Consider the following 135,251-nt stretch of genomic DNA (forward strand, 5'->3'; position numbering starts at 1 on the left):
TTTATTGGTTCAAACACTGATTTACCCTTTGTGCACTTTGCACTTAACAGTAAAATAGGTTAGATCAGTTGAGGGAAATTCTTTCTTTTTTTATATTAATAATGAAGTTGGTTGAAAATTTTCATTCTGAACCTTTTTTAAATACAGAAAATTGGCTTTTAAATTAAATGAAAACTTGAATGCAAAGTGTCTGCTTGTCTCAGAAATTTTGTTGTTGGAAAACTAAAAATTTTCAACTGAAATTTTCTCATGTTTTGGTCAAATATGTTTGTTTACCAAAGATGGAAAATTTTGCTTTCAGGTTTTCATTTTTTTGTCAACTAAGTAAAATGTTTTGATGAAAATTTTCACAAGGGGGAAAGACCCATTTTCCAAGCAGCAATAGTTATTAATGAAAGATCTCTCGGAAATATCCATTATTCTTCCTTTCTTTCTGTTCTCCCATGCTAGAAAAATTAGACTTTTTTTTTTTCTTCTATTCTCCAATCTCTTTCGTGAGTCTAATATTTTGCCCTCTATCCCTTTGCTGATTTCTTATCCTCTTGTCTCTGGCTCATCTGTAGAGGGCATTTTATCTTTTACTTTGTCACACCTGTGAGTCTACAGTGTTTTGATTCCTGCAATTCAATATTCAATATTTCCCTTTTGCTCCTGTAATTACCCTAAAGTGCTGCTGTTTTTCTAGCTCCCAGTCCTTAAACATGCCATGTTCTTTCTGTTTCTTGCTCTTATTCTATGTCTTATCCCGTTCCAAGCATGTGGCCTCCACCACCTTTTCACATATTTGCAGCCTTCCTAAATATTCTTGCAATAATTTCCTTTAGTCCAATGGACACTTGCCCACCGGAGTCAAAATTGAAGGTATTTGGGCTTCTTCCCGAAGGAAGATTCCTAAACTGGGTGTGTTGCCTTCTGGTATGTAGCCTTGTATGTATTTTTAATAATATTTTATATGGTTACAAGAGGTCAGAGTAGACAGAGTATTCCTTTTTTCTTATCAGCCATCACTTCTCACGTCCAAGGATTAAATCCAAAAGAACCTGAGTTTATTGCCTAGGAAATCAATTTGCCGCCTTTCTAACAGCTTGTGCCCATCCTTGCTTTTTGCAAACACCTCAGTCAGTAAGTAGCCATCACTCGTGCAATCACATTTCTGACTGCTTTTCCTTTGATGCATCGTTTTTAATCTGCTTTCTTTAACTGCTTCAAGGACTACAGGAGAATTGTATAAACATGCACCTTCGTTGTCCTTAACTGCAATCCAAACTGTCTCTGTTGCATCAGCGAAAACATTGAGTATCTCTCTCTGCACAGGTTGTGCCCTCTCCTTAGAACAGCCAGCCCTCCCCTTGCAGTGGCTCCTTGTCATGTTGGTCTGCTAAGTCCTCAGTCATTTGATCTGTTATTAAAGAGAATAGACATAGATGAATGCAACACCCTTTAAATCCTTGTAACTCTGGTTCATTAATGTTATGTAGGCTCTTAGTGCAAGGGTGAGAGTTTAATGTTTTTCTGTGTTGTTCCTTTGCCGCCTTCTCCTACACTCGGAGTGGTTGATATTTGCAAACCCCCTCGTTTCCACCTCTGCAGGGCCAGATTAACCTTTTGTGCGCTCGGCGCCAAACGTATTTGTGGGCCCCCATGGGGCAATGGAGCATAGTGCGGGGGGGCCAGGGGTATGGCATGGCAGGGGTGGCCCCTCTCTGTCCAGCCCAGTGCAAGGGCACTATATACAAAATGGTAGTTGCCAGATTCACACTGGCCCGCCCGGCCCTGTGCTGTCAGCATGCCCCTTCCTTTCGTGGGGCTAGCCATGCCATGCCACACCACACATCCCACCCCCCCGCCCAACACCGGAACACCCCCACCCCCGATTCCCTATGGCCAGAGTCCTCCTGGACCCACTATGCCCAACGCCGCCCCCCCACCGACCCTGCCACAAATACACAGCACCCTGCACACCACGACCCCTGTCCAGTGCCCCCCTCCCTACAGCCCCACCACAACTGCCCAGCACCCCCCACACAACCCCTACTCCCTACTGCTCCAACACACACATCTTCCCCACCCCCTCACAGCTCAGCACCACTGCAGGTCCCCCAGAGACCCACTCCGTCAAGCCCTGCCTCCTGGCCCCACTCATCGGCCCTGCTGGGAGGCGACTGTGTCTGCCGGGCTGAGCTGCCAGTGCAGCCAGGGCTGGTCCCGGGGTGGAGAATCAATCCAGCCCCCTGGGAGTGGCATGATCAGCCACGCCAGGGCCTGCCCCAGCCAGCCTCCCTCAGGACCCACTTGCCTGGAGGGGCCCAGCCAAGCCCCCCCACACTGCCCCCCATCAACTGGCTGAGACTGGCCAGGCTTCTGTACTAGTCCCAGGTGGCTCAGCTCCAGGGAGACAGGTGGGGCCACACAGGTGGTGGGAAGCAGAGACTGTCGGGAGCCGGAGGTGCCCTGCGGTCCGGCCAGGGGGCAGAGAGAATCCTAGGATCATAGATTAGAGTTGGAAGAGACCTCAGGAGATCATCTAGTCCAACCCCCTGCTCAAAGTGGGACCAACCCCAACCAAATCATCCCAGCCAGGGCTTTGTCAAGACGGGCCTTAAAAACCTCTAAGGATGGAGATTCCACCACCTCCCTAGGTAACCCATTCCAGTGTTTCACCACCCTCCTAGTGAAATAGTTTTTCCTAATATTCAACCTAGACCACCCCCACTGCAACTTGAGACCATTGCTCCTTGTTCTGCCATCTGCCACCACTGAGAACAGCATAGATCCATCCTCTTTGAAACCCCCCTTCAAGTAGTTGAAGGCTGCTATCAAATCCCCCCCTCACTCTTGTCTTATGGAGACTCAACAAGCCCAGTTCCCTCAGCCTCTCCTTGTAAGTCATGTGCTCCAGCCCCCTGGTCATTTTCATTGCCCTCCACTGGACTCCCTCCAATTTGTCCACATCCTTTTGGGGCGGCGCAGACCCAGGAGTGGCCCGGCCCAGCCCAGCCCCAAGCACAGACACAGCAGCCCACTGGGCCTGGCCCAGCTCAGACCCAGGAGTGGCTTGCAGGGGCACGGACCCAGGGGCAACCGAAGCAGTGTGGCCCTGCCCAGCCCTAGCTGCGGCCAGGGCAGTGTGGACCTCGGCGCGGCTGGAGTGGCCCAGCCCGGCCCCAGACACAGCCAGGGCGGCGCGGCCCGGAACCAAGCGCAGCTAGAGTGCCCCTCCCCTGGCCTGAACCCAGCCCTAGCCCGGACCTGCTGGGGCCAGGAAGAGGGGCCTATCCTGCAGCCCCAACTCCTGAGCGGCCGCGGCGGGGAGAATCGCCTCTCTCTCACAGACCAGGTGTTGCTGCGGGGGGAGAGAGAGCTGGGGGAGTCCTCTATCCTCACCGTAGCCCCCCAGAACCACCTCTCGCACTCCAAATCCCTCATCCCCAGCCTCACCCCAGAGCCTGCACCCCCAGCCGGAGCTCTCTCACCCCTGCACCCCAACCCTCTCATATCACCTCCATATTGGTGCACGTAACAAAATTAATTCTGCACATGGGTGGGAAAAATTAGCGGGAACACTGCCCAGGATCGACCCCCGGGGGACTCCGCTTGATACTGGCTGCCAACTAGACATTGAGCTGTTGATCACTACCCGTTGAGCCTGACGATCTAGCCAGCTTTCTATCCACCTTATAGTCTATCCATCCAATCCATACTACTTTAACTTGCTGGCAAGAGGCCGGCTGATGGGGGCAGGGGGTGGAGAGGAGCCCTTGGCCGGCTGGTGGGCAGGCCAAGAGGAGCAAGTGGTGGGTGGGGTTGGGGGGCTGGCGGGGTATCGGGGCACAGTGCAAGCAGAGCAGGCCAGGGCCCCTTCTGAGCATGGGCCCGGCTCCATGGAGCCACTGATGCCATTGTAAACCCGGCACTGCACCTCTGTATTCTAAATCAGCAGCCAAGTAGTTTGCCATGTAAACAGCCAGACTCTTTGCTTCATTGAAGGTGAGATGCAGCCATTCCCCTTTACCATTTTCTCTCTCCCTGTTTTGATATTCGAAGGGAGAATGCTAGTGTCTGGAAGCAAACTAGAAAAATAAACAAATTGTAAAATAAATGCTTTGGGCTGTGGGGTTGGGTCTTGTGCAGCACTGTGTAACCTCACAAATCTCAGCCGAAACTGCAGGTGCACGACGGGAGGGGGAGGATTTCCATCTTGTCTGATTTCAGAGAAACTACCTATGTACAGGGATAATTTCGTGCTACAAACATTTATGGGCTAGACTCTCCGTTGGCGTAAATCAACTGACCATTCACAGATTAAAGACCAGAAGGGACCACTGTGATCATCTTAGCGTGACCTTCTGCATCGCACCGGCCAGAGACCTTCCCCAAAATAATTCCAAGTGCAGATCTTTTAGAAAAACATCCAATCTTGATTTAAAAATTATCAGTGATGGCGAATGCACATGACCCTTGGTAAATTGTTCCAGTGATTAATTACCCTTGCTGTCAAAAATGTACGCTTTATTTCCTTCATGGAGCTCTGCTTGCAACAGCTGAAGATCTGGCCCTATATCATCAGAACAAACTTTCATTAGCTCATCGCTCCTTTGTAATGTGACACTGCTGCTAGCTGTGTTGATACCATTGCCTCATAAAAGTTAACCCTATCATGGGTGCTTGAATACATTACCGCCAAACATCGGCGCTGACTCTGTGGGTGCTCCAGGGATGGAGCACACAGAGGGGAAAATAGTGGGTGCTCAGCCCCCCTGGCTGGCAGCCCTGTAAATCAAATCCTACCCCTCCCTCCCAGTGCCTCCCACCTGCCGCAGATCAGCTGTTCAGCAGCATGAAGGAGGAGCGGGGGCAGGAAGAGGCAGGGGAGGGGGCGGAACAGGGTGGGAAGAGGCAGAGCGGGGTTTGGGGACTTGGGGGAAGAGTGGGAATGGGAGCCGGGTCTGGGGTTGAGGACCCCCTGGAAACTGAGGAAGTTAGCGCCTATGTTAACAAAATCTTAAACACCCTGGATAGCTGTCCATCTTTTAATAATATTCTCCCCCCCCCCATCCATGTCTGCTCATCATTTCTGTTAGCAACTGGTAAGCTATCAGGAAATGCAGTTTTACATCCCATTTCGCTGAAAGTCCAGATAAGGCCCCAGCATCAGCTCTGCAGCATCCTTGATCACTTGTCTGTTCAAACAAGTGTCTCTCCCCCAATTTTAATATCTTTGACCTTTGCCCATCATCATCATCTCTTTATCTCAGCCCATTTCAGATGGAAACAGCTAGCCACTCAGAGGGCCAAATTCTGTTGCAGTGTCAATGGGTGCTGGTCCATTGGCTTCAGTGGAGTTTCACTGATTTACCCCAGCAGAGAATTTGGCAATATATGTCTAACCAAAACTTCTCTCCACTCATGTTAATCATGCTTGTTTTGTGGACAGCTGAATTAATGTACTTGTGAGATGAGCCTTTTCCCAAGCACATAAAGTCCAAATCGCTGGGTCACAGCTCACCTCTTATTGCTTGTCTGATTCTCTGTGTTTGCTATAGTTTGTTGAGCTAATGTTTAGTTACAGCTGAGATTTAGTTTTAGGAAATATTGTACCGGTGATATGCTGAATAGAGGACGCTGGTTAAAATTCTACCGCCAAACTGAAAGGAAGGTTGGGGCAGGTTCCTTGCCTTTGATGGAGTCATCTCTACCTCACCCTCCACGCCTGGATCCTAATAAATCCCTTCTGCTCGAAAAAGCTTATCCCGAAGGCTCATAAAAATTCTTCTGAAGAGGAAATATTTGCCTTTGGAATAGGGACATAGCAAGTACCCTATTGAATCACACCCATGGCACGTCTCCTTCAGTGTGCTGTTTTTAAAGTGGTCAGCCTATATATTTGAGGCCTGTGGACATATAGAGTCCATGCTGAAGCGCTGTCTGAGTATAGCCAGAGAAGGAAGCAGGATCCAATTGGTGAACAGACTTCAAAATCCTAAATGACAATGTACCATTTTGCATTAAGGAGCTAATCCAGTGTCCACTGATGTAAAAGGTCTTTTTAATTGATGTCAGCTAGTGTTAGATCGGACCTTAAATGTCATGTAATTTCAAAACAATGGAAGATATCATGAGTTCATCTGCCCCTGCTACTGGCCAAATCCCCATTTCAACCATGCAAGTCAGGTACTCTGAGTTCTAGTGATAATGTAGTATTTTTCAAGAACCACCCATTTCCAGATAGATGTACTTGAACAGAAGTATGTTCATCAGCTGGGTGCGCTCAGAGCGCCTTTTAATGCTGGCTACTATATTTCCCCAGATCTTTGCTTCTCTGCCGTCATGTGCAGCTCTCTGGTACATGGAGACGTCACAGACTAACGGAGAGCATTTTTATGAGAGTCCCACGTTAGCAGCATGCTGCTGACTATGCAGAGGAAGAAAATCCTTGAATCTTGGATTTGTTTCCTTGCAGAGGGAGCATACAAGCTCATTAGAAATGGGTGTGTGACGGGTTCCCCCTGGGCTGCCACTGAACCAGCCTGACTCACCAGCCTGGGCTCCTTTTACACTGTAGTGCTGTGACAGACCCTCAAGCCCCCTCCAGACACACACAGGTAGGGACACACCCAGCTGCAGCTACGCACAGATGCTGAGATCAGCTCTGCATGGGAAGGCTCAGCTAAGGCACCTCCCAGTTCCTAAGGCACGCACCCCACTCTGGAGTGTAAACCCAAAATTATACCGTCTTGCGCTGCACAGAGAACTGTACAGCATAAGCTCATGAAATTCACCCCCTACCTCAATGTGGAGGAAAATATGCAACAGCTTTTTGCCCCCCAGTTATGATGTCCACACACCTGGTTTTAAACAAAACAAAAACAAGTTTATTAACTAAAAAAGTTGGATTTTAAGGGATTATAAATGATTACCTAGTAAATAAATAAAAACTGCAAACTGATCTTAACACACTAGACAGGTAGGAGATGAATTGGCAAATTCTCACCCTGACTGATAAACAGGCTGGCAGATTCTTAAGGCACAAGCTGCCTTGGCTTTGCAGCTTGGCTTTCCCAGGTTTTCATACATGGCCTAGAAATCCGTTAGCATGGGACCATCACTTATCCCTGTTCTTTGTTCCTCAGGTGTTTCCAGGTGTGTTGTTGTAGGGAGAAAAGGAGTACTTGTGGCACCTTAGAGACTAACCAATTTATTTGAGCATGAGCTTTCGTGAGCTACAGCTCACTTCATCGGATGCATACTGTGGAAACTGCAGCAGACTTTATATACACACAGAGAATATGAAACAATACCTCCTCCCACCCCACTGTCCTGCTGGTAATAGCTTATCTAAAGTGATCATCAAGTTGGGCCATTTCCAGCACAAATTCAGGTTTTCTCACCCTCCACCCCCCCACACAAATTCACTCTCCTGCTGGTGATAGCCCATCCAAAGTGACCACTCTCCCTACAATGTGCATGATAATCAAGTTGGGCTATTTCGTGCACAAATCCAGGTTTTCTCACATCCCCCCCACCCCCATACACACACAAACTCACTCTCCTGCTGGTAATAGCTCATCCAAACTGACCACTCTCCAAGTTTAAATCCAAGTTAAACCAGAACATCTGGGGGGGGGGGTAGGAAAAAACAAGAGGAAACAGGCTACCTTGCATAATGACTTAGCCATTATACTTATATAAAGTCTGCTGCAGTTTCCACGGTATGCATCCGATGAAGTGAGCTGTAGCTCACGAAAGCTCATGCTCAAATAAATTGGTTAGTCTCTAAGGTGCCACAAGTACTCCTTTTCTTTTTGCGAATACAGACTAACACGGCTGTTACTCTGAAACATGTTGTAGGGAGAGTGAGGTCCCCCATGCTGTCCTTTTCCACCTTTTATATCTTCTCCCCACATGCCTGAAAGGTCTTTTGCTGCGACCTGGGTCAAACAGTTCCCATTGTGCAGTGCGATCTCTGAGAGGTTTCTATTGTACACAGTTCCTGGGTAATCCTGGTGCTTGTGTGCATTTCCTCCATGAGCCATTCGTATTGTTTGACCTTTTTACTGTTGTACCTGAAAGGATCCTTGGGGGTGTTCTTCAACCTCACCACGTTTCAGTAAGACGTACATAGCTAAACTTCAAAGACGACAGTAGCACCTACAATCCAGTGAGATATTAATGTCTAGCAGATCAAGACTTTTACAATGATACCTCACAAGGCATCCTTTGTACAAAACATGTCCTAATGACATGAGTGGTGAATATTGGAATGCCAGGGTGTCACAAGGTGGATCTTAAGTTTGTTTCCCCAACTACTGCCAAGTTTGAGGCTAAAGGTTGATAACTTGTGCTGTATCCAAAGAAGTTGAAACAGGCTCATTGTTACCTGTCTGTCCTGATGTGCTTGTTTGCATGTCAGCAACCAGAATTCATTCACAAGACTATTTCACAGCTGTACTAGAGTCTGAGCTCTGGAGAGGTTGGAGGTTTGACTTGCATCTGCATGGAGTTCTTGTTCTGTAGGATTGATAAGTCAGAAACGTAAAAGGCGTTTACCATTTCTGCTCTTACTACCTTCATTGTTTGTTCTTTGGCAAATGCAATAATCTATAAACGGTGTGGCCGTAAGCCGTTCTCAGTATTGACCAGGGCCAACTCTACATTATAGCCAGGACAGATGGTTGACAGGGCGAGAAGTATTTTAGTGACTGCTTGATTGTTCAAGTGAGTAATTTTGAGGAGTGGACACTTTTTTTCCCTTTTACTTAGGAAGAAAAAGCCCAGGGGCAGGGCCCTGTCCATAATTGGTCATAGTAAAACTCCAGACACTGAAACACCTTTGGGGTAGACAGACTATAAAACCTAGTAATTATAGCAAATCCAGGATTTATGGCTCTTCTCACACACCTGTTCTAGTAAAGCTATAGGCAGCATTTCCATTGTCCCTTGAGGCAAATAAAGACCAGCTGAGCTTGTTTTTGTGCTGCCTTCATAGTCCACAGAGCTACAGAAGATGCAGCTCTCATATATCCACCCACCCAGATGTTGTATCGGACATTAAATTGACCTTCCCAGCTTTAAAGTTTGTGGCCTGGGCAGAAAGCAAGATTGTCTCCTACGGGAGAAACATTGATCTGAACAGAAGGTTAGTCTCGCTGCTGGCTGAAAATTTTCCAGTGGAACAGTTCTGTTGGGAAAATGTTGATTCACTGAAATCAAAATGTTTCACAGGAGCGTGTGGATTTCAATGAAATTTTGCTTTGGAAAAACAATTGAAATTAAGATTTCATTTTTACATTTGAAAATAACACTTCATTTCAAATTGTTATTTATTATATAATTATAACAGGAAAAAGGTCAAGATCTGAATGAAGTGTTTCAATTTCTTCACAATGGAACATATGGATTGACCCAAAATGAATGTTCTTTAAAAAAAAAAAAAAAAAGTGTGTGGGAAATTTTGGAATTTTTTGGTTTTGTTGTGATTTGGAACAAAACCAGATTCTGAAATCATGGAAATTTCCTGTGAAATGGAGATTCCAGTTCCTGCACAGCTAGAGTTAAGTAGGCTATTGCTCTTTGAGCCATTTCACTCTGCATCGCCGCAACAGCCTGCAATATAAACACTGCAGAATACTTTATTAGTACCCAGTTGTGCCAAGTGCTACAGAACCTCAGTTGCCAGTGAAGTCTCCAGCAGGATCAGACCCTCATGTCTCAAGCACTAACCATTTCTGTACACTCTATCAGTCATTCTGATGCTCACAGTATCCTCCTTCACCCTGGCCTGTCAAATCTGTACTACAGGGCCTGATTCTGATTTCACTTATGGTGATGTAACTTGAAGTCAAGGGGTGCTGCTAAGTTACACCAGCCTAAGTGAGGTCAGAATCAGGCCCCCACTGATATAATCTAGATGCATGGTAATAATGCATATGGATTGCACTACAATATGTCCTGTGTAACCTACATAGATTGTAACATATAGTTATCTGCCATTTGCATAAACAGACAGTAAATCAGCTGTGCAGAATGCTGCGGTGTAATTTAGTTTTTTACAGTATTGTACTATTGCACCTCCCTTGGTGGGCCATTATCACCCTGAAGGACTCTGCCTATTAAAGCCTCCTGGCCTCGGCAGAGAGATTGGAATGTTTTGCCAGCTGAGTGAGCTCACTGACTGGCCAACACCGATAAATAATAATTATCTGACTTTCCCTATGATTGACGGCTTTGTACAAAATTCATGGATAACCTCAGCTGGTGTTTGTGAAATGTCGGGATCCTCTGCTGAAGGCACGAGAGAAGCACTGAGTACCGCAGGGTCACTACTGAAGTATCAATGCTCAGGCTATGGCTACGGCTACACTACAGAGCCTGTGTCGGCACAGCCCCCTAAGTAAGCGCAGTGTGTGCTGACAGAAGGAGTTTTCCTGCTGGTATAGGAATAGCACCTCCCCAACAACACTAGCTAGGTCAGCAGAAGCACTGTTCTGTTGGCATATTTATGTCTACACCGGGGGCTTTGTCAGCAGCGACATCAGCCAGGGGTGTGGTGTTTTCACATCCCTGACCAACAGAGCTACATTGGTATAAGTTTGAAGTGAAGACCAGACTGCACTATGCTGTGCTGTTGCCTAGACTAAGACCTGGTATAGACTTAAAAATTGGATCAACCTAGCTACATCACTCAGGGCTGTGATAAATTGCATGCTCTGGGCCTGGTCTGTGCTAAAAAAGTTACGTTGACTCAGCTACATTGCTTGGGTGTGAAAAATCCACATCCCTGAACAATGTAGTTAAGCCAATTCTTCCATCAACCTAACCTACCACCTCTGGGGGAGGTGGGTTAACTGCATAGATGGAAACCCCCCTTCCGTCGCTGTAGGAAGTGTCTGCACTACGGCACTCCAGCAGCACGGTTACAATGTACACATACCTAAGTACAGAATATGTCTTAGTAGATGAAAATCCTGTGGCATAGCTTGTAAACTCTGAGGAAGCAACTGTCTTTTTATTTCCTGTGTGTGTACAGCACCGAGCAAAGGGGGGCTCTGGTCCCCAGTCAGAGCCGATAGACCCTGGGTCGTCAGTGGGCGGGGTCAAACCGGGGACCTCTGGAGCATAGTGCATGAGCCTCTATAGCATGAGCTAAAAGCCAACTGGCTGTTAAGCAGACTCATTCTCTCTCTAAGTAGTCTCGGTGCCTGTCAGGGTTCCCTCCCCACTCTGAATTCTAGGGTAGAGATGTGGGGACCTGCATGAAAGACCCCCTAAGCTTGTTTATAGCAGCTTAGGTTAAAACTTCCCCAAGGCAAAAATTCTTTGCCCTTGGAGGGTATGCTGCCACCACCAAGTGATTTAACAAAGAATCAGGGAAAGGACCACTTGGAGTTCCTATTCCCCCAAAATATCCCCCCAAGCCCTTACACCCACTTTCCTGGGGAGGCTTGAGAATAATATCCTAACCAATTCATTACAAAGTGATCACAGATCCAAACCCTTAGGTCTTAGGACAATAGAGAAATCAGTCAGTCAGGTTCTTTAAAAGAAGGATTTTATTTAAAAAAAAAAAGAGATAAAAATCACCTCTGTAAAATCAGGATGGAAAATAACTTTACAAGGTAACAAAAGATTCAAAAACACAACAGAATTTCCTCTAGGCTTAGTTTCAAAGTTACAAAAAACAGGAATAAACCTCCCTCCAGCAAAGGAAAAATTCACAAGCAAAACAAAAGATAATCTAACATGACTTGCCTGGCTTTTACTTACAATTTTTTTAATATGAGAGACTTTTAGGATGGTTTATAGCAGAAGGAGTTTTCTGACCTGATTCTTCTCTGCTTCCCAAGAGAAATCACCAAAACAAAACCTCCCACCCAGATTTGAAAGTATCTTCTTTCCCCATTGGTCCTCTTGGTCAGGTGCCAACCAGGTTATTTGAGCTTCTTAACCCCTTACAGGTAAGGAGGAATTCTAGGCTATCCTTAGCTGTATGGTTATGACCGTGCCACTAGATGGGACACAACACCACACCCAGGAGGTGTGTGGGTTACATCCCACTGATCGGCGCTGAGGACATGCAGCCACTGACGTGACTGGACCACTAGCCTGGAAAGGGAGAGGTTCCTTCTCTCACATTAACAGTCTGCACTCTAGTCAGTCAATATGTTCCTGTGTCTGTGTATGTCTGGAGTGTGACTGCAGGGAACATTTGTGTTTTGGGTCTTTAAGATCTGCTCTGTTCCCTCTAGTTGTGTTTCCACAACACAATCAGTGTCTTTACTGTGCAATAGGTCTTGGAATCCTGAAATGGTAGGTTAATCTCTGTGAAAACTCTGCAGATCCAGTTTAAGCTACAGAGACAGTCTCTTGATAGAGTTAGTATACAAGCTATGTGTTTTTTTTTTTTTGTTTTGTTTTTTTTTTGTTAAATGCCACTTCTTGGATTGTTCACTTCCTGATCCTCTGTCATGTTGGCAAAATAATTTTGAGGATTAAATCCAGGATTAGCCAAGTAATCATCTACCGAGATATCAGCATAAGAACTGTGGGAATTTGGATTGGGGAGCTCGTGTCTGTGTGAATCAGAGGTGAGACTGAAGTAGGGTAGAGATTTTTATCTCCCTCTATACACAAAATAGTTGAAAGAGATGTGTAGATAAGTCTGCTAATTATTTTGATGGTCTTTCCTGCTAAAAATGCCCTTATCATAACCTAGATGCAGAGGGAGTGGGGGGTCTCCAAGCATGAACTGTTCCCTAATAGACTTACTACTATTTTAAATATTAGAAATTACTCTCCCTGTAAGACTTCAGAACCCTACCCCCCTCACAAGTTACTTGACGTCTTCATTAACCTCTTTAGAAAATATTCCTATTATTAGGTCTCTCTGTACCAGCTGTGGTTCTGCACCCCACTTGGAGTGAAATCCAAAATCAGGAAACAAGCAAGTCACGATGGGAAGCAATAAAAAGGAAGCTGTTCTTTCTAACTGTGACAACATGAATAAGTAATGGGAAACAACAGGACTAAGTGACAGCTAAATGGCAGAAACCAAGTCATGGAGTCAATATGGCCCCGTTGTCCTCCAAACAACATAGATGTATGGTGTCTGGATGCAACACATGCATGTTTCATGTGTATTATGTAAATAGGAGGTCCCAGTTAATTTCTAACTTCTGAACATAATAAACAACATCCTTGTATCTGGGCTTGTTCCTTCCTTTCTGAGCTAGAAGGGATCACGTTGCCAGCTCATCTAAATGAGGCCTAAAGATACTGTCAGGTGCCTACCTCCACCTGGTGAAGTTCTATAACTAGCAAATCACAGACTAAGTGTTTATGCCATGTTTTGTGTGTTGCATAATCAGGGCTATTGACACGATCCATCTGATGCTCACTAATGGCAGCAGAAGAGGACAGGCTGTGCCATGTGGGAGGAGGAAGTGATCCATCTAAATACACTGATGGTGTTTATTATAGATGATCCCAGCCCTTTAAAATACCTCCTGGGCTGCAGCATGAGTTCCACTGCATAACACTGAGTTCTTGACTTAAAGAGGAAAATAAGACTCCCTTACTGCAGGATGGGAAGAGTCTTAAAGGGGCAGGACTGTAGTTAGACTTCTAGTCATGTCTCTTCTTCCTCTTTCTGTTCTGGGTATATTTCCTTTATGCTCATTTGTGCTGCTGAACATACCAGGTATAGCACTTCCTACCCCACTGTGTCCAATGAAAAGTTAATGGATGGTCTCTAATACAGAAGGTACAGCAGAAAACCAGCAGCAAAACGGCTAATGTGAAATAAACTTGGGCCAAATGACAAAAAGCCCTGAGAGAAAGGGGCAGTAGATACTGCCCCACCCTGGTGTCTTGGGGAGTATGTGTGGGAGATATAGGGTCACCTGTGAAGAGAGGTTCTGTGTCTCCTGGCTTCCTGATGCTCCCCTTGGTTCCCCTGTCAACCTGGCTTTCTCTGCAGTGGTTGCTGGCGCCAAGCCCCATTGAAGCAGAGCTTCCTTCTACATGCAGATCAGCTTAGCTCCTTGGTAATGAAGAGAAATCAACACTTTCACTTATAAAACTCCTAGGGAACATGAATGTATAATATGAAATTACTTGAGTGAATATAAGACAGGGATCCAAGTAACCAGATCCTGTGATGCAGTCAACAGCACGGGGCAGAGATCCCTCTCTTTCTGATTAAATTCTGTGCTGTTCTCTACAAACTGTACCGTGGGAACTGATTTCCACTGGGTTGGGAGCAGAGGGAGAGATTTATATGGAAGTTTTAATTCCAGTCTTAGACAAGAAAAAGTCTTGTGTGTTTATTGCTTGTTTTGTATATTTATTAAAACTATTACCAAAAAAATAGGATCAGCTGGAAAAATGTTGACAAACTTACACACACTGACAGGAAAACCCCCCGACCCTGAGGCCCAGCTTTATAAAGGAATTTAGGGGTTGCTACACTCAGTGTTGTAATGCCTAAGTCTCATTTCCCAAAGGGATTTAAGTACTTAGGAGCCACAACTGCATTAACAATGGATGGGATTTAGACTTTTAAGTGCCTAAATTACTTTTGAAAATGAGTGCAGGCTCCTAAATCAGTCAGGCACTGCAACACTGAGCCCAGTGCTTTTAAAAATCTGGGTCTGAGCTGACATGAGTTCAGGGCAGTTGTAGGTGCATGGTATCTCTCAGGATTTGGCCCATAACGAGGATAATACACTATCAGCCATCTTTTCTGTGTTCACAGGGTCTTATTTTATACTCTACAAAGAAGTTCTTTGAAGAAAGCCATCACTCTTAGAGTTCTACAAAAGCAGAAATGTTTCTGCAGTGATCACATCTTTGCATGTACAAACTAAAGTGATCTCTGAAGTCTCTTGCACGAGCTCCTTACATTCTGAGATCTAATAATGAGTTACCAGCCTGAGCAATCCTCAGTGATTCTTCGCAAGGTTTAGCTTGGATTCTTCATTTGATGGGAGTTCATGTGCACACAACTCTGGCTATGAAGAGGACTCTGTAAGATTCTTTAATGTCTCCTTTTAAGGTCAGTACAGCTGCCACCATCAAAGGGTGATCTGGCTACAAACAAAGAATATGTAAGTATAAGCAGTCCTCTTCATCTGGCAGCTAGAGCCAAAAGTCTGATCAGATTTTGTAAATTATGCATTTTAATATCTTGAAGTTATCAGATGTGCCAGTTATGGTTATAGAGAATCTCTCTTAATAACTGCGCTAATCTAATGAAAGCTGGGAACAACAGGGTACTCCTTCCCTAGTGGGGAGCATGGCATCATCAGGTTACAGCCATGACAACGAGCAGGGTGTGGGTGTGGCATACTGTGCTGTACTGTGGGTTTGGGAAAGAAATGGAGATCCTTTATCCATGAGTTGTGTAAGAGCCAGCTCTGGTCACCAGGAAACCCTGAGTCAATATCAGGGCCTCATACCATGAACTCTAGTTCCTTTTGTACAGAATGACAGCAGCCTTCTAATTTTGGAAGATGCTAGTCATCCTGCCACCCCGACAGGGATCCCTGCAGAGAGAGGAAACTGAGAGAACGAATAAGAAACACGTGAGGATGAGGCATGGAGGAAAATCTCAGCTTGTAGGGACAGTGTCTTGAACATATACCAAGGCCCTGTAGAAGGAACCAAAGCAAACCCTGGTACCTATGGTGGGTCACAAAACAAACTCAAATAAGTAGTGAACTCCACAAGAATTAACGGGTTTTGTTTGCAGTAAGGGAGATTTAGATTGAATATTACCAAAAAAATTGCTAACTCTAAGGATAATTAAGCACTAGTACAAGTTTCTAGGGAGGCTGTGGAGTCCCCGTCATTGAAGGATTTTAAGAATAGGTTGGACAAACACCTGTCAGTGATGGCCTAGGTATACTTGGTCCTGCCTCAGCATGGGGGGAATGGGTGAGATGGCCTCTTGAGATCCCTTCCAGCCCTGCATTTCTATGATTCCATGAAAGAGACAGGAATCCAGGGCTACCACAGCCTGGGTACTGCAGCAACATGCGTTTAAATTTGTCTGTGATTTCATATGATTGGGGCAGCAGAAAATCTTTTCTTTGTTGAAATCTAGCATGAGTGACTTTAATTTAATTTAATACTAATAAACTTTTGCTGAAAGGTGTTATGTAAGTGCAAAGATCTTAATGCCTCATATAAGGTATGCGTGATTATGCCCCTCATTCTCATCTCATAGATGGATCAATTGAGGCACAGAATTTATGTAGCAAGCTCCCAAGGTGACACAGCCAGTCCCTGGCTTCTATTCTCTAACACTAGACCCTGTATCCTGTTTTCATGCAAATCAGACACTAAGTGAAGCAGGTCTATTGTTATAACTTCTATCTAAAGTGAGCTGCACTGATGATGACTCGAAGACTTGCTTCTGAGCTGATCCTGAAAGCTAGTGAGACTGTGCTCTGTTCCCTCTAGTATACAATAATTTCCATAAACAATATGCTTTGGAAATGTTAACGTACATCAAAGTCAGCAGGTGGCATCCAAGAAACACTGATGCATTTGATTTGACCACGATCAACTGTTCCTTTAACAGGCTCGATGGTAAATCCCTTCTGTTGCAGGAGTGGTAGGTTATCCAAACTGAACTCTACGTTCTGCAGCAACGACAAGCAGTTAGTGAAGTAGAACACACGCTGTTAGTTACAGCCAGCTCAGCTTCTGGGTACAAAAGACCTTAGCTTACAGGCTACCTCACCCTAACCTGTAGAACTCTGCCTCCCACCTGCCAAACCTCTTGTACCTTTGCTCCTGAGACATGAAAACAAGCAGTGAATTTAATGTGCTTGGTTGTAATGAAGCACACTCTGGCTAAAAGGAGAGTGTGTAGAGATTTTTCATGAAATTAAACTAACTTGTTGTCTTGAAGTCTCATTTGCGGGGACCACAGTCTGTTTCATTGTCAACAAACCAACCCTGAAAGCTGCAGCTAAGTGTAAGTTCAGAAGGTTGTTTTTATAAACAGTTGCCCATAACACTTTGTTGTTAATGTGAAAGCTGCTAATTTGGTCCATAGTCACACTTTTATTATGGATTTAAGAATTAGGGGAGAAATGTATTCAACTAATTGTATTATCTTCTTCTAATACCCTCCTGCTGATTCCTCGTCTCCCCTTGAAAAATAAACGTCCGTCCTTTCAAACAATACTAGTGCTTTTATAATATGGTGTCAGGCTTAATGGAGATCCAGAAAGTCATTTAACGTGGGATCTCTGCTGGCTCCGGATTCTCGAGAGCAGTTGGTAGCCATTTGCAAGTGCTGACTCAATTTCTGAGCTGAGTGCATTTTTCATTTTGTTTACCTTCTTCGATGCAAACTGAGCTGTCCGTATAGCCCCGATTTTCAGCTCCCTCACTGCCGGAGTCCCAGAGCTCTCTGCTTGGATGTACTCCAGGCTCAGGAGGAGAGGCTTTGCTGGTTCTTCCAGCTCTAAACAGACATGGATCAAGTTAACTTTGGAACAGCCAATGAATGTTGGTCCCAAGTCAGGCATAAATGACTTATTGATCAGTTGGTCGAAGATGGTGTAAATTATGCCAGAAAGCACCAGCAGAGAGAGTGGTAGTAGGAAAGTCCACCAACAAGAGTGTCTGAACAGTTCCTACCACACTTTGACTTACATACCAACGGGTTGGAAGGAAGAGTGAATTTAAAGAAGGGTAAGGTCTTGTTAAATTGTGTCGTCTTACACATTCCTTGCTTTTTCTGTTTCATCCTTCTATTCAGGCCCCTTAGCTTGTAAGTTACACTCACTTATATTCCTTTGCATCTTTAAATGGGTGTAGTTTACATATCTCCTTTGAATTTAAACCCATATCTTACATTCAACCTCCCATTTAGTTTCTGTATTAGCAACTCCTTAGGTCTTAGTCTCTGATCAGAGCAATGCTGAGTGTGCATATATGTGAGAATTTTATAAGCATTTTAAATTAAACCTTCACTTGCCATTTACAGAAATGCAGCTAAAATACATTTCTGTGCTGTACTGTTAGTTTATCCTTTTTCACATACTAAACTGAAAAACTGTCTAATCCACATGAGGTAAAGCCCGCCATTCATGTGGATGAGAAATTCTACTGTATTAGATTTAGAGAAAATTCTTCTCCCGATAACAAGTTTTTCTGCCATTTTTATATTGAGTCAAACCCCATCCATAATATTCTGCCCTTTGGCATTTGACTCTGGTACCCACATGCTGGAGGTGCGATCTCCTGTGAACTTTTTTTTAACACAAATGGAGACAGATAAATCTATGTTGATAGCACTCTCCCACATTAGAATAAAAATAGAAAAGGCAGGTTGTTACCTCCTTTTGCTGCTTCTTCAGACATGGGTGATGTTATAGCCAAAGACTCCACGGGCACATCCAAGGGATCCCCTCCTTCCACAAACATCATATGGTTTCTTGCAGCACCCTTCAGCCAGATCACACGAGCTATTTCCTATGTAGGACAAGAATTCTGCAGATGCAGGTTACAGCCCAGGTCTTGATGTAATAGTAATATCAACACAACTGTAATAGCTGTCTAGAAACGATTGTATAATCTGTCTCAGTTGTTTGCAGGCACACTGGCAACTGAGCTTAGTCTCTCCTTTATGTATGCAATTATATTCCATGATGCAAGAGATCTTTGTCATCTTCATTCTGCAATCAGCTGCTGACTTGGTAGGGGACATGTATTTTACTCAGCCTTTTATTCTGTGGCAGAGTGTCTCCGTGATAACAGGGCAAAGCATTCATCGTAGACCTCCCAGACAGGCAAAACTTATCTGGTATAAAATATGACCTGTCCGAGATTTGTGAACCTGGGCCAGGTTTCAGGCACTCATCACTGATTTCATGGTTTTGGGTGTGGAAACCATGCATAATTCAACTCAACCACAATTAGATTTCTGGCTTTATCCCTACCCGAAACTCTGGGAATGCAAACTCACCTGAAATGTTTGCAGTAACCTTTTTACTTGCAGTATTGGTAGCAGCCACTAGGTGGCACTCCTTGCTAACTGTTGGCTAGTCTCCTAGGAGGTTGGAATATCACCCTTGATGTTGCCCATCTGGCTTTTGTCTAAGCCCAGTACCTGCTCCACAGAGGGACCACTCCCTCCCCATGCAGAGGAACAGCAGAGCAGCTTCACAGTAGAAAGAGCAGCCTCTGTTTAGGAAGGGCTTTTGGGGCATGGGCTCTGCAGGAAAAGATCCACTATCCCAGTCCCTTCAACAGTTTCTCTGCACTGGGAACCTATGTGAAGTTGTGCTCAGCAATTGACAAGGGTATATGCTGGCTCCCCACAATTTGCCCAGCTGCGAAGTGGGGTTATGTATGGAGAAGAGGGATCTTATTCCAAGTCATTGTGAATTAATAACAAAATACAATTATTTCCACTCCTGGTAGAATCCCAATGCCCATGCTGATAAATTCAGTTTGAGCCATATGGCAGCCTTCGATTTAACAGTCCAGATGCCCTGAGGTTGCCTTACCTTGCCAAAGAGCACAACCTTGAGACAGTCAGAATAATACAAACTTTCATGGTCTGGACTGAAGGTAACAGTGAAATCCTGACTCTTCCTAGGCTCAATTCTGCCCTCTACTGGAAATATGTTGAACACACTTAACCCACTGTAGTTCTGTGTACCTGGAAGAGCAAAAAACAGAAATATAAGGATGACAGAAAGAGAGCTCTGTTCTACCTCTCTTTTTATATTTCTGTCTCACTTCCTTTTTTGTCCCAATGGTAAATGAGTAAAATTTCTGGTGCATGTTTATGCAGCAAAGTTGGAAATCTGGGTGTTAAAAAGCCTAGTTGGAACCACCCATGAAGTTTTTCAAAATACCCATTTCCCTGGAGGAACTGGAGAAGTGCCATTAAACCATTCTTACTTTCTTGTATTAATTACACATAAATTGATCTTGCTATTTGATGGGTAATATGCTGAGTGGGTTTAACCAGATCTCAACAATAGAGTCTTCTTACTTGGGAACGTTCTCTTAGGCTATGTAAACTTGTACCAACCAGGAATTAATAATTAACGCATTTGCTATTAGTGAAGCAAATACTGTCCTTAGTTACAGTGTTGTGACCCCCACCACTGCAAGGCTTCAGTGGACCTGAATGGACCAAACACGAGGCAGAATTTGGCTCCTATATCGTACTTGATTAATGAGATGAAAAACTATTTACCAACAAAATCTGTCCGTCCTGGGGGAGACGTGATGAAGAAGGGAAGTCTCTGCTGCTCTTTGTCCCTTGTTTGTGAGAGTGATTCTAGTTTAATGGAGTATCTCAGGGGCAGAGTAGAAGTGTTCTGTATCTGGAGGGAGTCATTGACACAACAGCATTTTAACTGGGGAAATGATTTAAAACCCTGTAGGATGTGTATTGTGCAAATGGGCTGAAATTGTTCATTGCATGCCGAGGTGCCATACATGGTGCATATGGGTTACTATTATCCACAGTGCATTCTTCTTGCCAGACAACACAGAGCTTTTTCTACTCTTGGAACCCACCTGCAGGAAATACATGCTAGTTGCTTCCCATCAAAGCTTTGTGATGCCTGCACAGTGAAAGATTTAATAGACTAACAGTTTGCTTCTAGCACTTGGCCTGTTCACTAGATTTGGGATTAGCAGTGTGGAAATCTACAGCAGATGAACGAATCAATTAAACTGTTCTCTAGCCTATCCTGGTAATCCCTAGCTGGGCACATCCCCATCCCACGGAGACAGGAGGCAGGCACAATCAGGGTGGCTACAAAGGGGAACATCTGGGAGGGAAGGGCAAGTAACTCTGCTGCTGATGCTTGAGGGGCCATTTCTGGCCTCCCTCACCCTTGTGTGTACTGGACAGAACCAGGGAGAAGAGCATTCAAGAGGTGGTTTTAAATGTGCAGTAAGACGCTCACCCCTCCCCAGTGCCTCTGTAGGCAGAATTCCCCCAAGCAGTGCAAAGTCAGCTCAGCACCCCTGCCAGGTAGAAGTACTGTTAGCCTTTAAGACTCTCAGCTTCTAATGAACTCCCTGAACTAACAGTTTGTCCCAGGTGTTCATCACAGGCTTAAAAGCTAAATGTTTAATGAAGCAACTTACTGCTCAGCATAACATCCTGTCAGGAAACTCTCTTACATGCTTCTGACCAACTAGGAATGGTACTGACCCACCACTAATCAGGTCTTTCAACTCGACACAAGGGAGTTTCCATAAGGTCAGGATTTACCTTGAATGTGGAAGTGACCTTCTCTTTTGCTATGACATATCCCATATCGAGCACTTCTCCTTCCACAGAACAAGCAATTGATGGAGCCACCCCATGGCCAGTAATACTGAGGGTCAGGGTGGCTTTTATGCTCCGGATATCCAGAGTTTCAAAGAACTGCAAAGAAGGATGTTCATACTGGTCAACTGTAACAGACACTTGCTTTAGAATTTCAGGGTACAATACAGAGCCAGGGCTAAATGCCAGCTGGGTGCTGTGCATAGGCACCTGGAAATGGGGATGGAACGTCCTAGCTCTTCATAATCACATCCCAGGTCCTTTATAGAAACATCTACGAAGAGGATAGTTCCAGGGCTTAGGGACCATCGGGTCATTTATCTGTGGGCATGCCCATTGACAGTAGCATTCTGCCTGTGCTGGGGTTAGAGGTGGGGCTAGGGCTGGTTCACACTGGATCTGGATTTGCAGTACTGTATGTGTGTATCTGGGCTTGAGGGCACTTAGACAGCAAGCCAGAATTTGGCCCTACTTTCTTATTCTGATTCTGAGGGGGCTTATATTTCCTTGTCTAAGAAATCTTGAGGGACTGAGGGACTGGATGCTCAAAAGGAGTTAAGAGTGAAATCAGTGGAAGTTAGGAGGCTAAATAGAAGTTTGGAGCCTACCTCTTTCTGAGCATCCAGCCCTGGGTCTGTAATGAACTCTCCCAGGGAGAATGACCTCAGTGTGATACCAATGTACTAAAGAACACAGCTTATCTGACTGCCCATTACTAGAACAATGTTAAGCTGCTGTCAATGTTCTGTTAAGGGTCAGACTCCTATAGAGCCATGCACATTCCCAATAGACAATAGAGAGCCCACTGTGTATGTCTTTAGACTCCACTGTTGTGCACCGTGCTGTGCATCAGCTGCCTACTTTCTCCACCCAGAAGTGGCTGCATTTCAGACGAGCTGTCTGTAGTTTGCAAAGCACTGTGGGATGGCCTGTCTGTGTAGTTTGCAAAGCATTCTAAGATCCTTTGTTAGGAAAGACATTCCAGGCATAAATTAATATAATTCTCCATGGAAAAAATGCTAAAATCAGGTCTTAACCAGTCAAATGTCTCTCAGAACTCCTTCAGCATGAACATTCTTTATTTTATTATTTGTGCACCAGTACTGACATTATTTTAAAAATATATTTTTGGGCAAGTCTTGTATTTTTAAATGCTTCTGATTGCTTATTATTATCTATGTGTCTCCCCGTGTGTAAAATATTGTCATATATATATAAAATATTTACTCACCAATTTACTCTCATTTGGACAAAAAGAAATGAAGAGAAACTGGTTTTCCCCTGGCTCAAGAGTGCCAACTGGACTGATCAATAGGAAGGGCCCATTGGGGTTCAGGATGGAGAATCCTAGCTGAAATGTTGCAACTCAAGGAAATGCAAGTTTATAGGTGACAAACTAAGGGAACAAGAGCAGGATTTAAAGATAATTCAAACCAACCTGTGGTCTATCAGCTTTTTTAGCGTTAGTGAGCTAGACCAAAGAAAACAAAAAACAACCCAATTCTTTGCCCAAAACTCAAATGTCTGAAACAGGGTTTTTTCAGTTAAAAAAAACTTGTAATAACTTCCCTGCAGCTCTGTCCCTAGGTTTTGCCTGGGGTGGGAAGCACACAAATTAAACCAGCATATGAGAGGAGATGTTCTCTCAGATTTTTCTGGCCCTGTTTAGACTCGGCAATACTGGTAGCCTAGAGAACAGCCTTTTCTAACTGAAGATTTCCAGAAGTTGGGAGAAGTGTTGAGCAAAAACTTGGCTTTTGGTCTCTGAGCTTGTGTGTGTCATGTTGGTGCTGGAGTTGGCTGCATTGCTAGTAGCTTTTGCCCTTTTAGAAAGGGCTGAAGCATGAGCATGAAGAGCCTCTCAAGTCTGGTTTTTAAATAGAGATTTGCCAGCAGAAAAGTGAATAGTGGGAATTTTACAAAAGCATTTAGATTGGAAGTGGTCTTCCAAAGTTCATTTCTTCCAACCCTGTAAAATAGATTTTACAGTCTATCTAGCTGTGAAAGATGGGTACCATAGCTGAACTACACTGTCTCCATTAAAGGTGCTTTTACAATCCTAATGATGAACAATTCTTGCAGAAATAGGGCCAAAGTCAACAGTGCCTGAATAAGTGGGTTGTGGAGAGTGAACACTCGAGTCAAGGATACTGCTAGCTGCTCCTGGGAGATGTTCTGTATTGTAACCCGTTCGATTATTCTGTGGCCTAAAATGTATAAAAACAACACTTTCAGAAATGTTACTGTAATCAACCAGTAAGAAAGACCACTAAATTGGACACTCCAGTTTCTAACTCCAGTGCTGCCCAGTGCCATCTTTACTTATGGTGTCACAATATTCATTGCACTCCAGTGTTAGACAGAATGGCCAGGAAATAAAACCATTAATGTTAATTCCAAGAATGAGCTAGCAAAAAGTTCTGAAATTAGTGACAGACTGATCCTTTCTTTCAAGATAGAAAGCAACAAATGTGACACTTCTAGTGTCTCCCAGTCTTTCAAGGAAGAAGGTCAGATACCTCTCAGGTGGCTGTTTAAAAGTATTTACAATGCATGAGACTTTTTACTCTTCATCTTACTGGGATTTCCTAAATGTGGTATTTATAAATCAACATTTTATAGCCAGCCTGGTTGTGATGAAGGTTCCATGTATTAGAAGGCTGTCATGAAGAGGCTAGACCTGTCAATGACCACATTGTATTCTCCAAACATTATTTGGCTAGAAAATTCTATCCAGGAGGGAAAAATGCATCTTCACAACCCATTTTAGTAGTGGATTTGTTTTTAACAGAGGTTGTTACAAAAGACCATAAAACCTCAAAGAAGAATTGTTAGGAGTAGTTTGAGTAATCTTCCACTGCATCAGATCTCCATGCATGACTGTACGTATGAGAGCTACATTTCACTCCCACTTTTCGCTCTGCTAAAATGTTCACTCCATTTCTGGGGCTGGTGTGCAGTGAAAGTGCACAAACACAGGTGGTCTCCATTAGGGCTACTAATTACATCTCTGGGCATCAAATGGGCTCTTAAGAACCTTAAATGGTTATCTGGGCTCCTGCTTACCCATTTGTGTGACGACATCTGGCCTAATTTAGACACCTATGTTTGAAAATTGATCCTACAGCGAGTAAGAAAATCATAACAAAGCTACATTTAAAAGTAATTAAAGCCAGGCAGAAAAACCTCAAAAGTTGAATTCTAACTTCATACCTACTGCGACCTCTCCAAAGTTGATGATGTTTTTTCCATTATTTGAAGTGACCACAACAGATGGTGCTACAGCAGGACAGTGCAACTCTAGGTACAAGGTGTTATAAGGACTGGGGAGATGGGGAAAAAAAATGTTTGCTGTTAGATCATAAAATCTGGTATTTGAAATCTGCTCTTACTCTATGCAGGAGGGGAAAAAGCATTATGCATATGTGTTAAAGAGACTGTATAATTCTTGGCTTCTTTTCTTGCATCTGCATAGGCAGAAGAGGTGGACTGAATCTGGCACATAAACTTTACATAGTAAATATTCTCTAAGGTGCTTTGATATTTGCAGGCTCTATTCTGATCTCAATTATGGTGGTGTATATTCTAAGTTATTCCACTGATTTATGGGGCAATTAAGATCAGAATCTGGCCTTTTCCCCAAAAAACAAATGAATACTTTTTTCAACATGTGCCCCTACTTTCTTCTGACCTTTCTGATCCACTATAAATTGCATTCATATAGTGTCATGCTGCTCATTTATACAGTACCTGTACTTTAGATTTTCCGATCCTCTCTTTTCATCAGTATCTCCACTTGCAACAAAGCAAGGTATGATGTATCTCTCAAACTTTCCTGTGAAATTCCTAATCAGGGAATACTGAGCTGCAATATATTCTTCAGAGCTAGAGAGCACAAGAATATGGTCTTAATAAGAAGAAAGCAAAAATCATGTAGTAACACAGCACTCTAGTATTAATGCCAGCAAGCAGAATATTACATTGCAGACCTGACCTAGTAAGCATTTGCATTTACTATTTATTGATCATTAATTGTTTAAAAGTAGACTTTAGCAGTAAAGCTGTGTGCTCATTTGTTACAAGGCAATGGATCTGCTCAACAGAGGGAGGTGTTTAATAAGTAGTTTGCTTTTCTGTTCATGTCACAGAGAACAAAAATTATGAACTCAGATACTTAATGTCACACTAGAGAAGACTGAAAATCCATTTTGCAAACATTTTCATTGCATCTTTTTATATTCCAGTACTATTCCTAAATTACATATTTCTGTGATAGAGTACATCTGGCAATGCCTCAGAATTCTCAAATACGCATTTCCTTTGGAATCAATTGTGTAGTTACAGTATACTTAAACAATTCATGATTAAAAATACAAGCTGCTTATATGCTGATAGTTAATGGATAACACTGAACGTCTAATTCTTGTCCAAAGCATGTAAGGGGCCAATTCAGCAAAGCACTTAAGCATGTGCCTAACTTTAACATATGAGTGGTTCCATTTACTTCAGTGGGACTACCCAGATACTTGGGACTACTTAGTTACTTAAAGTTAAGCACATGCTTAAATGCTTTGTTGGATCAGGGCCCTCAAGCACTGGACTTTCTTATTAGATGGTATAAATTTAAATGAATAAACTGCTAGGTACCACATGAAATAAATGTTAATTTTCTGTCAGCTGACCTGCATGCTGCAAAATGACTACCTGGAAGCTTTAAATTAAATCACTGTTATATTTCCCAATGGGTGAATTTCGCCCCATCCTAGTGGTGGTCCTTAACTATACACCATTTAACTGCCAAATTCAGGTGTCAGTGGGTCTTGGGCAGTGGGCATGAGCCTTGTACTGCCCTGGGTGAATTTTACTCGATACAAATGCAACTAATTTATTTGGAAGGGGTGAATCATTCGCTGTCAGTTTCTGTCATTAAAGTGTTTAATCAGTCTCCTATCTGAAAAACAGGCCAATTGCCCTTTAAACTGCTATTGTGGTTGATTCAGCTGAGTTATAGGACAGCCACGTTTAATGCTACACGGTACATTCTTTCAAGCCCACAGCTCTGCTATTTGATCTATAATGAGGGATTCTCTGCTTTGCAGGAGAAGTTCTGACAGTGTAGATTAGAAGCATTGCTAATTTTGAAAATAACCTTTGTAATAAAAAAGGCTAGTTCTCCCCTAAAGTTAGATTGCTCGCTCACAAACAGGGATTAATAGATTAATGAAACCAATGTGGCAAATGGCATTCGTTCGCTACCCAGTAGAAGCTGCTGCTACTGACTTACTTGGTTTTTATTTCTTCTGGTTTTGGTGGCTCAAAGCCACTGCTAGCAGCTGCATATTTACTGTTTCTGACCCTCAAAGGCTGTCTGAAAGCGGCAAAACTTGGTTTCTTTCCATCTTTCTTTCCTGCCACAGTTTCGTCTTTCCTCTTCTATAAATACAGCATTTTATATGTATATATAAATATAACATGCATTGATACTTCAAAGCTGTCTCAGTAATTTGGACACCCAATTCCTATTAAAATCCCATAGGTGGCTACAAATTATTATAGATCAGGGGTTCACACACTTCATTGCACTGCGACCCCCTTCTGCCAATAAAAACGACTACACGATCCCAGGAGTGGGGACCAAGCCTGAGCCTGCCCAAGCCCCGCCGCCCTAGGGTGGGGTGGGGGACAAAGCCCAAGCTCCAGGGCTTCAGCCCTAGGTGGGGGGCCTGTAAACTGAGCCTTGCCACCAGGGCTAAAGCCCTCAGGCTTCGGTCCTGAGCAGTGGGGCTCGGTCTTTGTCTTCAGCACCAGGCCCCAGACCCACCTTAGGGTCCTGGCCCACAGTTTGAGAACCACTGTTATAGATTATTCTGTGGAGATGCTCTAGTCAGGGATCATGGCTCCACTGTGTGAATGCTGGTGCAAACATACAGAAAAAAGATAGTCTCTGCCCCAGAGAACTCCCAATCAAAGTATATAAAAAGAGGTGACAGATGGATGTAACCAAAACCACAAGATAACAGCGATACAATTATGATTAGGGCAATAAGCAATGGATACAGCACGTCAGCAGCCAGCTGGTGGTGGTCAAATAAAATAATAAAAAATAAAGTGAAATTGGACATTCAAGCTTAGAGCTGCTTCACTCAACCTCAGAGGGCAAATCCTCTGCTGGAGTAAATAAATGCAGCTCTATTGACTTCAGTGGAATTTTATTAATTTACACTAGCTGGGAATCTGACACATTTTCAAAAGTGCCTAAGTCACTTAGGTGCACATCCCATTTTCAGAAGTCCCTTTTAGGCACTTAGGAGCTCCTAAGGTACTTATGAGCCAAAGTCCACTTTCAAAAGTCAGTCAGGTGCTTTTGAAAATGTTACCCTATATTTATTTATTTATTTATCCAGTCTGCTGATTGCGTTAACTGCCACTTTGTACCGCTAATCACTGGTATATGATTCTTGGCTTCATTTATTGTATTTCTAATTGCAAATAATTTTATGCAAAATAAGTAGTGCTGTAAAAATTAGCTTGATTTTCCTTTGAAAGTTGGCAGAATAACTAAGCGCATTGATTTTTTAAACTGTTCTTACTTGCATTTCCAATTCACGAATCTTCTTCAACATCATCCTTTGTGCATCTGCCCTGCACAGCATTTGAACTGCCTCTTCTCTGATTAGCTGCTCTGACAACACTGGTCTGAAGTACACTTGTATCAAGCATTTCTGAGGTAGAGAGATTGCACACAATGAATGACATTGGGCTGCAAATTAACATCAGTGGCTAAGGGCAGAACTTGGCCCTTGCTTATTTGTAACTCCCACCAAAATCAATAGAAGCTGAGAGCACGAGTTTGAGAACACATTTTGACCTTGGATACCTTGGCCCCTTTTTGTAAGGGAGCCAGGTGAATTAAAGAAAAAGGCTAATAGTAGCTGTGTTTTTAAAAGTTCACAAGGCTGCAATAGTGTTAGATTACCACCAAATTTTCTATATTTAAGTTCCTTTCAGCTAAATAAATCATGCTATAACACTGATGCAAATTTGTCCATGAGTAAAGTTACATGCATACTTGTTTGCATCATTGAGCTCTAGATTTCCATTAAAAGTATTCTTTTAAGATCAGGATACAAAAATGAATTAATTATAGGACTGATAGGTACTAAATTTGTAAGACTAGAGATGATCATAGAAGTTTATCATTTGTATTCAAATACTTGACATACTCAGAATGAATTTACCTTCCCTGGCAAAACTGTCCCAACAGAAGGCATAATTGTCACAGGAGAATCTTCTGGCACAAGGAATTCAAAGGAAGTGGGTCCAACAGGGGCAATTTCCCCTTTGCCGATCCTTGGGACAGCGTGCGTAAAGCGGTTGAGGCTCACATGTCCATTTATCACATACAATGTTGCTGTAGATACATCATTTAAAGCGGTTGCTGCAAACTTGACTAAGGAATGAGACAACTCAAGAGGTGGGTGGACTCCAACTGCTTTGCATGACAGCTTGAATTGTCTAAAAATAAACACACCATAAATTGTCTCAGCACAAACAGAGCATCTTAAACAGCCCAGAAGCCTGGGGACCTGATTCTGTAGCTCTTATTCAAGCAGGATTCCTATCGATTGCAATGGAAGTTTTGCCTAAGGATGGCACAATGAGGCAAATATGGTATTTGTTTTAAAATGAGCAACTCCCTAGAGAAGCTGTACCTGAATTATCTCTCTGAACTTCTGAATAGAAATGCAGTGAGATGCAATCTGAAAGTTTGTGCCTTACGCCTTCACTATTATAGAGCATCACCTGGCACAGATGATGAGCATCTTCAGAAGAAACATGCACAGGACCCATGTAAAGCTTCAATAATTCCACCAAGAAAAGGGGTTGGGAGGAAGTTGCAGGTAAAGAAAATAAGAGGCAAATTTATAGCTGGAGGCATACAGTATTGATGGACTTGGGTGAGGTAGGAGGAGAGCTGGCAAAAAGGCAATAAATTAACTCAGTAAAGACTTGAACCTGGCAGGCAGGCACTGAGCACCTCTTGTACGACACAAAGCTCCTGCCTCTGCCAATGTACAGACAGCCTAGACTCCGGGACTTAATTATCAGACTCTGATCTTGAGTCTAGAACTCCACCATTGATTCAAAGTAACACTTCTACCTTTACTCATTTGTGTTTCCAGATTCTTAACATACCTATTAATCTCCGACTTGCAGGTCAGCTCAAAACTGTATTCTTTTGCCTTGTTGGCTTTGAAGATTATGTCCAGGTTCAGGCTTTCCAGGGGGAGGAGAGTTCCAAACCCATCACTCGGTTGAATTTCTACAAACTTCAAAATGACAAAAAGAAATCTTGTGTATTACAATGTAACAAAGGGTAAGGGCACGAGAAACACATGCCTGAGGAACTTCGGCCCGAGACACTCATCTGAGGAATAGTGTCTGTGGGTGACTAGAATTCTGTGCAGGCTTCTAGTTCTAGAATAACTTGGAAGGTTGCAATTTCAATTTACCTTTCCTGCTGCAACTGATTTCTCATCTTGGACAACATGTGACCAAGCAGTAAAATTCTATCACCTCAGATTTCAATGGAGTTGACATTTGAGAAAGCAGAAAGCCTGAAAGGAAATCCTGACTTATTGTCCATGGTAACCATCCTATTCTTATGTAGCTATTAGGGCTGTTGATTTTTAATCACAGTTAACTCATGCAATTAACTCAAAAAAATTAATCATGATTAATTGCAATTTTAATTGCACTGTTACATTTCAATTGGTATTCTATAGTTTATTACATATTTTGGATTTTTTCCTACATTTTCAAATATATTGATTTAAATTACAACACAGAATACAAAGTGTACAGTGCTCATTTTATTTTATTTTTTACAAATATTTGCACTGTAAAAATGATAAAAGAAATAGTATTTTTCAATTCACCTTATACAAGTACTGTAGTGCAATCTCTTTATTGTGAAAGTGCAGCTTACAAATGCACATTTTTGTTGTTACATACCTGCACTCAAAAACAAAACAATGTAAAACTTTAGAGCCTACAAGTCCACTCAATCCTACTTCTCGTTCAGCCAATCGCTAAGACAAACAAGTGTGTTTACATTTACAGGAGATAATGCTGCCCACTTCTTATTTACAAGGTCACCTGAAAGTGAGAACAGGCGTTCGCATGGGACTTTTGTAGTCCACATTGCAAGGTATTTACATGCCAGATGTGCTAAACATTCATACGCCCCTTCATGCTTTGACCACCATTCTGGAGGACATGCTTCCATGCTGATGACACTCGTTAAAAAAATAATGCGTTAATTAAATTTGTGACTGACCTCCTTGGGGGAGAATTGTATGTCTCCTGCTCTGTTGTACCTGCACTCTGCCATATATTTCATAAAAAGAAAAGGAGGACTTGTGGCACCTTAGAGACGAACCAATTTATTTGAGCATAGGCTTTCGTGAGCTACAGCTCACTTCATCGGATGCATACTGTGGAAAGTGTAGAAGATCTTTTATACACACAAAGCATGAAAAAATACCTCCCCCCACCCCACTCTCCTGCTGGCAATAGCTTATCTAAAGTGATCACTCTCCTTACAATGTGTATGATAATCAAGCTGGGCCATCTCCAGCACAAATCCAGTGGTGGGGGTGGGGAGGTGAGAAAACCTGGATTTGTGCTGGAGATGGCCCAGCTTGATTATCATTCACATTGTAAGGAGAGTGATCACTTTAGATAAGCTATTGCCAGCAGGAGAGTGGGGTGGGGGGAGGTATTTTTTCATGCTTTGTGTGTATAAAAGATCTTCTACACTTTCCACAGTATGCATCCGATGAAGTGAGCTGTAGCTCACGAAAGCTTATGTTCAAATAAATTGGTTAGTCTCTAAGGTGCCACAAGGACTCCTTTTCTTTTTGCGAATACAGACTAACACGGCTGTTACTCTGAAACCATATATTTCATGTTATAGCAGTCTCGGATGATGTCCCAGCATGTTGTTCTTTTTAAGAACACTTTCACTGCAGACTTGACAAAATGCAAAGAAGGTACTAATGTGAGATTTCTAAAGGTACTACGGCACTTGATCCAAGGTTTAGGAATCTAAAATGCCTTCCAAAATCTGAGAGCGATGAGGTGTGGAGCATGCCTTCAGAAGTCTTAAAAGAGCAACGCTCCTATGCAGAAACTACAGAACCCGAACCACCAAAAAAGAAAATCAACCTTTGGCTGGTGGTATCTGACTCAGATGATGAAAACAAACATGCGTCGGTCTGCACTGCTTTGGATCATTATTGAGCCGGAACCCATCATCAGCATGAAAGCATGTCTTCTGGAACGGTGGCTGAAGTATAAAGGGACATATGAATCTTTAGCGCATCTGGCATGTAAATATCTTGAAACACCGGCTACAATAGTGCCATGCGAATGCCTGTTCTTACTTGCAGGTGACACTGTAAACAAGAAGAGGGCAGCATTGTCTCGTGCAAATGTAAACAAACTTTTGTCTGAGCGATTGGCTGAACAAGAAGTAGGACTCAGTGGACTTGTAGGCTCTAAAGTTTGACATTGTTTTATTTTTGAATGCAGTTATTTTTTTGTGCATAATTCTACATTTGTAAGTTCAACTTTCATGATAAAGAGATTGCACTACAGTATTTGTATTACGTGAATTGAAAAATACTATTTTATTTTACAGTGCAAATATTTATAATAAAAATAAATATAAAGTGAGCACTGTACACTTTGTATTCTGTGTTGAAATTGAAATCAATATATTTGAAAATGGTATTTATTATTGTTGAACAGCACGATTAATTGTGATTAATTTTTTTAATCACTTGTCAGCCCTAATAACTATCCCCTTGCAAGATTGAATGAGATGCGAGAAAGATATCAACTACCTTTCCTACCTCACTAGGGAGTTGTGAGGATAAATCCATTAATGCTTATGAGGTGCTCAGATAGATGAGGCCCAATATGCTGCATATAGCTCTCACAACACTTCTTCCGGAGTCTTCTGGTTTGATCAAGGAAGGAAGATTTCATTAGACTGCTATGACAATTGATACTTGTTTAAAAGCCATATGAGTGGCCTGTACTATTTGTATGCAGCCATTAAAATAGATTGCATGCCAATTTTTCCTGCATGAATGCTTTTTAAAATGAATAAGCAGTGCTGTATGAGTCAGGATCCCAAGAAGTCTCAGATCTTCAGTGCTGCTGCTATAAATGACAGCTTAAGCTTGAGCCCCACCTGCATATCTGAGAAATGAAGCTCTGATGTAACTGCAACTGATCCTGACATCTTATGTCAGCAGCCTCTTTGGTTTTCATTCTCTGAGAAGGCTGGAGAGCGAGTCATTTCCCCAAGTTGCCAGGTTCTCCCTAGCACTTAATGAAGCTTCAGCCCAACCTGCTGTGCCCTGGAGGCTTCATTCAGCAGGCATCTTCCTTTGACCTGATGCTTGAGTAGTTGATTTCCAAAAAGGCCCCAAAAGTCTTAGCTCTCAGGACCCTGTGGTCTCCAATGTTTGCTTTAGCTTAAATGGCCATTTAGAATTAAAATTCTCCTCACTCTTGTTAAGTTAGACACCTTTCTTGCTAATAAGGGATTGATTTGTTGCATGCCTGCAGCATACATGTCAGCAGCACCAGCAGCTGTCTCTGTCAAGTCAGGCTTAACAGTCTTACAGAGTTCAGTATTTGAAGTAGATTTTCTGCTCTGAAGAGAGACCTGATGGAAGTGGCACTGTTGGGGTCCTGTGTCTTTTGGGGACCCCATCTTGGATTTGTGTGGTTAGAAAGCTTTTAAAAGATGTAGGGCTTGCTTTAATTGCCACATCATAAACTCACCAGGGTTCTGTGTCTCAAGCTGGGTGAGCTCGTGCTCCAACATCCCCATTACTTTGGTATTAAAAATTCTGCAGGGCAAATTATACCCTCACTGAGACCTGCACAGTCTTCTTAGCATTCAGCCAGGTTGCAGAGGATAACTGGGATTTGCAGGGTAATTTGAGTTGAGCAGGTATAATTGAGGCCGGAGTTTGTCCTGCATAATTTTTAATGCTGGTGATAATGCACGAACCAGAAAGAACAGTCGAGCCCAGGTTGTTTGCAGAGCTGGAAGTCAGAAAAACATGGTAACTTGAAAACTTAGCAAATTTGATCTGGAATCACTGAGACATGATAACCAGGAGCCCCACCTGTCTTGGAAGTCTTTACTAAAATCAGGATATCATGTCTACTGCTTCCCCTCTGTCCTCTAGGCCAGTACCCTGTCCAAGATCCATGACAGTAAGTCACAAGCTTCATTTGCACTCAAAGTTTCAACATTTCACAAGAATAAAATATATTTAAAACAAAGGAAGGGGGAAAAACCCAGCCAGGTACCTCAGGGAGTCCAACAAATCCAAACTCTTGTGGCAGGATGGATTTGTTTGTTAGAGTTATGGTTGTCTGAACAGCTTCATAGATAGTGCAGTAACCAAAATTCACTTCAGCTGGGCTGATTTCCAAATCAGAGGTAGTAACAATTGCATGGACAATAAATTCAACGGGCTTAGTCTGAAACGAGATTGAAAGTACTGAGTAAGAACTGCAGCAGTGGGCACGAACTAGGGTATATGAATTAAGTGAAAAGATTTCCAAAAAGACACTGTGAATTAAGATATTCTATTCTATTCCTCGACAGCAATTTGATTTAAGTAGCATTCTTATTTTGAACTTCAGTTTATCATGGTTCTTAACAACAAGCAATTGAAACATGCCTATTTTATAACTAAAATTGCCAAAAGAATCACTAGGTATTTCAGATTCCATATGTTGGAATGTAGTCACACCTGCATTTGTATGAAATATGAATTCTAAGATACATGTACATTTGCTGTAAAATGTTTTATATTTTCAGAATAAAACTGTGTGCTATGGTACCTAAAAGCTCTCTGGAACATAAGAATTCCTCAGTGAATAAGTGAGCACCTTCCTTAACTATTCAAAGTCTAGGGTTTGCATTTTGAAGAGGCTTGATAGAAAATGACTTTACACAACTAACCATCTATTATACCATTTTGAGCATCTTTTAATTAATTTAATCACAGACTTCCACTAATACACAAAGGTTCAAACTGAGATTTGGTATCACCAAGTGCAACTCCACTGAAGTCAATGGAATTGCACCTGCTGACATCAGGTGTGAATTTGGCCCAAAGAGTATCTAATATCAGTACTAGAGCTATGCTCTGGATCAGTGAGGACTAGATTCTGCCACCCTACTCATTTGGAGGAATACTGCAGTTGACTCCATGAGTAGCCCTGTTGAGTTGGTTTTCCATTAGATTCATCAGCGAGAGGAAGGATTAGTACTTCATCAGTTGTCCTACTGATTTGATTTCAAAGGGATGGCTAACTGCGTAACTCCTGTCTGTAAGGTGTCAGAATCTGGCCCTGAAGCAGCACAGAATTATTGAGATTTCCACACTCTTTGCAATTCTAGGCTGCTTGGACTGTGGAGAGCCTGTTAAAATTTAAATCTTCTACTACTTGCAACACACAATAACACTAACCTTATCAGCAATCTTTATTGTCATTGGAACTTCCAGAACCCTGGTTTCTGTGTCAAAATATTTTCCTGCATCTTCTGGGAGAGAGTGCCTGAAATAGAAAAATGTATTTATTTTTCTTAAGGACAACCTAACTGCTCTCTAGCTAAGGAGGAATAATTGAGTCTTCAGTGCCTATATTTTGAATCAAGTACAAGTTTAAGACAACTGAGTTTAGTTAAGATCCAAAAGGTATATTCATCAGCATTCTAATCCAGCAAAGCACTTGGATTCAAATAGACCACTCAGATTCTTACATGCTTCACTGGACTGGGGCCTAAATTAAAGTCTTTGTATGAATTTGAATATGCCCATGCTGGGGAAGAGCATGGAGGGAGTTTCCAACCAAAAAATACGATAACCTAGGAGAATATGCCTCTGTCCAAGAGACAGATAATGCAGCTGTGTCAGAGGTAAAGCAGACTTGTTGTATATTTCATACAGAAAGATCATCCCTCACTATGCAGGTAGCTATAAATCAGCTTTCATGAGGATAATTAGCAATGTGATGTTCGTATTAATAGATCTGACTAAGGCCCAATTTTCCAAAGACAAGCTCCTTTTAAAAAACCCAGTTTAGGAGCCTATGGGCGTTATTACTCAATGGGACTTGTTCTCGTAAGGAACATTAATTGCTTTTGAAAATGCCATCCCCATCTCCAGTGGGAATTGAGTGCCTAATTCTCTGAGGCCCCTTTGAAACTCCCAGATTTAAGTTCATATTTAGGCATTTGGGAGGCCTGATTTTCAAAAGTAAGGAACACCCATAAGCTCCCAATTAATTCAATATTGCTCTAATAAAAATTGGTTATTGCTAAATATTTCAAACTGTTGAAAAGGCCATAATAACACAGTTAATGTCTGTTTGAAACATGAGACAAACCACAACAGAAAAGGTTTAGTGCTTCAGTGATCTCTCTTCATGGCTACTACCTTCTTTGCATTTATCTAGGAAATGTGGGGAAAATTAGAACAAGCATAAAAGCTAATCTTTCAATCAGACATGGGCCATAGCCACCAAGGTTGGTTCCAGAACCCCAAATTCTCCAAACTTCTAGCGCGCCTGGATATAGGAGTAAATGCTCTGCTGGAATGGGAGCAATTTATTCCAACAAATGAATAGTGTAAATGTTACTAGTCCAGGCTATTTCCTACTGTTTTATTTCTATTTAAATGTTATGCTGGAACGAAAAAGCTGGACATGAAAAGGGTCCAGTTTGATAGGTGCATGAAATTCCCATTAATGCTAATGAGACTAAGACCCAGATGTGTGTTTTGCCTGTATTACTAAAGGAGCCGATTATACAGCAGGGTTTTATTTACAGGCATTTTAGTAAAGTATTTCCAAAACTGCTCCTCTATTTTTTTACTAGCAAAACCTTTATGGCCATAAATGGGAATTAAAACTTGCTTTGTAATCAGTATCTAAGCCTCCTGCATTCTGGCCGCAGTCATGAGTACGTGAGCAAACCAACCTAGGCAATCTGTTCCTGTTGACATTGATGTTAATTAATTACCAGTCCCTCTGAGTCAGTATCAATGGGATCACAACACAACGGAAAGACATAAATAAAGACAGGCTGCAGAAATGAAACAAACATGAAGACCAACAGCCCTTTGTCTGATTACATACCAGATTTGTCATTAGCAGGGAATGTGTGAGCTTCAGTTGCTGAAACTTCTCACTCTCGTACAGCCCAATTTCAGAGTTTTCAAGCAAAGTCAGTACAAAAGCTCTATTATTTTTAGATCTATGTGCCTATTTATAAAGCTGGACCCTTAGAGCATTGGAGTGAATAGTTTCCCATACTTAAGTCTCCACAGTGATACTATTTCTGCTACCAGCTCTCTAGATAGGTTTCCTCCACAAACACCACTGATTGCAGAACAGTGAGGCAAAAAGACATTTTTCACAAAGAAATGTTTAGGCCCCTGTTAATCGTCACTGCAATTGCATATCTACTCTTTAAAGATAGTGTTGTTCATACGTCTTCCTTCTTTAGTTTGTGCCCCTTTCCCTCATTGATTCTACCCTTGCAAATTCAGGATTGCTCCCAACAATATATTCTCTAGTTTTCTTAGAAGGCCCAAAAAATGGGCTTTCACCACTATCCTGGAGAGACTAGTGCACTGTCTAACAGAACTTGTGGTCAGGAAGGATTTCCTGATATTCAGCCTAAATTTTCTTTCACCTCGTTATTTCTAGTTAAACATCCATGTAGCACATTAAAAAATTCCTTTGCTTGTCCTCTGCGAGACCATGCTGTTTCAGGTGCAGCAGGTACTCCAGGATGAGTGGGATGGGCACCTGGAGTGGAAGTGTGCAATGCTGAGCACACCAGAATGTGAACCTTTTCCACTTTGCTAGGTAGTGGCCCTAGTGGAGGGTTTTCTGCTGCCGAGTAGTACCTCTCTTACTGGGTCCGAGCAGAGGAGCTCCATGGGGTTTAGCCATGAAGCTTCCAGGCCGTGAGATGGAGGGACTGGAGGTTGGGGTGATGAAGACAACCATGGTCCTGAGTGATCAGGTCGGGGAGGAGTGGCAATGTGATCAGGGCGTCCACTGACGCCTCCAGGAGCGTGGTGTAACAATGTTGGCGAGGCCATGCTGGTGCGACCAGAATTAACTCTGCTCTATCTCTGTGGACCTTGAGTAGGACCTTGTGCTCGAGGGAGATCGGGGGAAAGGCATACAACAGGTTGCTTCCACAGGGTAGCAGGAACATCTCTGTGATCGAGCACGGGCTGTGTTTCTGGAAGGAGCAGAACATTTGGCACTTTCTGTTGCTCCAGGTGACAAACAGGTCGACCTGGGGACACCCCCACCTTTGGAAGATAGAGTGTACAACATCTGGGCGGATGGACCACTCGTGATTGTGGAAGGATCTGCTGAGGTGGTCTGCCAACTTGTTCTGGGAAACCTGGGAGATAGAATGCTTCCAGGTGTTTAAGATGGAAATCTCACTCCTTCTTCATCCTGGGGTAGAAAGCTCTGCAGATTTTGCACCTTTCTGTCTCATGCGCCTCCCCCACACACTTCAGGCATGGGTCATGGAGGTCGCCTGTTGGCATAGGCTTGCTGCAGGTTCCGCAGGGCTTAAACCCTTGGGACCGAGGCATGCCACGGAATCCAAGGAAGGGGTCGGGGCCTGGGGGGAAAACTCCACTACCAAACCTTATCTATCAACTATATACAACTGTCACTAACTGTGAACTAGAAACTACAACTACAAACTAGAAGATATGCTAGGGGAAGCACTTGCTACGCAAGCGACCGCAGTTCCAGTGATGGTCACTGGTGGTAAGAAGGAACTGAGGAGGGACCAGGTCGGCAGGGGCACATATTCAAAGCCATGAAGGTGCCACTCCAGGGGCTCCACAGCCGACCTGACGGGAGCTGCTAAGGGAAAACTTTCCGATGACTGCACACAGCGCGAGTGCACACCTAATTGGAATCAATATGAACAATGACTCGAAGAACAGAAAGTTAATCCAACCAATGTCAATGAGATTATTCCAGAATCTTTGTGAAACCTTGGGTCATTTATAAATATGTTTATGGAGGCTGTCAAAAAATGACACTTACTGTTTGTATCCTTAAAGACTAGTTAACGAGCAAATGAGATTGCTTGTCATAAACAGAAGCGTGATGTAGTGTTGGTATTTTTCTTTAGTTTATATTGGCATTTACTTTTCAATCTGTAAAGGTTAGGTATATATTCTGGCATTGAGAGTTGAAGATTTTAAACGTTTTTGCAAAAACAAATTTTCCATAGATACACATTCCTGGAATATTCTTCTTTTGCATTCCTAAATCTTCTAATGGAGAAATTAGCGTCTGTGTCCCACAGTGTTCAGTAAAAGAGGTCACTTCAAACTGTTGAAGAGGCAACCTCCTGAGATCTGTTCCTAGTGGAGTTCAGTATGCTTGATATTATTTACCTTTTTATTAATATGGAGTGACTTTAAAAATACATATATTGTTTCTAACATTTCTGCAATACATAGTTCTATTTTACTTTTTATGCAAGGTGGTCTGCAAGCTATCACCAGGTAAAGTCACACAGGTATGTCTACACTGCAAAAAAAACAAAACAAACATGGCAGAAAGTCTCAGAACTCAGGTCTACCCACTTAAGCTTGTGCTATGGTGCTAAAAATAGCAGTGTAGACATTCCTGCTTGGGCTCTGAGGATACCTCTACATGGCAAAAAAAACCAACCAACCAACCAACCCCCATGGTGGCAAATCTCAGAGTCTTGGTCTACAGACTGGGCCTCACAGGGCTCATGCTATGGTGCTAAAACCAGCAGTGTATATGTTCCTGTTTGGGCTGGAGCAGGCTCTGAGACCCACTCACCTCACCAGACTTCAGAGCTCAAGCACCAGCCCCGGCAAGAATGTCTATGCTGCTATTTTTAGCACCATAGCGCAAACCTGAGTCTATAGACCCACTGCCATGTTTTTATTTTGTTTTTTACAGTGTGGACATTAGGCTGCCAGTGTCTACGGAATCTGTTCCAACCTCCAAGAAACCAAGAAGCAGAATACTTGGGGAATTCTGGTAGTTGGTAAATGAGAAATCTTGCTTTTAAATAGGCTGAAATCATGACTGTCGCAAGAAGGAGTACAATTACAGTACATGTCCTATGACTAAGTATTGGGATGTTCACTGAAGACTGAGAGCTCCCCAAGCCCTCCCAGCCTTCTTATCACACACTTATCATTCCTGCTCAACACATTTAAAGCTTAATTTAAAAATAAATGGACTATTCCTTCTTTTGAGGAGCCTGAATTTGTCGTGCTGAACCAATTAGGTATTTGCATCAATGTGTCACTAGCTCAGCATTATACATCAAGCATGTACCATAAAAATACCCCACCTCCCATGCTGTACCATACAGATCAGTTTCAAAGGAGTGTGTGTGTGTAGCTTTCCCATTTTTCAAATGCAGATTAACATTTTTAATCCACGTTGTGCTTCTATCCATTCAGCAAATGTTGGTAATAGTGTTTCACAGAATCTGAAGTTTAGGAACTGGAAATTGTCATAATGGTGATAACTGTTGTTGTAATGGGATAGAATTGGCTATGTAGGAAGAATTGTAACATTTATATTTTCTTTGAAAATTATGCTGTTAAAAGCTTTGGCGTCTGACTTTAGATTTTCATTTTAGAGCTGAGGGTCTAATTTTTGGAGAGGCTGAGTGCAAATGGGTGAAAATCTGACCCTACTGAAATCAGTGAGACTAGAATTTTTACCTCACAACTCCAGATAAAGTCAATGCGAAAGGCAGATGCTCAGCACCAATGGAAATCAGATTAAAAGTCTGATTCTACTCTCACTATCACTGCTGTAAATCCGGAATAATTTCACTGATGCAACTGGTTTTACAACAGATTCAAAGGGATGTGACAGGAGAATCAGAACCTAACCATTCAATTTATACTTGAACAGGAAATTACTCACTAAATTCTGTTTAAAAAGTGATTATAGCCTTAGTCAGAGAATGGTCAGTAAAAGACCATGTCATTTAAATAGCCGAATGGATCTCTTGGTTTATATAGCTGTTCTCTTCTGTTTATATACATAGCCTTCTTGCGAAAGGGTGGCAGAGAATCTTGCTGGACTAAGGCTTTTGACATGTTTAAGAATAGAAGGTGGTATTATTTTAAATATAGAAAACAATCCCAAAATGAGAGGTGAAAACCTTTATAACCTCTCCGAGGAAAGGTATACAATAATGTGAGTATGCAGCAGCAAGTTTGGCTATTCTGCATGTGCTCTGTAGCCACTTGTTCAGGGGTTAACTAATTAGTGATCTTTGACTAGAAGGCACACCCATGAGAGAGTGAAATACCTTTTCAACCATGTGACACTGATGTGTGTCTCACTGTTCTGAAAGAGTAGCTTCCCCCACAATGACAGAAGTAACCAACTAGGATTGCAACTGCTAAGATTTTCACACTGTTGCTGTCACCACAGGGAAAGTATTACTGCATAGGAATGTAATCCAAGTCAATTTCCTCCTTGGACTCTGACATCTCAGAAGAATAGAGGAGAAGGAGGAGAGAAGGGGAGAGTGCTTGAAAGGGCCAAATTCAGTACAGCTATGCAATCGCACTGAAATCAATAGTATGAAGTCCAGCCATTGCAGTCTGTGGGTGTAAGAGGAAAAAATTGACTTGCTCTGACTTTTTACAGACAGGTTTCAGAGTAACAGCCGTGTTAGTCTGTATTCGCAAAAAGAAAAGGAGTACTTGTGGCACCTTAGAGACTAACCAATTTATTTGAGCATGAGCTTTCGTGAGCTACAGCTCACTTCATCGGATGCATACCGTGGAAACTGCAGCAGACTTTATATACACACAGAGAATATGAAACAATACCTCCTCCCACCCCACTGTCCTGCTGGTAATAGCTTATCTAAAGTGATCATCAAGTTGGGCCATTTCCAGCACAAATTCAGGTTTTCTCACCCTCCACCCCCCCACACAAATTCACTCTCCTGCTGGTGATAGCCCATCCAAAGTGACCACTCTCCCTACAATGTGCATGATAATCAAGGTGGGCCATTTCCAGCACAAATCCAGGTTTTCTCACCCCCCCCCACCCCCATACACACACAAACTCACTCTCCTGCTGGTAATAGCTCATCCAAACTGACCACTCTCCAAGTTTAAATCCAAGTTAAACCAGAACATCTGGGGGGCGGGGGGTAGGAAAAAACAAGGGGAAATAGGCTACCTTGCATAATGACTTAGCCACTCCCAGTCTCTATTTAAGCCTAAATTAATAGTATCCAATTTGCAAATGAATTCCAATTCAGCAGTTTCTCGCTGGAGTCTGGATTTGAAGTTTTTTTGTTTTAAGATAGCGACCTTCATGTCTGTGATTGCGTGACCAGAGAGATTGAAGTGTTCTCCGACTGGTTTATGAATGTTATAATTCTTGACATCTGATTTGTGTCCATTTATTCTTTTACGTAGAGACTGTCCAGTTTGACCAATGTACATGGCAGAGGGGCATTTACATTGGTCAAACTGGACAGTCTCTACGTAAAAGAATAAATGGACACAAATCAGATGTCAAGAATTATAACATTCATAAACCAGTCGGAGAACACTTCAATCTCTCTGGTCACGCAATCACAGACATGAAGGTCGCTATCTTAAAACAAAAAAACTTCAAATCCAGACTCCAGCGAGAAACTGCTGAATTGGAATTCATTTGCAAATTGGATACTATTAATTTAGGCTTAAATAGAGACTGGGAGTGGCTAAGTCATTATGCAAGGTAGCCTATTTCCCCTTGTTTTTTCCTACCCCCCGCCCCCCAGATGTTCTGGTTTAACTTGGATTTAAACTTGGAGAGTGGTCAGTTTGGATGAGCTATTACCAGCAGGAGAGTGAGTTTGTGTGTGTATGGGGGTGGGGTGGGGGTGAGAAAACCTGAATTTGTGCTGGAAATGGCCCAACTTGATGATCACTTTAGATAAGCTATTACCAGCAGGACAGTGGGGTGGGAGGAGGTATTGTTTCATATTCTCTGTGTGTATATAAAGTCTGCTGCAGTTTCCACGGTATGCATCCGATGAAGTGAGCTGTAGCTCACGAAAGCTCATGCTCAAATAAATTGGTTAGTCTCTAAGGTGCCACAAGTACTCCTTTTCTTTTTGCAGACAGGCTCTCTAAATTAATATCTTAAATACTAAACAGAGAGGTGATTAATACCATTCATTCACCTGGGCAGGAACTTCAGCTGCACACTGAAGGATGACTGGGCTTGAATGTAACCTGTTTTCGGAAGAAGCTCCATGTGGTTACTCAGTTCTTTGCATACTTCAAACTTCAAGCGTAGAGCGGCTTTTGCTCTGCAAACAGATCAGACAGACCTGAGTGGGTTTGTGCTGCCAGCTCAACAGCTACATTTTATTCAGTGCTTTAGCTCTCTTTTCCCATTGCAGCTCAGTTTTGTATGTTGCACTTGGAATTATTCCAAGCTTTCTTTGCAAGTGAAGGACAGTTACGCTGGGCACATAGAATTGTTAAAGCAAAATCACACAGTTATGTTCTCTGTCAGGCTACAATGCTTCCAAATCTGGGTTTCTGTATTTGAGTTCATCCTGCTTCAAAACAAAAATGTTGCAGAATAAAAGCAGTTTGTGTACCTATCACACATTTTTCCTTCCTGAATCAACAGCGCCAGAGACCCATGGACTCTGTTCCATGTGGAACCAATTCAGAGGTGAAGGGACAGCCTTGCTACAATGTTAGGCCTGTGCACTGCTAGGCAAAAGTAATCTGGCATGGGTAGGACCAACAAATGTAAACAAGTATTAACCCCAATATTAACTCATGAGTCAAAGCCCAGCAATCCCCTGAGCCTGGATGCCTGTGTAACCCACACACCTTCTGAGTGTGGTGTTCTGTCCCATCTAGTGGCACTGAGACCACTTAGGGAGAGAAAGTTAAATGAGTCTGCTCTACAGCCTTAGCTAAGAGCCAGTTGGCTTTTAGCTCATGCAGTAGAGGCTCATGTACTAAGCTCCAGAGGTCCCCGGTTTGATCCTGTCCGCCGATGACCGGGGTCTGTCAGCATTACACCTGCAGCACTGCAAGATGGAGATTGTCTCCTGTGTGAACACGGAAATAAGAGAGGAACGAATCTAGAAGTGGTTGGTGCATACAGATGAAAGCATCAAAATTAGTCATTTGCTTTCTTCCCAGGGCTTTTCTAATGCTGTAATTGATCAAATCAGTTAGACTGATTATGAGCAAGTGTAGTCCTTTCTGCTTGTTTCTCATGCATTCTGCTGGATCAGTGGTGTGAGGTGCACTGTATAGCAATGGACACCGGTAGCAAATCCTTCCTCCAACACCACGTGCACAGACTCTTTAAAGACCATGGAGGGTGGCAAGGGTCTGGGCTTCATCTGAAAGATCTCCACACAGTGAACCAAAGGGACTGAAAGTGTCTGCTTCAGCATACTGAAAGGCTGAGCCAATGCTGCCAATGTCTGAGTATATGATACTAGAGTTTCAGATCTGATGCTTAAACAACGCAGGTATTCTCTCTAGCACTGGGAGGCTAAGTAAAGCACCTGATCCTCCAAGATCCTGAGGACACCCTGCACTGTTCTGAGCGCCCTAAACTCCATGCAAGTTGGAAAGCTCAGCATCTTGTAGGACTGCTCCCCTTGGTTGGCCAAATTTTGGCCTAAGCTAATTGACAGTTTCCTAAAACAGGAACCTGGGATTTGCATTGGGAGAGTTAATCACTTTTAACTGACAAAAGTTATTCCGCCTCTGCATTTGTAATCCTGTTCCTGGGAATGGGTTATTTTAGAGCAAGTAAATCTCTTACATAGCTTGTGTTTGTCACATCTGGGAGCTGAATTTCTGAGATAACAGCTCTACTATTTCTTTCCAACTGTGAAGAATCTCTGCAGTGTCTAATTCTGGTAAAAAGTTTAGAATATGTGTCTTCTAACAGAAATAGTGTAAAAAAACCCCACACCAATCCTATTAGCATGCATTTAAATAGAATCTAAAATATGGGGATTGTTAAAATAGGAATACTCAGCATCTAGCAGCCAATAACTGCATTAGACAGAAAAAAAACAGCACATGGAAGTCAAGTAACAGAGTAGCTCACATAACCATTCTTTAAAGGTAAGAGCCACTGCACAGACCTCTAGGAAACTAACAATCTACAGCACTATCTTTACACTGCAATATGTTCTGACACCATGGGACAGTGCACAGATATTACAGTGGTGAGGGCCATATAAGTACCTGGACAAAAATCCAGGATCCTCTGAAATAAGGATTTGGTCCATCTATGTATTTATATGGGACTTAGCACCACAGCATTGGAGCACCTTCCAATCATTAATGAATGTACATTTGTGTGAGTTGGGGAAAGTTTTATTATCCCCATTTTACAGCTGGGGAACTAAAGCATAAAAAAACTTGCCCAACATCACACAGAAAGTCTGTTGGAGAGCTGTGAATAGAGCTCAGGTCTCCCAAGTTCCAGGCCACTGCCTTAGCCACAAGATGTCATGCTAGGTATATAAAGTATCTAGGAAACAAAGGGTATCTCTACACCACCAGAAAAACCCAAAACCTATGGCAGTGAGTCTCAGAGCTTAGATCAACTGACTCAGGGTCAGGCTATCGGGCTAAAAGTAGCAGTGCAGACATTTTGGCCTGGCCTCTGAAACCCACTGAGGGGTTCTTGCTCCAGCCCAAGCAAGAATGTCTATACTGCTATTTTTTGTCCTGTAGCCCAAGCCCCGTGAGTCTGAGTCAGTTGACCTCGGCTCTGAGACTTGCTGCTATGGATTTTATTTTCTTTGCAGTGTAGATATTCCCAAAATATGTCTAGAATGCTACACAACAGTCTGAACATTAATGACCCATGGATCATGCCAAGTGTATTGGAAGCTTTGAACTCCTGTAGTCTGAATGAGAATATTTTTTTCTCCTTTTAACTTTCTGCTACGTACCCTGAAGTCAGGAAAAAATAGTCACCCAAGTAAAGTTAGTGACAAACTAAACCTAACAAACTAGTAAGGAGGAGTCATTTACAACCATGTTCTGCTGCAGCAGGATCTGAAGGGGAGGCTACTGCTGGTTCTACTCCCACCCTTCAGCACCATGATCCTCATGGGATGCCTTCTCAGAGGAGGTGTTGCACAGAAGAGCCAGAAGTGGGAGAGAAAAACAATAACAAAGGCAGCTGTGAACCTTTTAACCAAAAGAATGGAGGCCTTTTCTTCCAAAGCCAACAATATCCAAATTGAAATAAGACCGACACATAACACTGTATTATAAACACCTCTACTAATTAAATATCTAGCTAATAATATAGAGTGAGAACTTCACAGGCTAGGAGTGGGGGTTAAGGGAAATACAACTGGCCCTTTTAGAAACAGACAGGCCATATCAGGTTTGCTTATACTATACAGAAGTACTATAGTATCTGTTTAAAGGTATGCTTGACCTCCATGGTGGTTGCCCTATAGATCTTATGAGGCAGATTGGCCTGAGGCTGGCTTCTAGTTCTGACATTGATTGTAACTACAGGGGAAAGCCAGGGGAAGAATAACAATGAAAAATACAAGGCACTTCGTACGCTATCCCAGGCGGACTAAATGTACTTATGTATAATGAAATAATAAGCTTAACATCCTTCCCTCCCTAAAATATATTGTGTGAATTTAATGCTGGCAAAAGATGCTGGGTGTCTGCCTTAGAGACTGAAGTCTTCCATCCAGGTACAACACATGCAGCAGCAGTGCGAGTTTCCCCCACTGACCAACCAATGTTCTTCAATCCTCAAATGACGGGGTAATTCAGTCTTCATGCCTGCTGAGTGCTTGGCTTCTCTGCCGACATAGCCAATAGGGGAACCATTTTGTGGTATTTATGGTTGTGGTTATTTGCCTTCCTGAATGGAGACGATTGAAAAGCCAATGGATGGTAATGGAAAAAAAGACTTTCAGTCTACTCAAGGTAGGATGAAAATTTTGAAGGCCTGATTAGGTGTTCTGAGGTTTTATTAAAACAAAAATTATTCAAATACTACTGGTCACTATATTAGTGTAGTTCACTACCTATTAGTTTGATGCTTTTGATTTTTTTCCCCTTCTCAGACAAGTCACTCGTTATGATCTCACTATTTAGTTATTTTAATTAACCAGTCATGAATATATTATGGGATAGCTTACCTGCTTTGAATAATGATACAGTCCTGATAGAGCCGGTCGTACATACAGATCTTTAGATCGACATTTGGATTGGGCACCCAAACAGGCACATCAACAGAGACTCCAATGACACAAAAGTGTAGCTATATATTTGAATATACAAATTAATAATGGTTACTACTTTCCAGAAGCCATTGAAAATTTCTAACAATTCAGGATAAAGGAAAATTAGGTTTGTGCTGATAAACAGCAGAATCATATATCCTATTATTAATATTAAAGACATTTTAAGTAAACACAATGAAGAAAATATCCTTTATAAATTAAAATGTTGCAGCTTTCACTTACCAGTATAAAACACAAACTATAGTAGTTTTTGTCCACACATGATAGAAGGCATACATGAGTGTCATACTGGCTAATATTTTAGATTTTTACGTAAAATACAGGATTTTTTTTTAATTTAGCACTACAAGTTTAATAACCCTGGAGACTGCAGTCTGTTTGTGGGATAAACAGTTATATCATTGTCAGCACAGTGCAAGCTGCTCCCACAGTGACCCCCCACCAAAGGACTCAGCCCAGTCCTAGAGGGAATACTCCTTCCTTCCTAAGAAGTGTATCCACAAAGTCATGAGGGTCTGGACTACTCCTCTGCAGCTCTTTTTGTGGAGCTGCTTCTTTGTGGATTTGGGGGAGTGCCAGGTTTGGGGCAGTGCCAGGTTTGGGGCAGACAGCCTGCTACTAAGTGTAGATTTTCTGCCAAACTGCTAAGATGAACACCCAGGCAGTGTGTGGCCTGAAATAAAAGTGTAGCATTAAAATACGTTGTAGTGGTAATTAGAGTTGTCACCTGTCCCAGTTATCATGCATTCTATGTGTGGTTTCACTCTCCTTTCTCAGGATGACTATAAACTTATTTTTCTCTAACCTCTCCCGCAGCTTCAACCCCACCTCCCAACCCCTTGTAGTTCTTGTTACACATAGAAGGATGTCAAAATTGCTTTTCTTCAGTGTGTTGGACCAGACCCTGGCACTTAGAAACACTCACTGGTTTGCAGTTTGGGTTGTCAAATGTAATCTCAAACTCTGCACGTACATCCCCAGGGACACAGGGAGTAAAAATAATCTGAAGTTCGATTGAGCTGAAGGGTCCAATTTCACCTTCTGTAACCTAAACATGATGCAAAAAAAGTGTTACTAACTTTCATTTAAAATCTGGCTGTATTATTCTGTTCTATATAGGACCGTACACTGTGCTTATCCTGGTAGCATCTGAGCCTGTACTGTATTACTTTGTACATACTGATATATCAATATAAATATGTTATATTGATCTATATAGTTACATAGCTCATCCCATTGTCAGACTGAATGCACTATGCTGGACATAGTAGAAAATGTATCAACAGTACCTTAAAGAGCTTGATCCTTCAAAAAACTGAGCACCTAATCTGAGTCACAGAGTTCCTTCAATTTCCAAAGGGTGTTCAGCCATGGACTCTAAGTGTGACATCTGAGTTATGTGTTCTCTCCTCTGATGGAAGGAGGATAGAATACACACTATCTGGGCTGGCATGTAAGTGATACATGAAGCAATGCTTTTTTGTGCTACCACTCACGGGCCTGTTCTTCCTCCCACTGAATTCAACAACAGCAGGTTCAACAGCCTCTCCTACTCCCCTTCACAAGGGGAGCAGCAGAAGCCAACTGAAGCTTGCAACCTACGGTGGGTTTTGTAAAGCCCAGGACATGTGGAAATCCTGCTCCAAAGCAGCCAACACCACTTACTGCTGAGAGTGAGAGTGAGGGATAAGTCAGGGATTTCCAGCCTCTCTCTGAGTGGATTCAGAGGCAACTGTCTTTCCCCCAATCTCACATAGGCTGCATCCACAGTTGAGAGGAGCCTAGGTAGCCTCCTGCCATCATATTCATTCTCATCTGAAACCTTGTCTCTGGCCATATTATTTTTATATATATATATATATATAATCTCCTTTCTCTCTCTCTGGGTAAATTTCCGCACCCCCGCCAAATCTTTCTAGATTGCAAGCTCTTTAAGCCAAGCACTGTGTCTTGCTAAGTCTGTGCAAGGCCGAGAGCATTTTGAGTGCTGCTACAATATAATTAATAATAATAAAAATAAAAGCAGCAAACTGTGGCCTGATTTCAGTGAAAGCATGAGACTTCACATCCCATACAGTTGTGGGAATGTTTGCAAATTCCATGAAATAATGATGAATCTATGAAAGGGGATGAAATTCAATGAAAATTCCCCAGTCTGACTACAATATGTTTGGTTTAATTTTACATAAAACATTGTACATTTTTTAAAGGCATAGAAGACACAGAGTAGCTGATCCCAAAATTGAAATGGTGCAAAGTATAAAATAGGTGTAGACTCTTTCCTGACAGCTGGATATGGTACATTTTAGGCAGAAAAAGGCAGTGTAAAGTAGGTCAAACTACGGAGTCCAAATACAGTAAAACCTCAGGTACGAACACCTCGGGAATGGTGTTGCTCATGACTCTGAAGTGTTCGTAACTCTGAACAAAATCTTATGGTTGTTCTTTCAAAGGTTTACAACTGAACATTGACTTAATACAGCTCTGAAACGACTATGCAGAAGAAAAATGCTGCTTTTAATCATCTTAATTTAAATGATTCAAGCACAGAAAAAGTTTCCTTCCTTTGTCAAATCTTTTTTATAACTTTCCCTTTATTTTTTAGTAGTTTAACACAGGACTGCACTTTACAGTATTTGCTTTCCCCCCCATCTCTGGTTCCAAATGAGGGGTCTGGTTGACTGGTCAGTTCATAACTCTGAGGTTCTGCTGTACATATAAAATGCCTAAAATAAAACCACACTAAGTGTGATGTGATACAGTGAAACCTTATGGGTTTATCAGTGCTCACACTGAAACCAACGCAAGTTTTGCTTGAGTAAAGAATGCAGGATTTGGTTCATGGTCAGTTCCTTGCTCAAGAATTGGACTAGCTGAATGTCCGTACATATCTCAGTAAAAACATTACCTTGCCCAATGTAATTTCAATGAGTTCTTCTTCATGTGGCGGTTCTGCTGGGCTTTGTGCATTTTCTGCCTCGAGATCTGCCTCGGTGATTAATGCATCTTGACTAAATTGTTCTAAAAGACAAACCGGATGTTTGGCCTGAGTAACTAACTCTGTGTTAAAAGCATCAGAACTCATGTCCCTTGAGTTCTGGGGAATAATACAAGGCCCATATCTTCTGTCAGGTTTTTGAGGAGGGGATTTATGGGGGAATCTAGAAAATGATTTCTCTTTGTTCATATGAATGATCAGGAGAGAAGAGGGTACAATTTAATGGTTAAAGACGTACTGTAAATGTTCAGAATGCAGCAAGACCTGTTGTTGTTCTTAACTTATCTTGTTTGAGAGTGAGTTCATAGTCGACAGTTTGCTCTAGTCAGGTGATAGCTCTATCTTCCCCGCTTATGAGCCTCCCGCTACTGGGTGAGTTTCATTGGTCTAGTGGAATGTAGCTGTGATAGGTGGCCAGGTTCATCCCAGAGGGAGCTGGGTCCAATCCCATGAAGGGCCCCAAATCACAGAGCTTGAATTGGACTCTGTATCCAGCGGGGATCCAATAGGGAGTGCAGAGAGCAGAATATCAGCGTGATGTTTTCAGTAAAACCTGTGTTGCAAGCATGATGTGCTGCTGCATTTTGGACCATTAGCTGATTCATACTCAGCACAGATATAAACATAGAATCATAGAAGATTAGAGTTGGAAGAGACCTCAGGAGGTCATTCAGTCCCCCCTGCTCAAAACAGGACCAACCCCAACTAACTCATCACAGCCAGGGCTTTGTTAAGCCGGGCCTTAAAAACCTCTAAGGATGGAAATTCCACCACCTCCCTAGGCAACCATTCCAGTGCTTCACCACCCTCCTAGTGAAATAGATTTTCCTAATATTCAACCTAGACCACCCCCACTGCAACTTGAGACCACTGCTTCTTGTTCTGTCATCTGCCACCACTGAGAACAGCCTAGCTCCGTCCTCTTTGGAACCCTCCTTTAGGCAGTTGAAGGCTGCTATCAAATCCCCCCTCACTCTTCTCTTCTGCAGACTAAATAAGCCCAATTCCCTCAGCCTCTCCTTGTAAGTCATGTTCTCCAGCCCCCTAATCATTTCCGTTGCCCTCCGCTGAACTCTCTCCAATTTGTCCACATCCTTTCTGTAGTGGGGGGGCCCAAAACTGGACACAATATTCCAGATGTGGCCTCACCAGTGCCAAATAGAGGGGAATAATCACTTCCCTTGATCTGCTGGCAATGTTTCTACTAATGCAGCCCAATATGCAGTTAGCCTTCTTGGCAACAAGGGCACACTGTTGACTCATATCCAGCTTCTCATCCACTGTAATCCCCAGGGCCTCTTCTGAACTGCCTCTTAGCCAGTCGGTCCCCAGCCTGTAGCAGTGCATGGGATTCTTCTGTCCTAAGTGCAGGACTCTGCACTTGTCCTCCTTGAACCTCATCAGATTTCTTTTGGCCCAATCCTCCAATTTGTCTAGGTCACTCTGGACCCTATCCCTACCCTCCATCGTACCCAAGCTTAGTGTCATCCGTGAATGTGAACATCATAGAATCATAGAATATCAGGGTTGGAAGGGACCTCAGGAGGTCATCTAGTCCAACCTCCTGCTCAAAGCAGGACCAATCCCCAATTAAATCATCCCAGCCAGGGCTTTGTCAAGCCTGACCTTAAAAACTTCTAAGGAAGGAGATTCTACCACGTCCCTAGGTAACGCATTCCAGTGTTTCACCACCCTCCTAGTGAAAAAGTTTTTCCTAATATCCAACCTAAACCTCCCCCACTGCAACTTGAGACCATTACTCCTAGTCCTGTCCTCTTCTATCACTGAGAATAGTCTAGAACCATCCTCTCTGGAACCACCTCAGGTAGTTGAAAGCAGCTATCAAATCCCCCCTCATTCTTCTCTTCTGCAGGCTAAACAATCCCAGTTCCCTCAGCTTCTCCTTATAAGTCATGTGTTCCAGACCCCTAATCATTTTTGTTGCCCTTCGCTGGACTCTCTCCAATTTATCCACATCCTTCTTGTAGTGTGGGGCCCAAAACTGGACACAGTACTCCAGATGAGGCCTCACCAATGTCGAATAGAGGGGGACGATCACGTCCCTCGATCTGCTCGCTATGCCCCTACTTATACATCCCAAAATGCCATTGGCCTTCTTGGCAACAAGGGCACACTGCTGACTCATATCCAGCTTCTCATCCACTGTCACCCCTAGGTCCTTTTCCGCAGAACTGTTGCCTAGCCATTCGGTCCCTAGTCTGTAGCTGTGCATTGGGTTCTTCCGTCCTAAGTGCAGGACCCTGCACTTATTATTGAACCTCATCAGATTTCTTTTGACCCAAACCTCCAATTTGTCTAGGTCCCTCTGTATCCTATCCCTGCCCTCCAGCGTATCTACCACTCCTCCCAGTTTAGTATCATCCGCAAATGTGCTGAGAGTGCAATCCACACCATCCTCCAGATCATTTATGAAGATATTGAACAAAACCGGCCCCAGGACCGACCCCTGGGGCACTCCACTTGACACCGGCTGCCAACTAGACATGGAGCCATTGATCACTACCCATTGAGCCCGACAATCTAGCCAACTTTCTACCCACCTTATGGTGCATTCATCCAGCCCATACTTCCTTAACTTGCTGACAAGAATACTGTGGGAGACCGTCTCAAAAGCTTTGCTGAAGTCAAGAAACAATACATCCACTGCTTTCCCTTCATCCACAGAACCAGTAATCTCATCATAGAAGGCGATTAGATTAGTCAGGCATGACCTTCCCTTGGTGAATCCATGCTGAGTGTTCCTGATCACTTTCCTCTCATGTAAGTGCTTCAGGATTGATTCCTTGAGGACCTGCTCCATGATTTTTCCGGGGACTGAGGTGAGGCTGACTGGCCTGTAGTTCCCAGGATCCTCCTTCTTCCCTTTTTTAAAAATTGGCACTACATTAGCCTTTTTCCAGTCATCCGGGACTTCCCCCGTTCGCCACGAGTTTTCAAAGATAATGGCCAATGGCTCTGCAATCACAGCCGCCAATTCCTTTAGCACTCTCGGATGCAACTTGTCCGGCCCCATGGACTTGTGCACGTCCAGCTTTTCTAAATAGTCCCTAACCACCTCTTTCTCCACAGAGGGCTGGCCATCTATTCCCCATGTTGTGATGCCCAGCGCAGCAGTCTGGGAGCTGACCTTGTTAGTGAAGATAGAGGCAAAAAAAGCATTGAGTACATTAGCTTTTTCCACATCCTCTGTCACTAGGTTGCCTCCCTCATTCATTAAGGGGCCCACACTTTCCTTGGCTTTCTTCTTGTTGCCCACATACCTGAAGAAACCCTTCTTGTTACTCTTGACATCTCTCGCTAGCTGCAGCTCCAGGTGCGATTTGGCCCTCCTGATTTCATTCCTACATACCCGAGCAATATTTTTATACTCTTCCCTGGTCATATGTCCAACCTTCCACTTCTTGTAAGCTTCTTTTTTATGTTTAAGATCCTCTAGGATTTCACCGTTAAGCCAAGCTGGTCGCCTGCCATATTTACTATTCTTTCGACACATTGGGATGGTTTGTCCCTGTAACCTCAATAAGGATTCTTTAAAATACAGCCATCTCTCCTGGACGCCTTTCTCCCTCATGTTATTCTCCCAGGGGATCCTGCCCATCAGTTCCCTAGGTTGTCAAAGTCTGCTTTTCTGAAGTCCAATATTCTTCATCGGGATAACATCGGACGTTTGACACCAGTTTATACCAGCCGAACATCTGACTCTTACTATTTTGCAATTCTCCCAATCCAATATTCAGTTACTGGCACTAATATTCTCTGCACAAAGGATCAGCCCAAATTCACCCCCCACAACAGGTTCCACATTCACTCTGGCTCCACTTGGCGGTTGGTCACGCATGACTTGCCCTGGGTGAATCCATGTTGACTGTTCCTGATCACCTTCTTCTCCCTCCAAGTTTGTGGGAATTCTCCCTCCAAGTGCTTCAAAATGGATTCCTTGAGGACCTGCTCCATGATTTTTCCAGGGAATGGGGTGAGGCTGACTGGTCTGTAGTTCCCCAGATTCTCCTTCTTCCCTTAATAATGATTATTTTAGATTGATTATAGCATCTACCCTCCTAAAAGATTCCAAAGTGCCTCAAACTATATTCATATTGCACAAAGAAAAGTACCCACGTCTGGAGTGGGGGCAGTAACCAGCCGGTGACTGCACATGTAATGCCAACAGACCCTGGTCATCGTTGGCGGGATTGAACCTGGGACCTCTGGAGTTAAATGCATGAACTAAAAGCCATATGGCTGTTAGTTAAGGCTGTAGAGCAGACTCATTCATCTGTGTCTCTAAGTGGTCTCAGTGCCACTACATGAGACAGAACACCACACCCGGGAGGTGTGTGGCTTACACATACTTCATAATTGGGGTAAGAGGGGTAATTTTGGCCAACTTAGCAAATCATGCTCAATATGTCATGGGATCTTTAATATGCATGGAGAACAGAGAAGATCTTAACGTTTAAGATCTCACCCAAAAGACAGCATACAGATATTGTATGTTGTAGAGAGAGCATGATAATTGGAACAAAACAATCTAAAGAACTGTTACTGAATCTTTTAGGTTCAAAACACAAAATCCATTTTTTAATTAAAAAAAGAAATCTTTATATGATTTTCAGTGTCTTTTGATCAGAATGGTAAAATGATCAGAATGACTGGGAGCACTTCGCTTCTTAAATATCTGTATTAATGGCTGTAAGTCTCTCCCCCCCCCCAATCTTATAAAGCACAAAATAAAGATTAAAAGATGAAAGGAAAAATGTCTGAGGAGCTTCATCTGTATGTCATTTTGTTCCTAAAATTATAGGTTGTAAAAATAAACTTGTCATGTGGTTCTCTTGTGAAAGGTGGGTGTTCAGTTGATGAGACAAGAACAATGATAACAATTTTGTAGTCTCTGCAGGAAAACTCAGTTGGATTTTGTTTTTACCTGAGGTTAGTAGTTGATAAGGAGTGAGGTTGTTGGGGACATTCTCCACTGCTTTTGGTATATGCAAGAGTGCCAGTGCATTATTTTTAGTCACTTTTGTGTGGTGCCCAGATGCCTTTAGGTTGGGACAGCATACAAACAAAAACATCTATTACTACTGGAATGGTTATTTGTTTCACTTATTGAGCAGGTTTACTAAGCATCTTAGCTCCAGTCTCCTATGTGAACCAATGAAACTGCTAGGAGAATGCTTAGCCTCAGAAATTGCAGAAGGTCAATTTTCTAAAACCATAGTCTCACCTATATGGCTGCTGCCCAGGCTGCTTTCAGTCTTCTGGCTCTCAGGCAGGCTTATGTGTAGGGTAACTTCTTCAGTATGGACAGGAGAAACTTGTTCCTTGTTTTCATATATAGATGATTCCACAGGACTGCTGCTGGCTCTCTCTTCAGAGGTGATGCCATCTAAAGCAGGACTAACCTAATTAGATGATTTATAGAAAAGATTTTAAAACATAAAACATATCAAGATGTAACTTAATTGCACCTAGTTCCAATTCCATCTGCCACTTTTCGAAAGGAAGTAGCCTTATTATCTATCTACATTATATATTGTGTGTGGAGAAAATGCACTGTGCGTTCCATACAAAGTGCACACTTCTTTATACTACAGGTTTATTGGCGGTAGGATGCAATTATTGCTGCTCAGAAACAGAACTGATATAGTGAGCACAGTTCACTAGAACATTGAGCGACTGTGTTCAGAAAAATGACTCAGGAAAATTGACATTGTGTATTGGTTCTCAAGGACTTCATAACAAATTTCCGAAAACATACAAGTAAACAGGTGCTTTTCTTTAACTGCCAAAGCGGAAAATTCAGCCTTGGATCTGAGTCAAGCATAGCTTGTTACCAGTGATAAAGACTCTGCATTTGAAACTGGGCAAGTCTGCTGCTAATGTATAGAATCCATATTACTTGTTAAGGTGTTCTGGATTTGCACTGGAATAAAGAGTGATAAAACTTTGTTTTAGTTAGCAAAGAAAGGGGATATGAAAGAGAATATAGACAAGGAGTTGTGAATTCAGAAGGTGTCATTTCTAAATAGTCAATTTTCTTATATGAATAACACTTTTATATTATAGAATTAGAGTGGAAAACCATGGTGAAGAGTCAGCTCAGCAGTTTTATTGTACATTATGTTTGACAGTCTCTCTTATAACAGGTCTATCACTTTCTTCAAATTTAAAAAAGAGATTAGTTTTGAAATACCTTGGAGCCAATTAAACTCTAATATATAAGAAGAAGAAGCTAAAGATAGGGCTGATTAAAAAAAATCAGATGAAATATCCTCAAATTGTCCCATTGATTTACTGTGGGACTTTAACAACATTGTTAAAATGTAAACTTTTTTTTTTTTTTTTTTAATCAAGACAGCAGTTACAGGGCATGATAAGATTGATGGTATGATTTTTTTTAAAACCGCACTGGAGGAAAAAAAAAAAAGATTCACTGGAAATGCCACCCTGGAATCAACTAATTATCCCAGCTTTCTTTTTTTTTAAAAAAAATAAGCGTCTAACTTTGTGGTTGCAGAGGAAAGAATGAAAATGTGACTTGTGTATACCTGAAATGCTCAGAAAACCCCAAATGTATTATTTTAATTTTTTTTTATAATTTTTAAACTGATTCCATGATATTTTGGGATGCTCAGACTCTATTTTTGAATGCTTGCGTTTGTCAATGTTGCATAACTGTTTTTCAAATCTAACAAGCTCTACTGGCTAGAGTGTCTAAATCAGTCTGATGAAATGCCCTTGGACCCACCATTCTTTCAAGGGAAGATTTCGCTGTTGTTGTGCATGTGCCATTGTCAGCCGCTGATGTCTGAAGTTTAAATCTCGTTCCCAAAGCGCCACGGTTTGTTAGGATGATCATCCGTGAAATTGTCTCCCCCACCACGTGAGTGCCAAAGTCAATGAGCTCTTTATCTAGTGCCAGCTGTAAGGAGAAAAACCATAATTACTGCTGTCCTAGATAGTCAGTAATGTCAATTAAATGAACATCTACCATTTTCAGCATAAGACTTGAAAGTCCTTATTACCTCTTCAAAGACAATGTCAAATAATGACACAAATTATGGGCACTCTTCTGTCTTTTGTGTAGAAGCCAACCCATCTGAACAACAAAGTCATATTAAAGTGAACAACTTTCCTTTCACTCCATTAAATGATGCTGGAAACAGTTGGCCAGATTCTGCGATTAGTTACATCATTGCATAAATCTGTGGTAACTCCCATGAAATCCAGGGAGTTATTCTGTATTTATACATTGGTTTTCAGGGCAGAATTTGGCCCTGTTGTGCTTTTTATATCACAATTAGTTGGACTTATCTTGCTGGAAAAGAAGAGTGTCCAATGTATTGTATTGACTCGCAATCAATTTGTGACACATTCTAGCTTGTTAGGTCTATAACAGCTTTAACCTTATAATGACTCATTAGTAGAGGTGGAATTTTCATTGATCTTGTAATTAAGTTTATGGAAGAGGCATATGAAATAGTTTCAAGCATCACGTGGCTGAAGAGAATGAGTCTTTCTTTTGTAAAACTTGTTAACCTTCAATCTGCTAGCAGACCACAGTGGGCTGAATTCCCACAAACTTTTAAAGCATACAGAGTGTTTCTTTATACAATTTACACTTCAATTCGTAAAATTTTAAAGTTGCTATAGTTCAGATCTTTCCCCTTTCCGCATCTTTCTTTAAAGCTTCCACGGACCCTTTCCCATAGAAAGTGTTATTTCTTTTGAAAGGGATGGAAAACAAATCCGTTTTATAAGAGGCAACTTTAAATGAAGCAAAGACATAGGAAAATTACTTTGGTTGACAAGGACTCTAGTTATGTGAAATAGAGAATGTACACAACTGTAATGGCCTGGAAAATCATTGAATCCATGATAGCAGACAACTGGCCATCTGCTCTTTCAAATCCATATACACAACTCAAAGGCTTTATGATCACTGAGATATTTTCTTATGGGTTTGCTGTGCTGCTAAATTTCACATTTAGTAGCAAATAGATATTAGAGCAGCTGATTTATTAGGCAATTTATTTACTGGCAATTTGCTGCCAAGTCAGGGGTGAAGTTCTGAATCAGGCACTACGGTGATATTTAATACCAGTATTCATGGCCATAGGCACCAACTCATGGGTGCTCCAGCGCTGGAGCACCCATGGAAAAAAATAGTGGGTGTTCAGCACTCACTGGCAGCCCCCCCAATCAGCTCCTCCTTCCCCCCAGCACCTCCCACCCTCCGGTGGCCCTGACTATCAGCTCCTCCCCTCTCTCCCAGTGCCTCCCACCCACCCAGGAGGTGCTGGCAAGAGGGGCAGGAGCAAGGGTGGGGTGCGCTTGTGGGAGCGGTGGAATGGGGCAGGGGTGGGGGGTTGGGAGAAGGGATGGAATGGGGGCGGGGCCTGGGATGGAGCAGGGGTCGAGCACCCCCAGCAACTCATAAAGACAGTGTCTGTGTTCATGGCTATGGGAAATCAACAAAAAGTTGCTCATTTCAAGGGTTGACTTTTTTACCTTGACTTGTAGGGAACAGAGGGATGATTAGAAGAAGCACCTTTTGTTGAAGAAAAATGATGGACTTAGGGCTTGGCTACACTTGCGAGTTAAAGCGCTTTAAAGCAGCCCTGGGTGTCCTAGCTCCACTACCCTTCCACACTGGCAAGGCATGTAGAGCGCTCTGACTCTGCGGTTAGAGTGCTCCAGGTACTCCACCTCGGCGAGAAGATTAACACTTGGTGCGCCTTGGCTGAAACACCCGGGCATCAGTGTGAACGAGGTGTTACATTACTGCGGTCTGATCAGCCTCCAGAAACATCGCATAATCCCCTTAAGTCAAGTGGCCACTCTTGTCATTGTTTTGGAATCACTGCAGGAATGAGGATATGCCCTTTGAAAGCTCTGTTTCTGACAGCCGGCTGCTTATCTGCTCCAAGACAAAGCAAACCATTACTGTGGAATGCTGTGTATGAGAGAGAGAGAGAGAGAGAGAGAGAGAGAGGCTGGGGAGGGGGAAGGGGGAGTCTGCTGCTGTCTGAACTTACAAGACAGCATGCTGACCTGGTCTCAGCCCCCCAAAAACCCACTCTCCCCCCCTACATACACACAACACACTCCCTGTCACACTCCCCCCCATTTGAAAAGCACGTTGCAGCCGCTTGCATGCTGAGATAGCTACCACAATGCACTGCTCTCTGTAGCCGTTGCAAGAGCTGCTAACGTGGTCATGCCAGTGCGCTTGCGGCTGTCAGTGTGGACAGACTACAGCACTTCCCTACTGCGCTCTACAAAGGCTGGTTTAACTCAAAGCGCTCTACATCTGCAAGTGTAGCCCTGCCCTTCAGGCTTGTCTACACTTACATTTTATAGCGCTCTAACATGTTGGTTCAGGAGGGCGAAAAATCACCCCCCTGAGCGCAGCACGTCGGAGTGCTTTAAAGCGCTAGTGTGGACAGGCTTCGAGCGCTGGGAGCCATGCTCCCAGCACTCTGAGCTAATCCCCTCACGGAGGTGGATTACCAGGAGCGCTGGGAGAGCTCTCTCGCAGCACTCGCGCACAACCACACTTGCGCTTCAAAGCGCTGCCGCAGGAGCGCTCCCGCGGCAGCGCTTTGAAGTTTCCAGTGTAGCCATGCCCTTAGTACATGCTCCACTTTCAGTATCAAGTAATCCTACTGAAGTCAAAATGACTTCTCATGTGCTTAAATTTAAGCACATGGTTAAGTGGTTTACTAGATTGAGGACTTCCTGAATAATACACTGCATTTCTTTTCACAGTTTCTATTTTCTTATTTTTCCTCTTCTATGTATTTGATTATTTTTGCTTTGTTCCACTATCTCGGAGTAAAACTTGCTGTCTGCTGAGCTCTCAATGTGAAATACAATAAAGGAACTTAAACAATCCAAACTCAAACTTTTCTGAATTTTAACAACAATACTAAAAATTCCAAGCTAGAGCAAAACAAATGTTTTCGACTGAAACTTTTTTCAGCAAAAGATGCAGATTTGAAAACGTGGAAACATTTTGCAGATTCACATTGTTTTTGCCTAACATTTTAAGTCAAGAAAAAAACCCCAAAACCCTTCAAATCAAACCATTACATTTTGATATTTTCAAAATGAAATGTTTACATTTTTTTTGGTTCAAAATAATTTTTCATTTTGAAATTTCCTTTAATTTTATTTTTAAAATTAAACTTTAAAAAAATGTTCAACCAAAATGAAACCTTTTGTTCAAGCTGAAATGAATTTTTTTCAACTCTTTGATTCATGGAAAATTTTTGAAAAATTTCCTTTTTGGTTTGATCTGACACAACTTTAAAATAATTAATTTTATTTATTTATTTATTTTAGAATTGCCAATGAACTGAAAAATCTATAATTTGCCCAGTTCTACTCCAGGATATTTCTCTTGTGTCTAAATCCTTTTTATACCTGTTTGGGCTGCTAAAAGGACTACTAGGAATACTCCAAATTTTGTATTTGCAACCGATTCCTCAGTGACTGCTATATTGGAAAAATCATCCTGCATACCCATTTCCATCCAGTGTCTAGATTTGTTTAGTGTCAGTCTGTAGGCACACATTGTTTATCCCCATCTTTTTTGGTCTGTGATGCAATCTTGTGACTGATATATCTTCACTTATCTGATAAGGAAGTTTCAAAAGAGCTGCTGCTCTGCCAAAGTACATTCTTCAAAGTAGCCCATGAGAAATCAAATGCCCCCACTTAAGAAAAACTAGTGCCTCCTGTGAAAATACGGTGTGTCATAGCTTAAATATAATAGGTATATGTTCCTCATTTAAAACCAGGTTTAAAATTTTTCTAAAGGCTGACACTTTGCGTAAGGAGAGATAGTTTATAAGTTTTATTATGAATAGATGGAGGGATCTAAAGATGTTATATGATTTTTTTTGTCTAAATGGAAAGCTAAGCTTATGAACAATTTCCTAGACATAGGCTGGATTTTCAAAGAAACGTAAGGAAGTAAGGTACGCAACTTCTGTTTGTGACTTTGAACATCTTTTCCCCTCTCCTGTCATATTGTGCCACAATTTTTAAAACAACTCCCAACTGGTTTCCACTGGAAGTTAAGGTCACAGCTCATAGTGAGCTGTATACGTTAAAGTGATTTTTTAAAGGTCTCAGTGAAACCCTCAGCGTTTGATTGTAATGTGTAAGATAGCACGTCTTCTCATACAATAAGTTATTTTCACATCCAGTAAAATATGAAATACATGTTGTATTGTTATGTTCAAAATAAAACAAGAAGGAAAAGTAATGGGTGTTGGCTACATGTACCACGCATTTACCTACCCTTTTTGCATGTTAATTAGAGGACCCAAATGATAAAGGCTTAACTATAATTTTAACAGATTTTAACTATAAGCACATGAGTACCTTGTAAGCTCTTTGGAGGCAGAACATCTGTTTGTTCTGTGTTTGTACAGCCCCTAGCCCCATGGGATCCTTGTGCATGACTAGGGGACCTAGGCACTTCTGTATTGCACATAATTAATAAATAGTAGTAGTAAGAGTCCCACTGACTCCAGTTAGAGTAGAGTACTCACATGCTTAAAGATAAGCACATGCATAAATCTCTGTAGAGTTTGGGGCCGGAGACTTTAAAAAAACAGCATTTCTTGTTTAACTCAAAATATAACAATGCATCTACTAGGCACAAATGTTGGACATTGTAAGGTTCTTTGTAAGCATGTTAGTAAACAAACTATAAACAAATCTTTATGAAATATGCTAATAGTAATGCTGCACTTTCATAGAAGAATCTATTCAGGAATGAATCATTATGGCAAAAGAGTACTTTAGACAGAGAGGAATAAGTGAAGTGTATACATTTCTAAGTATTCTCACTAATATTTATATTCATTTTGCTCTTACACTGGACTCTCTCATCCAAAGTATTTAAAGTTAAAAAAGTTGACTTACCACACATCTCTTGGTTGTACATTTCAGTGGAATGGAAAAGGAACCATTCTGAGCCAAAAATGTGACTTTTCCTTCAAGAACTTCATTTATCTAAACAAAATAATTTAAAAAAATTAATGATGCATCTAAACAGATTAAACATTAAATCTTTAGTCATCTGAACAAGTTAATAAATAAACTAATTACAGTAAAGAAGAAATAAATACATTCTTAAGGTTCGATACTGTAACATAATTTTAGTGTGTCTAGGTTTCTATGTAACTGCAATCTTTTTTTCGTAATTATCTAACTTATTTCAGGAGGTAACATCTAATATGTTCCAGTTTGGAGCAATTTTCAGCCTGAGAATACATGCTACAGATATACTTAATACTTGGAGTTATAAACAAATATTGCACTAGAAAATGCCAGTGTGTGGTGTGCAAGATAGTTAAATTAGAATATTATTTTTAAGGTTGTAATTATCTTTGTTTCCTTTCTAACAATAAACAAAATCGGACTAAAATGATACTATTATCAAATTAGGTGGGTGGATAACACTATTATTCACACCATCCTGTAACTAACGTATCTGTATTATAATTGCTGCATAAAGTGCACTTACCATTGGTTTAAATGTGACCACCACTTCACATGACATTCCAGCAGACATCTGGCCAGGTGGATCAAAGCTGTGCAGATCATAAATGTATGACACTGAGTTAGATTTATATATCAAAATCCAGTTCCCAAAATTCACAGGAAAATTACATATTTTTACTTGGGTGAATTTATTACACACAAGTCAGAAAGAGTGACAGGCCAGTGAAAGGCTGTGCAAACATTGAGAAATAATAAATAATCACACTTTGTACTTGTATAGAGCTTTTCACTGGAAAATCTCAAAGTGCTTTAAAAAGACGAGTGTTATTGTACCCATTTTACAGATGGGGAAACTGAGGCATTGGGGGTGAAGTGATTAGCCCAAGATCATACAAAGTACCAGTAGCAGTGTCAAGAATAGAACCTAAGTCTTTTGACTGCAGTCCCCTGTTCTAGCTACAAGGACACAGCTTCTCCTAATATCTACATGTGTCTGTTGAGCATCCTGACCTGTAATACCTCTGCTAATCAAGTTCCAGAGCAAGGAAAAAAAGAGATAAATTAAAAAGAACCATGCAGTTGCAAGCTGACTACACAACATTACAGTATGTGTTGTCTGTTGCAAATTGTACAGACAGCAACATTTATATCTTATCCTCTGAGTAGAAGTTGCCAGTCATTTCAAATTGTGCCATATTTTACGGTCTTTGTGATGTGAACAAAAAGTCCACCAGGGACTTCAGTGAGACCATTAAACTTCTTTTCAATTGTGACTGAAACAGGATTTATGAGACAAGAAATCTAGCTGCTGCATTCTAAGTACTGCTAGTGAGTCACAGCTGAGGGTCTGTTCTGGCAACATGCCAGAGAAGATGGAAACTAAGCAAATGAAATAACTGGATATTATTAGTAAGGGGAATTCCCAGGCAAGCTGGACTATCTTGGCACTGTTAGAAACACACCTTAAATCATAAGAAAAACTAATCTTATTAAAGGCACATTTTAAAAAAATCCTCCTCCAATCACACTTGAAAAAAGGGAACACCATTCAAGGTTCTGGGGTTGAAACATGCTTACAGTCTAGAGAAAGTTTGCTGGACTAATCTTCGCTCTTAGCAAGGACCCTCAACCGCAAAGGTAGCCTAAATTCAGCCAGTGCAGCCTGTAAATGGCAAAGATGATGACCTTTCATTGGAGAGTAATCAACATCAAGGTCCAAACATCTGCAATGTTTACTACTTCACCATATTACGTACATTCATTCACACTGTATCTCCTTGCACCCCTAAACACGTCTGCATTATTGCAGTTCGTGTGTGTGTGTGTGTGATGAGGGAGAGTAGTGTGGACAGCTATGGAGTCCCTTATGGAAAATTCCTACAGGATATTATAGAAACTGAGATCCTTTCAAACTGGGGTTTTGAATGGTCCTATAAAACTTAATGGAGAATTCTGTCCCTGCTATAGAATTCTACAGAATGTCTCTCTTTAAGACTCTTACATTCTAGAGGCTTTTGGAGTAATATCTAAGGAACCATGTTGGTTACATCCATATTGAGTTCTACAGCCCTTTTCCATATGGGTAGCTACATGGGGTTTTGAGTCTGCTCCTATTCAAGTCAATGAAAAAACTCCCATTAACCTGGATGATGCAGGATCATGTCCAGGATGACTCCAGAGCTACCCTTTGTGTGCTGAGCTCCTGGGCAGACTACTCTGTGGGAACATATAGAGGGATGAGGACTCCCAGTGGTGGGTCAGGGGTCTGTGAACTCCTTGGATCCACTGGCCCTCAGATCTGCCCATGAGGGAGTAGCAACTGCCTGAGGCAGTTTGACCTGGCAATAGCTAGAAGTAGCAGCGAGGGAGACACTCCATGCTGCCATGGGCCATGTGTGCATGCATACAACCCATATAATTGGAACACATATTCTAGTTATAAACGGGTTTGTTTTGAACTTGCTCATTGATTGATGACTCCCATGTGCAGTGTAGTATGTCCATTAGCATGAGAACATAGCTGTCCTTTGGTGGAAATACTCTCTATCACTAGTATTATTTTTAAAACACAAAGTATATAACTGCCTGCCTTATGAAAAAATTCTAACAGTGGAAGAAAATCCACATGTGCGACTCTCTTAAGGGAAGGTAGGTAAGTCAGCTATTAAGACAGCTTTGATTTACTCAGTAGTTTCCGAATGCTTGGCAAAAATTGGTTGGAGTAATAAATTATTAATCTATGGCTTTCTACTTGAGATAAGGTAAAGCATTACACAGCCTCTTTTACAAACGTGATCTGTGCTGTACAAGCAATTAGTATATTATCTTACACAGTCTTATTGGAAAAAAGATATATAGGTAAAATTTCTAGCTAGCTACTTGGTAAATGTAAGGGGAAAGAGTATAATTTAGTTTTTGAAACCTAAATTAATTCAGACATTTTTCCATGCAGTTTCCCAAAAACTGCATTAACGTACTTTGCTCACAGTACCTGAAGCTTAATTTGAAATTGGAAGGTACTTTGACAAACCTATTATACCAAGGTAAGATTTAGGATTTTTAGCAAGTTGTAATTTATATTTCAATCACATATCAGAAATGTTGAATTAAATATGCAATTCAATGAACATGCTAAATAAAGAAAAAAAATAACCAATCCTCAAGAGCATCCAAAGATGTGTAAGAAAATGGCTTTCCTAATCCATAAAAAAGTGTATTCATTTAATTTTAATTAAGAAGTCTTAATAGTTAAAATAATTGGTTCAAATTTTAGATCAATGTACAGTAGACTCCAAAGCTGGCATAAAGTTAGACTCCTATTCAGGAAAGCACTTAAGCATGTTTAAAATTAAGCATGTGCTTAGGTGCTTTCTTGAACTGGGGTCAAATTTGCATCTGTTTCTCCATGAGTCTGTGACTAAATTGTTCAGCATCCAACCTCTTCCCCTTTAACAATGAATGTGACAATGTTCAAGACACTGCAATAGCTTAAACTAGTCAATAGAGTCAAATGTCCTATTTCTAATTCAAAATGTGTTAAATTAAATTAAAATTGCAAAGGGCCATGAAAGGCTGTACTGAGAAGGATATTTGAAAGCAAGAGGTAAAATTTAACAAGAGCTTCTACAGCAGATTGAATTCAGAACTTTTAGCTCTCAAGGAGGTTGTGCTCACTCAGTAACTGTATCTTGTTGATATTCCAATACACTGTTGTAGGGACTGAAAGGATGGGGGTTGGTTTGTTAAGCACCATGGCTTATCTTATTGAGGCGGCTAGAAATTCAAAGCACAGCCTATCACTACAAAGTGGCAGAGGGCAGTGAGCTGTAAAATAGAATCTCTCGAGTATGAAATCAGTTATTGTATTAACATGACTTGTTCATTTCAGTGGGCAATATTTTGTGTCACTTCACTGGGGTACAACAGAAACATCAATGACAGAAACTATTTCCTCAGGTTAGCCTGAAGAGTTGGCAACTTTTAAATTCAATTATATGCAAAGCAAGCAAGTTTGGTTCAAGCTGTTTCATCTGTTAATAAATAGCATTTACACACACAATGCTGGCTTTTTTCACTTTTAAGCCTGATTATATTTGGTCTTCTTTTGTTTGGTTTAATAGAGTTCCAAATAAATGTGATATTTCCTTGGTATTTTTTTAAATTAAAGTTACTGAATTCTTGGGTTCAGAACATCTTAATCTAAGATTAGCCCATGCTTAAAAAGAAACAGACCTAGGATGCTCTCATTTGCTGATTCATAGGTATACAAAGGAATTTATCAATATAGTCGTTTATTGGAATCTGTCCCAACTGGACAAAATATTTTGCTACATAATCTATTATCAAAATTATGTTAAAGAATTGATGTAGACATCCCTAGAAATTTCTATTTAAATGATCTTTGTTGTAAAGATTTCTATTCCTTTATTTCATCAGCTCTTTTCATCTTAGCCTTTCATATGAACTACCAATAATCAGGAAGTTAACCTGAGCCATACCACAGAGGATGGCAGCTGACAGAAATTTTTTTGCCTATGTTAATGTAAAATCCCTTTCGGTAGCCCAGACAGAAACTCAGGTCCCTTTTCGCTAATTACCAGAGCGGTTCTTTGCCTTTTTCAAAGTGCCTGATATATTAAGTAAGAAACAATAGAAGTATTAATTAAGGCTTGAACCAAAGCCCACTGAAGCGAATAGGAGTCTTTCCATTGACTTCAATGAGCTTTGGATTAGCCCCTTGTTCACGATCACTATCAGATACTACAGAGATGGGCATGTTAGATTTACTAATATTCTCTTAATCCTCATTTTGCAAGACCATGTAATTTTTTCCCCTCACACTGGCATGGAATATTAATGATTTTAGATAAAACAAAAAGTCAGATAATTCTCATGCCCCATCCCTCCTCACTCTTTTGTCTGTTTATTTAGCTTGCAAGATATTTGGAGCAGGAATCTGTTACCCTACATCAGCCAGATTTTCAAATGCTCAGCACCCACAACTGGAACCAGATTTTCAGAGAAAAAAGAAAAATCAACTCCCCTGTAGGAACCTAAGTAAATAGTCAGATTTTCAAAAGTGCTCAGTTTGCTGGATGCCAGGCTCCTTTGAAAATCTGACCAATTATTGAGGTGCCTAATTGGGATCTTAAAATCTGGTCTCAGTTGTGGCTGCTGAGCCCTTCTGAAAATTCTGGTCCATGTCTATAAACTCCAGTGCTTTTCTGTGCAGTTAATTATAACAAATCATCTTATCACCAATGTGTGAGTGGAAAGTGGGCATCTAACTCCCTTAGGTGTCTTTAAAAAGAAATCAGTTAAGGCAGGCATTTTCAAATACCTAGAATATGGAAGGAACTATGTGAAATTAAATTCTATCTTGTCTAAAGACCTTCATGTAATTACCAGAAACAAAGGGTAGGAATTAGGAAATGAAGGATAGGAATAAACGGTCAGTTTTCAGAATGGAAAGAGGTAAATAGTGGTGTCCCCCAGGGGTCTGTACTGGGCCCAGTCCTATTTAACTTATTTAGAAAAAGGGGTAAACAGTGAGGTGGCAACATTTGTAGATGATACAAAACTACTCAAGATAGTTAAGTCCCAGGCGGACTCCAAAGAGCTATAAAAGGGATAGATAAGACAGAAAATATCATATTGCCTCTATATAAATCCATGGTACACCCACAATTTGAATACTGTGTGCAGATGTGGTCGCCCCATCTCAAAAAAGATATACTGAAATTGGAAAAGGTTCAAAAAAGGTCAACAAAAATGATTAGGGGTATGGAACGGCTGCCATATGAGGAGAGATGAATAAGGCTGGGACTTTTCAGCTTGAAAAAGAGATGACTAAAGGGGGGATATGACAGAGGTCTATAAAATCATGACTGGTGTGGGGAAGGTAAATATGAGAAGGAATAAATAACACTTCCTTAACACAAGAACTAGGGGTCACCAAAATAAATTAATAGGCAGCAGGTTTAAAACAAACAAAGGAAGTATTTTTTCACACAACACACAGTCAACCTGTGGAACTCCTTTCCAGAGGATGTTGTGAAGGCCTAGACTATAACAAGGTTCAAAAAAGAACACGATAAATTCATGGAGGATAGGTCCATCAATGGCTATTAGCCAGGATGGGCAGGGATGGTGTCCCTAGCCTCTGTTTGCCAGAAGCTGGGAATGGACAACAGGGGATGGATCACTTGATGATTACCTGTTCTGTTCATTCCCTCTGGGGCAGCTGGCATTGGCCGCTGTTGGAAGACAGGATACTGGACTAGATGGACCTTTGGTCTGACCCAGTATGGCCATTCTTATGTACCTGATAATTTTTCTAGTCACATTTTATTTTACTCCAAAGCAAGTTATTTCCAAGAAGGCAAAATACACAAACGTCAATCAATAGGATGGATCTCTTCAAAGTTGCACTGTATTTAAAGGCAACAAGAATTGCATTTTTAAGTGTTTTGCTTAGGGAAAGCTTGAAACATACTATATATTATGTTCAGATTGAATTATTTTATATGCTTTCACAATATATTAACAGGAGAATCACTATAGGCAGCTTGTGCCCAGCAAAAGCTTGACTGAAATATTAATTAGGACTATGGGAATTTTCAAGCCTTCCCATTTCTATCCCAGATACACTTCTGTTACAGTTAAAAGCTATTTCTATGATATGCACCCTAGCTAAAAAGTCTGGGAATAGAAAGAAGAGGCAGAATCAGGAAATGTTCTCGCTTCTTATGTATGCGTGCACATAAATGCACATGGCATCTCCTTCTATGCAAAAGAGTACTTTACAATTTCTGCACCTTAATGGCTGTTTAAAATCCATACCAACAAGGAGTCCGGTGGCAACTTAAGACTAATGGATTTATTTGGGCATAAGCTTTCGTGGGTAAAAATTTGATGCATCTGAAGAAGTGGGTTTTTACCCACAAAAGCTTATGCCCAAATAAATCCATTAGTCTTTGAGGTGCCACCGGACTTCCTGTTGTTTTTGTGGATACAGACTAACGTGGCTCCCCCCGATACTTAAAATCCATACCATTTCCCTTTGGTAGGGGAGGGTCTGTGTGCTCCCAAGCACATGTGGTGTTATGATCATGGGGAATGCCTAAACCTCAGTACTCTCAGGGGACCAAGGCAGGGTTGAAATCCCTCTGCAATGTCTTTGTGGCTCAGTGGCTATCAGTCGCTTTGCGGAGCCAGTACTTTGTAACACTTCTAGTGGGGTTCCCAGTGTGCCAAATGGAAATTAATACATGCAGGTGCAAGATACAGTAACTCCTCACTTAAAGTCATCCTGGTTAATGTTGTTTCGTTATTACATTGCTGATCAATTAGGGAACATGCTCGTTTAAAGTTGTGCAATGCTCCCTTATAATGTCGGCAGCCGCCTGCTTTGTCCACTGCTTACGGGAAGAGCAGCCCGGTGCAGCTAGCTGGTGGGGGCTTGGAACCAGGGTGGACTGGCAGCTCCCCACTCCCCTAAGTTCCCCGTGCAGAAGCCACTGCTCCTACCCTCTGCCTTGGAGCTGCTCCCCGAGCCTCCTGCTTGCTGGGGGAGGAGATAAGGGGGGCTAATGTCAGGGTGTCCCCCCCTGCTCCCGGACCCCACTTACCCCATCTCCATAGAGCAGGGGGACACACAAGAGGGCTTAGGATGGAGAGGGCTTCCTGGCAGCAGCTGTGGTCTCAGTTTGCTGATTAACTTAACAAGGCAGTGAACTTAAGAGTGGGTCAGCCTACTTAAAGGGGAAATGCGCATCTCCCTCTCACACACTGGGTGCCTGTCGCTGTCTCCCCTCCCTCCATTCCTGCTGCCTTGTAGAGTGTGAGGCTATATTAACAACGAGTTAACCCCTTGAGGGCTCAGCCAATTGCTAGTTTATCATTTAGCACTAAGGCAATCCCTGGGAAATATCCCAGGGTAGAAAGCTGGCTAGATTGTCGGGCTCAACGGGTAGTGATCAATGGCTCCATATCTAGTTGGCAGCCGGTATCAAGTGGAGTACCCCAAGGGTCGGTCCTGGGGCCAGTTTTGTTCAATATCTTCATAAATGATCTGGAGGATGGTGTGGATTGCACTCTCAGCACATTTGCGGATGATACTAAACTGGGAGGAGTGGTAGATACGCTGGAGGGGAGGGATAGGATACAGAAAGACCTAGACAAATTGGAGGATTGGGCCAAAAGAAATCTGATGAGGTTCAATAAGGATAAGTGCAGGGTCCTGCACTTAGGACGGAAGAACCCAATGCACAGCTACAGACTAGGGACCGAATGGCTAGGCAGCAGTTCTGCGGAAAAGGACCTAGGGGTGACAGTGGACGAGAAGCTGGATATGAGTCAGCAGTGTGCCCTTGTTGCCAAGAAGGCCAATGGCATTTTGGGATGTATAAGTAGGGGCATAGCGAGCAGATCGAGGGACGTGATCATTCCCCTCTATTCGACATTGGTGAGGCCTCATCTGGAGTACTGTGTCCAGTTTTGGGCCCCACACTTCAAGAAGGATGTGGATAAATTGGAGAGAGTCCAGCGAAGGGCAACAAAAATGATTAGGGGACTGGAACACATGAGTTATGAGGAGAGGCTGAGGGAGCTGGGATTGTTTAGCCTGCAGAAGAGAAGAATGAGGGGGGATTTGATAGCTGCTTTCAACTACCTGAAAGGGGGTTCCAAAGAGGATGGCTCTAGACTGTTCTCAATGGTAGCAGATGACAGAACGAGGAGTAATGGTCTCAAGTTGCAGTGGGGGAGGTTTAGATTGGATATTAGGAAAAACTTTTTCACTAAGAGGGTGGTGAAACACTGGAATGCGTTACCTAGGGAGGTGGTAGAATCTCCTTCCTTAGAGGTTTTTAAGGTCAGGCTTGACAAAGCCTTGGCTGGGATGATTTAACTGGGAATTGGTCCTGCTTGGAGCAGGGGGTTGGACTAGATGACCTTCTGGGGTCCCTTCCAACCCTGATATTCTATGATTCTATCCCACTCTCTGACTTCACCACCTCAACCAAGGTTCACAATCATCATTGCTGTGTACAGTATTAAATTATTTGTTTAAAACTTATACTGTGTGTGTATGTATGTATGTGTATATATATATATATATATATATAGTCTTTTGTCTGGCAAAAAAAAATTTCCCTGGAACCTAACCCCCACCGCCCCCTGCATTTTACATTCATTCTTACGGGGAAATTGGATTCACTTAACATTGTTTTGCTTAAAGTCAATTTTTCAGGAACAAAACTACAATGTTAAGTGAGGAGTTACTGTACGGAGTATCCTGGCCCTGTACCAGCAAAACACTTAGGCACATGCCAGCAGCCAGTTAACTTCAAAGTTAAGCTCACAGGTTAATACTTTGCAGGATGGAGCCCTAAGTTCTGTGGTACACCTCTACCCCAAAATAATGTGACCTGATATAACACAAATTCGGATATAATGCAGTAAAACAGCGCTCCAGTGGGGCGGGGCTCCACGCTCTGGTGGATCAAAGCAAGTTCGATATAACACGGTTTCACCTATAACGAAGTAAGATTTTTTGGCTCCCGAGGACAGCGTTATATCGGGGTAGAGGTGTATTTACTGGCCAGAGAGTCACTGGGTTTGGAGAGGGAGTGTGGTGAATAGAGCAGCAACTCATTCATTCATACTCCCTCTTATGTGATCGCTCCCTCTGAAATCCCACAGTGCTATACTTACATGTTAGTTGCACCGTGAGGTTTCTGCAGGCTTTGGAAAGGTGGGGAGAGTATGCAGTATAGAATTCCATGATTTAAGGGTATTACTTATGGCCAACCTTTGAGCCTCATTTCATAAACTAGGATGCATGAGGCCTCTGCAGGATTGGAACAAATGACCAAAGGTACCACTGTGAGTGGGGTCCTGATATTTTGAACATGTTGGGTACAGTGATTTTATTCAACACATTTCTGTAAAAACAGTCAACAACTGACAGGTCATCTTGCCAAAGAGCACAGGCCAAGATTTAAAAAAATAGATGCCTGAAGTGAGGCTCCTAATTCTGTGTCCAGGCACCGAAATGAATGGTACTGAGAACTATTGCAAACCAGGCCTCATGTTTAAGTGCTTACATTTGGATTTAGATTCCTAATTTTAGCCACCCATTTTCCCCCCCAAGTCTCAGCAGAGACGTTATATCTGCTGCAATTTCCGTTTTGGAGTGGATGGTAGTAAATAAAATCCCATTAGCACATTTTTAAAGCAGGGTGGAGGGTTCACATAAGGGATCTAATGATCTTGATGCTATGGTTTCATACTGTACATGACATAAATGAGAGATGGGAAAAGGAAGAAGAAATAGCAAAGGGAGATGAGATTTGTTTTGGAAGGTAATTTTTTACAGCTCTATTTAACAGAACTGACTCTACTGAGAATAAAATATAAATGCAATAAATACAATAGCTTCCTGATTGTAACTTTAGCCGATTGTTTTGATGTTAAGGCTGCAATAAGTCATCCTCTCAGATTTTGAGCCTGTTTACTTACTGAATATTGATGAAATCCTTGAGATGCTCACTGACTCCCACCAGCTTGCAGAAGTTAACACTGTAGGATGCATTTATCAAAATTATCTTCTTTTTGTAGGTTTTACCTACATCAAAATCCTAGAAATAGCACACAGATTCAATCACACCTCCATGGAGCTGGTAGCATTTTCACATGTGATAATGATTTTTTTTTTTACAACATGTACTGCAGTAGCATCTGAAGGTCCCCATCAGGATCATGGCCCTTTATGCTAAGTGCTGTACAAACACATTTAGGAAGCTTTCCTGCCCCAAACAATCCAATTTAAGATAAGAGACACAACTGAACAACAAACAGCAAGGAGGAGGTGGGAACTAGTAATAGGATCATGTGGTAGTGTTAGCCAGCTGTGTGCACAACTTGATGTTTCCAAGCCATTTTTTTGTTGCCTGCAGTGAATGCATATAAGAATATTATTACATTAAAGTTTGATTCAGGGTCTAGTGCTCTGAGCACAAGACTGAGAACCAGAAACTCTGAAGCAGTTTTGAAATCAGTCATTAAACTATGGTCTACACTATGGCTCCAGCTAGTTTTTAAAAACTGGTTAGGATTTAGAGGAAATTTCCCCAGTGCATATCCTTCCCCAGGCCTAAGGGTCCCGCTTCTAAAGGTGGGATTGTGTAGCTGCAGTTCCCACTAACTTCAAATGGAATTGTGAAAATTATAAATGCTATGCAAGTGTTAGGTATTATTCACTGCCTTTTAGAATTGTATTTTATAGGCACACTATCATCAATTAATTACATATTATTAACAAGGAAAACTAAATAATTACCCAACAGTAGATTAACACTAATTTGCAAATTGTTTACAAATATGAATACCATCTATTATACATCATCCTACTAAAAGGTGCAGGTAGCATAGTAGTAATTCACTGATTCATCTGGGACTCTTAAGAAGGGGGCTCCCAGTCAGTTAGTGTGCCTGCAGTCACAGTAAAGGAAATAAAAATTATTCTGCAAGTAAAAAGAGAAGTAACAATGGAATAGGGGAAACTACAAAAGAGTTAACAGCTGATCTGCTGGTCTTTTTAAACATGGGGATACTTTTAAATCTCACATGTAATCTAATGGTCAGATTTTTAAAAGTGCTCAGCACCCACAATTAGAATAAGATTTTCAAAAAAGCTCAGCAGCCTTTAGGCATGTGGAGTGACCGGATTTTCAAATGTGCTCCATACTCACCAGTAGAAGCTACTGAGTGAAAATTGGGCCATGTGAACCTTACTGAAGTAATAGGAACTTCACGCCAACCATATTTTTGGAATGAGCTAATAATTTATTACTAAAATTGTGTATGAAACTCCAGCCACAACAGGAAAAGGTAAAAAGATTTCTTCCTCTGGCCCTCATCTGTTTATGAGGCTGTCATCCTTTGTTTACTTCCATATGAAAAGAAATATGAAATGATCACTGGAGTGTTTGCCAAAGGACAGGGCACATAAAGGCAGTGCTTTCAGTCTTGTTGATAATGCACTTTAAGATTTACAAAGACTTCTCGCATTGTGCCAGAACCATGACTTCAGTTTGACACTTTAAGAGAGTTGTGTGTCCGCTTGGATACAGCCACTTTACTTTTCTACCATGTTCACTGTTTTCTTTGGGCATGTTTTTAAATGAGGAAATGGTACTGTCCAATATAGCCAAATGATTTCTGAAATTCACTGCTGAGAAGCCACCAGTTCAAAGCTTCATAAGGGATATCAAAATCTTTAAGTAAAACATATTTAGTTCTCAAAAAACTGAGAAGGGAAGCATTGTAATGAACTGGTAAAATTAAAGAGCTATAATAGCAGGGGCTAATAGGGGGCTTGGCACATGTTCCACCTGCCCTCAAGCATAAAAATACCGAAGAGCTAGAGAAGTTTGCTAAGGAGTTAACACCCTGAAGCAAGAATCCTGCATATATGGTATCTGTGGAGAAGTATTATCTTCCTTTTGCAGATAAAGAAACTGTAGCATTAAGGAACTGAAGTAATTTGCCAAAGATCACACAGAAAGTATGAAGAAGAGCTAGGACTAGAACCAGCCCTGTCCTACTATGTATTTCCTCCCATGTATATGAAAAGCCACAGCAGAAAGGCTGCATGAGGTAGGATATTTCCACCCCAATTCTGCCATCACTCTACACCCACGGAGAGCCCAGTCCTCCATACTAGGAGGTATTCCAGAGCAGGGCATACAGGTTGGGAAGTATGGGCTATATATCTGTTCATCAGTTATGTACCCACCACATAGCTTACCCATGTGCCTTGAAGGAATAAACTTTGGCGCACTGACCATGAATACGGATGTGGCTGGCCGAAAAGTTGAGTTCATATTTGATGCTACAAAATAGTCATTAAAGTGTGCCTATTTGGGGAACATTTCACAATGGCCTGGAAATTGGCTCTGTAAGAGGTGACAGCGCATGGTGGGAGAGGGGGGAAAGGGGAGGAGAATGTGACATTGTGTTGAATACTAGAAAGCTTTTGTTCCTGTTAATAATTAAATTATATTTGACAGTGGGATACAAGACTTTCTTTAAGCAGCTTTTTATTACATTAATATTGTATTTATACCACATACTCTTGAAACAGTTATTACGTTAAGTAATTTACTTTTAATTGATTAGCATGGAACATAGCCTAACAAGAACCACATATAATTTTATCTCCTCAGGCAGGTTCAGATTATGTGCTGAGCTTTCTGACTTAATTCCTAAAAGTCTGAAAGCCCATTTAAGTCGATGGGAGTCTTGCCTTTGATTGCAATGTGCTTTTGACTGAGACACTGGTTTGTACATACAGTAAATACACAAAGCCACAATGCAAAATATGCACCAACCTTGAAGTGAATAAGACTTGGTTTGCTATAAAAAGGACACCCCTTAAATTCACGACCGGACACAACTTGTTTGCGAATAATTCCACTTTGAAGTTTCTCCAAGTTTTCAGTGAAAATCTTTCTTTCCAGTTTACTTGCACCTAGTGGCTTTGGATCTGTTTCATCTTTTGGCATCTAATAATTGAAGCCAATAAAAATGGTAATTTATTGATAAGAAACCATAGTTCAGAGATTTTTTTGTACACTCTTGTATTCCATCAAATTTTCAGAACAGAACCCAAATTTTGACCTTACAAATTTGTGCCTTAAATCCGTTCCAGAAAACATAGTTTTCATATTTTAATTAGCAGCACTGATTGGATAGCTGGGTATATAATCGGTTGATTTGTATGTGCAAATGCAGCATGTAGACAGACAAATGGTTATGCATTCAAAATTAAAGGCTAATCTGAGGCCTCTTGAAAATCAGGCTCAACGTATTCTCTAGACTAGAAAGTAAGAAGAGAAAATGATACTGTAGGTTAACAAAGCATATTTGCCAAATCTGCTCTCAGATGCTTGCATGGTGTTTCCACAGCGATGGATAAACTTATCAGAAAGTAGAATTTGGCCCTTTTAGGAAAAGCTAAAGAAGCTATCATTTAAAAGAAAAAGACTATAGGTCCAATTTTTCAAAAGCATGAAGAAAATGTGCCTGCACAGTTTTGAACATGTGTGTAATTCCAATATAGTTACAACAAGGAAGTGTGTGGTTTGGGCCATTTCTCAACTACTCTAGATAATTTAGGTTTTTCTCTTTTTACATTTAAAGAGTCAAGGAGAGGAATAGCTGAATACAAGTACTGAAAACTGTCGTCTGTATAAGAGGTAAAGTGGCAGTGAACTGAACAGATAGGAAGTGTTGAACTAGATATTTAGGCATTCATCCCTCTCATTTTAAGCTCTCTTTCTGATTACTAGCATTCTTCCAGAAGTTCCATCCACATAATGATAATCATTATGGGACAATCAACTGAGGAGGAATTTTATGTACCGTTTCTGATCCTCTCCACCCTTGTTTCAATTCCAAACTGAGCTAACAGCCCAAATGGCAGTTTGTTGCTGGTTACCAAACTATAGCCTGCAGTTTAAGCAAGTGGAAAATAGTCAAAAATGATGCAATTAGAGACAAAAGGTTCGCCAACGCCTCAGCCAAGAGTCAACAAAATCAAATGGACTACCACCTGGTTAAGTGGCCATTCTTTGGCAGGAAAGAGGAAGTGGTCAAAAATCTACATCTTGACAAAAGAAACAGCTGGAGGTTCCTGTCAACACAGACTTTTGTCTCCTGAACCTCAACTGCAGATGATTCTCGAAGAAGAGAAAGGACTGTAAGAAGAGATAGAAGGCGCCCCAAAGTATTCCTCCCTTCTCTCTACCCAGGGTTTCCAGAACACTTGAAGAACAAAGGAAACAGCTTTGGAGTGCGGGAGGGATCCTGACTGAAAGAATTCAGACAGTAAGACTGTTAGAACATATGGTGAGAGAAGCCTTTGCTTTGAAATCACTTAGCTTGTTAAGTTAGTTATAGTTGCATTTTACTCTTTATTTACTTGTAACCATTATGACTTTTATGCTTCATTACTTGTAATCACTTAAAATCTGTCTTTTTGTAATTAATAAACTTGGTTTTACTGTTTTATCTAGAGCAGTATGTTTGGATTGAAGTGTTTGGGAACCTCCATTTGGGATAACAGGATTTGTGCATATCAATTTCTATTAATAAAATGATAGACTTTATATGAACTTTTATTGTCCAGGAGAAAGCTGTGCAGTACAAGACACACAATTCGGGGGGAAAGTCCGGGTCTGGGAATTTGCTGGTGATGCTCTGCAGTGTAATTCAAGGGTGGCTGGCCATAGAAGTCTTGCAGTATATCTGGGAGTAATTTACATGCTGGAAGGTGTGTGAGAGCAGACCACAAGTGGTAGCTCTCACAGCCAAGCAGTGTAAAAGGCACCCCAGGTTGGAGATCTGGGAGGACACATGTTCATCGATCCAGATTGTACCCTGGGTAATGTCACAACACTATAAACACATTTTATATAGTGAAAAATAAATAAATAAATCCAGTCTCTGAGTAGGAGGGAGTCAGAAACCCAGCTGCCTACCAGCCAAAATGCAACAAAATGTTGACAGCTGCACACCCGCCTCTCACTCTCTGGATTTAACATAATGTAAAGAGTGAATGTGAGATTCTGGGTTATCAGCATCTGGACGTGAAAATCTCTTTACCACTGCAAAGAGGTTAGACATTCAGAAAATACAAGGGCAAATCAAGAAGACCTTACACAGCCCTCAACCAGGCAAAACACCCTTACTTGTGTCAATGAGACAGAGGGACAGACACTGCCATCTGCTACATCAGAATGTATCTGGAGTGGCTCCATTAACTTCAAGAATGGTTCCTGTTGTTAAGCATGTCCATTTCATGGTGTGGGTCTGTACTGCTTTCCAGGGTGACTACATATAGTGTTTAATTGGTCACATGATAGACAGTGCAGTGTATACATAGAAATTAGAATCAAAAATGGAATATTTTGCACTTCATGATGCCTGTTAGCCAAGGCTCTCAAAGCACCTTGGGAAAAATGATCTCAACAGAGGGAAGCTTGGAACAGGATTTATGTTAACAGTAAATTGTAGTCAGTGGATTTACTTCAGCTTTACACTGATATACCTAAGAGCAAAACCTGACCCTTAGTATGAACCGTAGGACTGGCTTAATGGAAATATGAGAGAAATTCATACTGTTGCCATTGAATGAGAAACTGCTTCAGCACTTTTACACTGGCCTATGTTGTCTCCATGTTGTTTACTTGCAAACTGGCAAGCATTACAGAGAGGCCAACATCCATCAATCAATTAAACAAAATAATGATTTAATTGGAATTGTAAATGCAAAGATTTAGTCATCTACAGAAATTTACAAACACTGCAAAATATTGGGATTTCTTTCCAGTGAACCTATTGTGCTAAGATTCAGCTTTGGAGCTGAATTAAGCTTACCAGGTTAAGGCTGTGCTAAGATCTTATTACACATACCAGTTCATCTGAAACACTGTGAGCCAAATTTATCCCTGACGTGCAACTCTCTTGACTTCAACAAGCAAGGACTTCGGGGGCTATAAATAACTGATTGGAGGTGTTCATAAAGGATATTTTGTAAGAGAAGAAAGCCATAGTTGGTAGAGGAGCCTGTGACTGGAATCTTGTCAACCCTGTTTGGCTTCTTTCTTTGCTACTTCCCTTCAGCTGGAACTCAGCCTCCCAACTTCCACTTGTTTTGTACTTTGCACCTGGGCAACACTATGTTCTGACTATTGTATACAGTAATACTGCCTCTCCCCCACTTAAAGTGAGTCTTTTTCTGACTTCCAGAGTGACTGACTGCTCCACAAAGTCAACTAACTTTATAGCCATCTCAGCTTTGATTCCAATTTATTTTTTCCATAGACAGAGAATACATTTTTACTGACGGTGCCCTTTGATGCTAAAGTCTACTCTCAAGGTCACATGTGACTTAAAAAAGAGATCTATGGAAGGTATGTGCCTTGGTAAAATGTACAAGTGCTTGGCAGCATTATGAAAACATCAATTTCCACTTTGCATATGTACATTATTTATTTCTGATCAGAGCCCTAAATGTTGTTACTTTGCTATACTGAAAGATGTGCTTTCTATGCCAAGCACTAAGTAAAAAAAAATGTTTTCTACATGAAATGATCTTCATTACCAGCTCAACAGAATGTCATGTTCAGTTTTAAAAGTCAAACAAGCCAGCAAACATGAAGTGATATATGTCTCCACAAATCTTGGAACTAAAACTAAGCCAGTTAATTTTCTCTATATAAGGGAACAAACAGTATGAGAATATAGTGGCAAACTTCAACTGCTTTGACTGATAAGTATTTTAACACATTAGTGGTTCTATGAAGATTTACATGTGCAGGTACCTTCTTTAAAACAAAACTTTCAAATGAATTCTTCATGCAAGGCTTTGAGTGCACATTCACATGGTGATAGCAAGAGTCAGAAAACTTCTAAAGACAGTGAGAAGGCCAATTACTGGGAAAAATGCAGGGGATAAGATGAGAAATTAAAAGTTTTACCTTGTATAAGTTACATTCTTGACTCCAAAGTCCTGTAAACTCTGGCTCAGCTAGAGTCTGACTCGCCTCTTTATCATCATTTTCATGGATCGTATCTTGCAATGCTTTTTCAGAAAAATCCACCACAGAACTAGATTTGTCATCAACTAAGGAACAAGCTGATGGAGTACGCCAAGACTTCTACAATGAGACAGGAGCAAAATTCCAAGGAACTATTGTTTTACTCCAGCAGCAATACCGTAAGAACAGACACTTAATAATGTTTTAATAGACTATGAAGTATGGAGGTCTGGGACTGTTTTATGCTAATTAATCTGGAAGACATTGTGCACAGTGAAAACCGTATGTTACAAGAAATCACATCATCATGTGAATTGCAGGAGTTAGTAGGTTGGAAACTAATGTTCAGGCATAAGGGTATTCATTAATGTGTACTGCCAGGAAGCTGCTTCAACCTCTAATAAATGATGCAGCCCAATTTCATGTGTTGTTTTTAACAACGGTTGTACTGTGCCTATTTTCACTGGCAGATACATTTTTCCTTTCTTTTCTTTCTTTTAAATAACAGAGCTACACCAGACAAGAAGTCATATGGGAGGATCTAAGTTGGGGACAAAAGTCCACACTCCTCCTCTCTGAGCCAGCGAAAGCCTGGAATATTATGGAGGTAAAATACTTGTAGGCATTGGTTAGGAGGATCACAAGTCTTGAAAGAACTACCCCACTTGCCTGATGTAAAAGCTGCGTGGAGAGGCTCCAAACAGAGCTGTATTTGTCACTTGGGACAAGCTAATCTGAAACTAAGTCTACAACTACATTTTACTTCTGAGTTAAATAAGGAAGTGTTCCATCTCAAGAGAGTGTCAGAACTGGACTAGCAGACTGAGACTGATGGCTATTGAGAGATCTAATGGGGAAACTATCCCATTGCCTGCTCATATTGTACTGTACAGCACCAGGCTCTAGCAAATGCAAATGCTTTTTTACAACCACCAACTCAAACTATACCTTTTCAGCGGTGAACAAACATTATTTTCCCTGCCACTCTGATAACAGCAGCCCTAAAACATTTGACCAGTTCTCTAAAGGTACTTAGGTATAATAGCATTGCTTACCTGCAGTACTGTTGCAGCTGGATCTTCACAGGCATTCTCAATATACTGCCATGTTTTGATTCTCCACCGTAAGGAATCCTGAAGTTTACCCTGACTCCTAAGTGCTTCTGCCCAAACTTGATGTTTTTTCTGCTTCTCTACATATGCTTCCTCTTGCAAAATCCGAGCTACAATCTCAGTTTTTCTAGATTTCTGCTGTTCTGTAAATTCTCTGTATTAAAGAATTAAAAAAACAAACAGAAACCAGAAAGAAAGTAAGAAAGAAGCCATTGCTGTGCACTAACAATACTACCAAAGGGTTCATTTTTTGAGCCCTTAATTTATAGTGCAGTGATGATCCGTGTATATCAAGATAATATGGGATTTTTTATGATTTCTACATATTTCTACAGACTAAATATTTTCAATTATGACTTTTAAAAAGACTTGTTTGGGAAGGATATCAGGGCCCATTCCCCAAGGCTGAAAGTGATGTAAGATTTTCAAACTGTAATGTTCTCGATTCACTTAGACTTTATCCTTTAATGGGATATTGTAAACTTGAGATCTAGTCAGTTTATAACAAAAGAACTCAAAGGAGGACTGTCTAGTGACTAGGCCACTAGCCTGGGACTTGGTAGATGCAGGTTCAAATCTCTGCTCTGCCATAGACTTTGTGTGACCTTGAGTGATTCACTTATGGCATGTCTACACAGTATATCATTGCGCACTACAGAGGTGTGATTTTTTTTAAAGCACACTAATTGGTCCTTGTAGATCGTGCTGGTGCATACTAAAAGTACCCAACAATACTATGTTAAAGCACAGTAGGTAATTTTTAGTGTACACCAGCAGGATCTACATGGAACAATTAGTACAGAACATGTTAGCGTGCTTTAGAAATCACACCCCTGTAATGCGCATTGCCATGCTATGTAAACAAGCCCTCAGTCTCTCTATGCCTCAGTTTCAATACTAGCAGTTCTAGTGCTTTTAGTAGTTCTAGTACAACTCTGTCTCACAGCAATGTTGTGAGGCTAAATACAGTACAAAGTTTGAGGTGCTCGGATACCATGGTGGTGGAGATCATATAAGTACCTTAAAAATAGAGAAGTAATTTGAGATCCTATGCCTGCCCCTAAATCCCTCTGACAATTTCTGTGATTTTTGCAATAACATTTTCTTATATTTTAAAATGTTCTTTGTCTTCCCTGTGCTGTATCAAAGACCAACACAAATATTGTTGAAACTGAGCATAACCAAAGTGTAGTCAATGCACAAAGTAAACAAACTGAAAAAGCTGGAAGACATTTTTTCTCTATACTCTTTCAGTTATAGTAATCTTAAATATTACTTGTAGCAATAGAAAACACACTTCTGTCTGAAATTATCTGATTTTGAAGCCATGTCTCTTTAAAGTACAGACTTTAGCTAGCAGTCTACGGTGATTAACCTAAGCTAACAAAATGAGTGTGTGGGTGGGGCCATTCTGTTGAGAAGGGAATTAACAGAATCTACAGGAAAAATTGCTATTTCTATTCCTTTCATCTATATTCCTTTAGGTTCTATATAATTTTCAGAAACAGAAATTATTTATAGTAAAGATTCAATTAGCTTCTGAGGTTTACATTTTCAACTGATTTGTGTGTAAATGATTGCTTATTCTAAATATAGGCAGGACATTATAATCTTTTGCACATATATATTGACTCATATATTGCAAATTGCTTTATCAGCAGTTAATTTATCCTTGCAGTTATGTGACATAACCTCCAGTTTACATTTGGGGAAACTGAGGCATGGAAAGTAGCAGTCCCAGAAATGGCAGAGGATTCTTGACTCCCAGTGCTGTGCCTTACCTAAAGACCATCTTTCTTCTGTACAATTAGTTCATGAGTTTACTGTGCAGTCTACAGAAACTTTAATAGCAAAACATCATATTAGCCCTAAATCACATTTGATATGGAATTTTGCTATCTTTTTGAAATTGAACAGTACAAATTAAATTACAGATTCTAATGGTTAAAGAATTAATTATTCTGCAAATAATTCAGGGACATATGCTCAGGTTGAGATTCAGATAGGAGATAGAGCACAGATCATCTCTGTTATGGGAAGAAAGGACTAAGATCAAAACAAAGGCACTCAGAGAAATAGCAGGTTAGCAGAGTGATAGCTGAAATTAGAAAGGAACTGTTGTGAGGAACATACTGTCATGTATAGCCAATAGCAAGTCTAGCAGAACATGTGATCCACACTGGGACTGCTATGTAAATTACATGGGGAAATAGTGAAAAAGATGAAGGTTTAAACCTAAAAAAATAAGGTAGTCTTTTTAAGGACAGAGTATCCATAACTCCTGCAGAATGTTTATTCATTAATTTTTATAATATGCATTTAGCGCTAGTGAAAGTGGCGGGTTCACATCTCCAAAGACTGAAGTCTCCTATTTCTATGGATATCTAGTGCATTAGTGATTAGTCCCCACACTGCCTCCTCAATCTGCTTCAATCCTAACCTAGAGGCTCACTTCTAAAGGTTTCAGAGTAAAAAGAAAAGGAGTATTTGTGGCACCTTAGAGACTAACCAATTTATTTGAGCATAAGCTTTCGTGAGCTATAGCTCAATTCAGTCTCCCTGGCCAGTCATCCACAGCCTCACTGGTACATCTACCAATAAGAGTTCCACTTCCATCTGCTTGGGGTGGTTTTCAGGACATGGACACCTGGCCAGAGAATGGACAAAACTTCATACCTATTTATGTGGGCCACTAGTCACCCTTAGATGGCAACAATTTTGGTCTTAACAAACAAAGGCCCCGATCCTTCAATTCAATCCATGTGGGCTGACTCCCATGCAGAGCTCCACTGACTTCAATGGGTCTCTTTATGCATGGTAAGTTATACCTGCACAGATGCAGTGGCAGGTTAGGGTCATGGTTTGGATTTGAACCAGTGACTCCTTCACACTTTTTTAAACTATAAGGAAAAACAGTTGAGCCAAATCCTCAACTGATATAAATCAACCTAGCTTCTTTGAGTCAATAAAGCTTTGCCAGTTCATATGATTTGAGGATTTGGATTGACAGTCTCTAGCTACACAAGACTCCAAGAATCAGTTCAGTTCCCTGGGGTAGCAAGGCTAACAGCAATATAGATTTCATGTTTTCAGTTTCTAAGTGGAGTGAGGTGACGATTCACTCCTGTATGAGTATCGACCTGGAGTAAAACGTATACAAAGAAATGACTGCTTACTGCTTGTGCCTTTCTAACTCAACACGTTGTTTATGGAGAAAAATCTCCTTGGTGACATCGCCTCCTTCTGCCAGAATATTCCCTCTCATCTTCATCTCTTGCTTTTTTGCCTCAAGAGCCTTTGCTTTGTCCCTCAGCTGGAGGGTTCGAAGGGTTTCCTACAAAGTCATGCAAATAACAGTTACATATTTTACTCACACAATATGGACTCTGATTTTAGTCCGTTTCTCTATTTACAAATTGATGGTGGATTTTTCTACCAAGAGGTTGCTTTCTTCTTTTTAATAGTTGAACTTGCCTTTGGGTTTGTTTGGTTTTTGAAAATCCTTTAATTGTACCTGATTTTATTTGCAATATTTGAGTCAATTGCATCCCTAGCTCACACAGATTACTTCTGCTCCTGGCAAAGAGCTGTGGCTGGGTCAGGACTAAATGCATGAACCATGTCTGTTGATCTCCAACCTCCTTCTCCAGGGCCCTCCCCTGAAACAAGTTACTCTATGCAACAATGTGTGGCAGGCATTGGTGGTTATAATACAATCAGTGGCTAGTTAAGACCATCTTTTCAGACTCTGGAATATATAGATTCAAACAAGTAAGATTATGATAGCCTTAAATCTGAATTTCTTCATTTTCCTGTTGGTTTAAATTAGTTTAACTGTTATGTTATGTTAAATGTTTTATTTTAATATACTGTAAAGTATTTCTGTATTAAGAGCAATACAGTCAACCACCCTCTAGGCCAGATTCTGACACCCTTACTCATGGAATACTGTAGTCTAGGTGTGGTGCCACTGAAGGCAGTGAACTGCTCTTGGAATAAGGTACTTACTCAATGAGAGTGAGGGTATTTGAATTTGGACGTGCGAGTCTCAGGGCCGGCTCCAGGCACCAGCGAACCAAGCAGGTGCCTGGGGCAGCAAATGTAAAGGGGCGACGACGTCGGGCTCTGGGGTGGCAATCTGCCCTCGGCGGTGGCTGGAATTCAGCGGCTGCTCCGTCACAGCGCATTTTGCGCTTGGCAGCAATTTGGCGGCGGGGACCATCTTTTTCAGTCGCTGGCAGCAATTCGGCGGCTGCACCATCACTCTGCCTCCCCGTTCAGCGGCAAGTTGTGTTTTTTTTGCTGCTTGGGGCAGCAAAAATGCTGGAGCCGGCCCTGGTGAGTCTGACTCTGTAACCTTTAGTGGCTAGACTCCTAGGTCATGTTATACCAGGGGCAAGCTGAATATTGGGGGGAGGGATAGCTCAATGGTTTGAGCATTGGCCTACTAAACCTAGGGGTCTGAGTTCAACCCTTGAGGGGGCCATTTAGGGATCTGGGGCAAAAACTGGGGATTGGTCCTGCTTTGAGCAGGGGGTTGGACTAGATAACCTCCTGAGGTCCCTTCCAACCCTGATATTCTATGATTGAAATGGTTTGCATTAAAATCTGTCACTCCAGAGAATCAATTGCATCACTACTAATCTTAGCAGTCGTAGAGGTACCCTATTGGAAGTTATGTTGTTTTTCAGAGACAGCACAGCTTGCATCCTTTTTTCCATATGCTCCTGAGTTTTCAGTTCTTCCTTTGCTTCTTTCTGATGAATTCTGTTGGTAGAATAAAGCCTTTCAGGTTCATGTCCTGCTGTGAAGCATTCACCATTAAAATGGCTAACCTGGCAAACAGTAATTGTTAACATTGCCAAACATTCCTCCTGTAGGTTACACTGTGTTTATATGATAACGGGTCCAGTAAAATAGAACAGTTGGAGGACTCTTCTACTTAGAACCACTTAAGTTTCAAAGGGCCACAAAGATTGTTTGTTCAACAATATATTTTCTTAAACTTTGAGTATCTACCAGTAGGTGTATTCCATATCGAGATCAACATCTAGCCACAAAAATATAGTAAAGATTTAGGTGTTGGTTATATAACCAAAGATATACAATGACATTTACTGAAACAAAGGCTGATTCTTGCATAAGTTGCTCTATTGTTTACAGACTACAAATATACCCCTAAATATGGGCCTTTTTATACATGGTATCTCCTAAATCAAGCCTGAGAAAATCCCATAACTATTAACATGAATTTAAATATATTTGGTTCATTTTTTAACCAGTTGGTCTTTTCCATCTCTAACTACCATGATCCTAGATTCCATTCTAATAGATACAATATATTTTGCTTGAGATGTAAGACTCAGAACAGTCAAGTAATGAATTCACTGGACTTAATTTCTGGCATCTTGTCCATATTGCCAAAGAAAAAACTAAAGAATAATAGGGAAAATATACAATTACCTTTCCAGTGTATAAGGTTCTAATATACATGTAAAGTTGATTTACAAATATTTTGTAAAGAGTTTTTATTTTTATGCCAGAAACTAACAATAGTTATTTACGAAAACATAAAGCAACACAGAGTGAGCTCATCTCATTTACCACTGAAGTACAATGCAGAGATGTAACAGAAACAGTGCAAAGAAACACTGTGCAGCAGTTTTAGTAGACACAGTGAAAACTACCATATCCATTTGAAACTTCAGAGGTAATTTAGATAGGTAATCATCTGATTTGGAATTCAGCTTTTCCCCAGTTAAAAAGTATAAAGGGAATGACAAGCCTACAAGTGTCCAAGATAGTGCATCTAACTCAAAACTCAACTCCTCCAGCAATACAGTGCCCCCTAAGACCATAGTGGGACATTGTCACAACAAGAAAAGGAGGACTTGTGGCACCTTAGAGACTAACGAATTTATTTGAGCATAAGCTACATTGAGCTTATGCTCAAATAAATTTGTTAGTCTCTAAGGTGCCACAAGTCCTCCTTTTCTTTTTGCGAATACCGACTAACACGGCTGCTACTCTGAAAATTGTCAAAACAGACTCAAAAGGAAGGATCCCAACTACTGATTCACCCACACTACTTCACAAGTCACCTGGATTTTCCTCAGAGGCCTCTTATTCAAGTCCCTGTTTAGCTTGTGAGACCTGGCAGGATCACAGCACTAGGTGGTATGGCTGGAGATTTCTAAGGGCTTGTCTACACTTGTTATGCCACTGTAGCACTTAGTGAAGATGCTACCTTCACCAGTGGGAGAGCTTCTCCCATCGGCATAGATAGTCCACCTCCTTGAGAGGTGATAGCTGTGTCCCTCTTGTCAACCTAGCGCTGTCTACACCAGAGGTTAGGTCAGTATAACTATGTCATTTGGGGTGTGGAAAATCCACATCCCTAAGCGATGTAGTTATATTGACATAAATTTCTAGTGTAGACAAGGGTTAAATGTCACAATGTAATCTAGCTGTAAAATGTTTCCTCTTAAAGGCTGAGGATCAGGTATCACATTTCAGATATTGTGTTATGATACTAGCAAGGGGAAAAGCTAATGGAACCTTGACATAGATTTTTTTAGAAACTGAGCTGCTTTCTCATGATTCCTGTGTGCATCTTCGACTACTTTTTGATGTCTTCTCTCATACGCCTCCCAGGCTTCCGTTTCTTTTCTGCAAAACACAAATAAAAATCAAGTGGGCATAGTCCTACTGTCTTGATGTACGAACAGCTCCCACTAAAGTCAAGGGGTCCTCTGCTTACCCAAGGGCTGTAGGATTGTGGACTGTTGCCATTGGTTTATGTTGCCCCTTTAATTGCATTTCCCTGTGTAAATATTCTGTGGTGAGTACCTACATGAAGAGCCTTCATAACTAGCATCCTTTGAGTTAGGAAACCTTTCCAATACCCAAATGAAATGGGCTAAGATAGTTGGGGAAAGGAAAGCGGATTATCAGTTATTGTGCTTACTTTTTTCCAACCTGTTGTTTTCGTTCTGCCAGCTGGGCTACAGTCTTTTCTTTCTGAATCCTCTGTTCTGCCCGCTCTTTGCACTGTCTCTCTAGTTCCTCCTCATCCTGCTCAAGTTGCTCCCGGAGGCTTCCAAATTTCCCCTGCTCAATTTCTATCTGCCACATCTCATACCTTTTAAGCACAGAGTGAGATGTTTTCATTAAAGGGACGCAAATGAAATGGGCAAAGATAGTTGGGAAAAGGAAAGCAGACCAATTAATTACATATATTCAGTGCTACCAGCTCCATAGTGAAAAAGGAAGTTCAGCCATGTTTTACGCTATGCCCTGCTAGTTTCAAAGGACATAGCTAATAATCCTGTTAGTACTAGTATTAATACTTCTGATTTTTAGAGATGTCACTTATATTTCTCCTCAAACTCCTCTTTTTCCTCAAGCTGGTATTTACCCAATGTAAGAAAAGGCAGAATGTTTACTCGACAGTAAAGAATGCTTTTAATACTTTCTTTATTCAAAAACATCTAGTTTGTTTGTAAGCTTTTTCAGTGATGGTCCTTAGAGTTGACTATTCTGAGTTTTGACCAAGGTGCCTAGATACCATGGTGAGGGGTGCATTAAGGATGCTTAAGATTGATACAGGACATTAAATCTGAATTAAAGTGTAAATATCCATGCCCTCACATCCAGAGACAAGGTGTTAGGATAAAATCCTATTGAAGTCTCTGGGAAACCTGTGTGCAGATCACAGACAATATGGAGTCCTAGAACTGCATGAGATTTAAAAATGTGTGGGGTCCTGTTATATGTGAACCTGCCAGACCAGGCAATTGCAATATTCACATCAGGTAAAATGAGCCCTAAAGTCCCATTTTCAAAAGTAACGTAGGCATTTAGGAGCCAAAGTGTTATTAAAGCTCAATAGAACGTATTCTCCAAAGGCCCAGATCTATGAAATCAATGGGAGTTAAATCCCTAAATACTTTTGATCAGTGGTTTTCAACCTTTCTCCATTTGCAGACCCCTAAAAAATTTCAGATGGAGGTGTGGACCCCTTTGGAAATCTTAGACATAGTCTTGGACCCCCAGGGGTCCACAGACCACCGGTTGAAAACCACTGCCTTTGTGGATCAGGGCCTAAGTGCCTCAATGGGATGTAGGCTCCTAAGTCACTTTGGTGCTCTTGAAAATTTTACAGAAGGATATGACTGAGGCAGACACAGAATGGGGAGAGAACTATTCTCAGCAAAAGTGAAAGTCTTAGGACATTCTGATGCTTTCAGATGAAATCAGGAATTAGAAAGTACAACTTAACTAGCACTTTTTTGTCTTGTTTCAGGAAGTGTTTTTATCTGTTTGGCTTGTTTGGCTGTCACAATCTTTAACAACTTTTTTTTAGGTTTAATGCGTTTAACGCAAATCACACACCAAATGAAAGCATCAAAGAAGCTTTTTAAAGCTACTATGTAATTCTGAAGTAGGATATACTACTTTCTGCCTAATCATTTAGCTAAGCATGGCTATAAGTTCCTGCTTGAGCTTTTGCTTTGATATGGCTGTTTAGTATTTGAACTGCTGGTGCAAAACTATAAAGGGGTTTGCCAGCTACCTTCTGCAAAGATATCATTTTATTTTTTATCATCTGAATAATTTTGTAAGTGTGATGCATCAACTAACAGCATGAGCAGAAAAATACAGAGTGCTACTAAACTGTCTCTATTATTTTGGTATTATAGTTCTTTAAAGGGTGTCTGGGAGACTGCAGCGAATAACACAACACTATTATATTCAAACTAAAAATGGTTCCAAATGGGATACAGGGAGAGTTAATTATCCTAAGTGACCTGCACACTTGTGGTGATCACTAATTGATATGTGCTACCTATGTTGCTACAAACACTCATCAGCACCAGTTTTCTGTGGTTGCTGATGTTGCTTTCCCTTCACCTCCTTTTAAGAACTAGAAACTAAGTAAATATGCATAGATACAATTCTTTATATATTATTCAGTACATAATTGTGACAGTCTGCATCACTACGTCCACCCTTTTTTCAAGGCTATGATACATTTTGTATAAACTATGCCTTGTAAACTATCATCTGAAAATTCATGATTTGCTGATCATTATTATCCTGGTAAAATATGTGTGGCAACATTGTATGTAAAGTTATAATATTCTACTATATGATGTTACTAAAACATATTCCAGATCTGGGGAAGCAGTCACAAACCAGTTCCTCAGAGACAAAAGGCAAACTGGCACCTCAGCCAGGTGTCAATGAAATCAAATGGATTATCACCTGGTTAAGTGGCCATTCTTTGGCAGGAAAAAGGGTGTGAGCGAGAAATTAATATTTTGTCAAAGAAATAAGCGGGAGGTTCCCGTCCCCACAGATTTTCTGTCTCCTGAACTCCAGCTGGAGATGATTCTCAAAGAATAGGAAAAAGTACACAAATGGAGAGCAGACACCCCAAGTTATCTCTTCCTTCCTCTGTACTCACGGCATCGACAACATTTGAAGGACAAAGGAAGCATCATTGGACTGAGGAAGATATCCTGTCTGAAAAGAAGTCAACCAGTAATATTGCTAGAACATGTGGTGAGAGAGACTTTTGCTTTGAATTCACTTTAGCTTGTAAAGTTAGGTGTTGTGTTTTACCTTTTATTTCTTTGTAACCAGTTCTGGCTTTTATGCTTAGAATCATAGACTATCAGGGTTGGAAGGGACCTCAGCAGGTCATCGAGTCCAACCCCCTGCTCAAAGCAGGACCAATCCCCAGGTAAATCAGCCCAGCCAGGGCTTTGTCAAGCCTGACCTTAAAAACCTCAAAGGAAGGAGATTCCACCGCCTCCCTAGATAACCCATTCCCAGTGCTTCACCACCCTCCTAGTGAAAAAGTTTTTCCTAATATCCAATCTAAACCTCCCGCACTGCAACTTGAGACCATTACTCCTTGTTCTGTCATCTGCTACCACTGAGAACAGTGTAGATGGAACCCCCTTTCAGGTAGTTGAAAGCAGCTATCAAATCCCCCCTCATTCTTCTCTTCTGCAGACTAAATAATCCCAGTCCCCTCAGCCTCTCCTCATAAGTCATGTGCTCCAGCCCCCTAATAATTTTTGTTGCCCTCTGCTGGACTCTTTCCAATTTTTCCACATCCTCCTTGTAGTGTGGGGCCCAAAACTGGATACAGTACTCCAGATGAGGCCTCACCAATGCCAAATAGAGGGGAATGATCATGTGCCTCAATCTACTGGCAATGCTCCTAATTATACAATCCAAAATGCCGTCAGCCTTCTTGGCAACAAGGGCACACTGTTGACTCATATCCAGCTTCTTGTCCACTGTAACCCCTAGGTCCTTTTCTGCAGAACTGCTGCCTAGCCGCTCGGTCCCTAGTCTGTAGCGGTGCATGGGATTCTTCCATCCTAAGTGCAGGACTCTGCAAGTGTCCTTGTTGAACCTCATCAGATTTCTTTTGGCCCAATCCTCCAATTTGTCTAGGGCCCTCTGTATCCTACCCCTACCCTCCATGATATCTACCACTCCTCCCAGTTTAGTGTCATCACCAGACTTGCTGAGGGTGCAATTCACACCATCCTCCAGATCATTAATGAAGATATTGAACAAAACCGGCCCCAGGACCGACCCTTGGGGCACTCCGCTTGATACTGGCTGCCAACTAGACATGGACCTATTGATCACTACCCGTTGAACCCGACGATCTAGCCAGCTTTCTATCTGCCTTATAGTCCATTCATCCAGCCCATACTACTTTAACTTGCTGACAAGAATACTGTGGGAGACCATAACAAAAGCCTTGCTAAAGTCAAGGAATAACACGTCCACTGCTTTCCCCTCATCCACAGAGCCAGTTATCTCGTCATAGAAGGCAATTAGGTTAGTCAGGCATGACTTGCCCTTGGTGAATTCATGCTGACTGTTCCTGATCACTTTCGGCTTCTCTAAGTGCTTCAAAATTGATTCCTTGAGGACCTGCTCCATGACTTTTCCAGGGACTGAGGTGAGGCTGACTGGCCTGTAGTTCCCCAGATCCTCCTCCTTCCCTTTTTTAAAGATGGGCAGTGCATTAGCTTTTTTCCAGTTGTCCAGGACCTCCCCCGATCGCCATGAGTTTTCAAAGATAATGGCCAATGGCTTTACAATCACATCCGCCAACTCCTTTAGCACCCTCAAATGCAGTGCATCCAGCCCCATGGACTTCGCTCGTGCAGCTTTTCTAAATACTTGTAATCAGCATTTTTACTTGTAATCACTTAAAATCTATCTTTTTGTAGTTAATAAACTTGTTTTATTGTTTTATCTAAACCAGTGAGCTTGTGTTGTCCAGGAGAGGGTTGGGCAGTATAAGAGGCATATTTCTGGGGGAAGTCTGGGACTGGGAATTTGCTGGTGTTGCTCTGCAGTGTAATTCAAGGGTGGCTGATCATAGCACTCAGACAGTATAGCTGGAATTTACATGCTAGAGGCTGTGTGAGAGCAGACCAGGAGTGCTTGCTCTAACAGCGAAGCAGTGTAGAAAGCACCCCAGGTTGGAAAATTGAGGGGACACAGCTGTTCAATAGTCCAGATTGTACCCTGGGGAATGTCATTATAATATATTCAGGAAGAATACATTAAAGGATAGAAGTTAGAATCTTCCTAATAAGGATCACAGGGAGAAACGTCTACTTTACTCCACCTTTCTTCCTACTTCAGAATAAGACAAGGACCTATATGTCCCTAGCTGGTGTAAATCCCTAGCTGGTGTAAATCACCATAGTTCTACTGTAACCAACAGAGCTACATTGATTTACAGCAGCTAAGGATATGGCCCACAAATCATTTCCAAAGCAGGGTACTGCATGGGTATGTGTGAGGTCAAGCGCTACTCTCAAAAGCCTTTGCTTTATGTGGAAACTCATGTAAGTTACTCCAAAATATTATATATCAATTTATATAAAATCAACATTTGGAGACATTAATGTTTTGGCAAGCGGCATTATACTCATTCAGTGGATAGTACATGGTGGATGCTAAGGAAATAGGGGAGAAATAGAAACCCAAGTTAACCTATGAATGACGATGTTAGGAGATTTTTGGAAAAGTCCCTTGTGTTTTTCTCACATCTGAAAAAGAAAGAAGGATTGCTGAAGAGCAAGTCAAAAGAGTGAGCATGCAGGTGCTTGAAATGGTGGAGCAGTCGCACAGGCAGCACTTTCTTTTGTAAACAAGAATCAATTCTGACCTCTGAAAGAGATTCTTTCGACATCTTGTGAGTCAGAGCAAGTTAGAGAAGTTGCAGTCATGAAATACCTAACTTACAGAGACACACTCTGTGATCCTTCTATATTAAGCATTTGGTTTTTCCAAAAGACAGCAAAGACTATAACTCATATAAATTAACCTTCAGTGTCCAGGTGTCTTTCAAAATGTTTGCTCACTATCCTGAATCTGACAGATATTCACTCAGTTTCCCATGTGGCCCCAACATCAGCACAAAGTTGAAGGAAAACTTTTATGTAACAACCAAGGAATGACTCTACTCAAGTTTAAACTGTGACATCTGCAGGATGGAGAGCTTGACAAAAATAGAATACACTTCCTTCACATAAATATGCAGAGTGCTTGTTCTGCAAAAGTAACACTGCTAATGTGGTAGCAAAAATATCCAGGGTCTGGTTTTGAAGTCTTTGCTTTTCAGATGTGTTTCTTTCTGCTCAGACTCTAAGGTATGGCTTCACTGCAGTGGAAGCTTGCCCTTGGTAGACAGACAGCATGCTAAAAATAGAAGTGTGGATGCTGCAGCACACGCTAGCCATGTGTGTACAAGCCTATCTGATCCCCTTGGTCCATACTCAGGTAGCTAGCGCGTGATGCCACCCATGCCACAACATCCACACTGCTATTTTTAGTGTGTTAGCTCAAGCAAAGCTATCATGTGGCTGTCCACCTGGACTGAGAGAAATAATCCCAACTGTAGTGCAAACATGCCCCAGAGGGTCAAGCTGCTTCTTCTCAAGGTCACCAAGAGAGGCGTAGTCTCTTGTCAAATCTCCAGCCATATGCGCCAGTGTTTTATAAGGCATCTTTCATTTTGAAAGACACAAAGAACTGACTGTCTTTCAACTGATCAATAATGGTGACAACTGTCACATTGTCCCTTCAAGATTAACCTCACAATGCCTTTTGAAAATTCACAATACCTTAGATAAGGCCCACTGGTACACTAGAAAACAGCAGCTCTTTGCAAACTGATGATCAGATGCAGTTACCTGCCCTATCCTGGTGCAGATACTTCGTGTACCTTTATAATGGAAGTAGAGTGATGACATTTCCCTGAACTTAATTGTATACTTGACTAGAGATGCTATGAAAGTGAAGCACTTTTTAAACATTTGTTTTCTCAGTAAAAATTCCTTTAACAATAAGTTGCTATTGGAAACACACACACAAGTTGGTAAGAGACACTAAGTAAAAGATACAAGTTCACTGTATTTCAGAGCTTAGGATGCAATAGTCTCACTGAACAGCCCTAATATCAGTAGTCAAATCCCGATCCCACAGAAGTGAATGGAAGCATTGCTGTTGATTTTATTGACTCTTTGATGTTGTGCTCTCTAGTAGGTTAGCCCAAAATTAAAATCTACTTCAAAACTGTTTTTAACATGACAAATAAAGGTTTCAGAATGTCTACCTGAGATTTTATTAAATCCACTACAGCTTTACCACAAAATTAAAATATGAACTCCAAAACATTAAAATTTGAAAAAGCAATAAATGCTATTTTGTGGGATCTACAAAGAGACAATATTTTTCTTTCCACTATCACTGCAATGAACCAAATCCTAGGTCAAATTCTCTGTTTATCTACATGAGCACAACTCCGGTGACTTGTTATGTAAAAGGAATATTGCTGGTGTAGTAGAACAGTATCAAAGGTCAGTTTCTGAAGTCTTTGATTTTCAGATGTGTGTCTTTCTGCTCACGCTGCAAGGGTCAAACTGCTTCAGCTCAAGGTCACTAACAGAGGAGTTACACCTATTTACACCAGCAGAGAATTTGGCCTGCAATTCCTACAGCTGTGCTCACATTTCTGATGATGCTGTTTAAGCCTGATAAAGGCACCTGTTCTATACACTGAAGGAGTAGTAGTTTCTAAAATAACTGTCTGCATTTCAGCTCCTTTCAGAACACACACACACAAAAATGTTCGCCACAAAAACTACATAATGAATACAGAGAGATGTTATTTTCAGGCTTCTAAGACAGTATTGCAAATGGTGTAGGACGGAAAGAAAATGACGACTATGTCCTTTAAACTTTTTCACAAGCTTTGCTGCCTCTAAGTTTTCAATCGCTTTAAATATCAGCTGTTACAAATTTGCATGCTTTATGTTCACTCCCTTTCAAACTGTGAATTAATCAATAAGTTGGTTTAGGACTTTGGGCTGAAGATCAGTCCCTTCAATTCTTTCTCACTTCTTTCTCACTTTTTAACTTACACATTTTCTTTCAGCATCAAAGCAATTTTTGACTCAAGGTCCTTTTCATTCCCCAGTTCAGCACACAGTCGTCTGTGCATTGCCTGTAGGCGGAATACAGCAGCACTGTTACATTTAAAAAGAAAAAAATGAAATAATGTATGTTAAAACCTTGCAAAGTAAAAAATTCCAGAAATAATTAAGGTGCCATAAGGCTGAGACATTTGTTTTAGAATTCCACTAATTTATATTAACATAATGTCTTTCAATAATGGCTCCTAAAGTGTCCATTCTCTTCTGAAAGGCACAATCTCATTAAACTACTATCTACTGGTTAATTGAAAATTAAGATGAGAGCATTTTACCATCACTCGGCCATATTTTAAAGTGATTTGTAATTTCTAATGCTGATAAATACCACTTATGTAGTTAATTTTAGGAAAACAAATAGGACAAAGATTGTTGTCTGCTTTTAAAATGATAATACAACCTTACTTGTACCCCCCAAGATTTTGGCATACAGAGTAGATAAATTCTGCTCCTAGTTGCATTGGTGCAAATGCAGTTATTTCAGCTGAGTTTCACTGATGTAACAGAGGAGAACTGAGACTGGTAACTTTCCAGGATGGAAAAAAGGCCACATAGGGCCAAACTTTCTGCTGGAGTAATTCCCTTGACTTCAATGGAGTTATGCCAGCAGAGAATCTGTCCCAGAGTCTCCAATCTATCAAGCTTTCCACAGAAAAAAGAAGTGTTTAATTCACTGACCCAAATAACAACCCTTAATATAAATCTCCCTCATTTCCATCTTTCTCCCTTCAGTGCTTGCAATCAGGCCTTTTGCCACTCCAACAGTTGCAGTTAGTTGAATGCATTGTCTTACTGCTGGTAATAAGCAGAATAAATGAGTACTTTCTGCTGACAATCTGTCTCTTGCTAATCCTGGAAAAGTCAATTGTGGGACAGGTTCATGGTATATCATCTGTTGAAGAAATGTCATGATATATAAATGGATTTTGAAATCTCTGTCCCATTCCACATATTGAACATTCCTCTATGAGTAATGATCCTGCTTCTTACTCCGTACACCCCAAAATGGGCTTTACTGAGCTAAGTATCAAAACTAGCTTGACTACCTTTGTCAAAGTCAAAAATCAACTGATTCTTAATTTTATTAGAAAGCATAAAAAATGACTGATACTATTTAAAGATAGCTTCGCCCTGTGTTTAACATGCTTGTTTTAACAGCAATTACTTACACTGATTAAAATTGTGTCAACGAAATATAATGTAAACCTCATACTTTCAAACCTGAACCATACACAAATGTGTATTTTCAGCTGGTCTGAAACCTGGTCCATCTGAATGTAATTTATAATGAATGATTCATATATGCTACTGCTCCTCCTTACTTCTCCAAGGATGAAATACACTCCTGCGCAGAAGGCCAGTGCATCACTTAAGTCCCGTGTAAGCCCTCAAGATAGGGTTTGCATGGGATTTAATTTGTACATATAGCTGTGCTGGATAAGTATCTATCCCAGGTTTGAAAAATAAGCAAACTGAATGCAAGAATCATATGGCACTAGAATCTGGGACTACAGTAGAACCTCAGAGTTATGAACACCTCAGGAATGGAGGTTATTCGTCTAACTCTGAAATGTTCATAACTCTAAACAAAACGTTATGGTTGTTCCTTCAAAAGTTTACAACAGAACATTGACTTAATACAGCTTTGAAACTTTACTATGCAGAAGAAAAATGCTACTTTCCCTTTATTTTTTTAGTAGTTTACATTTAACACAGTACTGTACTGTATTTGCTCTGTGTGTGTGTGTGTGGGTTGCTGCCTGATTGTGTACTTCTGGTTCCAAATGAGGTGTGTGGTTGACTGATCAGTTTGTAACTCTGTTGTTTGTAACTCTGAGGTTCTACTGTTTCAGACTCCTGACATTTCCATATCATCACTGGAAGCTGAGGCCATGTTTCTGCTGGGGGACCATGTGAAGTAAGACACTGCAACATGTACTGCCCAGCTGGACCTGGGTGGTGGCCTCCCATAGCCCACTGATTGGCCCATGCTGATATATAAGCCAGGAAGCCATCACAGAGAGCTGCCTGAGCAATGATGTAGACTGCTTGCATGTGTCTGTTCCAGACCTTGACTTGTTGTGAACCCTAGACTCCAGCTTCTGATCCCAGTTTGCCCCTGCCACCTGCCTGTAACTCAGTGCCAGAATTCCTGGTATTGTGACCCAGCTTGACGCTGACTCTGGTGCTCGTCTCCTGACCACAACATGGTAACTGACCCATACACACAGGCCACCCACTACCTGGCCCTGACACAGAGGCCCAAAGTGGTGAAGTGACTAATTCTGCCATTGGTCACAGAAGCCCTACAACCTAAAAACAAAACCAGTGCATTGTAAGATGCAGTACATGGCACAAACTCACTTGTAGCCATAACCTAAAGTACTGTATTATTTCAGGCTTATTGAATAGTAACTTGAACCTGACTAAATAGAAAACATATTTTTCGTTTGCATCTCCAGCATAATTTAACATTGTCATTAACTTAAGTCCAAATATCACTGCATAGGTACCAATAATGCTAAATTAATGATAATTCATATTTTAACAACTGTTAAAATATCATGTTATTTAAGTCTTTAAGCCAGGAATTTGGTATATCTTCCTACTCCATTATTAAGCAGCAAATATCTATAATGGACCATTGTGATAGTTGCTATCCGAACTACTACATAGCAGCATATCTACAGATTAGACCTTGGCCTGGCATAAGTATAAAAGTTATGTTGCTCTTCTTAGCGTTTATTTAATGATTGTTTACATTATAGGGCATCTGATACTGAGCATATTTCTTCTACAATAAATTACATGAGGATACAGTGTCTCAAAACTACTCCATAAAGACTTCCTGAGAGGAAGAACTATGGAAATTAACTCTAGAAGCCATATGGGATCAAACAGGACATTGTTATTGGAGAGCGTACATTTCTGTGCAAAAGATTGAAAAAGTCTTAATTCAGCTATTTCACCCGATTACGCTGCAAACTCCACTCCCTGGAGTCTTCAGACAATCAAACTACATTTTTTAAAATAATTTTCTTTTAAAAAATTCTTATGTTTACTTGCCCAAAGAATCTGAAATTCAATCACACTCAAACTATATATTACAGAATAGTGTCTACTACACAAGAATTCATTTTCCTTAAACATTTAGTCACTTGTCACTTGTTTTTGATCATTAGCCATTCTGTTTTAGCAATTAAGTTACCTTTATTAGTTTGTTATTCATTGAGACATTTTATTAACCTGAAGAATACAGGGCACAGTGGCAGCTGCAAAGCTGGTTCACAATACACTGGATACCAGCACACAAACCACCCACTGCTTTCAATTTAAACAAATTAGAAAGGTCCAGTAAATTCACTCCCACTTCACAGCAGAGAAGCTCAGTAGCTGCTGTTGTATTATATTGCATTTGTGCATTTCACAAACACACAACACTGAGAAACAGAATATATAAGTACCAGTTCCTTGTCATAACAGGCATGAGCATAGCAAAACTAAAAATGACATAGCATACTTCTGATGTCAGTTGATCTATATTAACCAGATGATTAAATGAATGGTGGGTGGAAGGAATGATAAATGTAAACCAGACTAACTGTACATGTTAAGATGACTTTATTTGTACTATAGCACATACATTTCTTAAATCTACATTTTATTTATCCCAGGCTGAAAATCCCTTTCATACATTCCAGCCTCTGTGTAAGGCTAAAAATGAGAAAGTCCTTTCTCATGTAAAATGACGAACGTGATCAACGGGCTTTCTTGGGAGTTGGAAGAGTCAACCAAAGTTAAAGGTATACAAATGTCATTAAATTATCTGTCAGATTATCATATTTTCGTTGTGGACCTTGTGTCAATGGCACTCGGTTTTTGCCCAGCTGAGTGCTACAATGACAAACTTGCATAAAATGAACAAACTGCATATACCTTCTTTTTAGAACTCATCTTTCAATATTAAGGTGCCTCCATATGGACTACAGGTCTCAGCATGCAATGCTCTGTCTTGATGTGAGAAGGTTACTCTGATTAAGACAGTGCATTGTATCCTGGGATTAGTAATTTACAAGGGCTACACATCCAAACAAAAATTTAGTGCATATGTGGACTATATTGTAAAACTCCACAGGCTGTATCTGTATAAGACAAATATATAAAAACTCATTGGTAAAGTATATATGATATTCTTCAGTGAGACTGTCAGGTACATTGGATATATCACTGATAAAATGATGACAATAGGTTGTAATGGGTTGATTCTCCAAGTGAGGCATGTTTGTATTCTCAGTAATGCCTGTGATTCTTATAAGAATCACAAGATAAGTCCCCATAAATCCTTGGGAGACTATTATCTCTCATAAAATGACTAATCTGATGGCCACTGTGAACTTTAATTAATCCCATGAGCAAAGGTATGCATTTTAGTTGATGGGGTTATTATTTTTTAAAGATGAGCAGAAGATATGTTTGTCTACTAAAATAAAAAATGTTTGGGATAAAGGGCATGAGAATTACACAGAACTCAGAAGCAAATGTTTTGACCATATTTACCACTGGAACAATAAATCCTATATATAATATTAGGATATTACCATAATGCAATATGATCCTGACCCACAACACCACACACTTAAATTTTTGGAAAATTTTGGATTAGAGTCTGGATCTGAATGTGTACTTGCAGGACACAGTGCTAGATTCAAAATTTAACTTATCTCACACTTCACCTTTTTACAGTTTCCTAGAGTGTTTAATGTTTGTAAATTACTTTAAGCTCCTCAGATAGGAAGTGCTACAGAGAAAGAAACTTTCCATGAGATCGACAGGGAATGGATCACTTGATTACCTGTTCTGTTCATTCCCTCTGGGGCACCTGGCATTGGCCACTGGATACTGGACTAGATGGACCTTTGGTCTGACCCAGTATGGCCGTTCTTATGAGATCTCACAAGACCAGATTTCAGATAACTAAAGAGTTATCACTCCCATTTTATAGATGCATAAATGGAGGCGGAGTGACCTGCTTGAGGTCACACAAGTCAGTGACAAAACAAAGTAAAGAATTCATGAGTTCTGACACCTAGTTCCCTGCTCTAGCTACTACAAAATACTGCATTTGGTCATTCCACTTTGTCAGTGTTGTCCAAATGCAAAGGACTAGCTCATAAATATCTGCTGTCATGAGACATTCCTTTAACCTCCAATCCTCACTTCTTGCTCCACAGCAATTGCCTACTAGCATCTTACCTCTGGACAGGAAGCTGCACAGATGCGCCTTTCCCAAGCTACTGCACTGCTGCTCTGTATATCAAGTGGAAGGTACTGTTGGTGTGAATAATAAGCTGCCTGGAGAGTAACTGTATCACTTAGTCTTCACCAACTTGAGACCTAACCTATCTGATCGGTTCTCCAAGCACAGTATGACAGTGCACTGCTCCTTACCAGATGGCATGGCCCATGGAGATAACCAGCTTGTTTTTTTATCCTGATAATGGCAATGACTTTTAAACATTGACCTATTAGGTGTCATTTGATAGATTCAAGAATATGTTTAATAATGTTATCAAACATTTTCAGCAATAACAAGAAGAGGGAAAAGGTCACAACGTTTATCTCATTACCTTCCCCTTCCCACGTGTAAACACCGAGCATGTCAATAATCTGTGACAACCAGAAATACCCTCTACCTACGTATTTCCAGCCTCTTTCTCTTCTTCTATTTTGGTCTCTGTGCACTCTCGTTCTTTTGTTAGCATTTCGATCCGCAGCTGGCAGGCACTGAGCTCCTCTCTGAAACAAACAAAACATCCTTATTTATATTTGGTATGTTTCCCATTCCTTCTCTTGAAGCATTTCTGCTCCTCAGGATCATAGCTGGATCCTATCAAGAGTTTCTTTAGAGGCACTTGTTAACTTTAAAGTATTTGTACCAGGAATTTAGAAAAAAATATAACCTCTTAATTAATTCTGGTTTCATTCAGAGCTCTAGTAGCATCTAGCAATGATGATAAATAAAGAGTATTTTTAAAATGTAGCCTCCTCCAGCATACTTGTAATTTGTTTTTTATACTTTTTGGCCATCATGCAATGAAACATTTAAGGTGAATACTTAACTTTTAGTACACAAGTAGTCCCACTGACTTCAGTGAAACTACCTATGTAATTAAAGGTAAGTGATGTTATGCTCCAGATATGGGGCCTGATCCAGGGTCCATGGAGATCAATGAAATTCTTTCCTTTGATTTCTATGGGCTTTGGAACAGACTCATAAATTGTTATATTGACAGCACAAGTCTTTTATTTATTCAAGTATAGCACAAAAAGAAACAGTGCAGGTTCCATATGACACCATGGCAATCCGCCTTAAATTCTGGAGGGACCTTCTTGAGCAGTAAGTAGGAAATTCAGTGTGTCTGGCCAGTTTAGTCTTTGGCCCCATTGTGCTAAGACTGCCAATAAAGGGCGTCTAATCCACTGCAGTTATGATAGTGATTTTAGTTGATGAGTAGACAGAAAGAAGCCCACTAGGAACTAGACACACCCGTTTAGGCTACCAAATAGTCATCAGAAGGTTGTCTTTTGGTCACTTTTGAACCAGTGACCCAAAGTTAAGACTCCATATGGCTTTATAAATCTAAGCTACCCAGTCACCCAAATATTTGTAACTATTAATAGAATTATGTTTGATAATGAAGTACAAGGATTGTTATCCTAGCTCTGCAAAATAATAGCAATTGACAAGGGAAATCTTTCACAGCATGTCACTGTAAAGTAGGTCATATGCAGTTGAGCTTCAAGTACAGTTATAAATGGCACTTCCCGTTTAAAAATTGCATGGATATTTACCAATAAAAGCCACTTTTCAAGGAAGATGCAGTGATAATTATTAGTTTTTATTTATGATGAAAAAATGTTGCAAACAGCTGTTGGCCTCTTTACTCCCAGCCATCAACTTCCTGCCACTCCAAGATGATTGCACAATTGGGAAGGACACGAGTTGACATCTTGAGTGCACACATTGGGAGGATAATGACTAAACGGCAGGAAATGTCTAGAAATATTGAGCTTTGCAGATTTATATTTATTTTCCAAAAAAGTTCCCTGAAATATAACAGAAAATAAAAGCAGAAAACCCTAATACTAAGTTACAACATCTCACTATTCAAGAGCACCGTTTATAAATTCACAGAAACAATTCTTTTAAAACTTTCTCCTCTCAGTTACATAGCAATAGTTCATCAATGATACTTAGAACCGAAATTTCCTCATTACCTTATTATAATTTATGTACATTTCATCATAACGTTACAGAATCTGAAAATAATAACTTCTTTTTTCCTAATAATTTGGAATAGTCACTTGAAATACGATAATTATTGAGTCAAATCCCCAGGTGGGATTGTTCCTCACTCCTGATCCATGGGTGAATTGGATCCTCCATGCATGGCTCTCCCTGTCCCATGTGAAAGGAAATATCAACCGCTGCCAAAGTTTCATCTCCCTCTCTTCTGAAACCCCTTGGAGTGCACTCCATGGGTACAAGGTCTGCTATGAGAAAGGAGGAGACTGGGCAGTTGTGGATGAGCACACCTTTCCCGCTGTGTGCTGCTGAGATTTCCAGAAAAGGATAACACAATCTTTTCCACTGGCTTGTATTTTATTCCTGCCACTCACAACAGTTCCATTTTTTGAATTCTGCAGATCTTCTGCACAGTATCTTTTTTAGTTGTAATTAGTTCTGGCATCGTACCATGTCAGAGGCTTTGGGTTTCTGCTCGTCACTCAGGCCTGTAACTTGGACGTCATTTTTGAATCAGACCTCTGTCTAGGTCCTCACATCCAGATTACGTCTAAATGCTGCAGATTCTTTGTACATAAAATCACTAAGATACAGTCTTTCCTATCCATCCACACACCTAAAAATCTTGGCCAAGCTCTCATCATTGTGCATCTTGATTACTGCAAAATCCTTCTCTCTGGACTTGACAAATGCAAAGTTGCCCCAGTCAGATCTATTCAGAATGCTGCGGCAAAAATCATCTTCTAGACCAAGGGTTCTCAACCTTTTTCTTTCTAAACCCCCCCTCCCGCAACGTGCTATAAAAATTCCATGGCCCACCTGTGCCACAACAGCTGTTTTTCAGTAGCTTAATAGCCAGGGCCAGCATTAGGGGGTAGCAAGTAGAGCAATTGCCCAGGGCCCCACACCACAGGGGGCCCTGTGAAGTTAAGTTGCTCAGGCTTTGGTTTCAGCCCCGGGCAGCAGGGCTTGGGGTTCGGCTTTCTGCCCTGGGCCCCAGTGAGCCTAATGCTGGCCCTGCTCTCTGATTTATTTTGGCAGACCCCCTGAAATCTGTTCACAGCCCCCCAGGGGACCCAGAACCCTGGTTGAGAACCGCTGTTCTAGACTGTTGCTTTGACCATGTCACCCTGCTCTTTGCCTCCTTCTACCATCTTCCCCTTCTGTGTTGCATCAAACATAAGCTGCCTGTATTCACTTCAAGGCTCTTCATGGCCTATCTCCACCGCACCTATTATCTCTGATTCACTATTGAGATGTTGATCCTCGGCTACGATCGGCTAACAATGCCAGCCTCCAACACCCCTTGTTAAATTTTCAAACAAGCACATCTGTATTGTTTCTCATGCTGCCCCTCATGTTTCGGGTGTGCTCCCCATACATATCCACAAAAATAATGCATTATCTTCCTTCAAATCCCTCCTTAAAATTCTCTTTTGCCATGATTCCTACAAAAGTTTGGCAATGATTAGGCTTCTGATGTGCTAAGACCACTGCTTATAATGCTGTTCAATACTATCTCATTCCTTGTACTCCCTCATCTACCTGCATTCATCTGTTGTCTCTTGTTTTATACGTAAATTGTAAGTTCTTTGGGGCAGGGACTGTCTGTTTTGTTCTGTGTTTGTACAGCACCTGGCACAATAGAGTCCTTATCCATGACTAGGGCTCCTAATTGCTACAGTAATACTCATAATAATTAATAATAACTATTACTTGAGCATTTGAAAGTTCTGCTAAAATTGCCAGCATGCTGCAGCGTTCAACTCCAGGGAAACATATGGCCAGTAGTCCAGAAACAAAGGGCGAGATCCACAAAGTGACTTAGATGTCCAAAACCCAGTTTTAGGTGCCAAGTCCCAACTGTATGCAATCTGCAAAACCCTTGCTTGACTGCCACCTAAACCCTCTCAGCACCTAAATTTTTGCAGTAAAAGTCCCCTAGGTGCCTAAATTTCTGCCTCTGAGCATGAGTACTGCTGCCTCATTCTGGGTGTCCACTCACCTATCTCATGCCTGAGCCTCAGTGTGATCAACAAACCAAGGGAAGAGAGGAGCTCCTCCACCTATCTTGCTTGCAGGACCCAGTCCATTAGTGTGCTCAGAGGCTGCCTAACTCCACACAAAACACCAGGAAGTAGAGGCAGCCCACCTTATAACACAGCCCAGTGCTTAGGGTACTGATGTGGGAGACTCCTGTTCAATTTCCCCTGTCTGCCTGAGGAGGAGGAGTTGAACAGGGGTTCACCACCTCTCAGTAAGTCCCTAACCACAGGACTATGGGATATTCTGATATGGGTTGCTCTCAGTCTCTCTTGTTGAAGCCATTCCACTTTAATAAAATGTTAACTGGGCCAGAGAAAGAGACTGAGAATCACTTATAGTGACTGAGCACTGCAACACCTATGTACCTTTGCAGATCCAGGCCAAAGAGTCAAGTTTTCTTTTGCAAGGTCTTTCAACTCTAAGGTTGCATTGTACTGGCATTACACTCAGGGCCAGTCTTAGGGAAAATGGTGCTCTCGTAAGGATAAGGCCTTTTCCTGTAGCCAAATTGTAAGGCCTAAGGCCTTTGTCTGCAGCCATATTAGAAGACCAGCAGCCATTAACCAAAAAGCAGAAAGTCACATCCTCACATTTCATCTAAATTAGATTAAAAAAATGTAATATCAGGCTGTTAAGAAGGCGATCCTGTCCTAACAGTACCCATCACCACCAGATAAGGAAACAAATCTTAAGACGGTTAAAGAAAACTTTGTTTGCTGGCATTCTGTTTGGCAAGAAAGCACTTATCAACAAGTTGTAGTTGTAAAATCCCTAATTCTTTATTGTTTTGCCTTTATGGTCTCCACTTCTCTATTGTTTATCTGTATGGTCTCTGTCTGGTTCTTTGATTGTTTCTGTTATTAATTAAAATAATTAATTTTTCTAGGGGTAAATCAATTAAGATGGTGGGGTGTGATTAGTTGAAGAATTATTTTACAATATGTTAGGATTAGTTAGAAAATTGTTTAGTAATAATTTAGTAAAATGATTGGTTAAGGTACAGCTAAGCAAGACTCAAGTTTCACTATATAAACTGGGGTTCAAAAGGAAGTTCTTTGGAACCCACTCCAGGACAGCCCCAAGACCAGAGCTGCCAGACCTCAACACCCTGCCAACCACACCATACAGAGCAGAAGCTGGAGTGACCCCAGATGACCTGATATTGACTGGCCATCAAAAAAAGTTCATCTGCCTTATTGGGAGGGGTGAGCATTGTATGCTTAACATGTGCGTTCTTTTTTGGTAATCATTGTTAAATAGGAGGTTAAGGATATTACTGTGTAAGGCTCTTTCACTGGTAAAAGACCCCACAAACCTGCACAGTGTAACCCTGAGCCCATGGAAGGGTAAGGGTGGGCGCTTAAATTAAGAGGGTTACGCCTTGAGCCCATGAAAGGGTAAAGGTGGGTGCACTAGAGCATAAGGTTACACCCTGAGCCCTAGGAATGGGGTAAGGGTGGGTGCCTAAATTAAGAGGGAGCCCCACCTTGAGCCCTAGGAACTGGGTAAAGGTGGGTGCCCGTAGAGTATGCGAGTAATAGAGAATTTTGTGCAGGTAACACCCTGGGCGAACTTGTATTTTGGCACCGCTGGCCCCCGCTGCCTCCCCTGACCCTTCATCCATCCCCCAATCACCACAGGCCTCCAATTCTTCCCTTAGCTCCCCACCCATACGCCCTGGCTCTCGCTGCTTGCCCACGCTCCCCATCCCCCATTATCCCTGGGCCTCGCTGCCTCCCCCCACCCCATTGCTCCAAGCTCCCTTCTATGGCCTCACACCTCAGGCCTGTCACACTTCTTGACCATGGCATCTCCCTGACCACGGCGCCCTGGGTGCTTGCCCACATCACCCATCTGTAAGGTCGGCCCTGTTTGCACTGCCAAAAAGCATGCCACCTGCTTTATTTTGCAATTTCTTAGTTTTTAAGAGTAACTCAGTTTTCATTCACTTAAAAAAAAATTAACGTGATATTTAAACTATGTAGTCCTGAGGGGCAGAATGGAGGAATTAACAATCAGAATAGACAACAGAACAGCTGAAATAATGGTTCCTTCTTTGAGTTTTCATCATCTCTGTTGATCATTTATTGGTCCCTAGGCATGAATTCCCAGTGCCAAACACTCCTAACTCACTATATAACTTGCAGATGACATTTTTCTTGGCAGCTCTAATATAGCTTTTGTGATTAACTTGGCTTTTTTTCTCATTCCTTTTGTTGCTTTACACATTGTGCATACACAGTATGAGCTGGCCACATTTGACTGTACATGATTGCTAATGAAACATAAAGCAATAGGAAAATATTTTCAATATGAAAAAGCAATTTCTCAAACAATTAAGTCTTGTTCCATTTCAGAAAAAGGGATTTTTAGTGCTTATTATCAATTAGGATTAATTCTGTTTAAAAATCCCTAAGTGATCGTAAACTCAGGGAGCTTGTTTAAAAGAATCATGGCAGCTTAGTCCCAAAGACAATAGCAACACATTAGTGGTTTTGAATATTAAATGAAATCCTGAAAATATGTAGTTCATGAAATATGAGGGCAAAATGCAGTCCTGATTTTAGAGGTTTAGCTAGACCACCAAACTCTGAATTATCTACTTGATGTTCCCAACAGCCAGTTGGGTCAGTGGGGTTGCTTAGAAGTAACTTAGAGAAGCATCTGTTCCTAGTCGCTAGTATTGAAATCCTCATTTTATTAATACTCATCACTGTTTGTTTGTATCCTGTTTAACTCATATGAGTCCAGCACTCTTTTTTAGCCTTATCCGTTTAAAGGGAGGAATTAATGTTATTTAATATATAGGCCTCAAAGAGCATTGCCAATGTACATCTGTTTTTGACATTAAACTTAAGGGACAATCTTCAGATGATGTAAATTGTCACAATTCCACTCACATCAGTGGTGCTATGACAGCTTAAACAAGCTGAGGATCTTACAGGAGGCTATTTTTTTCTGCCATTTCCTCAGCAATTCCAGTTTATTTTAATAGAGATTTAAATCAAGGCAGGATTTGGCACAGATAGCAGCAATGGCTAGTATATTCAACTAATGTCCTGAGTATCACACAATGGATTTATAGTATGGATTTATAGCATGGGAGTTACTGAGTTTAAACTCATATTGCTGCCATTTCTTATTCCTGATATGTAAAATCAACAAGTGTCTCTTTTGAACTATTTATATGATTTAGTATGGAGGAATAAAAATTGAGAATGACAACTGAGTCTGTAACATGCATTTATCTTCACAAAAAAGGGACACTGTTAGATTAACAGTCCTTTAAAAAGAAAAGAAAAAAAAGCTTCCTCACCTGTGTTACAAGTTATGAACTGAAAATGAATTTTTAATGTTCAATTTACTTGTCTCTCAGTTTGGACAATGGAAAGAGACTAGTAATATTCATCCTGGATTATATTCAAATTCACTTTCTGGTTCTCTCACACAAGCACAATGGTGCAATGTTTTGATTGCAGATTCTACCGGAGAATGTATAAATCCAAATATAATTAGATTTTTTTCCATGACAACCCTGGGGTAAGTGGGTACAACTGCATTTACATCAATAGAGTTACTGCTTTCAAGGTTTTACAGAACCTAAGGAAAACAGAACCTATATTTGCATCCTACAGTGCCCTTGCAGCCTCCATTCTTGTTTGCAATATATCTTTTGCTGGGATAAATATAGCTTTCACCAAACAATAATACAAACTATGATAAACAATAGCTACATCAGGAATGATATCCTGGAATTTGATTTTGGAGGACAAAACAAAAACTGTGGTTTATCTATGCTTGTGTGACAGCTGAACCCCATGGCTACACACTAACCTTGCTTTTGCAATGGTAAGAGCCTTTTCTTTGGCTATGTTGTCAAGCTGGTTGAGATTTCTGCGCAGGTTTAATATCCGAACTCTGTCTGCATACTTTATGGTCTTATTATTATTGTTATTACCATTGTTCATGTGGCACTCCTGGCTTTCCCTTTAGATTGGAAAAAAAAAAAAAGATTTCCACTGTGACAAATGATTAACCACTGTGACAACGTTGAGGCGTTTAAATAGTTATTTGGGGTATACGAACACACACTTACACTCTTTTTCCTTCAGTTTTTAAAATTAAGTTTCCATCAGGAATATGAATGTACAGTGAGCATAAAAAACAAAACAAACAAAAAATGAACAAAATCAGCACTAAAATCCTTGTTATGCAGATGTAAACCAGAGCTGAACTTCAAACGTGGGAAGCTGATGTCAGGCGCACAAATCCATATTTAGGGAACTAAATAAGTGACCTGATATTCAAAGATACTGAGCATACGTAGCTCCAGTTGACTTCAGTGGGAGCTGTGTGTGTTCAGCAATTCTGAAAAATCAAGCCATTTATTTAGGCACTTTTAGGCCCCCAAATTTAAAATTTTGTCCTGAGCCTGTAAAATTCTAGATCCTTGGACAGTAATTCAAAGCCATCAAGGGGACATTTCAGACTTCCTTAAAATGTATTAAAAGCAGTACATTAAGTGATTCATGTCCCACTGATTTAATAAACTATCATTCAGGTCCCATGAAGTGTATAGAGAGCAATACATTTGGTGGTTCTTTTTCTTAATTATTTCAATGAACTTTGAGTTTCAGTGCCTATGGAACTGAGAACGTAGAAGTCTGCCTATAGCTAAGCATATGTGAGATGCAAGTTTCCACATGCAAACAGGCTAATGGACCTTATTCCCTGATCTTCATCACTCCTGCTATCCTCTTGCCAGCTCACTCCTGGGAAGAGATTAACAATCTTGTCAAACCGGGCCTAAGAGTGCTTTGATCAAAATGAAGCAGCACCTCCATTGGACCATGTTTAAACCACCAGACTCATTTTCACATGTGACCTGTGTTAGATTTTTTAACTGTGGTCTACTGAGATTTTAGTAGTATAATAATCTGCTGTACCGCCTATTTGCAGACCCAAAGTAGCATTAGTACAATTATATTGATGCCTATCTGTTCAACAACATGTGACCCGAGCCTGGTGTTCTTACACAAACAAAAGTCTCACTTATTTGCAGATCCCAATAAATTCCATGTGATAAATATGGCCCAAAATTTGTCTGCATCTTACCATTATTGTCTATGCCTTGCTGCTTTCCATTACTAGAACAGCTTTGTCAGAAAGGCCTACAATTCTTACTTCCTATAAAGAAATCCAGTGTATTCTTGAAGTCCCGATAAATAAATCTTCTCCCACAAAAAGCAAATTAAAACCATATAAGAAATTACCAGCATAGTTGATGACTGAGTATACAAATTACTCACCCACTAGAATCAAAGTCCTCTCCAACTCCTTCAGAAGCATCCTTGCTTTTGATTTTATCATCTTCCTCTGACTCTTCTCCAGTCTTGTGTCCTAACAAAAATTAAAGAAAAACAACAGTTTAATAAAGATACTTTGGACATTAAAATGTACATTTCCTGCCAAGTCAAAACATGACAAGCAGCACGGAGATGACATCTTAAAAGCTTTATTGCTGTGTATAATCAAAAACTTCTCGTCACAAAATACACATAAAAGCAATTTTACACCTGGGAAATAAAACAGACAAATGCTCTCCACCTTCATTACAGAACTGTCATTGACGATCAAATGTAAGTGCTATAAGAAGAAAGTTTGTATTAGCCAAATGGAATTCAGGATTTATGGATCATTGATAGGTTTTGGCAGGCAGTATAATAAAATGCTGTCAACAAACACTAACCTATTCTACACTGCATGCATTTATATATTTTTCATTCTTCTAGCTTGCTGCAACAATAATAGAATGATTTCTCACTAAATATTTATGTAGTCTCCATGTACCAGGATGATGATGAAAAAATAAAATGCTTGCCTAAGAAATTTTTCATTTTAAGGTCAGTACCAGCACTGCACTCTGAGTAATAATTGGTAATAGGGCACGAAAATAGAAAAGAAGGTTGCATCCAGTAAAATATTTGTATGCTGTCCTTGTGTAATACTAAGGAACTACACAGTCAAACCCTGATTAGTGCGGTCAGTATCTCTGTGAGCAACTGTTTGATTTGAGAAGTAGAGGTACTGGGGATAAACAGTGAAAGAGTAGATTATAATTAGGTACACTGATATAAATCTGCAGTAACCTCATTGGAGTCAATGGAATTACTCTGGATTTATACCAATATAACTAAGCTCTCAGTTTGACTCCAAATCTATTGTGTGGACTGTACTGTATTGTACTGTCTCAAAGAGCCAAATGAGTAGGTACATTAATATGTCAGCATTTGTAAATTAGCAAAATATTTCACCTTTACCTTTCGGTTGGTTCGCCACATTCCAGAACTGATCTGTTACACTGTTGTTGTCATCTTTTTCTTGTTCCAAAAATGGTGTAGCAGCTGTCTGTTCCTTTTCACAAATATCAAAGAACTCAGTATCTTCCATACTGGCAATTCTTTTAATAGAATTCAGCTACCAGAGGAAATAATTGGTGTATGAATATTCCCACTCCACACACAAATGCTGACTATATTTTGAGATGAACTAATCACATTTGATCAAGCAGATATTTCATATATGTGAAATAATTGGCTACAATTTAACATTTAATTACTAGCTGCACATTTTGAGTCTGGATTTTAATGGATCTCTTAAAGAGAAAACTAGGCCATTTCCAGCGTATTTTCCTACCATAATAAGGTCAACAATGACATAGTGCTTCCAGTCACATTTTAACCCAGTGATTGCTAGTTTTGTGAGAAATGTCAGGTGTTCTATATTAATTCATTTTTATTAATATTCAAAAATATAATTTCACTCAGCAAGCTATTTATGACAATTGACAAGAAAACAGATTTTTAGCATAGGTTTGCTTCATTTAACAAAATTATGTACAAAAAATGTATGAAGATAAATCAGTTTAAAAAACATGGAAATGTACCTAACAAAAACATCATTTAGGTATTATAGGGGCCAAATCCAGTTCCCAAAGAAGTATATGGGTGTGAATAGAAATAAAAGCAGGGATATTCATAGTGCATGCATCTATCATGTGTCCAGTACCTAATGTCTATAGCAGAGGTGGCCAACCTGTGGCTCTGGAGCCGTGTGCGGCTCTTCAGAGGTTAACATGCGGCTCCTTGTATAGGCGCTGACTCCAAGGCTGGAGCTACAGATGCTAACTTTCCAGTGTGCTGTGGGGTGCTCACTGCTCAACCCCCTGCTCTGCCCCAGGTCCTGCCACCACTCCACCCTTTCCCTCAAAGCTCCTGCCCCTTCCCCGGAGCCTGCCATGCCCTCGCTCCTCCCCACTCCCCACCAGAGCCTCCTGCACACTGCAAAACAGCTGATTACGGCGGGTGGGAGGCATGGGAAGGGAGGGAGAGGCACTGATTGGTGGGGCTGTCGGTGAGCAGGAGGCGCTAGGGGATGGAGAGGGGTAGCAGATGGGGAGCTGCTTACATATTACTGTGGCTCTTTGGAAATGTACATTGGTAAATTCTGGCTCCTTCTCAGGCTCAGGTTGGACACCCCTGGTCTATAGGATGCACAATTAAGGTTCAGTGTTACAGTCTTTGTGAACCCAAAACATCCTATAAGTCAGTGAGAGGTTTCAGTCCACAAGTATTGCAAGAATCAGATTCTTAATGTTATGATAAAAACTAGGAGCCATTAACTCAGGTGGTGTACATTGGGGTAGCTCCATTGTCTTCAATGGAGCTATGCCAATTTACATCACTTGAGAATCAGGGCCTAGAGTTGAAAAAGAACAATTAGGTCATTTTACCCAACTCCTTTTATATACAGGAATTGTATCCTAAAATGTACAAACTAGTTTGAATCTAGTGCGCCATCTAGATACCACACACTGGTTACTTAATCTTTAATTGTAAATTTCCCTGCTTTTGTGGATCTGAGACTTAGCCAGCCTCATTCTGAATGCGCTCTCACCAATGTAAGCCAGGGAGCAATTCCATCAGAATTAAAACCTGTGTCAATGGGAGAAGAATCGGGTCCATCAGATTTAGTACAATTTGTGTTTGAATTACTACATAACCAGTAGAGAAAACAGTCTAATTAGTGGCATCAGTAAAAAGTATGTCTATTATTATTTTATCATTTCTATTATAGCACTCTGTGTAAATTTTTTTTCAAAAATATCAGATATTTCATTACTGTTTGGATACAGCATATTAGCAACTGAAAATAACAAACAATTAACATTCAACAGCACAATTGTTGTGGATTTTTAAACAGAACAAATCTGGCCCATTGTTTCACAGAGAGGGCAAAGTCTGTTTGCACAGTATAAGAAATGTTATTTGCTGACTGAATTTCTCTATGAATTAAATATTAAAGAAAGCGGGAAAGAGGGTCAGACTCCCAGTTATGATCATGCATGTGACTGAACCTTAGGAAGCAAAATGGAGGTGAAGAGGGAACCAAGAGTAAAAGTTCCCATTTTCAAAAGTGACTCAAGCACGTAGGGTCAGAATTATAAAGATACTTAAACATCTAAAGATGCATAGAAGTGCCTAGTGGGAATTTTGAAAGCACAGAAAGTGATTAGGTGCCTAACTCCCATTGAAAATCTTACTTGAGGCCTAACTGCATTGTTAGGTGCCTAAATACCTTTAAAAATCTGACCCTAAATGCTTGTCATATTTGAAAATAGGACTTAGGAGCTCTTGAAAATTTTACCCCAACACAACAGCCCTCAAATTCAATAAAAATGTCAGGGTGAACAACTCACAGTGAAATATATATAATGTAAACAAATACCAAACTAAACAATGGCTTAAATCTATCAAGGTGCTGAACACTCTGGCCCCAATCCAGCAAAAAGCACTTAGGCATACATATACATTGAGAAGGATTTGACCCCTTAGTGCTAGTAAGTAACTTGAAAAAGCCTCAATGCTACCTCTATAGTACTAGAGCCAAAAGGTCTGCAGCCTTGTTCAATCTAGTCCTCTTAGGGTATGTCTACATAGCCTGCAGCAGCGAGCCTCACAACCTGGGTCGACAGACTTGGGCTTGCTCTACAGTCCTAAAAGTAGCTGTGTAGATGTTGCGTCTCAGGCAGGAGCTTGTGCTCTGAAGCCCACCTCCCTCCCCAGGCTTCAGAGACTGAGCTCCAGCCAGAGGTGCAGCTTCAAAGCTCTGTCTACACAGCTTTTTAGTGCGGTAGCATGAGCGCAGTGAGCCTGAGGGAGACTCGCTGCCATGGGCTATGTAGACCTACCCTTATTCAGCTAAAATACTATTACATATGCAATGACAAACAAACAAACAAACCAACCCTGCCAAGTGTGACTTGTTTAGTCAAGGAGCTACAATAGCTGAGACACTGTAAGTGCTGAATATGATCTGTTTAGTCACACAGATACCACATGTGTGACATTTTAATAATGTACATACAGAATTTGCTGTGTGTGACATATTTATTCACAGATATAAAGCAGCTGCAACAGGTTTTGGCATGTGGTTAGCATGTTGTCAGAACAATTTATAATTTCCCTGGATCCATATAAATATTACAGTCCTATCCCACTGGTTCTGATACAAAGACAAAAATAACCCTTCCACCTTCATGACACTTTACCAGTATAGAGTAGGCTCAGCTTGAGTCACTTCCTCATAACCTTTGTTTCTGATGCAGTTCTCTCACTGTTACCAGAAAATACTTCCCCAATGTTGATAAAATTTACCCACATTCAGTAAATACCTTGTGGCATTCACTTGGAGTTATTACCAGATGGTACATCATTAAGACTATTCACACAAAGACTTATGTGCTTAATTTTATGCACATAAGTAGCCCCATTGAATTCAACTGTATGTGCCTAAGTCTTTGCAGGATTGGGACTCAAATCAATTTGAGCTAAATCAATATAAGACAGTGTTAAACCCAAATAAGGGTTTTGTACTGGTTTAAACAAACTGGTTTTAAGCATGCCTTTTGTTAAGGTGGTAGAAGTTAGTGTGTAGGCAAGGACTTATTAAACAGGCTTTGTGCTGGGAAACTATGCTGGGGTAGTGAGTGGGGGAATGGAACTTTCCCTGGTTGCTCCTTCAGCTGGGCATGCAGCCTCTGGGTCCATATAATCATCAGCCAGAGACTATGGGTGGAATCCACCAAGCTACTTAGGTGCCTAAATGCAGATTTAGGTTCATGCATCCCTCACTGCAATCCCCAAAACTTCCACCAAACTCACTCACCTGGCACCTGGACATACACACTGCTCTCTCACTCTACATTCAAGGAGGAAGAAGAGGTGGTCATGGTGCCCACCTTATAACTTTTAGCCCAGTAGTTAGATCATTCACCTGAGATGTTGGATACCCAGATTCAATTCTCCCCTCCCTGGCAGAGAAGGTGAAATAATTTGAACAGGGATCTCCCACTTCTCAGGAGACTGCTCTAACCATGGAGCTATGGGTTAATCTAATATCATTCTCTCTTGTTTAAACTCTTCCGCTTAGATAAATAAATAAAGAATAACTAGGCTGGACACAGAGCGAGAGAGAGAGATTGGGAAAGACTTTATAGTCCAGCAGTTGGGGCACCCAAATGGTGGGCAGCAAACCCTGGGTCAAGTCCCTCCTCTAATCACTCTTTATCCACAGTGGAAGAGCTTCAACAGGAGAGACACAGGGATCCTCACATCAGAATAGCCCATAGTTGAGTGGTTAGAGCACTCTTCTGAGAGGTGCGAAACCCTTCCTCCCTCGCTGCTGGGGGAAGAAGGGGTAATTGAACCTGTATCTCCCACATCCCAGAGCAATGCTCTAACAACTGAGCTAAAAGTTATAAGGTGGGCAGTAGCAACACCAGCTCCTCCTCCTCTGGATGTTTTGTGTGGAGCGAGGCAGGCACCTCTCTCTTTTCCTCAAGAAACTACATAGGTGCCAGAGCCAAGAGAGGGGTTCCCATTCATGCATCACTAGCAGAGTAATGCCTAGGGGCATTACTAAGGCAGGGGCAGGGCTTAGCAAATCAGCATCTCCCATTAGCTAGGTTAGGCAGAGAGCTGCCTAGTCTGCTGGCTTTTGTGGACTTCGTTTCCCAGCACCTATCTCACCTCATTCATCATATAAGGAACCTAGGAGCCTAACTCAGCCTTGTGGATCACAGTATGGTTCCTGTGATTTTCTAGGTGCCTAACAATTAGGCACCATGACACACAGCACTGCAGTGCCTCAGTCCTTTTGTGGATTCTACATCATGTCCCTATCCCTCTACAATGGACTGTGAAGAGCCCACCTCTATCATGTGGAGGCAGCAGTGGCTGGTGTGACTACCTGATCACAGAATATCAGGGTTGGAAGGGACCTCAAGAGATCATCTAGTCCAACCCCTGCTCAAAGCAGGACCAATCCCCAATTTTTGCCCCAGATCCCTAAATGGCCCCCTCAAGGATTGAACTTACAACCCTGGGTTTAGCAGGCCAATGTTAAAACCACTGAGCTACGGATGGTGTAGGAGTTCCTCCCTGAGCTGTGACTCACAACACCCCACCTTCTCACATAATGAAAGTACTGGAGTTTCCATGGCCCAAACCAAATGATGCTGGGAAAATTTCACCCTCTGTGAAAAGAGAAACTTGTGCTTTCCAGATGGGAGACTATGCTACATGTGGCAATGAAGGATAATTGGAGGGTCTGATCCAAAACCTATTAAAACCAATGGAAAGTCTCCCATTAACTTTAATGGGCATTGGATCAGGTCCTAACTGAGCAGCAACAAGAAATGATTTCAAAGAGATACCTAACATACACCATAAGTACAATAATAACATGGATAAGGATTAAAAACAGCATCAGCACTTTACTATAAAAAATTAGCATGACCTATTTTTATACCATTGCATGGAGGGGAATAATGCACAAAAAATGATCGTATTTGTACAGAAGGTTTAAAGAGTCACTGTCACTTCATAGAAAACTTTGAAAAAACATTCTACGTAGAAACCATTCTGTTGCCATGGGCTGTATTTTCTTCTTTCTTGCATTCTCTCTGTTATTAAGATCACTTGCAAGAAAAGGTCTTTTGGTTATTCAACAGCTCAAAAATTTCTGCAGCTTTAACTCCACCTTGAACTCACAGGGCTGTATTCCTCACACCATTGGAGAATTTGTCCCATAAACCTCACTATTTGTGGCATCAGTCACCGCTGCATGAACTATGATACCATAAATACATTTTGATTTTAACCTTCAGATGAGCAACAGGAGCAAATAAAATAATAATAATAATTAATAATAAAAATAATAAAATAATTAATAATAATGCGGTGTGCTTCATCTGAGTACCCCAGAGCACTTGACAGAGGGGGATGAAGTGTTACAAAGCTTAACAAAGAACGTGTTTTCCTGCAACATTAAACTGGGATCCTATTGTCCTCATGAGTAAAAATATATATATATATATATATATATACAGAACTTGTGTGATACAGAAATAAAATTGGTTCTAAATAGACCATTTTCCAGTTTTCCATGAAGTATCAGCTGAGGCAAAAGAGACTGAAGCTACAACCTAGTTTTGAGCATCACAGTACATGAGAAGGTCATCAGATAATAACATGATGTCAAAACAGTACAGCAAAGCATTACAATACCATACTATACAACATAACACAACAATGTATCAAAAGGTCATTGTATTGGGAGGCAATATGAATACATTCTGACAAAACTTCACATTGTCAAGAATTAAGTCTAATTTCTCTTGAAATGTGGCAACATAACTGATTGAATTGGGTCAAAATTTATTGTGATATGTTTTTGTACTAACGTTTTTGGTCTGTTTTATGCATAATCTATATTGGCGGATAATTCTTTAAATAAAATAATAAATACATGGGCAGTGAAAGGCACGTAACATCAAACGTTTCATCATATGGCAGAATAGCTATTTTGCATCACAACATCACACTGCGTCAAAATGCCCACTTGACACGTGACATTGGATCAAATATATTACAGCATATCACAACAGTGTCGTGCATAACATGACACAATACAGTTGTATCCATCATGCTGTGTCAAAATGCCACCATGGTGTTGCAAATATCTAATGAGATTGAGCCAAACTGTCACCATACAACATGTCACATTAAAATACCACTGTGAAATGGTGGGACACAACATGCAGTGCAACTATTGCGAGTGCAATAATCCTGCATCCAAGCATGACATTACCATACCGCAACCTGACATACCATCCTCACGTCATAACACTATCATGCTGTAGTGCGGTGCCTCATTATGTTTCACAGCTGCAGCCTGTGAGCATGATTTTGGTGAAGGACCTTATCCCTTTTGGCAGGGTAGGGGGAGCTAATTGCCCCATTAAAATCATGACAGCCCTGGACCATAGGAGCGTAGCGCACCCTGTGACATAACGCAATGGTGGCAGGACACAACACGTCACGACTTTGCAAATCTCGTGACAGTGATTTGGGGGAGGGCACGCGTTCCCTTTGCCAAAGCAGGGAGAACTGCTCGCCCCATTAAAATCACGACAGCCCCAGAACACAGGGGCATAGCGCACCCCATAACAGGAGGGCATCAGGACACGACATGTCGCAACCGGGCACGGCTGTCCAGTCACAACACACCGTGACATTGCAGGGCTTGTGACCGTGATTTGGGGGCAGGGACTCGTCCCTTTTGGCAAAGCAGGGAGAACTCCCCCCCCCCAAATCACAGCCACCCCAGAACACAGGGGCATAGCGCACCCCTGGAGGTAATGCAAGCGCACCAGGACATGACAGGTCACGACATCGGTTTTGGGGACAGGGCTCGCCCCCCACTGCAGGACCGGAGGAGGCAGAGGGGCTCAGCCCCTCAAAATCGTGTCTGCCCCAGACAGTGTGGGCCCCAAAGACCCCTTCAGCTAGCGGGTGAGGCATGAGGGTCAGGGGCTGCACTAAGTTCGGGCACCCCGCCAGAAAGGGGCAGGCCGGCACCTCAGCAATCCCCCAGCCATTGCGCTAATGGCGCCACCCCACCGAGACAGGGGTTCAACTGCCACCAACGGGCGGCAGCAACCGACTCCCCCACCTACCTCCCCGAGCCGCGTCCCGCGCCCCGCGCCCGTTGTTGTAGGAGCCGCTAAGGCAACGGAACGAACCACTTTGGGAGAGCGGGGGGGGGAGAGCAGGAAGAAACGTTAAAGCCTTAACCCTGCAAAGATGAAGTCCATCAGCCTCGTAACCCGCTTCGCTGTGACTCCCCGCGAGCTAACCAGCTGCTTGACTTAGGGAGGAGCCCTGCCGTCTTTGGGCTTCTGTGTTCTCCCCTCCCCCCCCAAGAAATGGTACGTTCCAACAGTGCCCGAGGCTGGCAGGCCGCTCAGGGGATCGCCGTCTTCCTCCCAGAACCTGAGCTGGGCCCGCCCCGCTCCTTTCAGCCCCGCCCCCCAGAGAGACCCACCAGGCAGGCTCCTTTCGGTGCCCCCCCCCTTCAGTAACGCCCAACCCCCAGGCCAGGTCCCTTTCAGTGCCCCCCCACAGGTCAGCCCCTCCTTCAGTGCTCCCCACAGCGACCCCCCCCCCCAGGTCAGGCCCCTTTCAGTGCCCCTCTCACAGGTTAGCCCCCCCCACACACACAGTGACCCCCCAAGGCAGGCGCCCTCCTTTGCCCACTTCCCATTAGCAGCCACCCTGTCTCTGCTATGGCATTCACTATGTCCCACTGCCACATCCACACCATGTGGTGTGATGGCCCCACAACACAGCTAAGTGGCAGCGTCGCTCACACACACTAGCCGTGGCAGCCCTCTGATCCCTACATGGGCGTAGGCACCATAAAATTGGGATTACCCCAGAACTACCAGGATGGGGGTGGGCAGCGTAAGGGTGGCAGATAGAGGAGGATAGGCAGTCAGGTGGTCTTGGCTCTGGGAGGAGAGTGGAGTCCAGTGTCTACAACAGAGGGGGACTGGGAGGCCTGGCTCTGGGAGGGGAGTAGGGCCTGGCAGTTTACAGCCTGGGTCTAAAGGTCAGGAATAGTGGACTCTCTTCCTGGCTCGGAGGGGATTAAGATCTGGTTAGAGCAGTGGAGAGTGAGTGCGGTAGTTGCAGCGGGGGCCTGGGAGTCAAGAGTAGCTTCAAATTTTCCTCAAACTTTTTTCAGTGAAAAATGGTTAAGTAAACATCAGTTTTCATCAAAAAATTCCAGAGTCTCATTTTTTTTGGATGAAAAAAAAAAACTGTCTTTTTTTCAGGGGAAAAAAACCTATCATTTCCTTCACATCACTAGTCAGGTGTTTGTTTCTGGGCTGAGAAGGAAGCACAGTGTCAATAATGGTTAGAGCACAGTAGATGGCATTCCTGGGATTTGTCAACTGTAATTTGACCCTAACAATGTATATTTTGAAAAAACAAGCACAAGCTTTCACAAAACATCCTACAGAAATGTTTCCAGTCATTTGTTTTTTAAATTTCCACTGGAAACAGTTGTTTACATTGCAAACAAATCCCCTGCAGTGTTTACATTTTAACTTCCTAGTACTAAGCAGCAACATGTGAAACTGAGTGTAAAGCAAATGTGAAACTGACTTGATTGCTTTTCATAGGACAGGTATAGAGAAATTGATGTTTTAATAGTTTAAGTTCTTTGCAGTATATGATATTTAAGTTGGTCAGGTCCATTAAAGTTTTACAAAATTCCTTATATTAATATTGTGAATAGTCCTTTGAACTACACACATGCTTGCAGTTAAATATGTGAATATGTGTTTGCAAGATTACCTTGGTTTCCTAGGGAGGTTGTGGAAGCCCCATCACTGGAGGTTTTTAAGACCAGTTAGACAAACACCTGTGAGGAATGGTCTGTGTATACTTAATTCTGCCTTAGCACAAGGAGCTGGACTAGATGACCTATTGCAGTCCCTTCCAGCCCTACATTTCTGTGATTTCTATGAAGATCAGAGCCTTCTTGTAAGTTCTTCAGGGCAGGGACTATTTTTTACTATGTCATATGGCCAGAAGGGACCACCAGATCATCTACTCTGACCTCCTGTACATCACAAGCCACCTCCACCCAGCACCCACACACTAAAGTACAGATAGCAGGGCTCCAGTAAGTGCTACTGAAGTATAAACAATAAATTTAAAAATAATAATGGTAACAAAAGGTGTGCTTTAAATATGATTTTTATTCTGACAGTGTCCCTGGAACCTCTCTCTCCTAAAATTGTTCATCTGTGAAATGGGAATTATGATAATAATTGCACACATCCTAGAGTCTTATTAGGCTTAAATCATTGCTTGTAAAAGTACTTTGAAAATTAAGACCCTAAGAGTTTTAAGACAAGCAAAGTATTATTTAATATTGTTATAATTATTATTCTTTTTATTCAGGTGACTCCATAGAAATGCCCATCACATCTGTATCTTCACCTGTAAACATGTGGCTTGATCTTATATTCACTGGACAACCAAGAGTCCCACTGAATTGAATGGGAATCTTGGATACCAAAGGAATGTAATATGATTAGGGGCATGGAGCCCACATCTTCTTCCTTGTAACTCAGTGCTGAAAAAGGCACAGTGGATTAAAGATTCTAAATCAGTAACAAAATATTCTGCCCACAGAAATTTAAATTATACAAATACATTTAGTTTTTCAAAAGAATATTTTGAAAAATCAATTCCTAACGTAGCAGGTAACACAAAATTATTAACAGTATCAATAATATTCATATTAACAAGTATCCTTATGGCTAATTTGGTGCTGGTGAAAGTTGCTGGTTGGGCGTGCTGGAGATGGGGCAATGTGATTTAGCTATTAGGACACTGCACTGGAAGTCAGAAGTCCTGAGTTCTGTTTCAGGTTGTACCGCTAAATTGCTGTGCACAAAAAAAAAAAAAAAAAAAAGAGTAGGACTGCTGTTTTGCAAATACCTGTATGTGAGAGTAAGTTCATTCACATGAATAGTCCCACTGATTTCATGCATAAGTATTTGCAGAATCAGGGTCTCATCTTAACATCTGCTGCTTATTTCATCTGCCCTTAACAAGAGAACATTCACTCTTTTTGCTTGAGTAGAATTAAAAAAGCTGTGGGCCACACACAGCTCTCAGTTACACTTCAGTAATATTGTACCAGTGTAACTAAGAGGAGAATTTAGTTCAGGGCTTCAGAAGAATGGAGACTTTGTGTACTATCACAATTGTATTTAATTTAAGGCATAACAAACAATTTACAGGATATTATTGATTGCAAAAATATGGAGGGACAGTTTTATTCATGGCTGAGTGCTTGTCCTAAAGTGCCATTTTAATCATTGCACCATACATTATCTGCCTTGTTTCAATTTAAAAGCCCAGTTTAATAAATACTTGGATGCAATCATTACAGCAAATTGAAAGCAATTATAGGTAATGTGTTGGTCTTCCACCCCCCACAAAATAGGTAGGAATAGCTTTGTGAGAATAGGTTTTAAGTCTGCATACAGTTAACCACCATATTCAAACTATTCTTTATAGTTTAAACTGAAATGGTCTTCTGAGGTATGCAGTACTTGCAAATACATGCCGGACTTGTGTGGTTAAAGGTCTCACTTGTTTTAGGTGCTTTAGAACCCAGAGTTTAATGGGGCTTCTAATGCAGTTTAAAACTAAAATTAAAATATTAGGAATTTTCCCAACCAATTATTTTAAGCCTTCTGTTAACTCAACTTAGACTGATGGAGCTAAAGTGTTCTCAATAGACACATCTGAGGATACTCAACAGATAATCAAATTGCATAATTTCTTCAGTATATTTTATCTTATGCTATAACACATACACAATGTGTATCCTACACTGAAAAGCACAAAATAAATCCATTATCAGCAAATCCTTGGTTCTAAATTGCACCCAGATAAATAACCCAGAATTACAAAATGTGGATCTGACACTCAGCTAATATAAATCAGAATAGCTCTGATGTCAGTGGACAACATAAATTTGCATCATCTCAGGATCTGGTCCCATAAATACATAGCTCATGTTTTTGGGGTTTTGTTTTTTTTTGCTTTTCTAAAATGTTATTTTATTGTTAGTATTGTCAGTTAAAATATAAGCTCCCATGTCAAAATGTTCATTTGTATTGAACATTTTTCTAGCACAAAAAAACAGCCACTTAAAAATACATAGACAATTACACTGAATGTACTATTTAGTTCATATATGGTGTGAAATAAAGTGATTTTATAAAAGTTAAGTTAAATTGCTAATCTATAAATACTGACCCAACGCTTTATACATTCACATCTGAGTTACTTTCTTTATGTAGGCTGTTTATTAATATGCTACTAGATGTAATTTCCCTGCCTTCCCTTAGTAAACAGTATTTATAGGGTCTGTATATCGCACAGTTTCTGTGGCAATAGGTAATTACCTTAAAGTCACACTGCTTTAATACTTAAACTAACTTTTGGATACATGGTAAAGGGCACTGTAGAAGCTATAAATATATAATCACATTTTGATAGTTAATGATATAGAAGAACATGAAAAGTAGCAAAAGACTAATAAAACAGTCAGAGTTCTATAGTCAGACCCATTCTGGAGATGCATAAGAATGGCTCCTCTCTCAATTTCAGATTGGCATCAGCCAGTGATATATGCCCACTTGGAGATTGTGGCCATCAGCACAGTGTGAGTAGCAGACAAACTCTATGCCTTTATCTTTACAAGCTGGCTGCCCTGGCAAACTGCTTCTTTTCTCTTTGTATGGCTTTGCCATCTAACGTCCCCTTCCTATAGGTTTAAGCTGGTATCAACTCTCTCAGTGTGATGTTTGGGCACCGGCTCTGACATTTAAAGTGGATTATCCCACCTATGGTGCTTGTGTATTTATATGCCAAAGTCAGGTAAGTCTCTGTCTAGGCTACAGAAATCTAAAGCAGGTGTACTTTACACCTCTGACAGCTCCCCAAACATGCATATTTCACCATTTAAAACTCCCTCTGTGCTCAGATTACTCTAGACTGACTCATGTAGGCCTGGCTTTAGGAAAGCACTTAAATATGTGCTTAATTTTAAGCATTTGCTTAAGTCACAGTGTGTGCTTAAAGTTAAGAATATGGTACATGCTTTCTTGAAAATCAAGGCCTTAAGCCTCAAACCTGCAATCTGATCTGTGCCGCCAGGACTCCCTTGTGCCTATGTGGAGTCCTAATGAAGTTAATGGGGTGCCACATGGGTACAATGGTCTGCCTGCTTGAATCTGATTGCAGGATTGGGACCTTGGTACCAAATTCAGTGGTGAGTCTGAACTGGTGTAATGTATACTTTCTTCTGACCTCCTCAGCGTGTGAGTTACACTAAGTTAGAGTCAGACCGCATTTACCAATATGTAACTTACACCAACATCTACACCCCTTTCACACCTAAGCTCTGAATTTTGTCCAGTGTATTTGTAACGTCATTTAGGCATATGAGGTTTTGTTGTTCTTGTATGACACTAGGTTATGCTGTGATTTGTCTGTTGTGCCTGGTATATATATATATATGTTACTGAAAACTTATGGGAAGAATGAATGATAGAACCCAGAGTATTTAAGCCACTTAATGATGGCTTTATGATGAAAAATCCTCATTCTGAGGAATCCACATCCCTTTCTGCAATGCAGAAGTCATGCAGATTCATGCTTAGAATATACACATTTTGAAGTACTAAAAAATCCGGAACTCCAGCCCAGAACAGACCTCTCTTAATTGTATTTTATGTAGTTATCTTTATTATGTTTTCAGAGATAAGCATGTGCAAATCTGACAATAGGATTTTCCCCTTAATGTCTAATGAAAGGCTATTACAGCACATCATGAGTGCTGATCATGCTACCGAGTATAATGTCACTTATACTGCAAATCCTGCCTCTTCTTTCAGTATAAACTGTAGATTTTGAGGTGCTTTCTAACACTTTAACAATAGCTACAAGAACATAGCAAAATTATGTTAGTAAAAAAGTAATTAGATTACATGTTAGTTATTTGAATAACAAAGGAAGTAATAACAATAAGTCATTACATTTAATAAAATGCCACTTGGTGTCTAAATACTTTCTCTCTTACAGGGTATTGCTGAATCTGTGAACACCTGTCAGTCACTGTACATTCAGTGGAGAGAATTTAGCTATGCCCTCTGAAGAGGTATGTATCCTTTCCAGCTCCAAATGGTGAGAGCCTGTGATCAAATTAGGTTAACTAAGTAAAAGACCATTAAGATCTAAACTCACCCTAAATATCCATTATTTTTGGCTCGAAGTACAAATGGTATATAATCCCACAGAAATTGCAGATTCACTTGTGTCAGAAACAAATATTTACAGGTGTGTAAGGAATGGAGCCTTTCAGATATTTCATGCGTGTACTCAGACCTGTTTGGTAACTGGAACAAGAAACCATGCTGAAACTTTTGTATTTAGTTATGTCTTTAATAGGTATTCAAAGGCATTCCATTATAATTGACTTAGACATAAAAATATTGGATCATTTTTTAAGCACAACTCTACATTTAAATAAAACAGGGAGTTGTGTTAGAAACTGATGGGCTCATACGGCCCATTGTTTCATACAGTGATTGCTGCTGAATTTCTCATATTTACCTAAAATAAATGGATAAGGTTACCTCACTGGATGCAATATTTCCTTGTAGTTCCCTATTCATATTACAGAAAATAACCTCAGTGCTTGCAATATGGAAGCAGTATCCAACTACAAGTATTTATTTAAGCCAATTTGCAAGTGTTTTTACAGCTGGTGGTCGTGTTATATTGTGATGGGGTGCATAAAACCCATTCTGTCAGAACTGCTAAGGATTAAGGGATAGAGTAGCTACCTCCCCACCTGTGGCTAATTGGCTGACCAGCACCACTGTTGACGAGAGGCTGCAACCGAGCCTAAAGTGGTTGGTTGCTAAAGAGGCTGAGGATTACCTTGTCTCAGCAGTTTAGGGGCAGGAAGTTACTCAAGGAGTAAGACTACAAATTTCTAGAGGAGTGGAGTGAGGCTGTCTGGAGGGGTGGGGTGGGATGGGATGGGATCTTGCCCTCTAAAGTAGGTATTTCTTCTCTGGCAATCCACCAGCTAGAGGAAGACTGGACTCTCTAGTCTTCTGCTATCAGGCTCAGGAGGAAGATGATATAGGGACTTGAGGATAGTGGGAGCTGAACTGAAGGGCTGGGAGAGCAAGGTCTTATAGGTCAAGTATGAGTCTGAGGAGTCTGAGGACAGGCAAGAGGGACTGAGTCCCTTTACATGTACACCTTAATGATAGCATTTGTTTCTAGTAGCACCTAGAGTATGTTAGGTACTATATAAACACAAAACCAGGCACGGTCCCTGCCTCAAAGATCATATAGTTTAGGATATAGGCCCCAGTTCTTTGAAGATTTGTGCATATGGTTAATTTTGCGTACTATGAAATCTTGGCAGTGCTTGAAGCTGAATAAATACATAAATCTGCAGAGTATAAGATCAGGATATTCTGTGATGAGATCTATTAACTACAGAGGAATCTATACATTTTGTTAATTATGAACTGCTATGATTCTGTGCATGTTGCTTCCTGTATGTATTTTAAGCAACTCAAGACTGGAATATAAAAGCTTAGTAATAAGCAACCATGGTAGTAGGGTAAAGGAGTCTTGCTACACAGACTCAGAACTAGTCAGAGGGTGTACAGATGAAAGACAGAACAAGCTGCTTTTGATACAGCAAAGACCTTCAAGCAGGTTTCTTCTCAATTAAACATTAGGAAGAATAAGTCTATATGGTAATACACACTGTAATATAGTTCTTTGCTTGGATATAATTGTCAAGGTATTTTTTATAAGCATTTGGTCAGGGCTGGTTTCAAATGTTGTCTGACTAATTTTTAATAAAAAAGAAAATAACAGGGTCACTTGTATTTTTAACAGTAAAGAAACATGAGTTCAAAGCCTTAAATTTAACCATGTCCTTGCTCAAAAATAATGGCAGAATCATAACTTTGCCAAAAGCTCTAAAATAGGAGCAGAGCTTTATTGCACAATCCCTTGAGCAGCCCTAGAAGAGTAACGATTAGAGCTGGTCAGAAAATGGAATTTCCATTCAACAGGACATACAGATATTTAGACACTTGTTTTCATTCTGAATTGGAACAAAAAGTCATGTAACATTTGTAAAGATTCCTTTGGCCGAGTCTGAAGCGATGTTAATGGATACTGAGAACTGTGTTCAGCCTAGCCCACATTCCTGGTAGTGGTGGGGGGCCTATGGGTCAGATGTAAAGCAGGGACAAAGTGGTTTGTTTTTAATCCTAGTGAGAAAGCAGAGCTCTCCAGAATGAATAGACTAGTATTAGGGTACTTTAAAAAACCCAGATGATCAGAGCTGGTGGAAAACTGGTCTGTTAACAACTTTTCAGTCAAAAAATGCAGTTTCGTTAAAATTGAAATGTTTCATGGGAATGTGTCAATTTGAATAACTTTTTTTTTTAAGGAAACATTTGAAATTACTTATAATCAAAATGGAGTATTTCAATTTGATTTTCTTGTTTTGTTTAGACTTTTGTATTATAAACAATTGATTTTATTATTCTACATTTATATAATAGATCTTATGTTTTTCTATTGTGCTATATTATTTCAACAGTATTGAGATGGAGCAGTTCAATAAGGTCACTTCATTGTTTCCAAATAAAAAATTTTCAGAATTTCTGTTCCACAAAATATTTCAAAATTTTGAGTTTTGATCATGTATTAGGACACATACTGTGCTAAAGCCACTTTATGGATGAGTGCTTTGAGCTATCTTCAATCATGATAAAGAACCTGTGTTTTGTAACTTTATATGTGGAGCATTTTCAAACAGCTAATTCCCGTTTCCAAGACAGTATTTTCAGGCAGCCTCCACCCATGCACCTTTGAGACACAGGTGCTGCCCCAACATCATCCCATAGCAACAAGTATTTCCTACAGGCTTAAAACAATTATCTATAAAATGTGTTTAGTAAACCTCTGCTTGACCTCATGCCTTCCTACTTAGTGAGTAGCCCTACTGAAATAAATGGATCTACTCCCAAAACATGATGCTACTCAATGTGAGTAAAGATCTATAAATCTAACCATTAATTACTAATATTGGATATTAAAAATCATATTTGCCCTCAAACATGATGGTTTGGGAAATATATAAAGTGTTTGCTTTAAGGAAACTGCAGCGGGATTGATTACAGCACCAGTTAAATTGATATGGGATATAGCAGTTCTCAACCTTTTCCATATCATGACCCCATATTACAACAACAAAAAGTTTCAGTAGCACCTTCTCCCGTGAGGGCATAAAGAAAGAGAAGGTGGTTATGGCCCTTCTGGTCCTGTTGTGTTGGGATCCCACAAGTTGAGAATTCATTGCATTGTAATGGATATAGAGTCTTTTCATGGATCCCATTCTAGTCTCTGGTTGCAGGAAACAAATGAATGTTGGGTATTAGATATGTAATATGGTTCTAGATCTTGCAAACAGTTAATATATGGATAGCTGCAGAATTGAGGCCATAGAGACTTGCACTTTGGCAACTTTGGAGGAGGACGTTGTGCATACAAAGAGATCCTGCCATTCTCTTTGCTGTAATGTAAACCTAGAGAAGCTTCATTAGCGTCACTATGCTTGTTTCTTTAATAGAAGGGAGCTAAACTAGATGCTATTTACATTTGGTATTGGAACTGAAACTAGAGTTTAGGCACAGGGAAAAGTGACAGATCCACCAGAAAAGGTCAGAGAAGAAAAGACAACAAAGAAAATTACTATTCTCCAGGATCAAACTGAAACACTAATTAGAGACGATAGACAATTTAGAAGAAAGATGCAGAAGTTGGAGAATGCATATACATATTGTAATTTAAAGTTAGTAAATTTCCCAAGAGTTTTAGAGAGTGTCTCTATTATAGAGGAGCTCTTGGATTTTTAAATAATTGAACCTGGGAAAATGGCTTTCCATCTGTTGGGAAGGGATTTTATTAGGTCTGTTAAGAGATCTCTTTCAGTTCTCCAGACACATGCAGTCATGGAGCAGCAAGATCTCTACTTAATTACTCAAACCTCCTCTGAGTTGGCTTCTTGTGTTCTCACATTGCACCCACAGGGCTCTCTACCATTAAAGTCACTGTCCTCACCCCTCCATCTCAGATATTTATAGAGCCCATTCTGAATGACTCTCAGTCTTTACCACCAGAACAACCCTGTCAGGTAGGGAAGTGCTATTATCCCCATTTTACAGAGAGGGACCTGATGCACAGAAAGGCCAAGAGTCTTGTCCAAGGTCATGCAGGGAGTCTGTGGGAGAATGGGGAATTGAACCTGGGTCTCCTGAGTCCCAGACCATTGCCCTAATCACTAAACCACTCTATCACTTCAGCCCACCTTCTACCCTCTGCTTGAGGCCCTTTGTTGGCTTCCAATAGCCTTTCTTATCATTCAGGCTCATCCTTTCCAGTGTCACACACAGCTCTGCACCTGCACCTCATCTCTACTTGCTGCTCCCCGGGTATTCTATGCTTTGCAGATTCAGCTCACCTTGATGCTCCCTATGTCTCTTCTTCTGAAGGGTGCTTTATGTCCTCTTTTCATGCCATCCTCTATGCCAGTAACAGCCTCCCTGACCCTGCACGCTGAGGAGACTGAGGCTGCATGGCACACAGCGTCAGGAGGAGGCTGTCATGAATTCTTGTCCTCCCATCCCCTCACTCTTTATTTATTGTTGTTAATTGCATTGTGTCTAATTTAGATTAATTTCCTCAGAAAAGAGACCTATCCATTTTGTCTACCCTTGTCTTATACACATCATCATCATTATTTATACTGTACTCAGTGGGGTGCCAGGCACCTACAGTATGAAGATGTATCTACTACAAGATACATTCTCAAAACAAAAGGAGTTAAGATGTAGGGGGACCTGTCTCATGACATTTGAATTTCTGACTCATTAGAATTGACAAAACAGTTTGCTACATGGCTAAATAATGTGCTTCTTTATAGGGATAGCATTTTTTTCTGGATGTTTCCAAGGTGACAGCAGCTCATGAGAAGATTTCTACCTCTTAAGCAGGAAGATTTGGCAATAATGAAGGAGTCTAGATTCTTGCACTGTGGTGGGTGTCAGATTAGATAGAACAGCATCCCAGACCACACGTTCTGTAATATGGATCAACTTTGGAAATTTCTTAAAGCGAGACAGTGGCAGAATGTAAAGACTCATCACTATTATCAGAAAATGTATCTGGAATGAGGGAGGAACTGGATGATTCTGGAGAGAAAGGCAGAGAATTTATAAACAGTCAGATAACTAGTATTTGATGGAGGATCATAGATCAGGTAAAGTATTAATGCTTGTGATCACATGAAGAATAAAGCAGCTGTGGACTGAACTATATATAAAGTTAAAGAAATATTCAGTAGATTATGCCTGCCTCAACCCCACTTATTTATTGTCACTTATGAAACAGTATTGCATGGTTTAGGCATTAAGTTCCCAATCCACATAGATACTTAGGTGCCTAAATTGTGTGTGTAGGCATCTAAGTCCTAGTTTTAGGCTCTGCTGTGATCCACAAAGTTCCTGCTGAACACTGTAGACACCTAAACTCACTCAGTGCCTACGTTTTCAGTGTAAAAGTTCCCTCAGTGCCTAAGTTTCTGCCTCTGAGCATGCACACTGCTGCCTCCCTTGAGGGCATGCCTATCTCATGCATAAGCCCCTGAGGGTATGTCTACACCGCAAAGAAAAACCCGTTGCTGGCTTGTGCCAGACACCTCTGGGTCGCAGGGCTTCAGCTCATAGGGCTGTTTTATTGCTGTGTAGACTTCTGGGCTCAGGCTGAAGTCCAGGCTCTGGACCCTCCCACTCCACAGGGTCCTAGAGCCCTGGCTCTAGCACAGAAGTCTACACAGCAATGAAACAGCCCCACAGCTGAAGCCCTGCGAGCCCGAGTTCGGGTGGCACAAGCCAGGTGCAGGCTTTTCTTTGCTGTGTACATACCCTGAGTGATTCTTAAACTGAGGGAAGATAGGCATTCAGCTACCCAAGTCATGTGTGGGGCCCAATCCAATAGGCATGTTCAGAGGCCACCTACCAGATTTGATCCCATTCAAAATCTGGCTGGAGGAGAAGATGTTAGTGACTTAATAACTTTTATCTTAGTGGTTTGGAGAATTCAGCTTGGATGTGGGATACCCCCATTCAAATCCCCCCCTCTCTGCCAGAGGATTTGAACAATGGTCTCCCACACCTCTCAGGAGAGTGCCCTAAACATTGAGAGATGGAATATTCTGATGTGGGGCTCCCTCAGTCTCTTCTGTTGAAGCTGTTCCATTGTGGATAAATAGTGAGAGAGTGGTGGGAGTGTGGGGATGGACCCATGATCTCCCACCTCCCAGGTAAGTGCACTAACCAGTGGACTTCACCATTATTCCCATTCTGTCTCTGTACCAGTGACTGTTCCACAGTGGATAAAAACGTTTATATAGTGATTGTTTTCCTATCAAAGAAGGAGGGGGTTCGACTGCCATAAGTGATGGGTCCCTCTGACAGGGTGGTCTAGGTGCAGAGGCCACCTGCTGGAAGCCTCAGCGACCTGCCACACCTTGTCCCAAAGGGGATCAGAAGAGAAGTCCTCCAAGCAGCCTAGAGTGGCTACAGGGGAAGAAGCCAATCAAAGGGGCTGCAGGAGCAGCCAATCAGGGGCCAGTTATTGAGTAATAATAACGTGATTTGAGTTATGTGAATAGCATAACTCAAATCAACATAGCTTAGACCTACTTACCGTGGGGTCCACACTACGTGATGTCGGCGGGAGACACTCTCCCATCGACTCCCCTTACTTTTCTTGATCCAGTGGAGTATAGGAGTTGATGGGAGAGTGACCGCAACCGCTGATGCATCGAACACCGCTCATGGATCCTCCAGTAAGTGTAGACAAGCCCAAAGTCAGGCAGTTCTGCTGCCTTTAGCTAGAAGAGAAAGGACTGAGTTCCTGGCTGGCTGAAAAAACAGCAGGACCATGGACAGCTCAGTGCAGGCAGGGGCTGGGGAAGTTAAGAAGGAGCTCCTGGTTGCTGGGACTGAGCAAGCCCAAGAAGGGCTGCAGGAAGACAGTGTCTCCAGGGAGGAAGCCCTGAGGGTATGGCCCCATACCAGGGCCGGAACAAGGTAAAGACTGTATAGCCCAGAAGTGGTTTGTTCTGTTCTACCTACGGACAGTGGGTATGACTTGACTGGAGGGCTGAGTCACTGAAGACCTGCTGAAGAAACCATTGATGAAGGGGGGAGGGGGCACTCGCAAGAGGCAGGTGCTACCCTGTGACCACAAAGTGAGGAACTGCAGGCACATGCAGTCACCAGGGGGATGCTCACAAGAGGTGGGTGCTGACCCCTTTACAGTCCCCCAAGTTCCTCTGGAGGTGGTGCTATTTGTGCAGAGATCCTCCCTGGGTTTCCACACTGGCTCCTGTGCTCTCTGATCCCTTCTATTTCCCTGGTAGCACAGTCCCTTTGGAATCTCAGAGGTGAGGGGGTTAGAGAACAGCCACAGCACAGAGGGGCTCTGCAGGAAAGCTAAGATAGCTCCAGCTGTATTAACATTTAGGCAATTCCCCCTGGACTTGGTGGAATAGTAACGGGCAGTACCCCCCCTTCCTCCTTGACAGCCTTGTCCAATGTACTGTTCAGTCCCCAGTGAAAAAAATTTAATTAATTTAGACTGGAAGAAAGTGCAGGATTCGAAGCCCTGAAGACTGAAGTCTACTATCCACACAACAGGTTCGGCGCGGGCAGTGGCAGTACTAGCTTCCCACATGCTGCCACCTGCTAGTGTGCCCCCCATAGTCATTCACTCCTTGGCATTGGCCTCTTTGCTGAGGCTGCTAGAAAGGGGGCATACAGTGGGGTTCAACACATGGGTCACGAAACAGTCTTCAGTTGATAATGACTTCACCAGCTTGAGTTCAGTTCCAGCTGGTGACCTAGAAATTCTGTACCCTATGGCCACTCTTCTGGGACAGACAGTTGCTTTCTGCATTCTTCTTCCTAGGAGTCATCCTCATCACTAGTTTATTTTGTTACTGCAGGCCATAAGGACATAGAGAATTACTCCATGGCAGGAAAATGTCACTCAACCTCATAAGCCAGTCTCCTATATATTGAACTTTCTCTTGCTATTTCCTGTATGACCATGAGTTTGGGCTTTGGAACTAGTTTAGAGCTTAAATACAGAGGTCTCTTTTCAGAGATAACTACAGTGTTTTAGGGTGACGTTTGTTTGATTCTTTACAAAATGAAATTGTGTTGTATTCTCTTCTGATCCCCTCTGGGACAAGGTGTGGCAGGACCCTGAGGCCTCCAGCAGGTGGCCTCTGCACCTAGTCCACCCTGTCAGAAATTGTGTTTCTTCAGGGAAACAAGCCCAATGTATAATGTCAGTGGGAAAAGATATCTTTATTATTAATTATTGTATTACTGTAATTTCTAAGAACCCCAGTCAAGGATCAGGACCCCATTGTGTTAAGGCATTGTACAGACAAACAACAAAGATGACAGACCCTGCCCAAGAGCTTACAGTCTAGGTGTGAGACATGATGCCACAGGTGGACAAATGGTGGGAGAGGGAGGAGGTAACAAAATGAACAGGATTTGACAATGGAAGTTTTAGTGCCCCACTTGCCTAACCAAGCCAGGCAGGCATGGTGATTTGTAGGCCTCGCAGCAGAGGTAAGTTTTAAGGAGGATAACATGACAACTACTAATTTTGTCATGGAGTTTTCCCAGGCTATGAGAACGGCATGGGAGAAGTGGACAGGCAGGAAATCAAGGCTGACAGAATGAAGGCAGGGGGCAACAGTTCAGCAATTTAGAGTTGATAGATATCTTTATATCTAATTCTTGATTATTTTGGTATAAGCTTCATAGCTCCATCACGCAGAATGAACCAAAATGATTTCATTAGGTGAGGAATCATTCAATATCCTGACCACTTGTTTTCAAAGAGAAAAATCATCTATTGTTCAGGCTTTTGCCACATTGCATATTTCTTAAGATTTCTCACCCGTCTTCTGGGTGGAGGAAGCATCCATAGCAGCTGAAGTACTGGTAGATACAATACAGAATTATTGTTGGTGGGACCTGACTACAGAACTAGGGATTAGCCCTGTGTAGCATCCAAAATGATCTAAATATTCCACTGAATGCATCCAATGAAGTGAGCTGTAGCTCACAAAAGCTTATGCTCAAATAAATTTGTTAGTCTCTAAGGTGCCACAAGTCCTCCTTTTCTTTTTGCGAATACAGACTAACACGGCTGCTACTCTGAAACCTATCTTGTAAGATTGTTATTGATATCTCCTCATATATAAAAATAAGAGTGTGTGTGATTTTTATATATCTAGAGACATTTGGAGACTTGCCACAACAGAGTCTTTCACTAGCTGTTCATGAGGAGTCGTGGCAGAATGAAACTAATTATCTATGTGGTGCATTTTTGCCTCTAGAAATTTTATCAGGGAATTAGACGTGCCTGCCTGAGTGATAGCACTACCTGTCATTCTTTGAAAATGATCCATTAAGAGTATATGATAATACAAAAAGAAAAGGAGGACATGTGGCACCTTAGAGACTAACAAATTTATTTGAGCATAAGCTTTCGTGAGCTACAGCTCACTTCATCGGATGCATTCAGTGGAAAATACAGTCCGATGCAGTGAGCTGTAGCTCACAAAAGCTTATGCTCAAATAAATTTGTGATATGATAATACAGATGCAACTTTAAAAAATTTAAACAGCATGACCTCTCATACTCTCAAAATCTTCAGATCATAGAGGTCTACAATGATTTTCTTATACAATTCCTGAATGCATTTCTCCTATATCATCTCCTTTATTTTGAGCACAGACTCCGACCAGTTCCTGAATGCCATAATTCTTGATGTTTGATTTGTGTCCATCCACTCTCCTACGTAGAGACTGTCCAGCCTGACCAATGCACACGCAGAGGGGCATCACCGGCACACGACGGCATACACCACATTGGCAGATGTGCATGTGAATGAGCCCCCGACAGTGCGGCCCACACGATCAGGCCCTACAATGGTGTCCCCCGAATAGACGCGTGGACACAGCTGGCAATGGGCCCTGCCACAAGGATAGGCCCCCGGGCTAGTGGTTCCGCCATGTGGTGTGCGGTCGCCGGCAAGCACCCGCCTCAGGCCGGGGGGCCGTCCACAAGCAAGGACCGGCCCATCCCCCAAGATCTGCCAGAGTGATGGGCTGCCCCCCAGGACAGGCTGCAGACCCCCGATGACGCGCCGGAGAGGCCCCACCTGGGGGCTGAAGGCAATGGCCAGCAGTGCTCCGCCATTTCCCCTGCCGGGCCTGTCCTGTAGTAGGTGACCTCTGGGCACTCCCTTGGCCCCGCCAACCTGCCTCTCCACCTCAGCAGGCGGGCACTGTAGCTGCAAGAATGCTTGACAGAGATCCTGCAGGCGCCCGCCCCCATCCGAGGGGCCAGAGCAAATGCGGCTGCATGTCAGAGCCCGGCTGCAGACAATGGATCGTGCGGCGCAGTCTGGGTGAAAGCCGGAGGCACGCAGGCAGGAACAGTGGTCAGCAGGCCTTTGGCACAGGGTGGTGTCCCCGTGACCATCACCCATCAGCACCACAGCGTCCAGGCAGTGTACCTCCCGCGCAGATAGGTCCAGGCTGAGGCCGACGGTGGGATGGAAATTGCCGAAACCATGGTGGAATTCCCCAAGGGCGGCCCCCTTGGGCCCAGACAACGAAGATGTCACC

The 135,251-nt window shown here is 41.4% G+C and overlaps 1 protein-coding gene across 11 annotated transcripts; it reads right to left on the reverse strand.

Annotated features, from left to right (window-relative positions):
• Positions 1-838: 838 nt before the first annotated feature.
• Positions 839-118,536, reverse strand: CFAP74 (cilia and flagella associated protein 74). 11 transcript variants are annotated; one of them, XR_012155532.1, is made up of 42 exons: positions 118,503-118,536; positions 110,743-110,899; positions 109,732-109,822; positions 108,257-108,409; positions 100,768-100,866; positions 95,002-95,106; positions 87,495-87,668; positions 87,086-87,196; positions 85,192-85,294; positions 83,704-83,861; positions 80,471-80,681; positions 79,356-79,535; positions 75,204-75,377; positions 72,331-72,449; positions 62,330-62,396; positions 61,726-61,815; positions 56,534-56,707; positions 55,010-55,187; positions 49,675-49,787; positions 47,692-47,814; positions 46,662-46,783; positions 45,520-45,606; positions 42,669-42,797; positions 34,888-34,975; positions 33,716-33,889; positions 29,513-29,646; positions 28,555-28,831; positions 27,907-28,038; positions 26,601-26,749; positions 25,067-25,201; positions 24,530-24,639; positions 23,468-23,523; positions 22,548-22,667; positions 21,260-21,415; positions 20,228-20,357; positions 19,527-19,681; positions 18,354-18,489; positions 17,349-17,476; positions 16,509-16,643; positions 14,925-15,087; positions 8,378-8,508; positions 839-1,399 (listed from the first exon to the last, which is right to left on the reverse strand). XR_012155532.1 is itself a non-coding variant. In XM_073316512.1 (40 exons), the coding sequence occupies exons 2-40, from the start codon at positions 110,870-110,872 to the stop codon at positions 14,989-14,991; spliced, it is 5,205 nt and encodes a 1,734-aa protein (XP_073172613.1). In that variant the 5' UTR covers positions 110,873-110,899; positions 118,503-118,536; the 3' UTR covers positions 11,584-14,988. The 11 variants fall into 11 exon arrangements, 8 of the variants coding, with proteins under 8 accessions (XP_073172613.1, XP_073172616.1, XP_073172614.1 ...); XR_012155530.1 differs by having other exon boundaries at positions 845-1,399; positions 13,899-15,087; XR_012155531.1 differs by lacking the exons at positions 839-1,399; positions 8,378-8,508 and adding an exon at positions 11,584-14,038.
• Between the last annotated feature and the right edge of the window lie 16,715 nt (positions 118,537-135,251).

The sequence above is a fragment of the Lepidochelys kempii genome, chromosome 18 (genome assembly GCF_965140265.1).
Source record: "Lepidochelys kempii isolate rLepKem1 chromosome 18, rLepKem1.hap2, whole genome shotgun sequence".
In the NCBI taxonomy this organism is placed as follows: Eukaryota; Metazoa; Chordata; order Testudines; family Cheloniidae; genus Lepidochelys; species Lepidochelys kempii.

Bases quoted from the DNA above. Each gene is read 5' to 3' on its own strand.
- CFAP74 (XM_073316512.1), bottom strand. From the start codon at position 110,872: ATGGAAGATACTGAGTTCTTTGATATTTGTGAAAAGGAACAGACAGCT. The intron at 83,862-85,191 runs GTACCTCTACGA...ATGACTTTGTAG, and splicing joins ACAACATAACTTCCAATAGG to GAAACCCTTCGAACCCTCCA. The intron at 45,607-46,661 runs GTAAGCTATCCC...TCCTCTGAGAAG, and splicing joins TGTATCATTATTCAAAGCAG to GCATCCCATGAGGATCATGG.